Source organism: Eschscholzia californica, unplaced genomic scaffold, assembly GCF_041429995.1.
Source record: "Eschscholzia californica isolate CP2 unplaced genomic scaffold, dmEscCali1.0.p SCAF_1, whole genome shotgun sequence".
NCBI lineage: Eukaryota > Viridiplantae > Streptophyta > Magnoliopsida > Ranunculales > Papaveraceae > Eschscholzia > Eschscholzia californica.
This window is the reverse complement of record NW_028238198.1, coordinates 4,154,464-4,275,000: the sequence shown is the minus strand read 5'-3', so window position 1 is coordinate 4,275,000 and position 120,537 is coordinate 4,154,464. Positions and strand designations below refer to the sequence as shown.

Sequence of the window (120,537 nt, the reverse complement as noted above, 5' to 3'; positions counted from 1 at the left end):
ATAATGGAATCTATTTCACTATTTACAGCTTCTTTCCAGAATGGAGCTTCTGGGGTAGCCATTGCTTCCGTGAATGTCTGAGGCTCATTCTCAACCATATAGGTGAGAAAATCAGGACCAAAAGTCTTAGCTACCTTTATCCTTTTACTTTTTCGAGGTTCAACCTCATTTTCTTTTTCATCCGTACTATCTCTTTGAGATGTTTCTGGAATTTGGGTATCTTGTTCCCTATCACGTTTTCTGGTTTCAGAATATTTATCCAAATTTTGTTTATAAGGAAAGATGTGTTCAAAGAACTCAGCATCCCTTGATTCTAAAATAGTATTTGGATGAATGTCTGATATTTCTGATTTGTGTACTAAAAACCTATAAGCACCACTATTCATAGCAGGTCCTATATATACACAATCTATTGTCTTTGGTCCTATCTTGACTCTTTTAGGAAGAGGGACTAATACCTTTGCAAGGCACCCCCACACTTTTGTGAATTTAAAAGAAGGTTTCCTTTCTTTCCATATTTCATATGGTATTTTTCCTGTTTTTCTATGGGGCAATCTATTTAGTAGATGGTTTGCTGTGAGTAAAGCCTCCCCCCACAAGTTCTGTGGTAAACCAGAACTTAGTAACAAAGCATTCATCATCTCTTTTAAGGTTCTGTTTTTACGCTCGGCTACACCATTTTGTTGAGGTGTGTATGGAGCTGTCGTTTGATGAATAATGCCACTTTTGGCACATAATTCTTTAAAGGGAGATTCATATTCTCCTCCTCTGTCACTTCTTAGTGCTTTTATCTTTTTGTTAAGTTGATTTTCTACTTCATTTTTATAAAGTTCAAACTTCTCTACTGCTTCATCTTTACTTCTAAGTAAGTAAACATAACAGTAACGAGTAGAATCGTCAATGAAAGTAATAAAGTATTTCTTTCCACCTCTAGTTTGAACCAATTTTAAATCACATATGTCACTGTGTATTAAATCTAATGGTTCTGTATTTCTTTCTATGGAATGAAATGAAGTTTTTGTTGATTTAGACTCGACACATGTTTGACACTTTTCTTTAGTGTCAACTTCGAATCTTGGGATTAAATCCATATTCATTAACTTCTTTAATGAATGGTTATTTACATGGCCAAGTCTTTTATGCCAAATACTACAAGAATCAACAACAATATAAGCAACATTATTTTTATTAATAATTTTTGGAGATACAGTTATTACATTCATCTTGAATAACCCCCCACATAGATAACCCTTACCCACATACATACCACTCTTGCTTAATACAAAATTATTAGACTCAAATACTAGCTTGAACCCATTTTTTGAAAGCAAGGAACCAGATACCAAATTCTTACGAATATCTGGTGCATGAAATATATCGTTGAGGGTAACTTCTTTTCCTGATGTGAATTTCAGGACTACCTTCCCTTTTCCAGCAACTTGAGTAGTAGAAGCATTTCCCATAAAGAGGGTTTCTCCTTCTGGAATTTTGGTATATGTAGAAAACAAGTTTTTGTCTCCACAAATATGTTTAGTGGCTCCTGTATCAACCCACCAATCACTTGGATTTCCACCAACCAAGTTGACTTCAGAAACTACATTACATATATTAAGGTTCTGAAGGTCTTCTGTTACTTCTTCTATTTCTTCCTCCATTCCAGTAACCAAAGCACATAGGTTTTGGAGTTCTTCATCTTCCACAAGAGAGGCCTGATTTTTAGCCTTCTTGTTCTTATTGAATTTGCCGTTTTTAGTACGACAATCTCTAGCAAAATGACCCTTTTTGCCACAATTGTGACAAGTACCATCAAAGCGGTCATTTTTCTTTGATGGCTTACCTGGCCTCATTCTTTTTCTTTTCTGTTTGGGGTTTGATTCACCCTCAACCATGTTGACTTTTGCAGAAGAAGACCCAATCTTATCTATCTTCTTTTCTGCATTACGACTATCCTCTTCAATTCTTAACTTGAGGATAATTTCTTCAAGAGACATTTCTTTGTTCTTATGTCTCAAGTAGTTCTTAAAATCCTTCCAAGATGGAGGTAGTTTTTCAATCATAGCCCTCACTTGGAATGATTCATTTGCAACCATATTCTCAGACTTTAATTCTTGTAAGAGAAGTTGAAATTCCTGGACTTGAACCATTACTGGTTTAATATCAGTCATTTTAAAATCCAGAAATCTACCCACTATAAATTTCTTAACTCCTGCTGTTTCAGTTTTATATTTATTAGCCAAGGTCTCCCAGAGTTCCTTAGCCGTGTCTATACCATAATAGACATTGTATAAACCATTTTCCAGTGAGTTAAGAATGTAATTCTTACATAGAAAGTCTGAGTGCTTCCATGCTTCAATTGCAGATACATGCTGAACATCTCCATCCCTTTCAAGAGTCGGCTTCGGTTCAGATAGGTACTTGACTAACCCTAAAGTAGTCAAATAGAACAACATCTTTTGTTGCCAACGCTTAAAGTCAACTCCAGAAAACTTCTCTGGTTTCTCTGCGTGAGTTGGACCAACTTGCTTAACAACGGATTCTGTGGTTGTTGCCATTTTCTGATAATCAAAATAACAGAACAAATTAATTTTTTGTTTCAACCAGAAAAACAAAAAGATAACAATTTCACTGTCTTAAGATTGTTGTTTGACTGGTATTATGAAAAAACCAAGAATCTGGTCTTCCTGTTTTAATAAAAACAGGGATACACTTTACAGTGTCTTTCTGAAATAAATTCAGAGATAACTTTAATTCTAAAAGTGTTACTGTATTCTAACAGATTAAACAAGAAAAGAAAAACTAATATAATTTAAAACAATGATAAACTAAAAAGTTAGAGAGAGAAAGCCGAGTCGAGTTGTCTCTTTCCTTAAGACAGTGAACACCCTGGTATTAGTACTAAAACCAGTAAGGTGTTTGTCTCCCAGGATACAACGGCTGTACCTTTCAGTGTGACGACTAAGAGTACTTCGTTTTTCTGAAAGCGTGCGAACTTAGAACAAGCAGTAAGAACGACAGATGACTTGACTTCTTAAACTCTAAATGCTCTTGTAACTTTGAATGCTAAAACTTTCGTGTTTTGTTTGCTGGATTTTGTTTGGTATTTATAGAAGTATTGGTGACACTTCAGACAGGTGCCTTAGAAAAGAATGGATGCTTCCCAACAGTCATATTTGTCTGTTGGTTTTCGGGTGCCATGTTGACCGTCAGATCTTAACGGATCTATCTTAAAGAGCGCCAAATATCCTGACCGTCAGATCATATCTATGATCGTAAAATCCAAGGCTCCAATCGCTCCTCGCGACGATGCGTAAGTGCAAAGTGCAAAGTGCGTGCGGGCGCCTCAAAAGCGCCCAATGCGCCCTAAACGCCCATTCGCCCACGCCGCGCGTGCGCGTGCGTGGTTTGCGTGGTGCAAACCACGTGAGTCACCTTTCTATTTTAAAGAACATACCATAAATATATGGAAGGTTCTATATAAGGAAATAAAATGTTTCCTCCTTCGTAAATGTGGTACTAACTCAAAATCTCGGTTTTGAGTTAATGGTACCCATACCAAACGAATTTTGTAATAACTCACTCATACGGAATCGGATTTGGACAAAATTTGAGTCTAAATTCAAGAGCTCGACGAGACGAATCCAACTAGACGTCTTGATCGAGATTCCGATGAATATAAGTACCTCAAATTAAGGAAAAACCGGTCCAGCTCCTTTTGAGCTAAGTGCCGATTCCAACAATCCCCCACATGAATGATTATTACATGTTCGAAATCACAGCAAACTGACTGACCTTACTATGCTAAAATGCTGACAGACAGTGGTTCTTACGCGGAATGTCGCTGCATCGGATGAAGGTGGCTTTAAAGCTTTGAACCTTTCCTAGTGATAACTATCAGGTTTACAAGGACAACAGTGAACTGTTAGTCTTGAACTGAGTCCTGGTAATTGTAAGCCAAATATAATTAACACACAGCTAATTCCTTACTTGTTCTAAGTTCTCGGTTGTGTTCTTTGCGGTCATGAACGTTCCTAGTTTCGTGTGTGCATTAGAGAAGTCAGCCTAATACGACCTTCTCATAGAACCGACACCAATTCCCACACATATAGGTGTTTCCTACTTAGGTACACTGCTATACCTTCCTTATAGACAAATTTCTAAATTTTTCGGACACATTAAAAGCTGTAAGCTTAACCTCTGCATTGCAGACAACACTGATTTCATCCTAGGAATGGGAAAGAGAAAAAAAAAATTCTCTTCCAGTGTTTTGTTCGAGTCAGGATATAACTTCAGTTTCCCTTTGAACCTAGATCGTGGGATCTCCAGTCTTCTAGGTAGGGTTTCATTATGCCTTTACTCATTTACTTTAGGCAGTAAACCCATTCCCCTTGATGAAGCAATTACAAGATCTCTAGGCAGTCCCTTAGTGAAAGGATCAGCTAGGTTTTCTTTAGATTTTACATAATCTATTGTAATAACTCCTTCAGAGAGTAATTGCTTCACGGTATTATGTCTTCGACGGATGTGTCGAGACTTACCATTATACATTTTACTATGTGCCTGAGCAATCGCAGCTTGATTATCACAATGAATCTTGATTGCAGGCACAGGCTTAGGCCATATTGGTATATCTTCTAAAAACTGTCTAAGCCACTCGGCTTCTTCTGCAGCTTTATCCAAAGCAATGAATTCTGAATCCATCGTTGATCTAGCAATACAAGTTTGCTTAGAAGATTTCCAAGATATGGCAGCCCCTCCCAGTGTAAATACATAACCACTGGTTGATCTTGTATCATCGGTATCGGATATCCAATCTGCATCACAATATCCTTCAAGTACTTCTGGGTACTTGGTATAATGGAGTTCATAATCCTTTGTATACCGTAAATACCGTAACAACCTTGTTATGGCATCCCAGTGAGTACTACTTGGATTACTAGTAAATCTGCTTAGTTTACTAACCGAAAGAGCTATGTCTGGTCTAGTACAATTCATTAAATACATAAGGCTTCCTATAATCCTTGAGTATTCTAATTGTCTTACTCCATTCCCAGTATTCTTCATAAGATGAATACTTGGGTCTAATGGAGTTACTACAGTCTTGAGATCATGTTTACTAAATTTTTCTAATATTTTTTCTACATAATGAGTTTGAGATAAACTTATCCCTTTACTAGTCTTAGTAAGTTTGATCCCCAAGATTACTTCTGCTTTTCCTAAATCTTTCATATCGAAATTCTTAGAAAGCATTTTCTTAGTAGTGTTGATGACATCTAAGTTATTTCCCATAATTAGCATGTCATCTACATATAGACACAGAATAACACACCCTTTATTTGTGTTCTTAATATAGACACATTTGTCACATTCATTTATTTGGAATCCATTTGATAATAATGTATTATCAAATTTAACATGCCATTGTTTTGGGGCCTGTTTCAACCCATATAGTGATTTCACTAATCTACAGACTTTCTTTTCTTGGCCAGGAACTACAAACCCTTCAGGCTGGTTCATATAGATTTCTTCTTCTAATTGCCCATTTAAAAAAGCTGTTTTCACATCCATCTGGTGAATTTCCAAGTTATATAAGGATGCTAAGGATACTAACATTCTTATAGAGGTTATTCGACTCACCGGAGAGTAGGTATCGAAATAGTCCAATCCTTCTCGTTGTCGAAAACCTTTTGCCACAAGTCTTGCCTTGTATTTGTCAATGGATCCATCTGTTTTTAATTTCTTTTTAAAAATCCATTTGGAACCTAAAGGCTTACATCCAGGTGGAAGATCTACAATTTCCCATGTATGATTTTGCATAATGGAATCTATTTCACTATTTACAGCTTCTTTCCAGAATGGAGCTTCTGGGGTAGCCATTGCTTCCGTGAATGTCTGAGGCTCATTCTCAACCATATAGGTGAGAAAATCAGGACCAAAAGTCTTAGCTACCTTTATCTTTTTACTTTTTCGAGGTTCAACCTCATTTTCTTTTTCATCCGTACTATCTCTTTGAGATGTTTCTGGAATTTGGGTATCTTGTTCCCTATCACGTTTTCTGGTTTCAGAATATTTATCCAAATTTTGTTTATAAGGAAAGATGTGTTCAAAGAACTCAGCATCCCTTGATTCTAAAATAGTATTTGGATGAATGTCTGATATTTCTGATTTGTGTACTAAAAACCTATAAGCACCACTATTCATAGCAGGTCCTATATATACACAATCTATTGTCTTTGGTCCTATCTTGACTCTTTTAGGAAGAGGGACTAATACCTTTGCAAGGCACCCCCACACTTTTGTGAATTTAAAAGAAGGTTTCCTTTCTTTCCATATTTCATATGGTATTTTTCCTGTTTTTCTATGGGGCAATCTATTTAGTAGATGGTTTGCTGTGAGTAAAGCCTCCCCCCACAAGTTCTGTGGTAAACCAGAACTTAGTAACAAAGCATTCATCATCTCTTTTAAGGTTCTGTTTTTACGCTCGGCTACACCATTTTGTTGAGGTGTGTATGGAGCTGTCGTTTGATGAATAATGCCACTTTTGGCACATAATTCTTTAAAGGGAGATTCATATTCTCCTCCTCTGTCACTTCTTAGTGCTTTTATCTTTTTGTTAAGTTGATTTTCTACTTCATTTTTATAAAGTTCAAACTTCTCTACTGCTTCATCTTTACTTCTAAGTAAGTAAACATAACAGTAACGAGTAGAATCGTCAATGAAAGTAATAAAGTATTTCTTTCCACCTCTAGTTTGAACCAATTTTAAATCACATATGTCACTGTGTATTAAATCTAATGGTTCTGTATTTCTTTCTATGGAATGAAATGAAGTTTTTGTTGATTTAGACTCGACACATGTTTGACACTTTTCTTTAGTGTCAACTTCGAATCTTGGGATTAAATCCATATTCATTAACTTCTTTAATGAATGGTTATTTACATGGCCAAGTCTTTTATGCCAAATACTACAAGAATCAACAACAATATAAGCAACATTATTTTTATTAATAATTTTTGGAGATACAGTTATTACATTCATCTTGAATAACCCCCCACATAGATAACCCTTACCCACATACATACCACTCTTGCTTAATACAAAATTATTAGACTCAAATACTAGCTTGAACCCATTTTTTGAAAGCAAGGAACCAGATACCAAATTCTTACGAATATCTGGTGCATGAAATATATCGTTGAGGGTAACTTCTTTTTCTGATGTGAATTTCAGGACTACCTTCCCTTTTCCAGCAACTTGAGTAGTAGAAGCATTTCCCATAAAGAGGGTTTCTCCTTCTGGAATTTTGGTATATGTAGAAAACAAGTTTTTGTCTCCACAAATATGTTTAGTGGCTCCTGTATCAACCCACCAATCACTTGGATTTCCACCAACCAAGTTGACTTCAGAAACTACATTACATATATTAAGGTTCTGAAGGTCTTCTGTTACTTCTTCTATTTCTTCCTCCATTCCAGTAACCAAAGCACATAGGTTTTGGAGTTCTTCATCTTCCACAAGAGAGGCCTGATTTTTAGCCTTCTTGTTCTTATTGAATTTGCCGTTTTTAGTACGACAATCTCTAGCAAAATGACCCTTTTTGCCACAATTGTGACAAGTACCATCAAAGCGGTCATTTTTCTTTGATGGCTTACCTGGCCTCATTCTTTTTCTTTTCTGTTTGGGGTTTGATTCACCCTCAACCATGTTGACTTTTGCAGAAGAAGACCCAATCTTATCTATCTTCTTTTCTGCATTACGACTATCCTCTTCAATTCTTAACTTGAGGATAATTTCTTCAAGAGACATTTCTTTGTTCTTATGTCTCAAGTAGTTCTTAAAATCCTTCCAAGATGGAGGTAGTTTTTCAATCATAGCCCTCACTTGGAATGATTCATTTGCAACCATATTCTCAGACTTTAATTCTTGTAAGAGAAGTTGAAATTCCTGGACTTGAACCATTACTGGTTTAATATCAGTCATTTTAAAATCCAGAAATCTACCCACTATAAATTTCTTAACTCCTGCTGTTTCAGTTTTATATTTATTAGCCAAGGTCTCCCAGAGTTCCTTAGCCGTGTCTATACCATAATAGACATTGTATAAACCATTTTCCAGTGAGTTAAGAATGTAATTCTTACATAGAAAGTCTGAGTGCTTCCATGCTTCAATTGCAGATACATGCTGAACATCTCCATCCCTTTCAAGAGTCGGCTTCGGTTCAGATAGGTACTTGACTAACCCTAAAGTAGTCAAATAGAACAACATCTTTTGTTGCCAACGCTTAAAGTCAACTCCAGAAAACTTCTCTGGTTTCTCTGCGTGAGTTGGACCAACTTGCTTAACAACGGATTCTGTGGTTGTTGCCATTTTCTGATAATCAAAATAACAGAACAAATTAATTTTTTGTTTCAACCAGAAAAACAAAAAGATAACAATTTCACTGTCTTAAGATTGTTGTTTGACTGGTATTATGAAAAAACCAAGAATCTGGTCTTCCTGTTTTAATAAAAACAGGGATACACTTTACAGTGTCTTTCTGAAATAAATTCAGAGATAACTTTAATTCTAAAAGTGTTACTGTATTCTAACAGATTAAACAAGAAAAGAAAAACTAATATAATTTAAAACAATGATAAACTAAAAAGTTAGAGAGAGAAAGCCGAGTCGAGTTGTCTCTTTCCTTAAGACAGTGAACACCCTGGTATTAGTACTAAAACCAGTAAGGTGTTTGTCTCCCAGGATACAACGGCTGTACCTTTCAGTGTGACGACTAAGAGTACTTCGTTTTTCTGAAAGCGTGCGAACTTAGAACAAGCAGTAAGAACGACAGATGACTTGACTTCTTAAACTCTAAATGCTCTTGTAACTTTGAATGCTAAAACTTTCGTGTTTTGTTTGCTGGATTTTGTTTGGTATTTATAGAAGTATTGGTGACACTTCAGACAGGTGCCTTAGAAAAGAATGGATGCTTCCCAACAGTCATATTTGTCTGTTGGTTTTCGGGTGCCATGTTGACCGTCAGATCTTAACGGATCTATCTTAAAGAGCGCCAAATATCCTGACCGTCAGATCATATCTATGATCGTAAAATCCAAGGCTCCAATCGCTCCTCGCGACGATGCGTAAGTGCAAAGTGCAAAGTGCAAAGTGCGTGCGGGCGCCTCAAAAGCGCCCAATGCGCCCTAAACGCCCATTCGCCCACGCCGCGCGTGCGCGTGCGTGGTTTGCGTGGTGCAAACCACGTGAGTCACCTTTCTATTTTAAAGAACATACCATAAATATATGGAAGGTTCTATATAAGGAAATAAAATGTTTCCTCCTTCGTAAATGTGGTACTAACTCAAAATCTCGGTTTTGAGTTAATGGTACCCATACCAAACGAATTTTGTAATAACTCACTCATACGGAATCGGATTTGGACAAAATTTGAGTCTAAATTCAAGAGCTCGACGAGACGAATCCAACTAGACGTCTTGATCGAGATTCCGATGAATATAAGTACCTCAAATTAAGGAAAAACCGGTCCAGCTCCTTTTGAGCTAAGTGCCGATTCCAACAATCCCCCACATGAATGATTATTACATGTTCGAAATCACAGCAAACTGACTGACCTTACTATGCTAAAATGCTGACAGACAGTGGTTCTTACGCGGAATGTCGCTGCATCGGATGAAGGTGGCTTTAAAGCTTTGAACCTTTCCTAGTGATAACTATCAGGTTTACAAGGACAACAGTGAACTGTTAGTCTTGAACTGAGTCCTGGTAATTGTAAGCCAAATATAATTAACACACAGCTAATTCCTTACTTGTTCTAAGTTCTCGGTTGTGTTCTTTGCGGTCATGAACGTTCCTAGTTTCGTGTGTGCATTAGAGAAGTCAGCCTAATACGACCTTCTCATAGAACCGACACCAATTCCCACACATATAGGTGTTTCCTACTTAGGTACACTGCTATACCTTCCTTATAGACAAATTTCTAAATTTTTCGGACACATTAAAAGCTGTAAGCTTAACCTCTGCATTGCAGACAACACTGATTTCATCCTAGGAATGGGAAAGAGAAAAAAAAAATTCTCTTCCAGTGTTTTGTTCGAGTCAGGATATAACTTCAGTTTCCCTTTGAACCTAGATCGTGGGATCTCCAGTCTTCTAGGTAGGGTTTCATTATGCCTTTACTCATTTACTTTAGGCAGTAAACCCATTCCCCTTGATGAAGCAATTACAAGATCTCTAGGCAGTCCCTTAGTGAAAGGATCAGCTAGGTTTTCTTTAGATTTTACATAATCTATTGTAATAACTCCTTCAGAGAGTAATTGCTTCACGGTATTATGTCTTCGACGGATGTGTCGAGACTTACCATTATACATTTTACTATGTGCCTGAGCAATCGCAGCTTGATTATCACAATGAATCTTGATTGCAGGCACAGGCTTAGGCCATATTGGTATATCTTCTAAAAACTGTCTAAGCCACTCGGCTTCTTCTGCAGCTTTATCCAAAGCAATGAATTCTGAATCCATCGTTGATCTAGCAATACAAGTTTGCTTAGAAGATTTCCAAGATATGGCAGCCCCTCCCAGTGTAAATACATAACCACTGGTTGATCTTGTATCATCGGTATCGGATATCCAATCTGCATCACAATATCCTTCAAGTACTTCTGGGTACTTGGTATAATGGAGTTCATAATCCTTTGTATACCGTAAATACCGTAACAACCTTGTTATGGCATCCCAGTGAGTACTACTTGGATTACTAGTAAATCTGCTTAGTTTACTAACCGAAAGAGCTATGTCTGGTCTAGTACAATTCATTAAATACATAAGGCTTCCTATAATCCTTGAGTATTCTAATTGTCTTACTCCATTCCCAGTATTCTTCATAAGATGAATACTTGGGTCTAATGGAGTTACTACAGTCTTGAGATCATGTTTACTAAATTTTTCTAATATTTTTTCTACATAATGAGTTTGAGATAAACTTATCCCTTTACTAGTCTTAGTAAGTTTGATCCCCAAGATTACTTCTGCTTTTCCTAAATCTTTCATATCGAAATTCTTAGAAAGCATTTTCTTAGTAGTGTTGATGACATCTAAGTTATTTCCCATAATTAGCATGTCATCTACATATAGACACAGAATAACACACCCTTTATTTGTGTTCTTAATATAGACACATTTGTCACATTCATTTATTTGGAATCCATTTGATAATAATGTATTATCAAATTTAACATGCCATTGTTTTGGGGCCTGTTTCAACCCATATAGTGATTTCACTAATCTACAGACTTTCTTTTCTTGGCCAGGAACTACAAACCCTTCAGGCTGGTTCATATAGATTTCTTCTTCTAATTGCCCATTTAAAAAAGCTGTTTTCACATCCATCTGGTGAATTTCCAAGTTATATAAGGATGCTAAGGATACTAACATTCTTATAGAGGTTATTCGACTCACCGGAGAGTAGGTATCGAAATAGTCCAATCCTTCTCGTTGTCGAAAACCTTTTGCCACAAGTCTTGCCTTGTATTTGTCAATGGATCCATCTGTTTTTAATTTCTTTTTAAAAATCCATTTGGAACCTAAAGGCTTACATCCAGGTGGAAGATCTACAATTTCCCATGTATGATTTTGCATAATGGAATCTATTTCACTATTTACAGCTTCTTTCCAGAATGGAGCTTCTGGGGTAGCCATTGCTTCCGTGAATGTCTGAGGCTCATTCTCAACCATATAGGTGAGAAAATCAGGACCAAAAGTCTTAGCTACCTTTATCCTTTTACTTTTTCGAGGTTCAACCTCATTTTCTTTTTCATCCGTACTATCTCTTTGAGATGTTTCTGGAATTTGGGTATCTTGTTCCCTATCACGTTTTCTGGTTTCAGAATATTTATCCAAATTTTGTTTATAAGGAAAGATGTGTTCAAAGAACTCAGCATCCCTTGATTCTAAAATAGTATTTGGATGAATGTCTGATATTTCTGATTTGTGTACTAAAAACCTATAAGCACCACTATTCATAGCAGGTCCTATATATACACAATCTATTGTCTTTGGTCCTATCTTGACTCTTTTAGGAAGAGGGACTAATACCTTTGCAAGGCACCCCCACACTTTTGTGAATTTAAAAGAAGGTTTCCTTTCTTTCCATATTTCATATGGTATTTTTCCTGTTTTTCTATGGGGCAATCTATTTAGTAGATGGTTTGCTGTGAGTAAAGCCTCCCCCCACAAGTTCTGTGGTAAACCAGAACTTAGTAACAAAGCATTCATCATCTCTTTTAAGGTTCTGTTTTTACGCTCGGCTACACCATTTTGTTGAGGTGTGTATGGAGCTGTCGTTTGATGAATAATGCCACTTTTGGCACATAATTCTTTAAAGGGAGATTCATATTCTCCTCCTCTGTCACTTCTTAGTGCTTTTATCTTTTTGTTAAGTTGATTTTCTACTTCATTTTTATAAAGTTCAAACTTCTCTACTGCTTCATCTTTACTTCTAAGTAAGTAAACATAACAGTAACGAGTAGAATCGTCAATGAAAGTAATAAAGTATTTCTTTCCACCTCTAGTTTGAACCAATTTTAAATCACATATGTCACTGTGTATTAAATCTAATGGTTCTGTATTTCTTTCTATGGAATGAAATGAAGTTTTTGTTGATTTAGACTCGACACATGTTTGACACTTTTCTTTAGTGTCAACTTCGAATCTTGGGATTAAATCCATATTCATTAACTTCTTTAATGAATGGTTATTTACATGGCCAAGTCTTTTATGCCAAATACTACAAGAATCAACAACAATATAAGCAACATTATTTTTATTAATAATTTTTGGAGATACAGTTATTACATTCATCTTGAATAACCCCCCACATAGATAACCCTTACCCACATACATACCACTCTTGCTTAATACAAAATTATTAGACTCAAATACTAGCTTGAACCCATTTTTTGAAAGCAAGGAACCAGATACCAAATTCTTACGAATATCTGGTGCATGAAATATATCGTTGAGGGTAACTTCTTTTCCTGATGTGAATTTCAGGACTACCTTCCCTTTTCCAGCAACTTGAGTAGTAGAAGCATTTCCCATAAAGAGGGTTTCTCCTTCTGGAATTTTGGTATATGTAGAAAACAAGTTTTTGTCTCCACAAATATGTTTAGTGGCTCCTGTATCAACCCACCAATCACTTGGATTTCCACCAACCAAGTTGACTTCAGAAACTACATTACATATATTAAGGTTCTGAAGGTCTTCTGTTACTTCTTCTATTTCTTCCTCCATTCCAGTAACCAAAGCACATAGGTTTTGGAGTTCTTCATCTTCCACAAGAGAGGCCTGATTTTTAGCCTTCTTGTTCTTATTGAATTTGCCGTTTTTAGTACGACAATCTCTAGCAAAATGACCCTTTTTGCCACAATTGTGACAAGTACCATCAAAGCGGTCATTTTTCTTTGATGGCTTACCTGGCCTCATTCTTTTTCTTTTCTGTTTGGGGTTTGATTCACCCTCAACCATGTTGACTTTTGCAGAAGAAGACCCAATCTTATCTATCTTCTTTTCTGCATTACGACTATCCTCTTCAATTCTTAACTTGAGGATAATTTCTTCAAGAGACATTTCTTTGTTCTTATGTCTCAAGTAGTTCTTAAAATCCTTCCAAGATGGAGGTAGTTTTTCAATCATAGCCCTCACTTGGAATGATTCATTTGCAACCATATTCTCAGACTTTAATTCTTGTAAGAGAAGTTGAAATTCCTGGACTTGAACCATTACTGGTTTAATATCAGTCATTTTAAAATCCAGAAATCTACCCACTATAAATTTCTTAACTCCTGCTGTTTCAGTTTTATATTTATTAGCCAAGGTCTCCCAGAGTTCCTTAGCCGTGTCTATACCATAATAGACATTGTATAAACCATTTTCCAGTGAGTTAAGAATGTAATTCTTACATAGAAAGTCTGAGTGCTTCCATGCTTCAATTGCAGATACATGCTGAACATCTCCATCCCTTTCAAGAGTCGGCTTCGGTTCAGATAGGTACTTGACTAACCCTAAAGTAGTCAAATAGAACAACATCTTTTGTTGCCAACGCTTAAAGTCAACTCCAGAAAACTTCTCTGGTTTCTCTGCGTGAGTTGGACCAACTTGCTTAACAACGGATTCTGTGGTTGTTGCCATTTTCTGATAATCAAAATAACAGAACAAATTAATTTTTTGTTTCAACCAGAAAAACAAAAAGATAACAATTTCACTGTCTTAAGATTGTTGTTTGACTGGTATTATGAAAAAACCAAGAATCTGGTCTTCCTGTTTTAATAAAAACAGGGATACACTTTACAGTGTCTTTCTGAAATAAATTCAGAGATAACTTTAATTCTAAAAGTGTTACTGTATTCTAACAGATTAAACAAGAAAAGAAAAACTAATATAATTTAAAACAATGATAAACTAAAAAGTTAGAGAGAGAAAGCCGAGTCGAGTTGTCTCTTTCCTTAAGACAGTGAACACCCTGGTATTAGTACTAAAACCAGTAAGGTGTTTGTCTCCCAGGATACAACGGCTGTACCTTTCAGTGTGACGACTAAGAGTACTTCGTTTTTCTGAAAGCGTGCGAACTTAGAACAAGCAGTAAGAACGACAGATGACTTGACTTCTTAAACTCTAAATGCTCTTGTAACTTTGAATGCTAAAACTTTCGTGTTTTGTTTGCTGGATTTTGTTTGGTATTTATAGAAGTATTGGTGACACTTCAGACAGGTGCCTTAGAAAAGAATGGATGCTTCCCAACAGTCATATTTGTCTGTTGGTTTTCGGGTGCCATGTTGACCGTCAGATCTTAACGGATCTATCTTAAAGAGCGCCAAATATCCTGACCGTCAGATCATATCTATGATCGTAAAATCCAAGGCTCCAATCGCTCCTCGCGACGATGCGTAAGTGCAAAGTGCAAAGTGCAAAGTGCGTGCGGGCGCCTCAAAAGCGCCCAATGCGCCCTAAACGCCCATTCGCCCACGCCGCGCGTGCGCGTGCGTGGTTTGCGTGGTGCAAACCACGTGAGTCACCTTTCTATTTTAAAGAACATACCATAAATATATGGAAGGTTCTATATAAGGAAATAAAATGTTTCCTCCTTCGTAAATGTGGTACTAACTCAAAATCTCGGTTTTGAGTTAATGGTACCCATACCAAACGAATTTTGTAATAACTCACTCATACGGAATCGGATTTGGACAAAATTTGAGTCTAAATTCAAGAGCTCGACGAGACGAATCCAACTAGACGTCTTGATCGAGATTCCGATGAATATAAGTACCTCAAATTAAGGAAAAACCGGTCCAGCTCCTTTTGAGCTAAGTGCCGATTCCAACAATCCCCCACATGAATGATTATTACATGTTCGAAATCACAGCAAACTGACTGACCTTACTATGCTAAAATGCTGACAGACAGTGGTTCTTACGCGGAATGTCGCTGCATCGGATGAAGGTGGCTTTAAAGCTTTGAACCTTTCCTAGTGATAACTATCAGGTTTACAAGGACAACAGTGAACTGTTAGTCTTGAACTGAGTCCTGGTAATTGTAAGCCAAATATAATTAACACACAGCTAATTCCTTACTTGTTCTAAGTTCTCGGTTGTGTTCTTTGCGGTCATGAACGTTCCTAGTTTCGTGTGTGCATTAGAGAAGTCAGCCTAATACGACCTTCTCATAGAACCGACACCAATTCCCACACATATAGGTGTTTCCTACTTAGGTACACTGCTATACCTTCCTTATAGACAAATTTCTAAATTTTTCGGACACATTAAAAGCTGTAAGCTTAACCTCTGCATTGCAGACAACACTGATTTCATCCTAGGAATGGGAAAGAGAAAAAAAAAATTCTCTTCCAGTGTTTTGTTCGAGTCAGGATATAACTTCAGTTTCCCTTTGAACCTAGATCGTGGGATCTCCAGTCTTCTAGGTAGGGTTTCATTATGCCTTTACTCATTTACTTTAGGCAGTAAACCCATTCCCCTTGATGAAGCAATTACAAGATCTCTAGGCAGTCCCTTAGTGAAAGGATCAGCTAGGTTTTCTTTAGATTTTACATAATCTATTGTAATAACTCCTTCAGAGAGTAATTGCTTCACGGTATTATGTCTTCGACGGATGTGTCGAGACTTACCATTATACATTTTACTATGTGCCTGAGCAATCGCAGCTTGATTATCACAATGAATCTTGATTGCAGGCACAGGCTTAGGCCATATTGGTATATCTTCTAAAAACTGTCTAAGCCACTCGGCTTCTTCTGCAGCTTTATCCAAAGCAATGAATTCTGAATCCATCGTTGATCTAGCAATACAAGTTTGCTTAGAAGATTTCCAAGATATGGCAGCCCCTCCCAGTGTAAATACATAACCACTGGTTGATCTTGTATCATCGGTATCGGATATCCAATTTGCATCACAATATCCTTCAAGTACTTCTGGGTACTTGGTATAATGGAGTTCATAATCCTTTGTATACCGTAAATACCGTAACAACCTTGTTATGGCATCCCAGTGAGTACTACTTGGATTACTAGTAAATCTGCTTAGTTTACTAACCGAAAGAGCTATGTCTGGTCTAGTACAATTCATTAAATACATAAGGCTTCCTATAATCCTTGAGTATTCTAATTGTCTTACTCCATTCCCAGTATTCTTCATAAGATGAATACTTGGGTCTAATGGAGTTACTACAGTCTTGAGATCATGTTTACTAAATTTTTCTAATATTTTTTCTACATAATGAGTTTGAGATAAACTTATCCCTTTACTAGTCTTAGTAAGTTTGATCCCCAAGATTACTTCTGCTTTTCCTAAATCTTTCATATCGAAATTCTTAGAAAGCATTTTCTTAGTAGTGTTGATGACATCTAAGTTATTTCCCATAATTAGCATGTCATCTACATATAGACACAGAATAACACACCCTTTATTTGTGTTCTTAATATAGACACATTTGTCACATTCATTTATTTGGAATCCATTTGATAATAATGTATTATCAAATTTAACATGCCATTGTTTTGGGGCCTGTTTCAACCCATATAGTGATTTCACTAATCTACAGACTTTCTTTTCTTGGCCAGGAACCACAAACCCTTCAGGCTGGTTCATATAGATTTCTTCTTCTAATTGCCCATTTAAAAAAGCTGTTTTCACATCCATCTGGTGAATTTCCAAGTTATATAAGGATGCTAAGGATACTAACATTCTTATAGAGGTTATTCGACTCACCGGAGAGTAGGTATCGAAATAGTCCAATCCTTCTCGTTGTCGAAAACCTTTTGCCACAAGTCTTGCCTTGTATTTGTCAATAGATCCATCTGTTTTTAATTTCTTTTTAAAAATCCATTTGGAACCTAAAGGCTTACATCCAGGTGGAAGATCTACAATTTCCCATGTATGATTTTGCATAATGGAATCTATTTCACTATTTACAGCTTCTTTCCAGAATGGAGCTTCTGGGGTAGCCATTGCTTCCGTGAATGTCTGAGGCTCATTCTCAACCATATAGGTGAGAAAATCAGGACCAAAAGTCTTAGCTACCTTTATCCTTTTACTTTTTCGAGGTTCAACCTCATTTTCTTTTTCATCCGTACTATCTCTTTGAGATGTTTCTGGAATTTGGGTATCTTGTTCCCTATCACGTTTTCTGGTTTCAGAATATTTATCCAAATTTTGTTTATAAGGAAAGATGTGTTCAAAGAACTCAGCATCCCTTGATTCTAAAATAGTATTTGGATGAATGTCTGATATTTCTGATTTGTGTACTAAAAACCTATAAGCACCACTATTCATAGCAGGTCCTATATATACACAATCTATTGTCTTTGGTCCTATCTTGACTCTTTTAGGAAGAGGGACTAATACCTTTGCAAGGCACCCCCACACTTTTGTGAATTTAAAAGAAGGTTTCCTTTCTTTCCATATTTCATATGGTATTTTTCCTGTTTTTCTATGGGGCAATCTATTTAGTAGATGGTTTGCTGTGAGTAAAGCCTCCCCCCACAAGTTCTGTGGTAAACCAGAACTTAGTAACAAAGCATTCATCATCTCTTTTAAGGTTCTGTTTTTACGCTCGGCTACACCATTTTGTTGAGGTGTGTATGGAGCTGTCGTTTGATGAATAATGCCACTTTTGGCACATAATTCTTTAAAGGGAGATTCATATTCTCCTCCTCTGTCACTTCTTAGTGCTTTTATCTTTTTGTTAAGTTGATTTTCTACTTCATTTTTATAAAGTTCAAACTTCTCTACTGCTTCATCTTTACTTCTAAGTAAGTAAACATAACAGTAACGAGTAGAATCGTCAATGAAAGTAATAAAGTATTTCTTTCCACCTCTAGTTTGAACCAATTTTAAATCACATATGTCACTGTGTATTAAATCTAATGGTTCTGTATTTCTTTCTATGGAATGAAATGAAGTTTTTGTTGATTTAGACTCGACACATGTTTGACACTTTTCTTTAGTGTCAACTTCGAATCTTGGGATTAAATCCATATTCATTAACTTCTTTAATGAATGGTTATTTACATGGTCAAGTCTTTTATGCCAAATACTACAAGAATCAACAACAATATAAGCAACATTATTTTTATTAATAATTTTTGGAGATACAGTTATTACATTCATCTTGAATAACCCCCCACATAGATAACCCTTACCCACATACATACCACTCTTGCTTAATACAAAATTATTAGACTCAAATACTAGCTTGAACCCATTTTTTGAAAGCAAGGAACCAGATACCAAATTCTTACGAATATCTGGTGCATGAAATATATCGTTGAGGGTAACTTCTTTTCCTGATGTGAATTTCAGGACTACCTTCCCTTTTCCAGCAACTTGAGTAGTAGAAGCATTTCCCATAAAGAGGGTTTCTCCTTCTGGAATTTTGGTATATGTAGAAAACAAGTTTTTGTCTCCACAAATATGTTTAGTGGCTCCTGTATCAACCCACCAATCACTTGGATTTCCACCAACCAAGTTGACTTCAGAAACTACATTACATATATTAAGGTTCTGAAGGTCTTCTGTTACTTCTTCTATTTCTTCCTCCATTCCAGTAACCAAAGCACATAGGTTTTGGAGTTCTTCATCTTCCACAAGAGAGGCCTGATTTTTAGCCTTCTTGTTCTTATTGAATTTGCCGTTTTTAGTACGACAATCTCTAGCAAAATGACCCTTTTTGCCACAATTGTGACAAGTACCATCAAAGCGGTCATTTTTCTTTGATGGCTTACCTGGCCTCATTCTTTTTCTTTTCTGTTTGGGGTTTGATTCACCCTCAACCATGTTGACTTTTGCAGAAGAAGACCCAATCTTATCTATCTTCTTTTCTGCATTACGACTATCCTCTTCAATTCTTAACTTGAGGATAATTTCTTCAAGAGACATTTCTTTGTTCTTATGTCTCAAGTAGTTCTTAAAATCCTTCCAAGATGGAGGTAGTTTTTCAATCATAGCCCTCACTTGGAATGATTCATTTGCAACCATATTCTCAGACTTTAATTCTTGTAAGAGAAGTTGAAATTCCTGGACTTGAACCATTACTGGTTTAATATCAGTCATTTTAAAATCCAGAAATCTACCCACTATAAATTTCTTAACTCCTGCTGTTTCAGTTTTATATTTATTAGCCAAGGTCTCCCAGAGTTCCTTAGCCGTGTCTATACCATAATAGACATTGTATAAACCATTTTCCAGTGAGTTAAGAATGTAATTCTTACATAGAAAGTCTGAGTGCTTCCATGCTTCAATTGCAGATACATGCTGAACATCTCCATCCCTTTCAAGAGTCGGCTTCGGTTCAGATAGGTACTTGACTAACCCTAAAGTAGTCAAATAGAACAACATCTTTTGTTGCCAACGCTTAAAGTCAACTCCAGAAAACTTCTCTGGTTTCTCTGCGTGAGTTGGACCAACTTGCTTAACAACGGATTCTGTGGTTGTTGCCATTTTCTGATAATCAAAATAACAGAACAAATTAATTTTTTGTTTCAACCAGAAAAACAAAAAGATAACAATTTCACTGTCTTAAGATTGTTGTTTGACTGGTATTATGAAAAAACCAAGAATCTGGTCTTCCTGTTTTAATAAAAACAGGGATACACTTTACAGTGTCTTTCTGAAATAAATTCAGAGATAACTTTAATTCTAAAAGTGTTACTGTATTCTAACAGATTAAACAAGAAAAGAAAAACTAATATAATTTAAAACAATGATAAACTAAAAAGTTAGAGAGAGAAAGCCGAGTCGAGTTGTCTCTTTCCTTAAGACAGTGAACACCCTGGTATTAGTACTAAAACCAGTAAGGTGTTTGTCTCCCAGGATACAACGGCTGTACCTTTCAGTGTGACGACTAAGAGTACTTCGTTTTTCTGAAAGCGTGCGAACTTAGAACAAGCAGTAAGAACGACAGATGACTTGACTTCTTAAACTCTAAATGCTCTTGTAACTTTGAATGCTAAAACTTTCGTGTTTTGTTTGCTGGATTTTGTTTGGTATTTATAGAAGTATTGGTGACACTTCAGACAGGTGCCTTAGAAAAGAATGGATGCTTCCCAACAGTCATATTTGTCTGTTGGTTTTCGGGTGCCATGTTGACCGTCAGATCTTAACGGATCTATCTTAAAGAGCGCCAAATATCCTGACCGTCAGATCATATCTATGATCGTAAAATCCAAGGCTCCAATCGCTCCTCGCGACGATGCCAAATATCCTGACCGTCAGATCATATCTATGATCGTAAAATCCAAGGCTCCAATCGCTCCTCGCGACGATGGTAAGTCATGATTACCATCTCTTGTAACTTTGAATGCTAAAACTTTCGTGTTTTGTTTGCTAGATTTTGTTTGGTATTTATAGAAGTATTGGTGACACTTCAGACAGGTGCCTTAGAAAAGAATGGATGCTTCCCAACAGTCATATTTGTCTGTTGGTTTTCGGGTGCCATGTTGACCGTCAGATCTTAACGGATCTATCTTAAAGAGCGCCAAATATCCTGACCGTCAGATCATATCTATGATCGTAAAATCCAAGGCTCCAATCGCTCCTCGCGACGATGCCAAATATCCTGACCGTCAGATCATATCTATGATCGTAAAATCCAAGGCTCCAATCGCTCCTCGCGACGATGGTAAGTCATGATTACCATCTCTTGTAACTTTGAATGCTAAAACTTTCGTGTTTTGTTTGCTGGATTTTGTTTGGTATTTATAGAAGTATTGGTGACACTTCAGACAGGTGCCTTAGAAAAGAATGGATGCTTCCCAACAGTCATATTTGTCTGTTGGTTTTCGGGTGCCATGTTGACCGTCAGATCTTAACGGATCTATCTTAAAGAGCGCCAAATATCCTGACCGTCAGATCATATCTATGATCGTAAAATCCAAGGCTCCAATCGCTCCTCGCGACGATGCGTAAGTGCAAGCGCCCTAAACGCCCATTCGCCCACGCCGCGCGTGCGCGTGCGTGGTTTGCGTGGTGCAAACCACGTGAGTCACCTTTCTATTTTAAAGAACATACCATAAATATATGGAAGGTTCTATATAAGGAAATAAAATGTTTCCTCCTTCGTAAATGTGGTACTAACTCAAAATCTCGGTTTTGAGTTAATGGTACCCATACCAAACGAATTTTGTAATAACTCACTCATACGGAATCGGATTTGGACAAAATTTGAGTCTAAATTCAAGAGCTCGACGAGACGAATCCAACTAGACGTCTTGATCGAGATTCCGATGAATATAAGTACCTCAAATTAAGGAAAAACCGGTCCAGCTCCTTTTGAGCTAAGTGCCGATTCCAACAAAGAGATCTCCCTGGATTATAAGGGATGACATGATCCTTGTGGAAAAATGTGAACCAGAAAAATCTCCGATCGATCATGAGTTCACCCATGCATGGTTCTACATTCAACTTCATGGTCTACCCAACAAACTATTAAATGCCACTACAATCAATTTTCTAGCAGGAGTCTTGGGGCGATTTGTGCCGGCGACAGTGGAAGAAGCAACAAAATGGTCCAGTTATGGACGAGTGAAAGTTGAAATCTCCATCATCGAACCTTTACCAAAAGTAGTCCAATTACAACAAGGGGGAGTCTCACGGATGATCAGCCTCAGATTTGAACGTCTGGGAAGGTTTTGCAACTATTGTGGCTATCTGGGTCATATTATAACTTTTTGTCCAAACCGGCTAAAACTTCTGGATCTCCTCACTCCAAATCTTTCCAAAGAAAAACAGGAATTAATTTTAGAAAAGGCAAATCCAAAATATCCAGAAGATTTCAAAGTCCTCCAATTGTGGGAACTCAAAGGTAAAAGTAACCAATCTCATCCCTCCTTATCTCTCTTCGAAGAAATTTTACAGGTTCAATCAACCATCGGAGGAATAGCTCCGACCACCGGTGGTCCGACACAACAGACGGTTACTACAGGAACAGGTGGATCCAACCCATTGACAGGTGGCACTTCAACCGTGATGGCAGTTCGTGGGAAGACAGCTAGGGGAGATGCCATGCTCTCTGATCACTTGGGAGTAGTGGGGAACAGGGGGGTTTTTGTGGACCCCGCCAACCCCACTCCCTTTCAAACAGTACGTAACAACTTGTTGAGAAACACAACTACCAGCAATAAGGCCTTATCACAACTCATGATTAGAGAGGGCCCACAACAACTAATGGGAAGCTCAACAGACACATCTATGGAAGAGGACACCTCAGAACCGGAATCTCCTAACTTGGGTACCTTACGTAGATCTCTTAAAAGACTTGCTAAAAACCAAGAGACAAGTTTATCATCATCAAAAATGCCAAAAAACATGGAAATAACAACAGCTGATGCAAATGAAAGGGTCGTGGCGGCTGCTCCCAAAGAGCCGCAAGGCAAATGTTAGTTCTCTCTTGGAACTGTCGAGGATTGGGGAACTCCTCGACAACCCACACACTCAACCAGTTCCTCCGATCGGTAAAGCCAGATGTACTTTTCCTTTCCGAAACAAGATTACATCAGTTACCAACTACTCTCCACCTAAACAGGTATGATCTAATTAATAGTTGTTTTATTCCGGCTGTGGGATTCAGTGGCGGTACAGCCCTATTCTGGACGTCTTCAGTTAAAATGAACATTATAGACGCTTCGGTGAATTTAATCCACGGACAGGTCAGCGATGCTACCTTTAACTGGAACTTATTTGCTATCTATGGTCCTCCTAGTGTTGGGGATAGACCATCTTTCTGGCAGAATTTGAAAAACCGTATTGGCAATACTTCATCGCCTTACCTATGCATGGGAGATATGAATGCGATTTGTGACAGGAAAGATAAATGGGGTGGATCTACGTCTATTCCTTTTGCCAATCAATTTGCAAATTTTATCTCCGAGACCGGATTAATAGACTTGGGTTATAACGGACCAGCTTACACCTGGTCCAACAACAGAAACATGGCTCAACTAACAAAAGAGAGATTAGACAGAGTCATGGCTGACTCAAGTTGGCTTGATCACTACCAAAATGCCGGTGTATTCCATTTACCAAGGTACAACAGCGACCATTGCCCAATTTTACTTAAAACAGAAGTGCATATGGTTACAGGCCCAAGCCTAGAACGATTTGAAGCATTTTGGACAAAGCATCAGTCTTATTCGGAAAAATTGGACGAGTGCTGGAACCAATACACCAACCCAATAGCGGAAAAACTACAATGTATCAAATCAGATCTTAAAGAGTGGAGCCGGGCTGCTTTCGGCAATTTAGAAAGAAGACTAAAAGTATTACGGGATCAACTGAAACAAAACCAATGTCTAACTCCCTCAGCAAACTCCTTAGAGAGGGAATCTCAACTCCAAGAAGAACTGTTATACTTGGAGGAAATGCAGAGAACTAAATTGGAGCAGCGTACAAGACAATTTTGGGCCCTCAACGGCGACAGAAATACAAAAGCCTTTCATACGGCTAATGCTATCCGCCGGAAAAAGAATCACATTCAATACATTGTCAAACCAAATGGGGAACAGATAGTCCAGGAAAATGAAATAGCACAACATATGGTGGAGCACTTTCAGATCTTGTTCAATGCAGAGCCGGTAATTTCGACTCCAACTGAGGTATTACAGGAATATAAGACATTTTCGGGTGAGGATCAACACTCCCTATCGAGGACTCCAACAGAAGATGAAATCAAAACAGCTGTATTTGACATGGGACCAATGAAGAGTCCAGGCCCTGATGGATTTCCACCCCTCTTTTACCAGAATGGTTGGAACATTATTGGCCCAGACATCATCAGATCGGTCCAGCAAGCCTTCATTCAAGGAGAAATCGACCCAGCTATTAATCATACAAACCTGGTTTTGATTCCAAAATCCGGGAACCCAACAATGGCAGTTGACTTCAGACCGATAGCCTTATGTAATACCAGTTATAAGATCATCACAAAGTTGATTGCGAATCGATTGAGGCTAATGATAGATGACAAAATCAGTGACAACCAAAGTGCTTTCGTCCCCAACAGACAGATTACGGACAACCTTGTTATAGCCCATGAAAGTCTACATTCCATGAAATTATCAAAATCAAAAAAAGGAGCGTTTGCACTTAAAATCGATATGGCCAAGGCATATGACAGAGTAAATTGGGACTTCTTAAAGTCAGTCTTGCTACACATGGGGGTACCGGTACTGCTTGTCTCTCTTATTATGAATTGCATCTCTACTCCTACATTCAGCATATTAATCAATGGAAAGCAATATGGGAATTTTAAATCAACAAGAGGACTGAGACAGGGTTGCCCGCTGTCCCCATATCTTTTTATTCTGTGTTCTCAAGCCTTATCAATTCTTATTAACCAATTTGAATGTAACTCTCTATTTGAAGGATACAGAGTTAACAGAGAGGCCCCTAGAGTCTCTCATTTACTCTTTGCAGATGATCTACTTATTCTAGGAGACGCTACATTATCAAATCTAGAGGCAGTGCAACAGATTATGGACCTCTATACTGGATTCTCCGGGCAGGCAGTAAACTACAACAAATCCTCCCTTTACTTCAGCTCAGGTGTGACCTCTGAAACCAGAGAACTTTTTCTTTCTAAACTCAACACCACAGTTATGAAGGACTCAGATAAATACCTAGGCACTCTCCTACTAAAACCAAATCACAGAATCAAATCCCACGAGTTTCTGGTCGATAAATTTAAAGCCAAACTGGCAGGATGGAAGAAAAAACTAATGTCTCAGGCAGGGAGAACAACACTTATTAAGGCAGCTTTAAATCCCATTTGCACTTACTTTCTTAGCCTCTCTTTCATTCCTCGAGGGACCTTAAACAGTTTAGAGAGGCTAGAACGTAACTTTTGGTGGGATCAAGATGAAGATAAACATAAAATGCATTTTCTTCCTTGGGAGCTCATTCAAAAACCCAAGGAACTGGGAGGTCTGGGCATAAGGTCACTGGTTAAAGTGAATGAATCCTTGGTGGCTAAGTTAGCCTGGAGATTCATCACTGAACCACAATCACTGTGGGCCAAAATACTAAAAGCAAAATATTACAATATTGATGATTACTGGACCACTACAAAGAAACAAAATTCTTCATCAATCTGGACCTCTATGCTGCTGGTTCGAGAAAATATCAGGAAGAATAGCTGCTGGGAGGTGGGAAATGGCAGAGGTGTTCGAATAGAAACTGACCCATGGGTACCTACCATAGAAGGGTTCATTCCACAAGTCAATCATCAATGTCAATCACAGAAGTATTATGTATCGGAACTAATGTTAAACAATCAATGGAATATTGGATTGATAAACAATTATTTCGATAAAGATTCAGCAGAAGAAATATTGAAAATCAAGATAGACCCACTTTTACCGGAAGACAAGCTTATCTGGACACCTCAAATCAAAGGAATTTTCACGGCAAAATCGTACTACAGAGGTATTATAACAAATGAATCAAGCCAGAGGGCTACACATGATTTCCCTTGGTCCAAAATATGGAAATTAAACCAAGTTGAACCAAAAGTACTCATGTTTTTATGGAGACTAGTGAGTGAAGGGTTACCTCTCAAAAATAGCATCAGAAAAGGAAATCCTTACATAGATTCAAGATGTGTGTTATGTGAAACAGATGAGGAAACTTCCACTCATCTCTTCTACGCTTGTCCGAAGTTCAAAGAGCTCTGTGTCTTAGCCACTCGCTTTCAAACACCACCACCTCACTCAAACGAAAAACAATTCATTCAGGAGCTGGTAAAGGATAATAAAAATGAAAAAAGATCGGTCTTCTATATTTACCTGCTGTGGGAGTATTGGAAAGGGAGGAACAATATGGTTTTTCAACACAAGACGATAGATCTGAACCACATAGTTCTTCTTGCGAGAAGGAAAGCTCGGGATCTGACTAACAACTCATCATTACATCAAGAACAAGCAGATCTAACTTCGGTATGGTCTCCACCACCGGAAAACAAACTAAAAATAAATTATGATGGAGCATATAGAGAGACTAAGGCTGCTGTGGGGATTATAGTGAGGAATCATCAAGAGGAAATCATTAGAAGGGAAGGAAAAGCCATCAGATCTGGTTCGGCCATGGAGAGTGAACTCAGAGCCCTCATCTTTGCTCTTGAAATTGGAAATACTTTAGGGCAAAGAGACATTATATATGAGGGCGACAGCCAACTCATTACACGGGTCGTATCCGACGGACAAGAAGAGCCCCCGTGGCGTATTCGTAGCAGCGTGATGGAAGCCAGAGAACTGTTCAAGGCCCAACCCAACAATAGACTTGTCTTTTGCCACCGTGAAGCAAACTCAGAGGCCCACTTGACAGCCCAACAACACATGCAAAGATGATTTAATTTGGTTCCCATCATTTGCCATGTTGTCTTTGTTTTTAAACTTCATGTTGTATTGTTTTTCACTTTCTGTTTCTCAGCTTAGCAATGAAGTTTATTTCCAAAAAAAAAAAAAAAAAACAATTTTGTTTCTGATCTCAAGGTCAGAGGTTTGATGCATACCGAGTTCAAACTCCCCTTGAAACCGAAAATGACAAAAAGAATTGGACCATTTCTCGATTTGTGCGTGTCATCCTTGTGCAGGGGCCATGCTAATCTTCTCCGTATCGTTCCAATTTTATTGGATGTCCCCGAAGGGACGCTATAACAATTTACCCTGTTTCTCCAATGCTACCAGTGTGGGACTAATCCTACCTGCATCCAATACCACACAACCTTGGGCCTCATAATGAAACCCCTTATCCAGGCCCAGTTTCACCAGCCCAATCGGATGAACGCGCTAACGCGTTTGGCTTTTTAATGATAAAAAAATCGATATAGTAGTCAAGTCAGATAGATCCTCACACGAAACCCTAACCCTAATCTTCAACTCTGCGAATTGGGGAAGATAATAAATTGATCGATCAAATACTACTACTTCGATAACTCTCATCAATCGGCCATGGGAAACACAGATAAACTTCTAAACCAGATCTTCGAACTCAAATTCACATCAAAGAGTCTTCAACGTCAAGCTAGAAAGTGCGAAAAAGAAGAGAAATCCGAAAAACTCAAAATCAAAAAAGCAATCGAGAAAGGTAATATGGATGGAGCTCGAATCTATGCTGAAAATTCAATCCGTAAAAGAAACGAACAATTAAATTACCTTCGTCTTTCATCTCGTCTTGATGCGGTTGTTTCTCGTCTTGATACTCAAGCTAAGATGAACACAATTAGTAAATCAATGGGATCTATTGTGAAATCATTAGAATCATCTTTAGCTACATCAAATTTACAGAAAATGTCTGAAACAATGGATCAATTTGAGAAACAATTTGTTAATATGGAAGTTCAATCTGAGTTTATGGAAAGTTCAATGGCTGGAAGTACTTCTTTATCAACACCTGAAGGAGATGTTAATAGTTTGATGCAACAAGTTGCTGATGATTATGGATTAGAAGTTTCAGTTGGATTACCTCAGGCGGCTGGACATGCCATTCCGGTTAAGAATACGCCGGAGAAAGCTGGAGAAGATGATCTTTCACGGCGTCTGGAGGAACTGAAATCAAGAGGGTAAAAATATATCTTTAAATCCTCTTTTGGGTTTTAGCTAATTTGTGTATATGCTTATGATGTGGATTTAGTATGTGTTTTTTTACAAGATTAAGGGTTTTAGTTGTTGACAATTTAGAATGTTTAAGTTCTTAATCTGATAACTGAAGCTTAGAATTATCATGGATCATGATTTGATGATTGTAATTTTATCTGAAGTTTGAATCTTGTGGCAATTTATGTTCTTTTTCGTGTTATTGATTAGAGCCCTAAATGAATGAACGAATGAATCTTGGGTTATATCGATTTTAACTTAATCGTAATTTGAACGGCTAAGTTAGTGAATTTGATAGTTTAGAAAATGATTTTCCAATTACGATTTCTATATATTTATGCTATTTCCTCAGGGTAGCTAAGGTAGTATTTGTTAGATACTGAAATCGTACTCAAGATATGAATTGGCCGATTGAGATTTCTGAACGTTTGTGTTTGTCTTTCTCTGAATGGAAGATTTGGGTTGGTTTTGTGGCCGTTTGAGTCATACGATTAGGGTTCAAACAATGAAAAAGGAAAAAGACCACCACCCGACGAACACTGACATTGTCGACTAGCATGGTAAGTATCAAGTAATAGAAGCTCTGACATTTGGCCGTACTTAGCTTCTAGGAGTCGAAAATACATTTTTTGAAGTTCAAAGAGATCACCAAGGATGAGGAATAGCTAAAGTATCTCTTAATAGAATTATAGATTAGGACTTTTCGACCAGGGCTCTCTCAATCTTGAAGGACCGGACTAAATTCCTATAAGTCGGTTAGTAACCAAGTTTAGTTGTCCAAGGCTCTCTAGGATCAACTAATATCTAGGTAAACGAATATCCTATGTCAAACCTCCGTGCAGATTTAGTTGTCATAACTCATTATCGAATGGTCCGATGTCTAAGTAACAGAATGATCAAGCTAAAAGAAGATGCAACTCTCTGTAAGTGAACCTAGGAATGATTGCTTGCACACGAGTACTGCAGATAAATCACATTCTTTTTTATCTCATGCATCCTGTAAACCTTAATAATAGGTGAAACATCAGTCGAACACTAAGGTGGTCTCTTTTTTCTTTTAGTTTCTTTTTTCTCATTGGTGAATTATGAGTAGTTTGACACAAACAACCAGTCTGAGATCTCAGTCGAGTCAATACAAACCTCGAGCTGGATTTCAAATCTAACTTACAAAAGAGACAAACATTACCTAACGGAAAAGCTCTAAGAATGGAACTTATACATAATCCCAACAGTTTTCACGGCATCGATTATCTTCATGTTCTAAATTCTTATACCTCAGTCGAGATGAATGTGTTCTATGTGTATTCCTCATTAAAAGCTCTAAAGTCATTCCATCTTGTATAAAAGAATGTGACTTGTCCAAGTGCTTGATCTGTGACTTTTGGTGGCTAATGACGAAAGGGCCGTTTCTTTGGCTGTTCTCTCCATAAACCATGAGTTCTTGTCCCTCTTCGATTAATTTTCCATATAGAAGGGCAACTCCACATTCTTCAATAGATTGATGATGTTTACTTTAACAATCTTTCCCTGAAAGGTGTGTCCGTTACTGCCACCAAAAATCTTGTCAAGGCCGAGATGTTGAAGAGATTTCTGTCGTTAGTATGATTACAGGCATTGCTTTTGTTCTTCTGTTGAAGTACGAGAAAGGAGATAAGACTGTAATGGTGCATCATCTCTATGAAGTCTAGTAGAAATCGACGCCTTATCAAACTTCTAACTGAAAATAAGGAACCCTAGGCAGAACCCTAATTTTTAGATGAAGAAGATGAGACCAAATTGTCCTCCAAGCTAAAGACGAGTTAAACAAAACTACAAAAGATTGTTCCCTTTTACCGTGAGAAACAATACAGTTTGACATTCAATTACTTTTGCGTGAATGAAACAAACTCTAGAGTTATTAAGAGAAGGCGGAGCTATAATGTAAGAACACTAGAGACGAGAACACAGAAAGATTAGGTTAAATGGAAACAACCTGACGGGGATGAAAAAGATTAGGTTAAATGGAAACAACCTCAATAAGGAAAACTGTTATTCACACGCCTTTTCTTTTCTTCGTATAGGGAGCTTGTAAGAGTCTTAAGACAGAACGTATGAACGAAAAGATTAAAAAATGAGCATTTGAGACTTAAACAAAACTAACACTTGTCAACATTATCCATAGTTAGTCAACACGAATTCTACCGGAAAAAAGGGTTATTTTTCAAATTACTCCTACTTTATGACCAGCTTCTCGCGTATCTTCTTACTATTGAAAATATCCAGATGGTCCTCTTTTTCCGTTACCGTCAAATGTCCGTTAACTCTATCTCCTCCATCTCATCACCCTCTTTATGCAGTGTCATCCCTGTCGCCCTCATCATCTTCTCTGATAAAGTCGCCGACCGATCAAAATTTCCGGCATCCTTCATACTTAAAAAAAAACATTTTTTTTTCTCTCTTTCTTCTTCCTTTTCCTTCCTTCTTCCTCTCTTTTCTTTTCTTTTCTCTCCTCCTCCTCTCCTTTTCTCTCTCTCCTCCTACTCTCCTCCCTTCACCGGCCAGAATAGAGAGTGAGAAGAGAGAGGAAGAGAGAGAAAAGGAGAGGGGGAGAGAGAAAATGAGAGAAAGAGAGAAAGAGAAGAAAGAGAAATAATATTCTTTTTTAAGTATAAAGGTCGCCGAAAATTTTGGTCGTCCGATGACCCTTATTAGAGAAGATGATGAGGTGGCGAGAGGGATGATGTGGCATAGAGAGGTGATGAGATGGAGGAGAGAGAGTTAACTGACATTTGACGGTAACGGAAAAGGAAGCCATCTGGATATTTTCGATTAAATAGGGAGCTACGCGGGAAGCTGGTCATAAAGTAGGGGACTATTTGGAAAATAACCCAAAAAAAAATGGTTGGAAATGTTAGAGACCACAAGAAACTGTATTCATGATTCTTTCGACGAGGGATTGGTCTTCTTCATCTTCACCATCAGCATACGCATCCTTACCAACCACCCAATCACAGCTATCACTTATCTCTCTCACTCACCACGAGCTCCTCCCCCTCGACAACCCTAGGTCTCTCGGGACCTGATGAAAGTGAAGGATGACCGTAAATATTACTTAATTAACTTTGTGATTGCGTAATAAACATTGCGTTATGGATTCGTTGTTGACATTTACAGTCCCATGGTCTTAAGTTAAACCATCAAGAAATTTGATTAGGTACACCAAACATATCTTAATTAAGAAAAAAACCATGCAATTAGTGAGAATACTAAAAATTAACCAATTTGACTAACCAAATAATGACATTTGAGGATGAGATTAATTAGCAAAATTTTAAGTTTAATCACAATCACTGACCAAACACGCAGTAAGCTGAATTATACACCTAACTACCAAGCAACTACCTACCCTTACTAACAAATATCTCTATATATATCATGTGTCTGGACTATTAGGTTTTCCATACCATTATATGAATTTGCACTTTCTCTCTCACTCTAAACCAACTTAATTATTGAGTCCTGAATTATTAATAACTAGTTAGATACTTAAACACAAGAAAATTAAGAGAGAAATATGGCTCCCTCAGCTACATTTTCCATCACTGTTACTGATGAAGCAACACCCATGGGTCGAACCTTAATTGTCGGCTCAACCGGGTTGATCGGCCGGTTCATTGCGGAAGCTAGCCTTCACTGCGGTCGACCCACATATCTTCTTGCTCGGTCTAGTTCGACTAACCCGAGTAAGGCTAGAACCATTAAGAATCTTCAAGAGAGAGGTGCCATTGTTATACATGTAAGTAGTTGTACTTCATCTCTTTTCTTCTCTAGCTAAGTAGCCGGGGCCAGGATTCCCTCGCCACTGGTAACCACATGATCCCATTCCTGAGCTGGAATTGGCTCGTGATCGACCACCCTTTGGACCGTGTATATATGCATACACTACATAAAAACAACGGTGATGTACGACCCAAAAATCTAGCCCAAGCACAGTGACGCATACAGTATGTCATGTACACATTTAGTCTAACTAGCTCCGACCACGACCCTGTCTACCAATTACTCAGGTTAATCAGCCCTCTAGTCTCGCCATGGGATTACTTAGGTCTACCTCCTTTCGTAACACGGTCTACGAGTTAATCGGGACGATCCCAACCACATAGTTCTACACTCACTACTATGTTCTCTAATTTGGTAGAAGGAAGTTTCAGGGTTCCATAAATGATCAAGAATTGATGGAGAAGATATTAAAAGATTATAGGATTGAAGTGGTGATATCAGCTGTTGGTGGAGCTAACATCTTAGACCAGCTTCCCCTTGTTCATGCCATTAAAGCTGTTGGTACTGTCAAGGTATGTATAAACTACTCAACTGATTGTTTTCTTGTTCCTCTTGTCAGACTTGAATTGTTAATAAAGATGTTTTTGAAATCGGGTCCTTCAGAGGTTTTTGCCATCAGAGTTCGGACACGATGTCGATAAAGCTGACCCAGTAGAACCGGGGCTCACCATGTACATTGAAAAACGAAGAGTTCGACGTTTGGTTGAAGAGTCTGGTATACAGTACACTTACATCTGTTGCAACTCCATCGCTTCTTGGCCTTACTATGATAATGCCCATCCTTCCGAGCTTCTCCCACCGCTGGATCGCTTTCAGATCTATGGTGATGGCACCATTAAGGGTATGATCTGAACACACTTAATGATTGTTGTATACTCTATCAGTCTGTGATCAACAAAATCTCAATTTTGATATATATACATATATATATATATATATATATATATATATATATATATATATATATATATATATATATATAAACAGCTTATTTTGTAGCGGGAACAGACATCGGAAAATTCACAGTGAAATTGATAGATGACAAACGTACGATCAACAAATCTATTCATTTTAAACCATCATGCAACTGCCTTAGTATAAATGAGTTAGCATCACTTTGGGAGAAGAAGATCCATAAGAGTCTCCCCAGAGTCAGTGTCACAGAAGAGGACCTTCTTGCAGCTGCCAAAGGTTAGTCGCACAGAATCTTCTTAATGGAAGTAACTGGGGGTGCCGATTGAGTCGGGTAGCGCAAGCATGGTCTGGCCTACCTATTGGTGGGGCAGGCTACTCCTAGGCTGGGCCGGAAGACTCAATTTATCACACTCATGGACATACGTCAATGTATAATTTTATAGCAGGGAAGGGGAGGACTTCAACCTTTTTTCCGGAGCAAGTAGTATCATATGCTACACAAGCAGGTCCGAGACCTGTTTTGGTAGCCAATACAGTCTAGGGGTGGAAACATGCCCGATTGGGCAGCCGTGGATACTTTTCCATCGGGCCAGGCAAGGAGGGCATTAGGGCTACTGAGCAGGCCTGAGTCGTGGATTATCACAAAACATGACTCCTGAATCCTGGCCATGCCTGCCAGAAGAGCATGACCAGATGGGGTGCAGACAGGTCAGGACTCGGGTAAATGTGACGGGATATGGGCCCTTGGGCACTTTTCGCCCATAGACCAGCCTAGGCAGGTGAAGGTTTTGGCCTGTTTACATCTTTTTAATATAACTAAGCTAGTGCTAATGATCAATGTATTTACTTGCAGAGATGAAGATTCCACAAAGTATCGTCGCATCGCTCACCCATGACATTTTCATAAAGGGTTGCCAACTTAACTATTTCATTGATGGGGAAAACGATATTGAAGTTACCTCTCTATATCCTGATACCGCCTTTAAGACAGTCAGTGACTGCTTCGACGAGTACCTAATTAAGATGCCTTTAGACAAACAACCTGTGGCTGATGATGAAGTCACAACCCAAAATCCTATGGTAGATGTATGTGCCTGATCCAATCCTTAATAGTTCCCTACCAGATTTATACGATTATCGGTTTGTTAAATTTTATTATGTCCGCATATCGTAGTGGTGTTGAGACTACAAAAAACCATTATATCACTGTATATTGTTGTTTGGGGTTCTATAATTTAAATAAAAGGGTTGTTTCCAAGATTGACCCCCTAAAGTGTGACCAGCTTCCTGCATGACCCCTAAGTTTGCTTCAATGCCAAGACGTCGACCAAAAAGTCAAATTTATACTTTCTGGGTCTGCCCTTTTGTCTTTTTTTTTTTTCCTTTCTTTATTTCTCTTTTGGTCCCTTATATATCGTCTTTTTTAACTTTTCATCTTCTTCTGTTTCTCCCTCTTTAAAAGAATCTCCATTAATGCAAGTCCTCAAATTTAAAATTCCTCAATTTTATAAGTTCCGATTGAACAAAAATAATAATAATTTGAGGTCCAATTATAGAGAGAAAAAAGAGAAAAAGATGAAAGACACAAGGGACTAAAGCAGAAATAAAAGCGGAAACCGGCCACACTTTAGGGGGCCAATCAGGAAACAACCCTAAATAAAAAGATGACACGGATGGAGTTATTGAAACTAGTTCATATTCAAACTATGCACAGATCACATCAACAGTGTAATATCAGAGGTTTAGGAACGGAACGGGAACGAAACTTTATAACAGCAGGAAGGTTCTGCAACTAGTTAGAATGTTCACGAATGGCGTTTCAATCAGTAACTTATATGTACATATATAAAGAGAAATATATTGTGATTGCAGTTTATGCTGAAGCAATTTGATGAGAGAGAGAGAGAGAGACAGCATTTTCTACAAAAACATAACAAGCAAAACAACAATTGAAAGCGTCGAGTCAAAGCAAGAACAGGTACCGCGAGTCCGTGACCGCTTTAAGGTTCCTATTTCCTTAACCACACATCGACGAAGAAGGACTTTAACGTACTATACATCATATACAGACATATGCTCTTCAATAGGGACTCGGCATACTGGGCATTTTTTACACTTCTCGGAGCAAATACTGTAAATAAACCCATTATTAAAAGAGGATATCAAAATTTTCAAGATATTGAAATTCTCTGCTTTTCCCAGTTCTATATACTGCACATGCAAATAATTGTCGAAATATAATTGGAAGTGTATGTGCGTACCTGCAGAGGATACGATGTCTGCATGGAAGCAAGACCACACTTATCTCCGCCACAAAACATATCCTGCACAAGACTTTATCCTGCCATCCCATGAAGAAAACGTGTAAACATAATAATCGGGTATCGTGACAATTTGGTGACAATTTAATGAATCACACATATGCAGGAAATAGTTGAAGTTGTGAAATTACATTTTGAAGTCTCTCATACTCCTGCTGGCTATATTTTGTGATTTCTGCTTGCTCACCAAGAGCTGCTTGTAGCCTCCAAACCTAAATGATCAAAATGGAATTGACCGAATAATAAACACAAGTAGAAAGTACTGTCGAAGAAATATATTGAACAGAGAGCATAAAAGAGTGAGAATCAACTACAGACAGAGGACATAAATATTATAAAGGTCAAGTAGCTCAAAATCATGTAACATTGACAAGGACGAGTTCACTGTTTAACACAGAAAGGAAGGTCTCACAAATTCAACATGCAACTAAGTTGACAATTTTACTTATGTAGGAACGTCGTTTCTTAGACTTAAATGTGTGGCATGTGATGTAAATTTAGATAATCTGGGTGATACTAAAAATATCTGAACTAATTAAGACTGAGGTACGACATGACATAATTCTTTATCGAGACTTGGACATAATTAGGGAAACCCATAAATAGACAACCTAAACATTAATATGAGTATATTCTACTCATCGGTTATACGGAAAACATTATGAGAAATAAGCTAAATAAGCAATTAGACTTGATCAAGAATGGTGGATGGATTGTGTGCAACTTGCTGTATCAAAGCAATGATATACGGAGGCCTTGTTCACAGGCCTAAACTAGTATGTAAAGGAAAACATTATGAGAAATAAGCTTCACCTCCTCGGCAAGATCCTTTTTAGGCATTTTCTTCACTATCTCAGGAGGATACTTAGAAAAAGTGTTATACCTGCAAATTGCATTGGTATTGACAAGTATTAGTAACCAGAACTAGATGTCAAAACCTCCACTGGCGCGTGCTAGAAACCTAAACCATGCAAAGCTACAAACATACATATTACTAGTACATAAACCTCAAAAGGATTAAACATATTGACAAATAATATGTTGTTACGACAAACATACAGTATGAAAGTTGAGATGAAACACATAGGAAGTCATCACGTTCCCTTAATATATTGTACTTTTCCCTTTCTTTTTCTTTTTTTTGCTAATATGTGCCCCGAGATACAATTTGAAGTGCCAAATACTTGTTTGGGAGGTCAAATATTGGGAATCATGTTTTCTTTCAGGTCTTTATATCCAAACTTCCCATGCAATTAAGTGCCGCCAATCTATGTACCTTGATCCCATGACGGAAATCAATACGAGGCAAAATGAGATGGAGCTTATATAAAGTTATAGGCTGAGTGATGTTTCATGAGCTTCTGAAGGGTACATGAAGATATTTTTTTTTTGAATAATGGGTACATGAAGATATAGGAACTCAACCGACAAAGTCTCGAGACACAGCGGAGAAGTTGATGCTTCTTTACCTTCTTGTAGAAATACTTTTGAAAAGGGTTCATCTTTTTTAAAGCTACCGTGATTTGTTAAACATAAACATTTCAGGTTTGTGTTCAGTTTTCATTTTCCTCTTTCCCATGTCACAGATTTTTTTAGTACCATTCTGGCATTCTCACATTCACCTAATACAAATACATAACACTAGTACACATTTAATTAGTTAAGGTTGCAAGTACAAGAAGTTCAAGAACTAACCCAGAATTCCCATTTTGATAAAGTCTCGCTGTTTCTTCTCGACTTCCCTCATCAATTGACCACCAGCCAAGCAGTCTGATATTAGGCATTTGCCAAAATATAACTTAAATTTATTAAACAGTATTTGCATCATCTCCAGTGATAATTTGCTTCAGAAAATAATTATCTAGTTCTGCATCTGCCGAAATTTATGAGACGTACCTTGAACCACGGTTTAGAAAGCCAAAGCAATCACGAACCCTCGATGAGATAGTGAGATATCGTGCTGTACCAGCTCCAGTGCGTAGTAGAATAACAATCTTCTCCACTAACCGGAAAAATACAAACACGACCCCAACACCTTGCAGTACAAAAAGTGGAGAGAAAAGTACTGGAAGTGGAATGTTTCTAGCACCAGGTGGTGTTCCCTGAAATTTGAAGTAAAAAAGAAGAGAAAACTATAAAGGCCGAGTATTCTAAAGCTTCTCAAGACATTTTTAAAGGTGTCTGAAATTGTACAACTGAAAATCGACCCTCAAAGCTTGTCATACCTCTAAATACATGAAAAGTAGGACCTGGAAACCAATTAAGGGAACTTTTATAACGTGGCCCCCAATATCTTGAAGGCTACAAATTCTGTCTTGGCGTTGCTCCTCTTCTGGCGAAACTACTAAACCACTATTCCAGTCAAGATATCTAATAGGTGTAGAAGAAGTACTAGCATCTCTATTATTACTATGCCTATGAATCATTGGGTTAGACCACTTTGTGCAAACAAGAAAGGCAAAGCATTCTGCGATTCTGCAGGTAAAACTCAATTTAATAGGCGGAAATGAAATGAAAATAACGACCATTAAGAAAAACAAATAATAAAGGTAAATAAATAGTACCCAAAATTTATAAATAAATCCCACCATCCTAAAGAACCTACATCACCTGCATTACAGTAAGAAAGTTAATCATTTTGCATAAGTAAATGACTTAATCTGAATTCTGCCACTATCAAATAAAATCTTATTTCATCAGCTCATTTTTAATATAAACTTTAACAATTGTACACATGCATGAATATTGCCTATAAGCTGAATCCTTGTTTGGTTGGGTGGTAACACATGCTCTTCACTACGGAGAGCAGTGTACGGCTCTTGGCTGTGGAGGTTTATGGCCCTCTAAAAAACCGCCATGCCATTTTAGGAAAACATATGTGCCTAGAAACTACATCATAAGTTTCACTAGGCACCAATGCGCTTGCTTAGATACTTCACTAATTGCATATGAGCTTGCTATGGGATGCTCTCAGATCTATGGGCACAACCAAACAACAAAATGCAATAACACTGCAAACCAGTGAGCAGATATTGACAGAGCAGATCTTATGCTGATCTATTGTTTTTTTATTTATCTAATCAGACGTAGAAGCACAGGTTGCTAATAACTTTGACATTAGAGGGAATGTGATGCTCACGACTTTGCAGAGAAGAACTAGTTCCGACCCATGGGCTGGCGGCATGGTTGACAGTTGACACGTTTAAGTATGCAAGAGGTTAGCCACTTGAGTTTCATCTTCTGCTCGAGGCTGGATGACGATACTGTGTACAACCAATTCCATGGACAGTTCTTCGTGAGAAAATGTGAACGTGTCGAAGAAGTTTCTCGAGTTAGCGTATGCACAAGAGAGGTCACTTGAATCTCTTCTTACATGAGGTCTTTTGAGTTTCTTTTTCTTACAAGAGGCATCTAAATATTCCTGTGCTTTTGTTACGACTTGGTCATGGGGTGGCATGCATCAACTTCCATGTCTACTTCAAGATATATTCTAATGTCGAGACAGTAAGGAAACCTAGATATATTGTACTCGTATTAAGAACAAGTTAGACTAACTAACCACAAGATTCATGACAACTGATTTTGAAGAAATCACCCAGAAGGAATGGAAATAAAAATCTGTTTTTATCACATTATTTTGTTCACTCTGCCTCTTACAGACAGATGCCTACGGCTCTACCAGGAGAGGTGGAAGTTCATGTTTTATTACTTGGGACAGCATGCAGTGTACGTTACTAAAAGAATGGGTAAGTCAAGAGTCAGTGGCATATTGTAAGAAAATATAACAGGAATCAGTGATAGCATGAGAAGATAAGATTTTTCAGAGAGATTGAGAAATTACCACATAACTTAAGAAGGGTGAATATCGTCGCAGCAAGTAAGAAAATCATGGAGACAGCAACCCAAAAATGCTAGGGAACAGAGATGGCTGTATTAGTGAGTTTCACTATGTGTATTAAAAGGCATTCCATTAGATATACTAGAGAAATACAAAGATATACATACACAAATAAAAAATATGTGGTTTTGTATGTATAGTCACATGAGCAATACAACACAAACCCTGCATTTTAAGACACTTACCTTTTCTATTGAAAAGAACTAGTCTAGATTATTAAGATTATAGGATATATATTCCCCAAATATAAGCATCGGGTTCAGTGGCGTGGCTGAGATATTGGAGGCCCGGTGCGAAATCATAATTGGGGCCCCTTATGTCGCAATAAGACAGTATTAATGAAATCATACACCGCAAATAATTATTCAAAATAAATACTCAAATTAACTATGATGTATTTATTGTAAGTAATGAATCTAAGTCACAATTTCATAATACGAACTATAATAGTATCCGTGGAACAAACTAAATATATAATTAAAGAATCTATAACAGTAAATATTAATTATTTTTGCCTAAAAGACTATTGGAAATAGAAGAAACAACTAATTCAACGGATAAGAAAGTCAAAACCTATTAAATTAAAAAAGCGAAGGAGAAAGAAAGATAAGAGAATGGAGAGTAAGAAAATTGAAACGTCAAATTTTAGTTTTGTTATTTTGGCTTCGTATCGACATTTAAGTTGTTCAAATAAATCCCTTTAACAGACCTACGAAATAAACATGAGTCATGGTTGAACCAACCTACTAACTACAACCATTTAGCGCATCAGAAAAAAAAAAGATTTACATTGGACCTTAAAGGGAGAGGGGGCAATGTAAATCTTGTCTCAATTGCCCACAAAAATCAGGTCTCAATTGCCCACAAAAACACCAAAAACACCAAAAACACCAAAAACACCAAAAACACCAAAAACACCAAAAACACCAAAAACACCAAAAACACCAAAAACACCAAAAACACCAAAAACACCAAAAACACCAAAAACACCAAAAACACCAAAAACACCAAAAATTTATATTTCACGTAGCTTGGCAGTTTCGAACACGCGACCCCTACGTTCTGAGGTCAGTAGATCACCAACTGAACTAACATTTGCAAGTGTCTTAGATTAGTAACTTCCATCTTATAATGTTATTTGTTTAATTTTTTCATATTAGGGGCCTTAGGGAGAGGGGGCCCCGGTGCGATGGCACGGCTCGCACCCCCTTACCCACGCCCCTGATCGGGTTCAATAAGCTCATTCAAGTGCTAACAAGTAATGGCAGCATTGGAATGAAGTTATTTCGATGCCCTAAGTAATTCCAGGGAAGCAGGCAAAAGACGTGACTCCATGGACCTTAAGCAATAATCCCACCCAAAATCTCCCATTAGCACTCATGAAATAGCAAAACCAAAGCCTGCCATTAAGAGAGTCTGTAGCCTTTGTCAAAGAAGATTTGCTCGCAAAATCGTCGCAATTGAGGAAGAAGAAAGTTAATAGGTCTCTTAATATTTTCCGATGTAAAGATTAGAGCATCTACGTCTATCCTCTTAGTGAGTTAAAATTTTGTCTAACAAATTGCAAAAGCTCACTGAGGTGAGCCTTGCGAACTGCTGATAGAAAAGTAGAAGTTTGGAGTACAGCCAAATAGGTCAAAGTCCCTACCTGTACAAATTAAGCTCTAAAGGTACAAAGACGATTTACTGTTACATATCTCCAATTAAACATTTAATGGTAAGGAGCAATGCTTGGATTAAACCTGTCACCAAATTAGAGAATTACCGGAAGCATCTCCCACATAGCATCATCGTTGATGTTTTCTTCATCTCCTGGCATTAAAGCTCTGCACATTCTGGATAAGAGATAATAAAGTTTAATGAGGCTAAATAACCATTGGGATTGATCGGCGACGACTAAGCAGGTGGTAATTTTGGAGTCATCCTATAGACTTATGTCTGCACATATATATAAATATGCAAGGAAATTAAACTAAAACACTAAGTGGAAATAGTTTACAGCAAATTTGGAATCAGCGAAGTCCCCCACTGATATACACATAAGTTAACTAGAAAACTCATGCTCATATTACTAATTCAATGTAGATATCTGAGGAAGACAATGATTTCAAACACTTCATAGTCCTCCATTTATCTCTGACACAAGGTGCTAATAAACTGAAAACTTAATTATTTGGTAAAATCACACGAGAAAGAAATACCTGAAATTATCAATTAAAATTGTCATTTCAAACGCAAGCAAGGGAAGAAAGACAATTTTTAAGTTTACCGCTGCAAAACCTTGAACTGTACATGAAAAAGGAAAAAAAGCAGAATAAGTACATCTAATGATGTATGAACCAGAAGTAATGCTTACAAAAGGAATTTGAAGAATTAAAAAGATATCGAAGTTCGTAAGTGTTAATCAACCTTCTTTTGCGTGATCAATGGTCTCTTAACGGATGAAGTTATAATTGTAAAAGGCCCATGAAGATCAAATAATCATTATTTCCAACTACAGACCTCTAAATTATTTTTCCAGGGAGTCAAGTATGTACCATAAATGCTCTCCAGATACACACAAAGGAGGAGCTCAAATGCAATAAGCAATGGTGTAGCCACGATGGCATGACAAGGTGCCCACTGTCCAAGAAAGAGAAGAGTTTTCCCTAAAATCACTTGGGCATGTGACAAAAACTTCATTTGAATGGAATGTTAGAAATAAGTTGCCATAAATAAGCTCCAAAATAGTATGAAATTATATCATACATGGCGATCATGCGGTATTGATGGAGCTGGTAATGAGAATCTGCCTCGCGCAACAACTCCATGAAATAGCCAGAGGGGGGCAAAAACGATCCTGAACAGTTAAAATAAAATCAAGGGGTACGAGAAAGCATTATAGTTTATAAGAACTAAGTGGTAGTGTAATGCCCCAAGCCACAACAGTTATTGATATTGTCGATGCTTTAGACACTAGGCTCAAACCCAACGATTACGAAGTTTTGTTCTTGCCTAAGGCTCCACGATATCATTGTACTATGTGGCACTATTACAGGTACTCAACGGCATGTCACTTTTTAGGCAAGTTAATCTTACTATTTAGAGCTTAGATCTTATAATTAATCACAAAACAGTAGTCTCCCCTTCTTACACTATCTCGCAAACAGCTAACATACACATTGACTTCTCAATTCAATCATCCGGACAACTAGGAAGCTATGAAATTGTGGTCATAGTTCAATGATATATCTACAAAAAGGGCCTCATTCCTTCAAGATAAATGTGCTAAAAAAACTCAGTGTAGATAGACAATAACTCCACATCATTTATGTTAAGCTAAAGTATTCCAATTAGTAACAACAATTTTATGGCCCTAAATTTCTTTCTCAAGTCTCAACTCTCAACAACAATAAATATGAGAAATACTACCCAATCAATATTTTGAAACAAATGGAATCTGATTTTTCAGATTGAGGCATAAAAAAGAATCCATTCATCCCACATGCAAATATCCATCTCCAATTCTTGGGATACACTCAATAAAGGAATCAAGTGGGATTGATTTATACACATAAAAATTGATAATTGATACCCACCCATGTTATAAAACTCTCTAATTTCATAGAAAAATTGGGACTTGTTGGGATTGAGATGAAAGAAATAAGTGAGTAATACTAACCACCAAGAGTAGGAAACAGTATGATCAAGCTTAAGTACGAGCAAAAGCGTGAAACAGAAGAGAAAACTGTGAGCTGCCAAAGCCTGAGCAGATTTAGCCACTCTTCTCCAACTCATCGTTCTTCTTTGAAACATAACCACACAAAAACCAAAACCCACAATCCAAATTCCTCTCTCCCTCTCTCTCAATAGGGGGATGCAATAGCTTAAGAGAAAAGTAACTGTAATTGAGTTAAGAATCGGAGAAGAACATTAAAGGAGAAGATCGATGAAAAGGTCAATTAAATGATATGACTTTGAATCTAAACCCAATTTCTGTAGCAAAAGAAACTGCTTTTGATTTTTATCATTTCTTCTATATCTTCTTCTTCTTCTTCTTTTATTTTTTAGCTTTTGATTTTGCTTTTTGTTTTGTTTTGGCATTTGGCCCTTGGGGGAAGAAATGTTTCTGTTGACTATGTCATCCACAAAAATTGATTTACGGACGAAAATGCCCTTATACTTTTATGCACAACTATAATCATACTTCTCATTTTCATCTCTAATGGGAAGCATCTCTTTATTAAGAAAATAAATAAATAACTTATAACCATACTCCTACAGTCCTACTTCTAATTTTCAAAAATGAAGATCTTAAGTCGTTCAATTGGTTGATAATGTTGACATAAATTCTAAAATTTAAGTTATTAAAGTATAAATAACGTAGTTGAGCTTTAGGCAATAGTTTAGTTGAACTTTAGATCTGTTCTTGTAAGAGTTTAAATTAGGCGGTTATCGTGTTTATCGGATCTCTGATATATCATTGCAAGATCGTAGTCAATTTCCAAAAACAAAAAAAATGAAGACATTACTTATTTATATATTATATAAATAATGAACAAGTTTTGTAGAAATAGATTTATCCCAACAGGAATGAATCCAAAGGAATGACAATCAAATTAAATATTATATTATAAATAAAATAAAATAAGTAAAATAGTTTTTCTTTAAGTAGAATAAATTAAAAATAAAAGTTACTATAACCACCACTTTTACTATTATTTTCGTTGTTTTTTCCCGTCGGTTTATATGAATTAACACTTATTTTAGTTCTCCAAGTGGTTGATAATCTATATAACAAAACACAATGTTTTGTGCTGACTGGGACAAATCGAAAGACAAATCTGGACGTTCGTTGGCTTTTCTATAGCATCTTAACCGTTTGATCCATTACCTACCCAAGAAAAAGAAATATTGTTCACCCTCGCAATGCAAGAAAGTTAACAAAATTATGAATCTGAACCCTCTGATAAGAAAACCTTTCACAAGCTTCCCCATTTCCGCGGTTAGATTTGTTTCACGGGGGTTACAATCTTCCATTGCAAAAAAACGTCTGGCTTCATCACGAGTCAGGGGCGTTACAATCTTCATTCAATTCCACTAAAACCCACTCCAAATCTTCCCCCAATTCTTCATTTCATCTCATCGTGTCAGGGCGTTATAATCGGACGACTTTATTTGGAATTCTAAAGGGCTTTAAACAGTGGTCTACTCAATTCTTTCAATTATTCATGAAGTTTTTCCCCCAAATTTATAAATTTAATCTGAATAATCTATGCTTGCAAGCATCGATTGATCAGGTGTGGCTTCTAGATTAATTCATTTTTTTTTATTTATCTCCTTTTGCATAAAATTATGATTTTTTACATTCATAAAATTACAGCAGAGACTTCCAAAGTTTTTATTGTTCTTTTATTTATGAGAAATTTCATTACACCAAAATGGGATTTTGATTCAACTGTTTATAACACTAAGAGTTCCAATCTTCCTACTTTTTTTTATTCATGACAATGCTTTTGGAGAAAGTACAAGTTTCTTTTTCTTGGGATAGATTTATCAGTTTCTGTCTCTATATATTGCTTAGTCAGGTGTGGCTTCTTGATCAATTCTTTTTTGATTTCACCTCCTTCATCAATTGGGTATAATCCAATTCAGAACATTTCTTTCATAAATAATTAATTAGGTGAGTATTTCTGTATTTGCATAGATATTGTTTTATCCTGTGAACCCAACAACCCACTGAATTCGAGAACAAGTCCCAGGTTCATAATCTCTCTTTTTTTCTCCTCAATTCAGAACATTATCGTTCATTACTAGGTTTTATTTTCTCTGCCCTTTTATTATTGTGTAACCTTCTTTGTCATTTGTCCAGTTTTAGATTGTGGACGATTAGGAGGGTACAATCACAGTTGCGAAAGAAAGTGTGAAGACTGAGCAATTTGCAGCGCAACTCATTCAGAGATTTTCAAGTTCTTCCTACTTGCGGTAACCGTTTTAGACTCTTTGATAATTAGGCATGCAGCTTTTTATTTATTTGTCCAACATTTTTCTAGATTGTGAGTTCATCTTGATACTGAAAGGCTATTCATGTTCCTTGATTTTCCAATTGTTGTTTCCTCAATTCAACACAACGGTTATAGCGATCTAGGATTTTCATATTTGAATATATTTCTATATTTACTCAATTGCTAAACATATTCGTGTACAACTCTATTATTTGGAGTATAATTTATTGATTTTGATGAGAGAAAAATTCTTTAGAAGTCGTGAACTCGTGTAGTCAAGTTCTAAAATCTGAAATTTGAGAATTCGGATTAATAACTTGCAATTTAGCTTTTCAACAACAAAAAATTCGATGAAGTAGCCTCTAATGATCATGATTTATGGTCTATGAAATGTGAGATAACATTCATGTGGGACTATTTTCTCATGCCTTTTCACGTGTGAAATTTTTTTTGTCTAACACTTATTTTACATTCCTTGCAGTATTTGAATCGTATTTTGCGAAGTAAGATCCTTGAAAAATTTGGGGTACTAATCAGTCTTGGAATTGTTTGGGCTTTGGCTGCCTTGCTCACAGTTAGTGGTGCTTATAACAACGTTAGTGAAGAAACAAAGATGAACTGCCGGACTGATAGTTCCAACCTTCTTATATCATCTGCTCAATGGTATATAATCCTAAATACATCATATTTGTTGTTTTTCATTGTTGGTGTTTCGATCTCTTCACATAATAAAAGAAACTCGGTGAATTTTAATTTCCATAAAAATTGTAGGGTTCGAATGTCTTACCCTTTTCAATGGGGTGCACCCATCTTCAAAGCAAATCATATATTTTTGATGATGGCAGCTGCACTAATTGCAGCATCTGAGGTATCGATGGCATTTCCTTCTAAACTTTTGTTTGGCAATTGTTCTTTTCAATTGGGGTTAAAGTTTTATAGAGGTTACAACCATGAGTTGATTTGTTCTCTGTAGTGGAGACTGGAGAGATACATGTTACTACCCGACCAAATAGTGGTGTTTCACAATTTTGTTCGGTTACTCTTCTTTCGGATTGGGACGACAGTTTTATATATGTGACCACAAATTAAACCTCAACGACAAAATGTCGCAATGGAGAGACACACATGTTACCCCTCAGCCAAAGTCCGCTTCACAATTCTGTTTGACCATTTTATTCACAAGTAGTAACTAGATTTCTCATGTAATTCTCGTCGATTTCAGTCGGCTGCAACACATTTTGCAACAGCAAGGTCTTCTGGTGTTACACCTCCTCCATGTACGGTGCTTAGTCGAAGTGTTGGTGTCCAGGTTTGTCTATAAATCTTAAGTTTTGTATGTTTGTGCCTTTATTCTATTATGAAAAGTAGCTCTGTCTCTAAATCCTCTTCAACATGTGCTACATTTCGACAGAGATCTTGTCACGGTATATAACCGTGAGTGAATACTTGGACAGCACTAAATGTCTAAAGATTAGTAGATTTTCTTTTGAAAGGATAAAAACTATTACATAGTGGTTAGGTTGATCTATAATGAAAACTCTTTGCGCAATTAAGCTTGTATTTATGTAATAATGGGGTTTGATAAGTTGCCGTGTGGAGTGTGGTGCCTTGGTACCGCAATAGGTAGTATTTAGTTAGGCTTTTTAGCATAGGAGATTAATGTTTCTTCAACAGTAGCGCTTGTTTTCACTTGAGCAACAACAATTGAGAAGTCTGATACTGGGTTAGCCGCATCGAATTAGTGAGATATTGTTTCAGATAAGAAAGTGATTCAAGATTCAAGAAAAAACCTCTTCAGGTATGTGCTTATGTTGCTCTTAGTTTTCTTAGCAACTAAAAGTAACTCTTCACAGAGTAGTCAGTTTAAAGAATACAAATCCAGGTTTCGAACAAATAGTTCTTTTGGAAAGTAGGTTGCGAGTATTTGAAGCGTATTTAGTCATGAATATATATATATATATATATATATATCTATTACATAAAATAGGATGCGGAGTGCTGACTGGGACAAGCCGAAAGACAAACCAAAGATAAATCTAACCGTTCGTTATCATATGACAAATCTTGACCCTCTATTTATTTAAGAATAACAAAGCAAATAAAACGTGCATAACATTGGGATAAATCCAACCCTCCGTCCCAGATCAACACTAATATCAGATCCTTTTCAATTATGATTCATGTTAAAGAATCATTAATTTGACCGTTACAAACTAAATTTCTTCCTATTTAATCAACCTCTCACATTTTCCATTTAATCTGGTTAAATGATTTTCAGTTACAAACTAAATGAAGGGAGTTTTAGTTAAAACTCTTATGAAGGGAGGTTGAACAACAATCTATATAATTCCTTTGCCTAATTACATCTTCACCTCCATCTTCACAGGTAATTTATACAGTTTTATTTTCTAAAAAATTTAGCATCTCTATCTTTATTTTAATTTGGTTTGGAATAACACTAATCTGGAGTTGCTTTGAAATCGAGCATAAATTTTTTTTCTAGAAATCACTTTTTTTAGTTGCTACTGATTAGTGTGGATCTGATTTTTACTATTTCTTGATTGATTGATGTTGATTCAGCCTGGAGAGTTGAATTCAAGGTGCAAGTGTTAATTGTATTTATAGCCAAATGTTTGTGTTTCTTTCTTCATCAAAGTTGTTTCAAGGTTTGTGGATCTGATAGTACAATTTCTTGATCGATTTGATGATGGTTCAGATTTGCAGAATTCATTTCAAGGTGCCCATATTAATTCTATTCATAGTCCAATATTTGTGTTTCTCATCTTCAATATTTGTTTATAACCCAGAAAATATGGCACAACGATGTGAAAGAGGCAAATCAGTTGATTTTTGTCCTAGATTCCTACCGAACCATGTGTTGACTAGGACAACCATCGATTTTTGACTCCAAGGCCATTCCAAAGGAGTTTGAGGAATTTGTTTTAATTTGTAAGTTTTTAAATATTCGTATTTTCCCCTTCCTTAAACTATTAAGGAGTTTGTATAGGATTTTTTTTTAGTGAAGAAGGTATAGAACCTGTCTTTTTTTAGTGAAGAAGGTAATGTAATGCATCAAACAGGTTCAACCGTTCAGTCGTGCCGGAGGCACGGGTTATACCTAGTCTATTATATAAAATAGGATGTTGAGTACTGGGACAAACTCAAAGACAAATCAAAGACAAACTAAAGATAAATCTAGCCATTCGTTATCCCATGATAAATCTTAACCCTCCATCGTTAAATCTCAACTAATTGACACTTATCCTCAAATTATAACCTCCATCATAAAATTAATGATAATTTAATTTTATCATCTATATAATATTCACAATTAATTATCTCCATTAACTTTTAAAAATTGATTGTGTTTAAGTTATGAAAATGTAACCGTTAGATCTCAACCCCTAGAATCTCCTTAAATCATAACCCTTGATCTCAGTCTCGTAACCTCTCTATTTCCATAACTTCTCAAAAATTAATAGTTTTTCAGTTATAAAAGAAGAAGATTAATGGATTTTATCCCTTCTCTTCTATATATATTTTACTCCTACAACCTTCTTTCTTACACCTCTTTCTCCCCCTATCTTTCCAATTTCTCATTTGTTTTTTTTTTGTTGAAAGACTGATTCTGTTTCTGAGGAGTTTCATGAGAAGAAAATCATGTTTCTTATTTGTTGAAAGACTGATCATATTTTAGTAGAAGAAATTTATGTCGACAACAAAATTGTTCAATATTATTTTTTTAATGGATAGTTTTTCTTAGTTCAATTAGTATTATATTTTCTTAATTTTGTTATTAGTATGTAATTAGTAATGTATGATTAACTTGATGTTGTGTATTCTCTTTAAGTTTAGTGAAATATTTAATTGTAAATACAAATACAATTGTAAATACAAGATAAATCTATCACTTTCTTTATTAAATTATGTTATTTTTGTTTTCTATCTTCCTCTTTCTGAAGTGAAAAATCATTTTTTTGGAGTTTTGATTTTCAATCTGTTTGTATCGATTCTACTAGATTTAGAAGACCATCTCTTTTGGAGAGTGAATTATTATTTTTTTTATTTTTGTAATGATATTACGATTTGAATCTATTTTTTTTTTACTTTCAATTTCTTCTTGAGATGAGTAAAAAGTCAATTAGCTGGTAGATTTATGATCTTTTAACTAGACTTTTTGAACTATGTAAACCGGTAGGGACACATCTCTCTTTGTCGTTAATTCTTTTATAGGGTTTTCTTTGTTATAAACTTTTTCTTGATTTTCTTCTTTAAATTTCACCAACAACTTATCTTTGATCGATTCTTTGATATAAATTACCTCTTATAAAAGTAAAATAAATTTTTCTTCTTCCTCTAAACGACTTGAAAACCTATAGGAACCTCTTATGTAGCTTTCAACACCTATAATTGATTTCAAATTTATTTATTTTTAAACTATTAACTTGTTTTTTATTTTTTTTTAATGTCTTTTTGTTTCTTATTGTTTGTAAATGTGATGTACTTACTATTCATATTTATCGACCAAAACCACTAAACTTTTATAATTTACCAAATACAACTGTCCGTGCCCTGAGGGCACGGGTTATGCCTAGTGTTGATATAAAATCCAAAGTACTGAAAGTCCCAATTTGACTCCCAAAAAGGTGGAACCTATAGTTATTGAATTTGAGTTATTAAATATATAAAGAGTAAGTTTGTCGGGCTTTAGGCCTCTTTTCATGTAGTTGGGCTTTAGGCATCTTTCGTTTATTGGTTTATATTAGGTGGTTATCGTGCTTATCGCGTCTTCATGATGTACCAATGCCTTGTAGCGACTAACGTAGATCATAGTCGATTTCTCAAAAACACAGTTTGTTAGGCTTTAGGCTCTTTAATATATTGTCGGGCTTTTGGCCCCTTTTGTTCGTAGTTTAGTTTAGGTGGTTATCGTGCTTATCACATCTTTATGATGATGTATCAGTATCAGTGCCCTGCAATGACTAACATAGATCGAAGTCCATTTAAAAAAAACACTTATTTAACCATGACTTGATCCACATCAATAGCCCAAGTCAAGAAGGTGAGGTTGGGTTGGTTAAAAGAGGAGTGCCCTAACAATTCCCCTTAACCTGTTCATCTCACTTTGGGCTGGTCCATCAGTTCCAAGTATTGAGCCCAGTAGGTCAATAAGATGAACTTAGCTAAAGAAATTTACAAGCATCCCAAAGTCCATTCTTGGCCCATGACACAATTCTTGTTGGCAATTCTAGCTAAAGACTTCATGAGACTTAAACAAGGAGAAATGTTTTGAAAATAAAAATATTTGTTGTTTTTCTTTGGAAAGTTTTAGAGTTGGAAAGAAAGATAAAAGGACCTATGCTGAGAGATCGTGTTAGATACCACAATTTCATTTTCAAACTCAGGAGAAACGGGAAATTCTAAATGTACAAATGACTACCCCATTTTCAAACTCAAGAAAAACGGAAATTCTAAATGTGCGGGCGACTACATGGCTACACCATTGACCATTTGTTCATTTACACCCTCACATTAGGTTGGATTGGAGCCTTGGAGGGTTGGAGTGAGATGGGTTCAGCCCAACCCGCCAACGTTACCCTCATGTGAAGGAGCAAGCCTACATATACGGGCTAAATATCTGTATAGTTAGCATCCCCTGAGAAGAAAACCTTCCGCCTGACCCAGAAGTCCTCTTGGTTATGGTATTTGAATATATCCTCAAGCAAGAGGACCGGCCATTCGGTTATAAAGCTAGGTATCATATAAAACCTAGATCTTACTTTTTTTTTGTTGAACAACCTAGATCTTACTTGCGATGTATAATATATAGTATTGTTGACACCTATTAATGCAACAACTGATCAATAACCGCAACCGCTCAAGTAAAATTCATCACCAATGCGTACCCTAAAATTCTCTTTTTATGTTAGGTTTGTACATCTAGTTACAGTCCTATTTAGATCAAATATGATATACATAGTTGGATATGTTTATATAAATATAGAGACTTCTAAAGGAAAAGTGAGTGACCTCGGGATCTAAAGGATCAGACGATCGAGTCACTACTATTTCACCACACAAGTCTATAAGATGTCCTGTCTTTGTTGTATCCACCTTCTTAGCCAGCTTTCCTGGCTAGCTATACTCAGTACTTTCGATTCCACCGAAGGCATTTTCATTGTCCTTGTTGTAGACATCAACCAGGCACTAAACTATCATCAACTACCATTGTATGATTGTTATAACTGCCAAACTTTCATTACAGGGAAAATGGGCCCATCCCAGCTATAAATCCCCACATACAATTGCCATCTTTTATTTGACCACCCAAACTGCTAACAATTGATATTGTCCTCGCTTTTGCTGCTTAGGCCAAAGTCTAACAGATAGGGGTTGTTATTGCTAGTTAGTGAAGGCGCTCTACAAATTCGTCTAAAAGACTTTGGTACTTGTTAAGCTTGAGCTCTCACATATAGCCAAGGTTCTGGCACTCCCTTAAGCAATGTGAGACTATTAGATCTCCCTATGTCATATCATTTGTGACAACTTAAACCCCAACAAGTACCAATATTGTTCCCACTTTTATCACCACGACCCAATCCTAACAGAGAGAAAGTTTTGTTCCTACAGAAGACTCCACGTGATCCAATGAAAAATATTTCATTACTTACTGAGCTTGATCTTGCACATACAACCTAGACTCTCTATGCTCCCCTAAACAACATGGGACTATCACATTTTGTGCAATATATTGCAGCACATGAACCAAGCAACTTTTGGTTTTCATCATCTACTTCGACATCATGAGTACACATAAAAGAAAAGTAGCTAGATATCTGCCAAGCTTATTTCCCATAGAAGATATACATTTCTCCTAAAAATATCTTAGAAATCACATATATATAGTTTACCATATGCATCACTCTCAAATGTCTTCATCATTGAAATGGAATACCACTAACTATGCTAGTATCCCTTTTTAATCTATCAACCAAGGAGTTGGCTGCAAAGAAGCCTCACTATTGGGTTCCTAAAATTAGGGCTTAAATTTAGTATGCTTGGCATGTGAGCTCCAATTGTACAATGCTTAAGGTGTCACACCTTGAGTGGTTGAACATGTCTATATCCAAATAAGATAAGATGAGATAAGTAATTCTAATTTGAGGAAATACTTGTATTCCATCACAACCTAAAGAGATAATTCCCACCATCAAAAGCTTACAAGTTAAAAAGAAAAGTAATACATTAAGAGCCACAAAATCAAAAACAATTTCCACATGAACTACATATGTTCTATGAAGATATTCATCCTTTATAAGACCAAACGAGAATTTATAGAACCTACTAATGTACTACATGTTTAGAGAAAGAAACCTACAAAAAGATTCCAAACGATTGAAAAGAATAAACCTTTAAAATCACTAAAATTGCATATAATTAAAATGTCAAGTTACATAAATCCTAAGATAATTTTCAACTGTGTAATTATTTTTTTTACATGTACTCCAAGAGTCAGGACATTTAATATGATAAAAATACATGACTAATAAAATCATGAACTGAATAAGTCTGATAACTAACATCATCAAAGACATCTTGAGTCCGAAACGTCATACAAAGATTAATCTTCAAGGCGCTACAGTGACATGAAAGTTCATTCCAACTTTTACTTTATTTATGCTCTTTAACAAATCAATAAAAGATGAATTCCAACTCCACTGTGAATTGAACTTTGTGACTTCCAAATTTTCAGAATAGATGCCAAACAGTTGTCGAACTCCTGCAACTAAATGGGTGTTAAAACAAGAGGAGTATGTAGATAAATAGTTTCCTTACCTTGATGTGGTTTAGGAAGTTCTAATGCCCAAAAACCTAACTTGTTTGTGGGTCATATTGTCATCAGGACACACTGCTATGTCACTTATGACCTAACTTTTTGCATAGTTATCTTGACAACTGACTGAAAATAACCCTAGTTTTGTCTATCATCCAAAACCTAATTCTTCATATAATAATGAGATCCAAGCATGACAAAGGATAAGTAGTGAAAGAAACGGACTGCATAAATAGCAAAAAAGACTTTACACATGAGTTAGGAGTAATAGTTGTGCCAAAGGGTGATTGGCTAGGGTTAACTTGGAGGACTCTTTCTCTCTCTAGAGAGGATCAAAAAGCCATCCTCCATTAGGAAAGATGAAATAGATCGAGAGATAGATAATGTTGGTGAGAGAAACAGATTTTTTAGAGCTAGCAATAAAAGCTGAACCGATAAGCACAACTCATTGAAAAGAACCAAAAGAAGTGATCCTAAAGGTCAAAGAAACAAAATACTCCTCCATAATAAAGAAAAAAAATGGGGAGTTAGGGATAGGGTTTGCTTTTCAAAGAAAATGACATCTAGTCGCCTAGTCAATGAATCATAACTAGAATGCTTCTGCCTTCTTGTGATGAAATAATTGTCCCTCTTTAGGGTTATATATAGTCTTCTTGAAATGAAAGAACTTGAACCAACCTAGGGGTGGGAATCCGTCCGGACGGATAGTCCACGCACGACTACCCATCTGGTCCAGGCGGAACAGACACAACTCAAAGTTGTCCGTTCGTACACCCCGACAAAACGTACGGACATTTTGGATTTTCTCTAAAAAAATGTCTGTCTGGATCTGTTTTTTTAGCCGGACACCGGTAGGTCGGACACCGTATATACATCGTATTTTGTCAAAAAAGAAAGTCACCAAGTTCATTAACTTAGTGAACAATAACAACAAAATTAAAAACGCTTCGATAAAAGATCGTCAATTAAAAAGAAACTTCTCAGAGAAAAATCAAAAGAGAGGAAACATCGTTATGATTAAGGGTTAGAGTTTTGCTCTTGAGAATCAGAAGACACATGAGTGGAAGAGAGTCAAAAAAAGAGGAAAGAAAAATGTTGGAGTTTTTCTGATTTCGAGGGTTTTGTCACAGTCTAATATAATCTAAAAGTACCATTTTACTTTAAACTTTTAATGGTTCATTTTTATTGTGAGTGAGTATTAAACGGACGGACTCGGGCGGTACACCGGTTAGGCGCCCTTGCCCGCATTCGTCTGCTAAACATCTACCTGGCAAGCGGATTTGACCAACTCAAAGTTGTCCGTTCGTCTGCTAAACATCTACCAACCTACCCAATTTTCAATTGTATGTGCTAAAAAAACCTAATTATTTTTATTAGTCAAGTCTCATTTAAAATATAATTCGGCACTATTGAGATCCTTAATTCAAAGGGCATCTTCAATGCAACACTCTACAAATATGAAAATGATTTAGTTGACATCTCGTAGACATAAGTCGTAAATTATGTCTAAGAGCTTTTGTAAATTTAACATTTTATCTTTTCAATTTGAATCTTGCACTAGAGATGCTATTAAACCATGTACTACCAAGATGATTTTTTGGCCCCCTTTGTATTAGCCATGAAATGTTAAGATTTTAGAGAATAAAGGGAAAAGTTCTAGTGAAAACTTTGTTTATCCATACAAGATTATGGGATTCTGGTCTACTTCCTACGCAAATTCTAAATGCGCCTTTAGGTAGGGTTAACAGAAACAGTAATTGGACGGTTTCGGTTCTTGTCACAGTATAATGAAGATAACTCTTCCATAAAGGTGAAAATAACATCCAATAAGAACCAGTAATTGGACGATTTCGTCATATGGCTCACACATGAATAGATACACAATTTGTAAACAGAAACATCATTATGTGCACACAGTGATCATATAAAAGTAATAAGTATGACGATCATTCTAATGCTTTATAGTCTCCTAGAATTGCAATCCATTGGAAGTATATAAGGCTACATATTGTTACCACAAAGATTGCAAATGGAGAACGAACAAACGATCAAGAAAGATTTTCGAAATTTGTTTCTAACTTTCTTTGCAACCACTATTGCCTTTTCTTCGAGACACAAGAACTAAAATTTTGTGAGAAACTACCCCAAAGATTAAACCAAATTTTCTGACCAAGATTTTTTTGCTCTAGCAATATATGACATCAAGAAAAAAACAATGTATAAAACTAAAGTTTCCATGTATCGCCCAAGCCCTGCCTGATATAGTTCATTCTCTCTCTCTCTCTCTCTCTCTCTGAAACGTTAGAATCTATGTCTTGAAAAATCTTGCAACAAAAAAAAAAATGTCTTGAAAAATCGAAAGAGGCAAATACAATGAATCCGTACGAGGTCGCTCTCTTTTGATATTTCACCACCACTCTCTTCTTGTTTGGTCTTGTGGAATAATAACCGGCTGAAAGAAGTTTTATAAAGTAGGGAAGGTTGCTGTCAATCCCCGCTTGCTCCCACGTGAAGAGGTACAATATCAGTGTGAGTATTCATCCTCCTATATCCCACCCCCCACTCACTTCCATCTCTCATTCACCTACTCTCTCTCTCTCTCTCTCTCTCTCTCTCTCTCTTTCTTCTAAAAGTGGACTTCATTAGGTGGAGACCATCTACTATTCTAGTAAGGAAAATGACAAAAGGATCTTACCGGTGCACGCGATGGTATGCTCCATGGCTTAGCTTAGGTGGTTGATAAGACAAGGGGTATTTTTCGGTTTTTTAGATACTCTGTCTCGTTAGGAGAGTGTATTAAGAATCGGTTCAGCTCCCAACTTTTCTTTCTTCTGTTTTAGACACAGTTAAGAATGCTATAACGTTTGTTGTTTCGACAAAAAAAAAAATCTCTCTCAGTCGAACAGTTTCTCTCTAATTCTTACCCATACACGTACTCAAACGAGATTCGACCGGGATAAGTATCGAGCGGTGCACCACGGTTGTTTCCACTAGTGCACTTGTAATTACTTAAGTCATTTTTAAATGGGAAATTCTACATGTACAACTGCCACTTTTCTTTCGCCTATCACATTGCATGTACACCAACTACAAATGTTATAACGATTGAGATTTGATAGTTTTTAGGGGATATAGCCATAAGTGTCCCAATAAGGGGTTGATCGCCAAAACCTACCAACCCCAAACTTACCGATCAATTGACACTTACTTTTTGGTTTTTAAGTTACTCAGTTAAAATAGTAACACAAAATTTTAACCGAAAATTCTAAGACCATCAATTCACTTCAAAAAGAGGATCATTCTCCTTTCTTTTGTTTCTCTTTGCCCCCTCTGGGTCTCACTTCGAATGAGTTGTCATCTTAACATGTCATTATTAATTACATTATATGTTTACCTTGTTCTTATATTAATTTTATGCTAAAGTTGTTAGATTAACGTTATGTGTTTAATCCTCTCCGAATCGATGTAACGTCCTACCTTATGTAAAATGAATGGTTGCCTCCAAATAAGAAAAACAAAAAAGTACAAAAGAAAAAACAAATAAAAAAAAGAAAGAAGAAAAGAAACAAATAGGCTTGATAAACTTCTTTTTTATTGTTGTGAAAAAATGTTTAGCTATTTATAGCATCTCCAATGTAGAACTTACATTGGCCGACGTGTCAAGTCTCCATTGAGTTTCTCTTTCCAAAATGTCACTGTTGAGATCTTCAATTCAAAAGACATCTCTAATGCAATACTCTAAAAACATATTTAGGTGTCATTTTCTAGATGGATAGTTTTTATATTTAATATTGAGTGGACAATTGAGATCTTCAAAAGAAATCTCAAATATTGAGTTTCTTTTTTAGACATCTCAATATTAAGTTGCCGCATCATCTTAACACCTAAATTGAATTTTGCATTGGAGAGAGTTTTAGTGATATGAACCCTTTAATATGAAGGGTTATTTTCCGATTGACTCCCAAAAGTATGGGTAGCTTCCCATGTGGCCCATTAAGTTAAGGGAAAAACTGAGATAGCCTTTTTTTCCATCCAACGTTGTTACCATCATCTTTTACATTCCAAATCTACCATTTCGTGTCAACACTTGTTTTTCCATCCAACAATTGTGGTTTCATCTTGCGTAAGCATCATGCTTTAACTATGAAAGAGTTAGTTGATTTCAATTACTTTCCCCAATCAATTTTCGTTTCTCTCTTGTCAGTATTTGGTTTAAAATTTCTACCATAGGTTATCTTGTCGATAAAGTTACAAATGCCAAACTCCATTATGGTAAAATTCGAAGTGGTGTTGAAAATCAAATAAGTGAGTTTGGTGCGGAAGGGGGTCAAATTGAAAAAAAAAAAATGCAAAATTGTGCTTCTGAGAAGGTGGTCCTGTAAATTTGGCCGAAATAAGGGTCAAATGGCAATGGAGAACGAATGAGGAACAACATATTAGGGGGGAATGGGAACAGAGACTGAAGTGGACAACAGATGAAGGGCCCAAATGGAAAATATAGATTCGGGGGGCCATTTTGATTGGACGTCATTTGATTGTAATGAATTCATGGCTTAAGATAATGTGTCAGGGGGAGCTATACTGAGAGATATAATGGATTTCTTGAGATTGCGATTGACACCCACATGTTAGTGTTGCGAAAAACGGGTCGAGTCGACGCAGCGGAAATATAAATTTTCCCTTTTGTGTGAGTTACGAGGATAATATAGAACAATAGTGGGAGCAATAAACAAAAAACTGAAAGTAAATAAGACAACGATATTAACGTGGAAAACCTCCTCAATATGAGAAGTAAAAACCACGGGACTCGTTGTCCAACAAAATCAACTATAATAAGCAAAGTAGTTACAGACTACGTCCACCCGAGACTCAAACTCCAAAAAGAATCAATCTCAAACACGAAGAAACACGGAGAAACCCTCACAAGAAAGAACAAAAGAGCCCAGAAATTTGCAGTCTAAAACGACCTCAATTCACTAGGATTTCGGTCATCAAATCTCAATCACACCGTACAAATACTAGATGAACAAGTCAGGAATACCTCTGCAAAATTTCAGCTTAATCAGAGAAGATCTCACCGTCAGATTTTCCGAACAACGAAGATTGTGCGTGCTGAAAAAGTTCTGTCCCGCTCTTCTAGGCAACCTCCTTCTCTCCCCTCTTCTCTTGTGCGTTTCTAATTGTGCTCTCAACTTCTAATTAAGATTAAGAAAGTATTTATAGACTTCTCCTTAACCTTAATTCCACCGTCATAAGTAACCGACCCAAAGAAACTCGACTCGAGTCCGGGTTTGTTTCCTAAACCAAACTCAACTAGGTTTTCCCACTAGGAGGAAAACCCAAAAAACTTCCCATCCGACTAGGTGGGAGAAACAACCAACCCTGTTATCCCCTTGACAGCCCTGGAAACAGCCAGCTCCGCTTTTCCTCGGCAGTCCTGAACAACCAGCTCCGCTATCCCTCGGCAAACCTCCAGCTTCCCCTTCGGCAGAGTCTTCGTCATCATATCAGCTCCGTTATCATCTGTATGAACTTTAACCAGCTCTAACTTTTTGGAAGCAATCACATCATGTATCCAGTGATACCTCACATTGATGTGTTTCGAACGTGAATGAAACGTCGAATTCTTGCCGAGATGTATCGCACTTTGACTGTCACAAAGTAATACATACTCATCTTGATTGAATCCGATCTCCTCAAGATAATTCTTCATCCACAAGAACTCCTTACAAGCTTCAGTTGCGGATATAAACTCAGCTTCAGTGGTAGAAAGTGCAACGCACTTTTGTAGCCTTGACTGCCATGCTACAGCTCCCCCTGCAAATGTTACCAAGTAACCCGAAGTAGACTTCCTTCAATCAATGTCCCCAGCCATATCAGCGTCAGTATAACTGACCAGTAGTGACTGATCACCTCCCAAAGTAAGCTTCAAACCAGAAGTCCCTCGAAGATATCTCAAAATCCACTTCACTGCAACCCAATGTTCCTTCCCTAGATTAGAAAGAAACCTACTAACAGTATCAACCGCAGGAACTATGTCAGCTCTGATACCACTTGGATGATGAAAGGAAAAGCAAATAATGAAGATGTGATGGAGACCTGGGTGATATTGATCATGAAGTGAATTATCGAAGTGCTAGTTCGTTGGATGATGAAAGGAAAAGAAGCAGGGATGACTCTGATCTGACTCAAATGGATGACGCAAGATTCAAAGAGTTTGAAGAATTTGTTGAGGATACTAAAATGTGTCCAAAGATGAAGCATAGGCAGAGCGCGAACAAACTTAGATTCTTTGAGGTTGAAATATGTATCCAACCTTGTAAATGTAAAATTTGACAACAATTCCCAAACGACTAATTTGACGAGCTGAAACACTGATTGACTTACGGAAGGGAAGGATAAAAATGTAAATGATGACAGTAACAACTGATGAATGGAAAAGCTGAAAAGGAGCCGTCTCAGCATTTCCTAACTAAAGAGGTCATGTGGGAAGCTGGTCACACTTAAGGGGACCAACCAGAAATAACCCAAACCCTAATTTGAATGAAATCAGGAATCAACCTAGTCTCACCCAATAACCCAAATAACTCCTTCAATTGACTTATCTAGTCAACAAACTTTGGCTAACAAACTTACATGTCACACTTTCATTTGATTAGGGGTGTTCGTTGGTTCGGTATCCGGTATTTTGGTGTCATCCGTTACCAACCTGTTAGTGATTTTTCAAACCGTTACCAAACCGCTCGTGGTTTGGTTCGGTTACTAACCAAACCATCATAAGTGGTTTGGATACTACTGGATACCAAACCATCTATAAAAACAATTTGTTCTCCATAAAAATCGGTGAATCGAGTTACTTTCTGCATACATTGACGTATAAAATGAAGGCAACGCTCCTTAAAAACTTGTAGAAACGATCAAAGTAACATAATACGCCGAAAAACATTTGAACCATTAATGACATGTGCAGCATCTACCGAAATATTTTATAGTAGCTAGTAACATTAATATTAGTAATACATGAATCGTTTTAATCTAATTCTAGATAGTGACATTATATTGTAGTAGTATTGTTGTTTTGTATGTGTAGTAGTTATTCTTGTTTCTGGCAAGAACTTGATCAAAGATGTGTATTTGTATGAAATTATAGAGATATGATAGATATATTTTAGAAAAAATTATGTAAATATATAATACAATTATGTATAATAATTGAACTTGACTGGTTCGGTTTGGTTTTAATGGTTCCTAAAAATTACAGGTTTGGTTTTAATGGTTCCTAAAAATTACATCCACTTACCAAATCAAACCAGTTGGTTTTTGGAAATCTACAACCGTACCAAACCACTCATTGTTTGGTTTGGTTTGAAAACCGACTGGACCGGTTTGGATTGGTTTGGATTGGTTTGGTTTGATTGGTTCGGTCTATTTCTGCACACCCCTAGGAGTTTTTTGATGCAGTTTCTGCCATGTCACATACTGGCAGTGAATCATGAGGCGACACCTAGTTTGTCATCCCCCCAAACATTTTTATGACAAAAACTCTTTCCATCTAAAAGTTGATACTGAGAAAAAAAAAATAATAAATACCCAGTAGTCTTTCTTTAGTCTCACAAGCTACCTTCAACCCACTCTCTCTCTCTCTCTAAGACTATCTTTCTCTCTCAAAAAGCTTATCCCCATCTGTACTTATTTCTCTCTTTCTCTGGCTGTCTTTCTCATACTCTCGTCCTTGATGAAGAGAGATAATAGTACCTGAAAAAGATGGAACAAAGAAATGTGAAAAGAATCAATGGTGATAATAATTAGTGTGAGTATTAACTCTCAACTCATCATCATATGGCAAAATGAGATGCCACGAAGTCTCTTTTTCTTCTCAAATTCATTGTTTTAGGTTTTTAATCTCTAGTAATTTACCATAACAAACTGTGATTGAAAGGTCAGTCAGTCAGTCTATCTATAAACAACACACAAACAGATAGATGTTTCATTCAAACAATAGTAGTGATAGTTCATGTAACAACAATGTCATCCCATTTACTAGTATCTCTGATGATTACCCATCATCACCATTTTCCAATAATGATGTAAACCCTAATAACACTTTATTCAAACCTACCCACTACCCTTCTCTTCCTTTTGATCACTACCCATATTCCTCTTTCTTCCATTTCTCTCCAACTTTTAATATTATTGATGACCACCACCATGAAGACCACCATGAATTTCTTTTTAGTCATCAGTTCTTGACTACCCTTGACACTATTTTACCAATGGAAGTGACTCTTGATCATCATCAAATGCCTATTCCAGACAAAGATACTACTACAGTCACAGTCAACAACAACAACAACAACAACAAAGAGATCAAATCGAGTGGCGAAAAATGTTGTAATAACAGTGCTGGTGACAAAATCAACTGGGTTGATACTAAGAGATGTTTGACATCAAAGAAAGATCGACATAGCAAGATAGTTACGGCTCAAGGTCCACGAGACCGTAGAATGAGACTTTCACTTAAAGTTGCTAAACCTTTCTTTACTCTTCAAGACATGCTTGGGTTTGATAAAGCAAGCAAAACTGTTGAATGGCTTATGATTAACTCTAAGGAAGCTATCAAAGAGCTCGCCAGAAGTCGTAGAGGTGATGGTGGTGGTTGGAAGAGTGTTGACTCGTCGATATCGGAGTCTTGTGAAGTAGTATCTGAAGTTGATATTTGCAACCCTAGTGCTGTTACTACTGATCAAGATCATGATCAACAAGTAGGCAACAATAACACATCAAGTGTTCATAAGAAAGAGAAGAGGGTAACTAGACCATCTCGTAAGCCGATGTTTCTTCCTCAAGCGAAAGAGTCTCGAGAGAAGGCAAGAGCTAGGGCAAGGGAGAGAACTATTGGGAAGATTTGGAGTAGATCAATTCCATTGATGCAGCAGTATACACAAGGGAATCACTTCAATGACAACCAAAACCTATTAAACCCCTTTTCTAGTCCCTACGGATTCGAAACAGGCGATGAATCGGGTTCCCGGAGCCAAGAAGTCAAGTCTTCCTTAGAAGTAGTAGCTGATTTTGAAGAGCTGAGCTCTCACTCACTGGAGGAGTCTATGATGAATACCAGCAACTCAAGTGCATCCAAGATTTTCAATTACCAACAAGAGATTAAAACATCTCAGGGGCTAAATCTTAACAATAACCACAATTTTCCTGAAAATTGGGACATCAATGAGTCTACCGAAAACTCTAGCTTTTGTGCTACCTCACCGAACATTCGTCTATCAACAGGTAACACTCACAACCCCATAACTACTAGCCCATTTTGCCTAACTACCTCGACTGCTCGCTTTCCATCTCAATTCGCAGATTTTCAATTCTTCGACAAGCCTTTGCAAACTTATTATAGCCAAAGTCCATGATTGTTGGAAATTAGTAATTTGTAATTTCCTATGTAACTCTTTGTATCGGGAGAAATATTTAGATGGAGTCTTTTCTAAAGTAGAAATACGAGAAGAATAGTCTAGAGAAGTTTGACTAAAAGATTAGTCTAGAAACTATATTTACTCTTTGTAAGTTCCAACGTGAAATTCTCTAGTCTTTACTAGTATGCTTTATCTTTAGTATAAATAGATAGATGTAAGATGTAATGGGTATGGAACACAGGAAGCATAGGAACCACAAGAGAAGTAAATTAGAGACTGAATTGAAGAACTTATAAAGTAAGTTGTAAGAGTTGAAGGAGCTCTGTACGGGCTTCTAGCCCGTTCATCTCCAAATTTTAATATAGTTAAATATATTACTATATTCTAAATTTATTATAAATCTTATCTAGATATTTTCTCTCAAATTTCGTCCCCTACAATGATAACCCTTTTCTATTTTATGATGTATTTTAATAAGAACGTAAGTTATGTATCAAATCTGCTTAGTTTCAGTATGTAATTTAGATCTGTCGTTCGTTTTCCATTTAATGTAGATTTACATTGTTAGTTTGAATGCTAATTAACATGTAGTTGGTGTGTATCTATTGTAAATCTCAATTTGTGTAACCAAGCAATGGACTTCATTATAACCGTTTCCTTATATTATATGTAGCACTTCCAAAATATCGTACCCACTATTTATAGAAACATAGATTACGAAATCAACCGATAATATATACATAAAGACACACACAAATACATATGGAGCTCCTCACACATACGAGTCCAATTATACTTGGTCTTTCTAAATTTGCCAAATTATAGATTATGGGTTTATCCTTTTATTTCTTTTCAAGTATTGTGGTCCAATATTAGTTGCAGTTTGTAGCTAAACCATTTAGGGAAAGGAACTTAGTAGTGCTCACAAGCAACCCAATATCCATATTTAGCATATGAATTCAGTACGTACATATCCAAACATTAAAAGCGAAGAACCGAAGGTACAAAAGATTTTGATGTTGGATATGATATGTAGCTAAGTAGGGCAAGAGAAACGACGAAACATTCTAGATGAGTACCTAATTAAAATACTTATATATAGTTCGCATTAAAATGTTCACCAGACTAGTTTTTTCTATAAGTAGTTTGTTTATTGGGTATAGCTATATAAGATCATCTTGGTTTTGAACTCTTTTAATCGTCCGAAAACGAGCAGCAAAAAAAACCGTTTACTTATATGATTTCTTTTGTAACATGCATCTCTTTAGACTGGCTTTATTTATGCTTTCTACTGCATCTTAATGGGATTAGGCTTTTTGGTTCCTTGCTAGAAGAATTGAAACAAATTAAACTTTGCCAACGTGAAGACATACCTTCAATACTGAAACCGAGCCAGTTTTCTTCGTTTTCTTGCAAGTTTTTTACTCCTGCAAATATATAATCCCGGTCTTTTCATCACTCCATATGGTTAAGGTTGAAATAATCACCTATTGATGGGGTATAACCTTACAACTGAAGAGCGGGTCGAGCCAACATCGGAAAGAGTATGTATAATCCTAATACTAGACCATGTATGTATTCATAGACAGTTGTACACAACACAGGTCTGTCTGCGTAATATTCCTCTTAGAACACTTGGTGAAGAGCATTGATAAACAGTTGGTCTAAAACTAAACTTGCTGTGAACAATCCTTCACTAAATTCTGCCTCCCGTCTACTAGCATTTCGTCGACTATGGCATGAGACTTCGGAGCTTTTGTTTGATGAGCAAGATCCTGTGAAAGAGGGTAACCAGAAAAAGACCAACATAACTGTCAATGGCCTTGTCTTCTATTGGGAAATTGGCATAAAGTGGATGCGAAGATTTTCTTTAATTGCATTACCATGATTAATATGCGATGACCTTGAACCACTCGACTGCGTTCTTGCTATCTTAGATACACTACCTAGCTACCTCATGAAAGTTAGACGTGTCCGTACTATTAGTAATATGTATGCATTCGGTTGCCAATTTTATTTTTGTAACTTCCGTTTAAAGACCATGTCTTCATTCGTTCTTCACTACCTCTTATAGCTCTTAACCTCATTTAAAACCTTCAATGTGATAGTCCAACTTGGTTTCAAGAATTCACAACCCTGATGGACAAACTCTCCATCTAGGTTATTTGGTTCAGTACTTTAGTTCAACGCAGTTTCTTATGTAGTCTCTAGGAAGTCATCATACCCTATAGTTAGATATCCTTTTGGAAGCCATTTCAGGGTTGTATCGACCATTGCTAGGGATAATCAAAATTATATTGCCAGTGTCGAAGATAATCAACAAAGTCTTCCTCAAGTTGGCTCATTGGAGATATCAGGAGAGCAAAATCTTCTCATTAGTTTGTTCCTCTGCCACTTTACTTATATGAACATATTAGAAATCATATGAAGTATTATTGGCTTAAAATCAAGCTGAAAAGCATAGTAAATTGACCTTTTGGCAACATAGACATACTATAGGTGAGAGGTAAATACCTTATGAGCAAAATCTTGCGTAACAAGATGGCCGCTAATTAGGGACAATATCGGGAAATTGTCTAAGTCTGAATCGTCACAAGTGGTATCAGAGTGAAGAAACTGGATTGCGAGGAAGGGTGTGCAACAGTGCAAGGTACTCCACATGCAAGTGGCATGTGTAGGAGACCACTCTTCTAACATCCCAAGCCTTAGCAATTATCAATATTGTCCTTCACTTTGACACCCAAGCGGATATAGGATTTTGTTTTTTGCAAAAGCTCCAAAGCTCACCCAAAAGCCCACCGAAAAAGTTTCGAAATTGGCGAAGACACACGATTTTACCTGCTAATAAGAGTAGGTAGCGAGATCGTGAACCCCTCACATGCTCGATTTTGTCTTCAATTAGCCATCGCATGGTATATGAGATTTTGTTCCACATTTGTAGGTTTTGACATTTAGTAGGCCTGGGCACACAAAATTATGTTAGGCTCTCGACTGTCACGCGCATAAATTTGGCATACACTGTGACACTTCCTATCCTAGGCGGAGGACTTTAGAGTAGTCTAAAAGGCAAACTGATCTTGGATGATATCTGTACATGATCCCCCTATGTGGGACTTTTATTATCCCTCCACCCTAGGTGACGAGATGTTCTCGAATCTGATATCATCTGTAACACCCCATGCCTTGACACTTATCAATATTATCTACATTTGGAACATCCAAGCCCAATCCCAACGATAAGGGATTTTGTCTCGGGCGGAGGTTCAATGAGTCCACCCAAAAGGGCTTGACACTTCCGAAGCTTGAGCATGCACTCGTATCCCATGCTTCAGACGCTTTCTAATAAGGTAAGAGAATCAATGGAAAAAAGGAAACCTAGAGGAAGAGGAATCTAACTTTAAAGAGGAAATCAAGATTATCCTAGACTTGCTTTTAATCTATATATAGTTTTCTAATAACTTTAGGTTTCATCTTTTACTTGTGTTCGTATTTTATGATATACGTACATTATAGAGATCGGGATGCCATGATAAGTCTTTAAGCTCTTTGTCTATACTGATTTTGTATTTGTAAAAGCATCTCTTGTGTAAAACTCAAAAAAAAAAACTTTAATTGTCTTACATGTCAAATCTCAATCAAGTCTTTCTTTCCTAGATGGCATTATTGGGATCCTCATTCAACAAACATCTACAATGCAACACTCCAAAAATTTAAATTACTTAGATGCCATTTCTTTGATGCGTAGTTTTGTTTTTAATATTGACTGGACAATTGAGATACTAGAGAGAAGTTTCAAATAGGCGACAGCTTTAGGGCATCCACAAAAATCTTCGGAGAAATAAAGATTTTAAGCGCGAGAGAGGGAGAGGCAATGAGGGGGAGAGAGAATAAGGGAGAGAGAGAATGAGGAGTAGAGATAAAGAGAGAAATGAGCATGAGAGATAGAGAGAGAATGAGCAAGAAAGAAAGAGAGAACGAAGGGAAAGGGAGAAAAACAGAAGAAGAGAGAAAAGATTGTTGGTAGTCAGTGGCAGTGGTCAATGGTTAGAAATGGAGGTGATGATTAGAAGTTGAGGTGGTGGCGTAAAAGTGAAGATAAAGATTATGTGACAAAATACAATCATGTAAAATTTGGGGATAAAAATAAATAGTATTTTTTTTTGGAAGAAGGTAGAATTGTATTGGAGAATTGCTAAGGTTGCAATTACAAAAGGAAAAGTAAACACTGAAAAAATAAAGAAAAATTACATATGAGTTATTGCATCCCAATTGAAAATGGGAAATGCTAAGGGTCCGTTTGATTGGCGTGAAAAGTGGGTAAGAAAATCGATTTTCTTGAGAAAATCGAGTTCTACCGTTTGATAGAGCCCAAATAGTGGGAAAATGGTTTTCTTGTGAGAAAAAAAAGTTGGCAAATAGGCTAAAAAAATTTCCGACCAAAAACATGAGAAAAGACTTTTCTTACTCAACCATTTCACGCTCTCTCTCCTCCCGTAAAACAGCTCAATCTATCTCCCGCCTATATATCTTCTACTCCCGCCTAAATCACTCGTTCTTCCTAAATCTTCAGATTTTTTCCAAGGATTTAAGTCTCCCTTATCACTTTCTCTCCCTCTCAATCCATAAACTCAATCCATAAACCAAGGATTCAAGAGAAGGAAGATAAAATCAAGTAAGTTATACCCATCTTTAAACCTTTTTTCTAGGTCTTCTTGACATAAATAATCAAAATTGATTCAGCAGTACACCCATTTTGATCAATTTTTTGGTACTTTTATGAGCTTTTGATTTGTTATGATCGTACAAACTCATGAAGTTATAAGAAATTTGTGGTTTTGGTTGCTTATTAGGTGTTTGTTGGATTTACTCGATTATTAGATGCTTGTTAGATTTGTAAGAGTTGTTGAATTTACTCAATGAATCTCAGGACCAAAAGGTGCTTATGAGATGTTTGTTAAATTTACTCAATGAATTTCTATACCAAATTTTTAGATTAAAGAGTTGTTGTAGGTACTTTTCATCTATGAGTCTAATCTGCCTAGTAATTATAAATTTGTGTCTGATTGACCTCATGTAGCCTACATTATATGGAACTCAACCATATAATCTTTTTTCTCCATGTATGATAGTTGTGATCGACGATTATGGACCAAACAAGCCATCAACCTTTTGCGGACAACGGAAAAGGGATACAACAAGTGCGATGGACTAATGAAATGGATAGGCTCATGATTGATGTTCTAACTGAGCAACTTGCCCGTGGGAACAAAGGAGACAATGGATGGAAAGCAGTTGCATACCAAGCAGTGCGTGTTAAGATAAAAGAGTCAGTCGACATGAACATTACAGTAGGTAATATACGAAGCCGACTTAAGACATGGCGAACACATAATTTAGCAGTAAAAGTATTGATCGATCTTAGCGGATTCGGAATTTGTCCAGTAACTCATACACTAAAAGCCGACGATTCCGTTTGGTCTGACTATCTCAAGGTATGTTTGATATGTAATCTGAATTGAATAACTTTGTTGCTTGATACGTAATAGGACGTCATCTAAGTGTACAACAAGGCTGACCAATCCATAATGTATTGTTAAAGAAATATGTTTGAAATATACATAGATGTTGATGTTAATGTTTTTTAATAGAAAGATCTTATATATTAGAACTTAGAAAAACATACTAAGTATGTTAATGAGAAATCTGGCAAAAGTATCCTCAACTATATTTGCTTCCTTATATACGATAAAATATCACATGAGGACTACTTTTTTTTTTTGTTGAAATCACATGAGGACTACTTCCTTTTGAAAATATCACATGTAAAGGGCTAGTTGCTGTTGCAGCTTTCCAACAGGAGTATATTTGCACTTTTAGGAGCTTGATTTGTGAAGGCTCTCTTAATGCTACTGTAAATTGCTTTTGTTTAAAAAGAAATAGTTTTCTAAATTGTGTTTTATTGTTGATAAAATATCAATCAATTCTTTTACAGACTTGTTGTTTTATAGTTGACAAAATATCAGTCATTTTGGTCGGGGTTGCTTTGGTAATCAGACCCTGCTGTTTCTTTAACCATTCAATGTGATTTGAACTTCGTTTCACTTCAGAAATCATGTATAGTTACATTACACTCACTTTTATGTGCAAAATATCAATATTTGCTTGAAGAAAACTAAATAGTTACTCATGTCTATTGTTTTTTTATCACAGGTTCATCCTCAAGCTCAAAAATACCGAAACATGAACTTAACAAACTGGGATGAGATTGCTTTACTAGTTGGCGCAGAACAAGCAACTGGGACATTTTCAATGACACCCGGACAAGCTGAAGTTGATATATCAGATGTGCCTAATACGCCTATCCCTGGTCCAAGTATTGAAGAAGTGGGCATTGATGATGTTACGAATGACTCACCTACACCAACTTACTCAGATTCTCCTACTTCCCAAGTTCAAGTCGGGGAGAAAAGAAAAAGAAACAGAAGAGACAATGTTGAAAAAGAATCATCGATGATCGAATTGACAACTTCTTTTAAGACCATTGCTAACCATATAGCTGAAAGGTACAAGAAGCCTGACCCCCAAGAATTATTGACGTCTCTACGCAAGCTTTCACATATCGATGTTATCTTACGTGTGAAACTAGTTGAAGCTCTCGGGCAAAATGATACAATGACAAAAAAAATTTTCATGATGGACGAGGTAGAACAACTTGAATGGTGCAAGATACGGTTTGGGTCGTAATACTTTCTGAGTATTTAGGAGTACCCAGGTATGAGATACTTTTTGTGCCAGTTTGTGGTGGAAATACAAAATATATTTTGTAGCTTTTTGTGCATAGGCATATAGTCGAATACGTGTTGTTAAAATATCAAGTATTAAGCGTTTATGTAGCTTCTTGTGCACAAGACAATGTCATATAATAGGTGTGCTATTTTGATAGCATTAACTTGAAAACTACTTGAATATGAATATAAGTATTTGATCTAAATTCTATTTTTTGTTATAGGCAGTTCTAATGTGCAAAACTTGTTTAAGATCGTCGTTTCCGTGGGATTAATCATCCTAATTCGCTTGGGACTGTGCTTGAGTTCGATTGAATTTCTTCATATTATCTTCAAATTCGCTTGGGAGAAATGCAATCACGAAATCAAGAAATGCAAAAGAATAAGATTCAATTATCTTCCATAAACTGTGAATAGAACAGTAGATAAATTAATGAAGTTACAAAAAGAATCTAAAACCACCATAATATCGGCATTCATTAAATGCCTATAATGAGTATTCTTCCTGATTTTGGAACATTTACAAATTTGAGACCTCGCTCTTTACACACATGACAGTTACACGTGGCCCTCGTTAACATGACTAAAAGTCGGAATTTCATTACTTAGACTAAAAACAATCTTATGTCAATAATTATGCTCAAAGACTAACTGTATTAGTACATGAAGATCTTGACGAACCAGTCCACCTTATGATAATATGGGTATTTTACGTGTGATAAGGTTCCAAATACTCTTGCCGCAAAACAAAAGATTTTGGGTTCAATTTAAGCTGGTGGTGAGAAGTAAAGTCGAGAAAATGTGTTCAAATTTCTTACTCCTACCAAACGCTCAAATTTGCATTTCTCGAGAAAATTTTGAAGTCGTACCAAACGCTTAAATTTGATCCTAGAGTAAGAAATCCATTTTCTCTCTAGTGAGTAAGAGATCGATTTTCTTACCCAAATATTTTCACGCCAATCAAACGGACCCTAAATGTACAAAGAATCTTTGACAAGATTCTTGACAAAATGGTGGAAGAGAACCAAGGCAAGGCTCGTTAATAGGCTCGTTAATGCTCCAACAATGCATAAGTCCTTTGATGGAAATTATAACAGTTGCAACGGATTTATCCTCATCCTTGAAAATTCTTCTATTTCTTTCATACCAAAGGCTCCAAATAATGGCAAAAGGAGCACAAACCTAATGAAGCTAAGTCTTAATCCACAGGACTTTTTAAAATTGTACTACTAGTCCAGTGACCGGAGATTCTGTAAGGATATGAATTGCTTCAGAAAACCATTCCCTTCTTCACTTAATGAAACTAATTAATCTCTTCAAAATGTTGATCTAAGTGAGAGAGGCTGCTAGTAATTCATCTTGAAGAGAGAGAGAGAGATCAAATACCGGAGGAGACCTGAAAAGATGGAAGAGAGAAACAATACTTCCCACATAAAACCTCATGTTAGAGAGAGAAAGTGAAAACCGGAAAAAATCTACCAGGGTTTTTCTACCAAGGCGTGGAAGATTTGAGTGAGAGTAGTAGAGCTCAAAAATATAGACTAGTAGGATTAAGAGAGAGAAAGAGAGGTGAAGTAGAAACCCTAGCTAGGTAGATCTCAAAAAAGTAAACAGTTTTATTAGATCGAGCTGTCGGTGATGAGTTGATCTTATGGAGGTCCGTTATTGGCGGGATCATCTTCCCAAGAACCACCCATTTCATACTATAAGAAACAAACATCTTTTCTTCTCTCTCTCTCTCTCTCTCTATTCTGACATGGTGGTGAGGAAATTAACAACAGTGAATGAACATGAACTGTTCATGTTCATTTATTTATTGTGGACAAGTAGTAGTAGTAGTAATGATCAACAACAACTACTATAAAATCTCTCCAATCACATGTCTATTATATACTCTCACCCCAAACACAAACCCTAAACCTCCTCCTTTTCTAACCCAACAACCTAATTACATCTCTCAAGCTGCTGCTCTATCTCTACAAAAATAAAACCCTAGCTTCTTCTTCTTCATCCATTTCTGCTGCTGCACCACTAAACACAAACCCTTTTTACACTTCCACTTTATTTTCTTTTGGTTTTCTTCTTCTACTGTTACAAACTCAATAACCCTTTTTAACTATCAATCAATGGAGTCCTGGGAAACTACAAGTAGTAGTAGTAGTAAGAGAAACAGTTAAGGTACTTCTTGATATATATATATATATATATATTCAGGCAAAGATCAACCTAGTTGATCGACAGAATGAGTGGAAGTTAGGGCACCACTGTGAAGAAATAGATCAAAGATAACAAAAGATAGTGAGAGATGGGAAAGTGCAAGAGAGTGAACAGTGAGAAACCACATGACTGTGAAAGGGAGAACTGTTTAGGGTTTTGCTTTTACAAGATAGAGAATCTGGATTTTAGGGTTTAAAGCTTTTTTAGGGTTTGATCATATCCAGACCGTTGGTTCTAATTATTGTTGCTAATATAGTATACTGTGCATACATATACTGCCTATAAGCCCTAGTATTCATATCTACACTATGTGAACTAGGTCGGCATCATCATCATCATCATATCTTATGGAATACGAGGGTACAACTCGTGTCCTCCGGGCACAGACAGTTCTATCAAGTGCGTGGTTAACAAGTCTAATTTTGTGTTGTCCGTTGACAAGTCTACTCAAGCACATGTATAGAGTAAATCTTGTTGCTCGTGACTTTGCTTGGTGGAGCAAAAACAATGGCCTTGGTATGTTATGAACTAAACCTCCTCCTGACTGATTAGCTTGCTTGTCAAACTCCACTAGCTTCAATAAACTAAACTTCATACATGTATTGTCTCCAAAATGGTACTCTAAATAAGTGGATCTCTCATACCTAACTTATTGCATTGCCCCCCAAGTTTCATGTATATGATCATTCTCAACCATTTTGCATAACTCAGAGTGATGGTCTTGCACTAAATCGTGAGGTCGGTGTCGCTTAGCCTAACCTCACGAATCCATGAAAATTAAACTTGTGCATCTATATACATCTCTATACATTCTCGCATCCAATTGTACTAATTTCATCAATCACTTTCAAGTGTATCAAGGCTGAGAGGTCATGCTCACTCATTCTTCTATTGTCTTCCGTCCCGTATGGGCCGTATACTGTATGAACTTGTTCCTGTAGAGAACATAATCTTTCTTACTAGTGAATTGTAGTGATCTCCATTGTCATAGGTTATGAATCTTATGGGATAGGCATGATACCATTCCTTAGTATGCCTAAGGTTTTCTATGTTTTCTCTAATAAAACCATTTTTTCATGCTCTAGTGCCTAAGCCAAAGACAGCTTGCTTCTACAACTCCAAGGTATTTGGCAAACAACATTGTTGAATGAACATCATACTATTGGATCTCAGAAATGTCAATTAACTTGTTGATTAGCACGAGCATTCAGTCATGTTGTTTTTTCATTTTTTTGTTAGCCGTCTCGGCTAAGCAACCATGGATATCTCTTAGCCATCTCGGCTAAGCAACCATGGATTTCTCTCGTGAACACAACTATTATATCTTGTCCAAAAAAAACTTTGTTTTCCCATGCTTTTCTACTTTTGGTTGCACATAGATATGAACTTCTACTCAAGTGATGATTATTTCATGGGTTCTTAATCACTCCAATGCCTACTTTTATATGGTTCGCTCTTTAGGGTAATAATGGATTCTTGTGTATTATTATCTTTGGTTAAGCTCACCCGCTTAGAGATGATCCAATAACTATGTACTCAGTCTGTAATTAATCTAAATTCTAAAGCTTTTCACCTTTCAAATTAGTTTAATTTATATTAAAAATGTAACGTCCCGTGCTTTCGATTCAGAAAATATAAGACTAAGGTTAGGCGAAGGGCCATTTGAAGTTTAGAGAAAGTTAGGACAAGGACTAAATAACAATTGGTGCAGAATTTAGGATGTTATCTGCGACCAGGAAATATTTAGGGGCTGCTTTGCAAGTTGATAGAAATTGAGGGACTAAACTGTAAATTTGAGTGGATAAGTTGTAAACCAAAAAAATCAGATTTTCTTTCTCTCTTTCAACCGACTGAAATTAGGGCTTAAACTTTGAGGGAAGAATCGATCAAATTGAGAAGTTCTAGTGAATTTCATTGAGAAATTTGAGTTCAATCAAGAAGTGAGTATTGCTCTTAAGGTTTTTTGTTTAGGTTTTTGATGGAAACTTAATTTTCTCTCTCTATGATGTTGAATTGAGTTTCAATGGTAGTTTTCTTCATGATTTGAAGAACTTGGTGAATTGAGGAGGAATTACAAGAGACTAATCAAGAGGAAACTATCTAAATCAATTTTATTGGAATCAAGGTAAGGAATTTTGATCTCTATGGTTTTATAATGATTCTTTAAGGGTTTTTGTACCTTTATGTGTGATGGTATGATTTTAGTTTACTTAAAGAGTTATGAAGTTAGGTATGATGAAACAATTGGATGAATAGGTCAAGACTTGATGAAAAACAGTAGGTTTAAGAACAAAACTGCTACTGTTTTTGGGTGTTTAGACAGTCTTAAAGGCTTCGGAAGAATTTCGAGTCTTCATAGATATTATAGCTCGTCTCGTTCCGATTCCAGAAACATATTATAATGATTATTCGGTGTTCGTATGGGGACGATATGATGGTTAGAGTATGCAGCATACGAGCAGTAAAACTGATGCACTGCTGCGTATATTTTAGGTTTTTCCGGCATGTTTTAGTCGTAATTAGGAGAAGACACCTGAGAATGAAACGCTAGGAGTGAAGTTAAATTTCCGAAAACTTAAGAATCAGTTGAATCGGATTAAGGACTAAAGAGTATTGTTTGTTTAAGTGTGCAGTGCGCAATTAAGACTACTTTGTGTGTTTATGCATTTTGGATACGGTTCATTCGGATTTTAGCAAAGAGAACCAATAGAACATGTTAAGGGCATAAATATACTTTAAGCGATATATGATTCAACTTAATTGAGTATGACAACGAAAGTTTTTAAATGGTCGAAAGTACTCGGTATAGTCGTTTTCGTTACAAGGAACAACTTCGGAATAGTTTGGTTTATAACGGAACCTAATATAGGTTGGATTTGTATATTGAGGGTGTGAATAAGATATTCGTGTTGTCAGAGTGAAGGTGACTCTTGTGACCTCGGAATCACATAATAGACTTCATGGAATCGTCCAATGGTTTAGGACGCAAGCTAAGTAATGAATGTTATATCGTTCATGGGTTCTTCAGATATCATTCTCATGCATCTTATTGTCTTCTTAGTTTGCAAGATCTCCTCAGACAGTTTTCTGACTGTCAATTGACCGTTTTGTTTCTTTGTACTTTCAGTAGGAAGCGAATACTACGTAGAAGAGAGACCCGAGGAGTCTGAATCTCAGGTGGACGACAGCGAACCGGAAGTGTACTACATCTGAGGTAGGATCCTATGAATCTTACTTGGAACACGGGTATTCCCCGTTACACCATTTTATATATATATATTTAGTTTTTATCTTTTTCTTCTTCTTTTCCGTTCTTTAGTTAAAATTTGACATAATATGCTATGGTGGGAATGTATGTGGTGTGTTGTGTGTTATGGATGTTTATCTTTTAAAAACAAATTGGTTTTTCTGAAAACTAATCACGTGGTGGCGGAATCGCTTGAACTGCGTGATCTTTTTGTATGAATTGTGAGCACATGGTGGCGGAATCGCTTGAGCTGCGTGTATAACATGGTGGCGGAATCGCCTGGACCGTGTTACGTGTAATGATTGTTTGACGCCGGGCATTGGTTGGTCCCCTTGTTTATTTTTCTGTTATGGATTAACCATGAATTCATGTCAAGGGTTACACTCGGTGCATGGGCAGCCGTTTGGTAACGACCATTCCAGTTTACCCAGAATGGGGTCCGAGAGAGATTGGGAGTTCGGGTATTCCGACCCTTGGAGTGATTAGGGGACTGACCAGTGCCATGTTTGTTTATTTATTCTGCTAAGCCACTGGTGTTTGTGGTTTGAATTCTGTATGATATGTGATTGATACTTACAACATTTTCATCGAAATGAAATAGGGTGCTTACCCGAGTTTTCGTAATAAGAAAATACTTAATCCCTGAAAGTCGAAACTTGTAAAAGCGTGACTTTAAACAGGGTTTACCCTACCTTGAGATGCGAGAACGCTCTTCTCCTTTGGTGGATGTTACCTGTTAGGAGAGCTCTGTTCTTGTAGCTTTGGGAGTCACTCAGATCATTTAATATTATTATAGGTTCATGCATATGTTTGGGTATTCTTCGAATGGTTAATGAGTTACCTTGCGAGGGAGCGTCAGATCTGGCCGGAGGTAGGACGCGCCTCAAGACGAGATAATTGTATCGTCGTGGGTATATGGCTCTACTTCACGACGATACTCTTATAGTCGTCTGGGTAAGTCATAGCATATTCTAAGCGTATCGTTGTTTGAGTGGGATTTATTATTCGATGCGTATTGAGATCACAAGTTAGCCCGATGGGCGATGATGACGAAGGGAGAGTTACGGAAGCTCTTACCAGGGTATTACGTGGATCCATGTGTACACTGCAGTAGTCAACTGTTCGATAAGGCGCCGCCTGCCTACGCACTAACAAAGGCCTAACGGTTCTTCCTAGCCGAATAGTAGGTGACCCCGACTGAGGGCGTATTCAGTCGTGATCTTGGTAAGCTAGAAGAATTATCTTGCTGTATTGCCTTGCTTGATGTGCATAATAATATCCTTGTACTATTTATATCACCTAAACTATTGATTTATTAAAATGTTGATGTGTGTGGTGTGGGTAGGATGTCTAGGTATCCTACTAAGCTGACTTTCGAGTTATCTCACTCCTTCATTTGTTTTTTTTTTTTGTGTTCAGGTACTATAGTCCCAGATCGATCTAATCTTGCTTGTGAGCAACTGGTGATGTAAGATCGATTTGTTTTTTGTCTATTTTGAAGTTATGTATATTATCAGAACGAACAATGTATATGTATCACTGTAGTATATAGTAGGTGCGAGATGTTTGGAGTTTGTAGTTTGTTTTGTCATGGTATGAGTTTATGTGCATGTATATATGTATGTTTTGGCAGGTTACAGGTTTTATAGACTCAATTTATAGAGGAAACTCTGCCGAAATTTAGTCTCGTCTTTTTGACTTTTAGTTCGTTTTCAACTATGATTTCTTATTAGATTTCCGCTGCTTCATTTTATTTGTTTGATAACAGAGATAAGTGTGTTGGCTTTGGTTTATTTTAGAAACTCTGTTTAAGCCAGACTAAGACTTAGTTTCTTTTATAAACTGCCGGGCAAACCGTGTCTCGGAACACGGGGCGTCACAAAAAAAAAACATAACTTCACACAATGATATCAATGAAAATGACATAAGTTGTTTCTAGATTAACTTTTGTAATAATTTGCTCTCACATCATTGTGAATAGTGTACAAGGATCAATCTCATAATATAATGAACTTCAGTGAGAAACAAGACCTAAATAGTGAACTAATCCACTTTGATTAGGCAGTAATATTTGTGCTCTCTACTACGAAGAGTAATATAAAATACAATTACGAGTAATCGGTCAATAAGTTAAGAAATCTATAGCCCAAAATCATTTTGTAGTTTAAAAGACAAGCCCAAAAGTAGTACTTATATAAAATAAAATTACGAGTTATAGCTTAGAAAATTCATAATGTGCTTACCTACATGAAGTTTGAATCCACCCACCTTGAATGACTTCCTCCTATCAAGTATTTGGATCAAGCACCTCATATGATTCTTTAGATTTTTCTTGAATCACAGGATCAAAGACTCCATTTCCAACTTCCATCTTTCTTTTGCAACTTGAATTTGAAATGAGAGAGAGAGAGACTAGGTGGTTCACTCTGTCTGGCCTTAGTTTTTGCCAATACTTTTTCAACCCCCCCAACTTCACATAAGTTTTTGCCGGAAATGGAAACCTAAAGGTTACCTCTAAATAGAAGTAGGTAGCACAAGAAAGAGAATACCACATTAGCTTCTTTTTTGCATTGAGAAATAAATGGATGAATGAAACCAACCCATTTTTTAGGTACAATTTTCAAACAACTTCAACTAGTACTTCTGGTCTAGCTTTAGTATTTCAAATGAAATGTTGAATTATTTGGAGTAGGAAAAGTTATAAAAAATAGACTAGAGTACTACAACTACTACTACAGTATTATTACTATAGTTGAGGTAGACTGATAAACAAACCTCCCCGAAAATAAGAGAACCAGAATCAATCTGCTTATCTTACCTCTATCTTTTTTATTCATCCCCCATTACTCAATCAATCCTGTCTACTCTCAAACATAAAATTCTAGAGAGAGAGAGAAGAGAGAGAAAGGAATAAACCCATGTAAAGTGGGTAACCTTATTGTCAAAGAATGATGAACAAAAACCAAAGTTTGGGAGGAATACAGAAACAAGTATGGTGGTTCATTTCTTTTTTGTTTTTCTCATAACAATATCAATTTATTAACAAGTGTGATACTTTGCAGACCCTCGGCTACAGAATCCCGACCAACTTAAGTAGACGGGCAATTTAAAGAGAGGAATGGACCTCTCTTCTCTCTTTTAAATCTTGGGCATCCACCTAAAGCGGTCAGGATTATACGTGCTACAAGTCGGGCATAGTACCATTTTTCATCTGCTAAAGAAGAGAAAGAAGTAAATGTGAGAGAGAATACACAAACAGGAAAAAAGAAATGCTAGAAAAGACCTAGACTAACAACCAAGCACCAAGATGTCTGACGATAAAAAAATCCCACCTAACCAAGAGCAAGCTCTTCATGTCTTACACTCATGTCCAACTGAATAGAGAGTCACCCTACAACTTTTAGAGCTTAAACTAATTAAACTGGATAGCCCTATGATGGATTTCATTGGGTTGACTACTCCGCGTTATTGTGTCAAAAGAAGAGGCATATGGATACTACTGGGTTTTGGACATTACGAATGTTAGCAGAGCCAATAACAGCTCGTCTCTCTGGTGGTTGTTACCGTCCCACATCACTTGCAAAAGCATCCTATCATGCCCTACAACAAAATTGATGGTATGCTCGTCCACTCTCGGTCGGGTGATGTGACCAGGCCAAATTTAGAGAGAGAGAGTGAAAAAGTCTCTCTAAATTTGGACCGGCCACATCAGTACATCACCCGACCGGGATTTAGCCAGGAGAGTGGCCAGACATACTATTAGCTTTGGCGCTAAAATGTTTGAACATGGGTAGGACAAATTTTTGACATATGTGAATCCTTGGTAGAACATTATTAAACTTGAGTTATATATGCGCATTCAAACTTAGCAAGGGCCGAAAGTCTTTTGAATGGACTTGTGGAGCAGCCTTCGCCAGATACAAAACCCATACCAATGATTTAACTTTGGGTGTCAAAAAAGGATGTAATATGTATTTTGCATTTTGATTTTAGTTACTTAAAGCTTTGAGATTTTTGATCATTAGTTGATGGATATAGGTAGTACCAATATGCAAGATTCTATTTTAAAACTCCCTTCTTCAACTCATACATTAATGCTAATAAATTGTAAGCAACATCAAGCTTTTCTCTAATTATTTTTTGTACTTCTTGGTTAACCTATTCAACAGACTCATATCATGTTCTTGTCCATACAAGATTCTCTTTCCTACGCCATGAAGAATCCTTCGACTCAGAAACACAGAAGCCTCATAGGACGATGAAATGGAGAATTTTCCAAAACTAGACAAGTTGAACAGCAAACTGCAACAACACAATTAACACTTCCCAACAAATCACTGGTTACTTTCTATTCAGTTTTAAACTATTCCATTTTTCTGTTATTGTTTCTTTGTTTTCTCGCGTTCCCCTCACAAATTCAAAACCCACCAAGTCAACAGTAATCCAGCACTTCAGGGATCTTTAAAAGTGCCATAAAGTGCTGGAGACCACCATTCTGCAGCTCATCTAGCAGAGTTTTAGTCTTTGGTCATTAGGGTTTGTTTAGATTTTTACTTTTAAATTTTATCCGGAGCTTGTGACCTGAACTGCCCTCAACATTCTCGCCAGCTTTGGTCTCTAAACTCTTTATGACTACCTTAGCTCCACTTGATTCACTCGGTTTCAATTCGACAGTAGCTGATTTTACTTTGCTTATTTCCTCCTTTTTACCCAGCATTTCTAGTGAAGGTGTCTCTGCTAACCCAGTCTGCAACTTCTTTATCTCTTTCTGTTTTTCTTTCTCCTCCCTTTGTTTCTCTTTCTCTTTCTGTTTTTTCTCCTTCTTCAGACGCTTCCGCTCTAGGTATTCAGGATCATCACGATGTCCTTTACCATCTTCTTTATCCTCTCGTTTTCGTTTCTTGTCTTTCTTCTTCTTTTTCTTCTCCTTTTCCTTCTCACTTAAATGAGGCTCTTCTGTTGTGTGTGAAGGTAGTTCTGCGTGATTGTCTCTCCCAACAGATAGAGTTTGAAGACTCATATATTTCTTTGCATCCTTATCTCCATCAACACCATTAGTGCTCGGTGACAAATGGTGCTCAGGTTGAGCTTGAGCAGGAGCTTTTCCTGAGTCAGCAGTGCACTGTAACTCCTTCCCAACTTCCTCTTCATAATTTGCAACCTTAGCACTGCCGATGCTAGCTGTCATTCGAGAACCTAGATCGTGAAACGAGTTGACTTCTTCAAGATTTTGATTGCTAGTACTCACATGCTCAAGGTGTTGACTCCTAGGGGGTGCATCGACAGACACCGAACTAGTGGCTCCTCTGTCTTGTGCTTGGTGTTGTCCACCCTGAGACCTTTCGACTGTTATACGATCAGTTTCCTGTGCTCTACTAGATGCAGCGGATTGTCTGACCCTGATCTTCACAATAGGCATCCTTCTCTCACTACCATTAGAAACAGTATCCGCTTCTTTGGAAACATCAATAATGGGTAGATTTTCGGGTAAGTGGTTTGATACATCAGGAAGAGGTTCTTGGGGCCTAGAAATCTTTAGCTTCACTGGAGCAGAGGGTATGTTCTTCTGTTCACTAAATGTCTCTGCTTCTCCCATGGGCTGTATTTGGATTTTTGGGGCCCCATGAAGTGTTGGACGCCTGAAAATGGGAGATATTATAAATTAGATTCACGACAAAAAGCAAAAAGTAGGTTGTGATGCATAATTTCAGCAACACACATGATGCAACAATAATAAAGAGCCGTCTAATGAACGTTAATGTCTTAAATATGGAAGTTGACCATAACGTTTACTTTTGGGATAACATTTCGGAAATAGAGATGGATGATGACAAAGAAATTCAGCATGAAATTCGTACCAGTAAAACGAAAAAGGGTTCAGTATAAGAAAAATATTAATTTGTATTCTTCGAATATATCCATAATAATTAATTTCCATGTCGTACAGAAATTTGATAAGATTAATGGCAATCATAAAAAAGCACCAATAAATTTCTTTTACGTTACCAAGACGAGCAATGTCCCACAATGCTCACTGCTCACATACCCGATACCTGATCACATGCTATGTAGTAGGTATAGACGTATAGTGGATTCGTAATATATCGCCAGTACGTCCCAGATATATTGTTTTTTGCCCCTTGAACAATACGCATCCGAATCCCACCAATTACTTAAACATGTCAATATATATAAATCTTATTAAGACTGGTTTCCAACATATGTATTGCAAAGTACAAGCATGTAAATATCAGCTTCTCGGAATACTGTGTGACATGTAAACTATCGAAGAAAAGCATCATATATTAAAAAAAAATTAGCCTTTTCTGTCTCAATATTTGTGACAAGTTGATAGGAAGTGGCACCTAGAATCACAAAAGAGACACGGAAATCTTAACCAAGGTATTACCTTTAAACAGACAACAATACAATTAGACTGTTATTAGTCAAGTTGTATACTTAAATAAAATAATAAGAAAGTCAAATATTTCAACTCACCTCCCCGCAAGGATTTGTAAAATGCAAAACAAGTGATGCCGGAGGACAACATTATTGAAGGCTTTACGGCTTTCTAGTAGACGAAGCAAAGATACAAGTGTAGGGCCCCTCATCTCATCTTCAGACTCCGACCCAAATCTTAACTGACACAACCGCATTGCGTGCACAGCCAATTTCACCTGCCCTGTTTTCAATAAGCAGTTAGACTTAGAACCACAGAAGTCACGCGTGCTCTAAGAAAAGACATGGTTCAGCATCAAACCTCGTAAGGAGACCTCTTCCTCTAAAAATTTGACAAACAATGATAGTGCAGCATCAATGCCTTTACCATTATATTCAAGATCAAGAAGCGCTCTACTGGCTTCTATCCGGATGTGCCAGATAGTCTCTAAGCTACGGAATGGTCTAATTAGTTCACATACCCGTTCCTGCAGCAGTGAGAATATTAGCTTCCGGCGATATTGATTGATGTTAACAGATGATCTACTACAATTGAAAACGACTACTCACAGAAGGTATATACACTGTAAGTTTCACTCCAATTTGTGCAAGGGTGCGGATACAACTGACTGTCAAGACACCATTGTAGCTTGGCATCAATCTGGTAAAAACAAAAAAGGAATTAGTAGAATTGCGATTAGAAAGAAACATTTACCTTCTAGGCGTGAAATTGGTCGACAACAACGACTAGGCCCTCTTCCTGAATGTAGATTATTAAAATGTCCCAAAAAGCATCAGCTATGATTAGATTCTATGTCCCTTCCTGGATCGGGGTGGCTTTGCCATAAGAAAGAGAACTTATCTATAGGTTTGATCTCAGGATAGACAGTACGAGTCCTTGTCATAGAACTAAGCAATCAGGGTATGGGATCGGATAGAGATAGAAGTAATCAAAACTCATCCCGTGTTGAAACCTCAAAGTTAGTTTTTATGTGTAGAACTTAAAATTGTAAAATTTTAATTTGAATTATTAGAAACAAATGTTTACAAAGGTGGGTTAATTGTGAAATGTGAACAAGGCGTGGATCTAGGAGTTTTTCATATGTTTCCTATCACATGACAAGATTAGATTTGAGCATGGTCAGAATCTGGATAATAGCATGAATATTAGTTGACCTGGGCCCAGGGAACTAGTTACAACAGATTTCATCCCCTCAACAACAATATTGTAAATCAATGCACCTGTCAAATTGTAAAAGACGATCGATGCGCTTGAGAAGAGATGACAAAAAGAGTATACTCTGCCAAACAGTCAAAACAAATTACATCAGAAAAGTATATCTAACCTGGAAGGCTGGAACTGTCTTTGAGCTAGAATAAGAAAGTGCAGCAATAAATGTACAATAGAGTGGCATAATAAATGTCAAACAAGAAAGGGGCAACCATAGAAAAAATAGGAAAGTCAGTGAGTCCAGGTAAATAGTTCATAAAAAAATCTGGTCGCAAGTCAACAGTACAAGTTTCCATAAGTTAGTGGAAATGCGAATACAGGACTAATGCACAGGCGTACTATTGCCTCAGGGCCAGCTCGTCAAAATCTTCACAAACTTGGACATGGGATACCATACCCAAAAGACCAAAATATATATATATATATATATATATATATATATATATATATATATGTAAAAATAAAAAATCTTTTTCATGGAGAGTTAGGCCCAACGCCAAATAGGTCATAACATGGTCTCAGTGAGTTGATTTTGCCATGGATGGCTCGTCTGTTATGTTGGTTTTGACCTCTAACCCAGTGCTGGGCAGTGACCTACACCACCATCACATCTTGTATTAGAGAAGCCAACAACAATTCACAGATCAAGTTGAGCACTGTTTCTTCTCTTTATTCAAACAAAGCGGCTACTAACACACGATGTTTAGTTGCTTGCTCCCTCCCACCAACGTAAGCCCAAAATCTGTTCCTTCACTAAGTCGAGCTCAGATACTTGTCGGCCTAGCTCAAGAAAAGACACCTCCTGGCTGGTCTTAAATGATGATGATATCCCCATCTTGACAACTATAGTCAGTGTATACTCAATTTCTAATAGAAAGTCTCTTTGTTACAGATGATGAAAGTCAACTAATCACATCCTACGTTATTATAGTGTACTTGTCATACAAATAGGAGGAAGAAATAACTAATGCAGGCAAATGTATTTAGGTATGCATAAGATAGAGATACAAATGTAATAGGAATTTGCCCCTTCAAAGTTTTGAAAATTCAACCAGGCCATAGGGTTCAATGGATATTGAGGATTATATGTAGAGCACACACCATTCGTCAAGCAAACACAACTCGACGATTAAAAAAAAGTACTAAAAGAATGATATGCACCAACCTGTTGTCCAAACTCAAGTTCCCCCACTGACTGGACCAATGCAGCAAGCCAGTAGACATCTGAATACGGATTGCCATTGTTATCATTGTACTGTGTGACAATTAAATGGGGATATCCACATAAGCACAGGAAACCGTTTGTAAACGGGAACTAATTCAACAAGTAAACCAGATTGCAGATTCAAAGACATTCTTTCTCATAAAAAGAGATGTAATTTGAACCTCAAATCGAAGTAACAAACTCCAAGCAGAAAAGGCAATACCAATGTTTAGTAACATCTTTTGACTTCCATTGTAATTTATGTCAAAGGGTTCCATGTTCTCTAAAATAGGTAAATTAGAAAATAACGATATACCAATAGTGTCTGGGTATTTTTAACTTTCATTTATCAACCTATAAATTAGACATCGTTAATGTTGTTAAATGCTCCGTTATGGCCCTAGTAGTTCTGTTTGTATTTCGGGCACCCCTTATCTCTAACTACCTTTCCCAAATGTCCCACATGCGATAAATAATCAAATTCATAACTGTCATATTCCTCAAAAAGGATATATTCCAATTCAGCACCTTCAGACTTCTAATTTATTTCTACAAATAAAAAAAGCAACGTGCTTACCTTTAATAGTTGTAATACAAATTCAACTGCTTCTCTTGGGCTTTTCTTGTCTGTTGCCCTAACCATAGCTATGGCATGTGGAATGGCCTGCAATTGTGATGACATACAATCAATGAGGTCTATTTTCTTCCTATCCAGCATGACAAACAAATTCAACTGCTTCTCTTGGGCTTTTCTAGTCTGTTCGCCTGAAGAAAAGATATACGTAAGGTGCCTAATTTATATAAAGGCACGAGGCTACGATTACACTTTAGTCGTTGAATTCCATAATCCAGTTAAATAGATAAATGGAAGTTGATCCTTTTCCAAAATAAGCCTTTTGTAGTTTTTATGTCCAAAAACAACAGAATACTGACTGCCATGTTATCATTTGCCAACTTTCACTTTATTGCTCATCTGGTTTCAAAAACTTAAGTTGTTACAGATTTACTCTAAACATCATTAGCATACCTCCGTAACTCCGTTTAAAGTTTCATGGTTTTCAAGGATCTCATTTTTATCTAAATTGTTCTCTCATCTACCTTGGTTTTCCTATACTTCACTATTATTAAATAGAAAAACAGTAAGAGAGTAAACAAATGCGAACAAAATAATGAAGACATGGACCTGCTTATGAATGATTATTTTCTTTACTTTGAGGGGTCTGAATTGTTGTTCATTGGCTTGGGAAACCAAATTTATCGTATTTCAAGGGTCATCTATTATGTCAAGTTGCTTATTTACTAGTTGGTATTTCATCAATGAACTTATTTTGGCTGTTGAACTAACTCTTGATTTATGTAACTAACTTTTTCAAGAGTTCCACAAATATGTCACGGTTATTTCACTACTTGGTGAAAAAACACATAATAATTTTAAAACACAACAATTGAAATTCTGAAATGAATGCAAGAATAAACCTAAAAGCCAATCAAAGAACTCCAAAGCTAAAGTAACTACTAAAATTAGCATTTACAAGTCCTACCTTATTGCATTACCTCAAGAAGAAAGTACTCGGGAAAATCATGAAAGTCATTTGGCCTGGCAAGGGAAGTAATAAACAATAATATCAACAAAGGAACAGTTAAATTCCATAAATAACTGCATTTTAATTTGTCAGCTAAAAAGTTGACTTGTACAAGTGATCTCATCTAAGTAAAATCTGGAATCCTTGTGTGTGACCATGATTCACACGCAGGATCAGACTCAACTTTGACAGGAATTGCCAGAACTTATACATATTGATATGCCTTAGAGACTAGAATCGCTTGGTTACTGAATTCAGATGAATTTAGGTGCGCAATGGAAGTTCGTTGTGAAAGTGACCACTCAAAATACTCGTGCTAACCACTCTAATTATTTTTCCCTTTCTCTATAAACAGCTATTGTACAAACATTTGATATATGTTTTCGCTGACAAAACTTTGTTGCATTGAGAAATCATACTTTACTGTTAATACTGTTCAGGTTTTGCAGATTTTCTAAAGCTGATTATATATTGTGTTCATATTATTTTGATCAAGAGTCTTAAGTCCGAAAACCGAAATTCTCCGCCAAAATGGAATGCAAGATTATGGAACTGTGTACTTGTTATATAAGTCGAAACTTACCTAGGTAGTCCAATCTCAGTATCAAATCTTCTGCTTTTATAAAATTTGACAAGATGGAGTAAGCCTGCAAAGTCAGTATCCTGCGACATCAACAACTCGATGAGATTATGCCCAAATCAATGACAAAACTGCCCAAGATGCAATAGTATCCACTTATCTCTAACAAATAGAATAAATGGATATTACCAAAAAATGAATGACGTACACATGAGGGAGCAAGTTTTTTTTATTGAAGTCTGACATCATTCCAAGTTTCCAACAGATAAATAAACTATTAATAGCGTATTGGAACAATTCAACTTTAGGATATGCTAGGCCAAGGAAAATGTCTAAGTCTGCACCTCTTTCTTTCCGTGAATTGGCCAACCATAGAAAGAAATACACCTAGCTCTTCCGAAACATATAAACATGAGAAAATACCCAAATTTTTCTCCGTAGCATTGTAGGCCTTCTCTTTTAAAGTTTTAACATAACATTGTAGGTCTACCTTGCTAGCAAACCTCTCGTTTGAAAAGGTTATAGTATAGGCGTGAATAATTATTATTCAAGATTTCCTACTGTGGAAAGGAAAAGAGAAAACAAAGTATAGATCCAGAAAACTCATGCAGTTATGGACTTGAGTGCAAGGTATTGGCACTTCATATCTCTCGCCTGTGCAGTCACGAACCCCCAAAATTGCAAGGAACTTCTGTGTTCTTCTTTCTCTCACTGGTTTCTACTAACGTCAGCAATGTTTGTCACAAAATTTTAGTGAGAAAATCTTTCCCTTTCCCACATACCAGAAATTTGGGTTGCTCATCTAGTTTTGCTTCCCTCCTTATGAACTATTATTTGTGCTTTAAATTGCAAAGATTTTTCAAAGCCCAACTATCTACCCCTACAAAGCAATGTATCATGGCCAAAAATCTAAAGTAGCCTGCTAATGCCTCACTTCATCATCCACATTTTTAGGCGACCCAAAGGAGCTGATGAACAGGACAATGGTACTTGATGTCTAACTCTCAGAGTTCTGGACTATAAGTCTTCCGTACAAATATTTCAACAGAAACAAGCAAGAACTTCTAATTTCATTGATGTTGCCATGATTACTGGCATGGTTTAAAGCTTAAACCAGTCTATGATATTTAAAACAGGTTGTGAACTATTCACCAGAAAGAAAACAGAGAAAAATTTGGGCAGTTTATAGTAGTGCCTTTCTTATTTTCTAACCACAATTTTCAACAATTCAGATGCAAATAGGAGAACTGAACCACTGGTCGGGACATCTTGATGTCATCGAAAAATCATATTATGACAATTTTTTCTCAGTTCTTAAAGTACAGAAGCTACTACATAGGCTCCAGTATCTTAACATGGACTCCACAAAGTTAAATGCACTACAAATGCACCACAAGATTGTACAACAGTGAAAAACTTCATAAAAATGAAGTGGATTATTTAAGATAAGTTGAGCAACATAATATTTGTATTCTACAATTTTATTTTTAAAGGAAAAAATTTGGAAGGCTAAGGATTAGACCTCAGAAGCAGTATGAGCCAATGCGTATGCTGCCTCAATTCGTACTCTCCAGAAAGCCTTAACAGAAAATTTAAGAGAATATTTTATTTCATAGAAACTGGTAAAGTCATTGCAATGTATATTTTCAGAAACAAGGAGAAACCTTTGAGTCACCGAGGAAATTATTGAGTGCATTAACAACTGCAAAGGAAAGCTGAGGTAAAGCCTCAAGGGCAGCAATAGCTTGGGCTTGAGCAACAACATCTTTGTCCTTCTCTAACTGATTAATCTGATAGAAGCATGAAAGGTTACCCAATCAATATAATACGAGAAACGGAATATAGTCCAGCCAATATTGGAAAATGAGTAGTTAACATGTATCTAGTTACTAAGACAACCGCTTCAGATTGAGGTTTCTATTATAGCACTATGCCTTTGTATTTCAGAATGGTAAGTAGGCTTAATTCTGAAGAAAGAAACAAAATTTGGATTGCCAAACATCTAAATGGTTAGTGTACTGTATAAGACGTGCACATGGAATTGTTCTCAGAAAAGATGTTCGATAGTTCTCATGAAATGGCCGTAAACAAAGGAAATATCACACATTCTTACCCACATCTGAACAGGTTGATTACAATGGATTTCAGCAAGATATTCGATTTCTGGATCCGCCCTGAGCCACAGTAAGGGGGATTCAGCACTGCGCGGAAAGTGCACGTGAAATTATTGTCGGAAAAAATATGGTGCCCCTCGGTCCTCAAATGCCTAAAACAAGTTGCAGCGTATTACAGTGGAGATAAGGTAAAAGGACAGTCATGACATACCTCGGACGCATATCTGCAGTAAGAATGGTGTCTGCATTATCATCAGAGCCATCTGGTTTGGAACCTTTCTTAGGCTTCTGAATACGTCTTGCAGCAAGCTTTGAATGGCATTGAATTTCTAGAAGCTGCCACGTCTCTCCAGCCATTGGTAGAATTGGATGATCGTACATTCCATCAAGCTCATGGACTCTAATGCTCATCATCCCAGGCCATCCAATAACAATTTCTCGGATTTCAGAATCGGGGTTAGGGACCGATGCAATTGCATCAGGTGCTGCTGTGCAACCCCTCAAAACTGCCAATTCAACCATATTTTTCCGTTTGTTGTAGGAGAACCCCATCCTTCAATAGTTGCAAAGATCAGATAAATAGGTACAAAGAGATGAAAGAGGAAAAGAGAGATACAACATTTGAACAAATTCGCTCATGCAAAATGGAAAAATAACGAACATAGTAAAAGTTTAAACCTTAGCACTGGACAGCCACAGGATCCAACCCAACGAGGAAAGAATTCTTTCAGAAACGGGCGTTCTAGGTTGCCGACCTTATTAGCAAAATGGCGAAACTGCATCCCATAATTCAAGATAATGGATAAATGTCGCATTCCAATACGCAATACCTCATATATTCAAGGAAACATTTTTTTCCTTTTTGTGAAAATAAGCTTGTGTGTCAGTGTAAAATAGCGAAGACGAACAACTAATAAAGTAACATGCATAGTTATTTAAGTTCAAATTTGACTTTATTTTAAATTTCATATTTTTTTTGCTTCTTTACTCTAATATTAAGTTACTGAAGTTAAATATAAGGACGGATTTTACTTGGTCTGATTTTCTCTTTCAACCGCCACTACCACACTTCAACCACCACGCCACCACGCCACCACATGCATTATGATACTAGGCCATTGGGCCTTAGTGGTACCAAAATCAAGGACAATGTGGTAGGTGAGACTGGTATTACGTCAAGATTATTTGGTAAGATACACAATGTTGAACCCAATTAGAACATATGAACATATCAGAATCATTTTAAAAAAATTACTTTAAAATTAGGATGTACTTACCTCCTTTGTACTAAGAGTTCTCAAGCAGCGTGACGTATCTTGAGCCCTGAAAATGATAGTCTGCAAAATCTGAAAATGTAACAAGAATATTATAACATTAGCTTATCAAATATCCGAAACAATCATGGTTAAGACTTAAGCAGATTAATCGATCAAATTTTTTTTGGCTGAAACAGACACAACAAACTTTGTAAATTTAGTATGATAGTAACTTCAAATAGTACACATGTAGACCACTCAAAATCTGACCACCTATATACAGTACCAGAACCCAAAAAAAATATTCAGGTTTGAGTAATGAATTGTAACTCACTGGACAACTCAGTAAAAACGGCTTAAACAAAGACAGGGGGTGGAGATACAAGGGGTAGACAGGATAACTGGGTCAAGACCTAAGTGCAGAAGGGGAAGTCTTGGGAGCGATATAAGCCACAGATATAAGACAGCTATATCTGTTCTATGCTAGTGTTTCCATTAAGTATGTCGTACAAATATCAGTGCCAGATTTGCATGTGTTCAATTCAATGAATGAAGCATTTGGCATTGCTAACAGTTCCAGCAGTCTATGATGTTATAGTTTGGGTTCCACCTAGTGTACCCACAAGCAGTGGTTGTAGTAAAACAAGATAGACAAGAGATAGCCTATTACTTATGACCTGGTTGAATAATCATGAAGCGCTCTCCTATCAGCAAAAATAAAGGCGATGGGTCAAGTAATAGGTTCACCAGAGTTTTAAACGGTTTTCTAAAGTAGGCATGAGTCCAGACATGCAAAAAGAACTAAGGTTTTCCAAGCTTGAAAAGAAAAAGAGAAACAACTGACGAGCAGATTGCAATAAACATCTTATGAAATTAGCAGAATAACAAGATGGATTTCTCTAGCAGTCTTATTCACCTTGCGGAAAGACTCGGGACCCATTTGCTTTTCCAGCATCTGTAGAATTGCCACCTACGGAACCCAGAAAAGGTACAAAAAAAATAAATTCACATAACCAAAGAGGAATCCAATTAAAAAGATGTAATTCATGCAAGAAAGAAAAACATGGTTTACTTACAGACTTCCATGTTCGTATCTTCCCGTACAAACCCATGCATTGAGTTCCATACAAGTCAATAGAAGCAGCAGAGGAACTCAAAGCAGTAGCCCCATTAACATCTGCTCTACATACTGCACAATTTGCCTGCACTTAACCACTACAAAATTGATAAATTGGCAAACAAAAGAACGTTACATGTTTAGTGCAGTAGCAAGGTTTGCAAATTCCATATTCAGATGAAGCACAATTTAGAAGCAACACAAGCAAAACTAGTGCACCAGATATAGGCAACAAGAAAACAATTCAAAATCAGTTGGTGTCCAATATTACAGTGGGCCCTTTACTAAATATTGTGGAAAGTGGGACTTCGTTTATTTCATGAAGCAATCATAATGACTATATTCATATAATTCATACATTGTACAATTCCATATTTGAAAATCACAAAATGCAAATATCAATACTGAACCAAAGCACGAAGGCAACATTGATTTACCTCACTGTCAAATGTATGACATAGTAGGAGCACGTGATATGATTACTTTAAATAAAACAGATCAAGTTCTGTGTAAGGAATGAAAGAATACCTTGTATCGACGATAACGCATTTCGTTGTTCCCAAGAAATCGCTTAATGTAAGTATCCGTAAGAAAACCAGCAAGACCATCCACCAACCAATCTGTCGTCAAAAATTGAGGGGGAAAAGAAAGGATCAGTATTAAATCATTTCATCAATAAGGTTTAATAGTATTTTGCTGTTCTAATATTGTCTAGTTGAGTAGTTGTCAAACCGTTGACCAATTTCCAACTCATGGTGCAACAGGAAAATGGACACTTTTTAACTTTTTACCATCAGTTGGTGCTTCAGCAGTGATGTATACTCCAAACCATTGTCTCGCAAGGGCATATGCAAGTTTTATCCGGGTATCTATGGTCTGTTGCAACAGATACAAAAATTACCGTCAAAGGAATGCGTAAGTAACAACAGTGAAGAATTACTACAAGAAAGAGAAGGTGAGAGCTACAACTTCTGCGATAGATAAAAGTTATCTCGTCAAAAATATCAAGAAAATGAGCTTATAACATTCATTTTCTTGCACCAATTGAATGATGTACTGCACATTTATCATTTTTTTCGTTTTTGCACCTCATACATGAAGCTTAGAGAGAAAGGATCTAAAGGCTGATCTTATGAATGATCACAACAAGAACCTCACCGGTATGATGAGTGATGTACTTAAATTAATTGATGTCCAACTGTCCAAGTATTCACTCGCTAAACAGAAGGTACCTACCTGATCAATAACCTTCTCATCGTATAGTACATGTGAACTAAAGATACTTAGGGAAGCTCCCAAGCTCAGTGAAGATACTGTAACTTCTGGTTCAATAAAAACCTGCTTGTAGGATCCAAAAGGAAAAGTTGCAGAGAGGAAATCCTCATAATGGCTGTAAAAAATACAATTGTAACAAGTAAATAAATATAGTATAATATCTAGAAAACCACAAAAGGTCATTAAAAAGCAAGAAGAACAGTATGGCGTCACAGTCAACCTGAATGCACCATGGAAGAACCCAACCGTGTTTCGAAGCTTTGAAATGTTCGGCGACAAACATAAATGTGATATAATACCACTATGACGGTCAGGAAAAATTTCAAATGGTCCAACTGTCAAGGAAATAGACCAAGCAGTAACTGGAACGCTTAATTTGTAGACATAAGTTTTGCAAGGAGGGCTATTCTTGCTTAAGATCTGCCAAAATAAAATCAATAAAATATTTAGAGCCCTAAGACAGGGTATCCCATAAAACAGAAGGATTTTCAAGACTCTACCAAAAACAAACAAAAGATATATAACAAAACTACAAAAGCATATAAAGTGGCATCAATTAACTATTTCATGACTCTAGCAATAACGCACATACTTAAGTTGACAAACAAGAAGTTGTGTTGAGATGAATATATAACTCAGATACAGTACAAAGGTAAATCATCTTAATCCTTTTAATGTTCCATTTTTCCTGGCTGCAACCTAACCATAAAACTAAGTGACCTTGCATCACCTGATGAAGTAAGGTTCCATTGCTAACAGCCACAAGGTTCTCGGGAACTGTAAATTCCATATCATAGCTGCATAGCAAAAAGTAATTACTGTGTGACTTGCCAACCCATGGGCAATAAGAAATTAAAAAGAAGAGGAACTGAACGAAATTGTAAGAATATATATGTATATAAGGAGGGGAGGAAAAAGATCAAAGTACAAGCAATTGCTCTTAATTACTTCCATATCTAATTAGTGAACCAGGGTAGTAAGCCGTTCTTAATTATATAAAGTTATGTCCACTTAACCAAATTTGACACATTCTTAAATAAGCTAAAGCAAATCAATTCTCACCTGCAGCGTTGCAAGCTATTCTCCATACAAGGGAACCAGCAATGCGCTCGTCTAATCTGATTATTGGTGTGCATAACATCCTTTCCAAAATGAATACCTGATTCTGCTTTCTCTATCCAATACTCAATCCTAACCAATTTCACATTCTGTACCAAACAAAGAGAAAACGCAACTAACTTTGATCAGAAAATCAAATTGGACACTACCAAAACCCTTTAGGCCATGTTTGACGTGCACAAATGGAATGCAATAACGTCAGGAATGGAAATTCCATAGGAATGCATTCCTCTTCAAGGGGGGATCACAAACCATGCTTTTGGAGATTCCCTTTCCCTTGGAATTGTCAATTAGACAATCCATGAACAAAATCAATCTCACAAATCATATAAAATATCACAATTACTAGGAATCACACTAAGGGATTGCTATTCCTGGTTATCGTTTTCTTTTCCCACCGCCAAACATGGCCTTAGTGGTCCTTGGTCAACCATCAAAAACCACCATTAACGATTTCAAGTACCTGCTTTGGTTCTCCTGACGTTTGAGAACCATTTTCTGATCTAATTTCACCTTGCCCCAGCTTACAACACAGAATTAGCAAATTGGGAGCCATCTCTTTATCAAGAAAAGCTGTATAAGTCGCACAAGCAGCATCAGCAGCTGCACTAGTAGATGAGACAGACCGCCATCTTATTTCATCATCAACAAGTTGATAATGTGGGAAGAATTCAAACTCAGCTGGCTCTCCATCTACAGTAATACTATTAATGATCATATTATCTGCATGTAACCCTACAAATCCACTCTCTGGAACAGCAATTTTCAGTTCCGTATACCTAGAGAAAAAAAAAACGATTGATTTAGAAGAGCCACCAATTAGAAAAACTAATAAATCAGGTTTGTACAAATTCATGCAAAATGAACTCAAAAATACACTATACCCGTAAATATGACGTTTATCAATGTCGATTGAAAGACATAATTTCTGGTGAAGAACAACTGCACCTGAATTATCAGGTTTCTGATCCTCAGTTTTAGGTTTTCGAGGTTTCGCCATTTATACAATAAAACCTAAATTGACTACTTCTCGGGCTAAAAATCGGATCTTTGGTTCAAGTACAACAAGGGGAAGAACCAGGAAGTCGTATTGAGGAGCTGGAAATGAAATCTTTCATCCTCTCCGATCGATATTCTGGTCTTCGTTACACTTCAGAGATAGATTCTTAAACCAAAAAAAGTTTCTCAGATACTCTCGATCTTACCCTCTTCGTTAGACTTCAGGATCAACTATCAAATCCCCCCAAGTGACCAAAATCAAGAAACCCTAACTCTTGACTTCTGCGGCTGCGAAATGAAATTGCTTTCGGACAACCCTAGACCCCAATTTCACAATTACAAGTTTACCCAGGGTTTAATTTTATTTTGTCGATAGTACCCCTAATATTACCAAAGTTCTACAAAATTCAGGTGATTGATTGTCAATGAGTTCGAGGATGAAGGCCCAATGCAGTTTTCGTTTTATATGGCTTGATCTGACTAGGCCAGATCTGAATCTGAATCTTACCTTCGGGCAATGGGACAACCTCCCATGTCTGGTTCTTGTGAAAAGACTCCATCTTTTCTTGCATAGCAACCAACCAACTCTCTCTTTCCGCCGCGGTGATAGCTTGTTTGAAGGTGACCGGCTCGTCGTCTTCCACCGAGAGTGCATATTCAACCAGATTTGCCTGCCCGTAATTCCTAAGAGGTTTGTCTGACCCTAACCTCTGTACCGGCTTATATAACCGTTTCGGCCTAGTGTGTACCGAAACATCCTGCTGTTGTTGTTGTAAAACTTGTGTACCGTTCCCTTGAACCTCCTCATGATCGAGTTCATCAATTTCCTCATCCTGAGTATTATCCTGATGCTCCACCTGATCATGATTCCTAGAAACCCGTTGGTCTTCGGCTTCTACTTCCACTACTTGAGCTTTAGTAGACCCAACATCACCACAACTAGGCACCGTAGCTTTCGCTATAGCTACAATAGATGACTCATCAAACACCACATCTCTGCTGATTACAAACTTCTTGTCTTCCGTACACCATAGCCGATAACCCTTGACTCTTGTAGCATATCCTAAGAAAATTGCCTTCTTTGCTCTATTGTCAAGTTTGTTACCTTTAACATGGTAATAGGCCGTACAACCGAAAACCTTAAGTCTCCCGTAATCTGCATGTTCACCTGACCACACCTCGTAAGGTATGCCGCCATCTAAAGAAGAATGTGGAGACCTGTTCACAACATAACAAGCTGTAGCAACAGATTTCGCCCACCATTCTACGCCTAATCCCGAATTGGAGCGCATACATCTAGCCTTTTCAAGTAGTGTACGGTTCAATCTCTCTGCGACTCCATTCTGCTGAGGTGTGTTTACTACTGTCCAGTGCCTCACAATGCCTTCCTGATTACAAAACTCCTTGAATGCCCCATCCGTGTACTCGGTCCCATTATCCGATCTTAATGTCTTCAGCTTTCGACCAGTTTTGTTCTCAACCATTGCTTTCCACACCAGGAACGTGTTGAATACCTCATTCTTATGCTTCAGAAAATAAAGTCAGACAAATCTCGAATGATCATCAACGAATGTAACAAAATACCTGGAACCACCCTTGGAAGGTAACTTTGCCGGTCCCCAGACATCGGTATGTACGTAGTCTAATACCTCTTTGCTCCTGTGCTTGCTTGAAGAGAACGTCACCCTGTGTGCCTTCCCGAACACACAATGCTCACAAAACTCCATGCAAGACTTCTTCATGTCCTTCAACAAGCCTTTCCCGCACATTAAAGATAAACCCTTTTCTGACATATGCCCAAGGCGCATATGCCAAAGCCTCGTACTAGCCGTTGGATCCCTTCCACTGATTCCTACTGCTACATCTCCAGTAATTGTTGTCCCCAAAAGTTTGTATAAATTACCGTAACGAGTACCTCTCATTACCACCAAAGAACCCTTAACGACTTTTATGGAGCCATTCTCTATAATTATCTTACAGCCGTTCCGCTCCAACACACCAAGGGAAATTAAATTTTTCCGCAAATCGGGTACGTGTCTTACGTCCGTCAATGTTCTCACCATTCCATCGTGCATCTTGATCCGTATTGTTCCGAGTCCCACAGTTTTACATATACTATCATCACCCAGTATAACTGTACCACCATCTATACTCCTATAGGTAGTAAACCACTCCCTATTTGGGCACATATGGTGTGACGCCCCTGAATCAAGCATCCACTTATCGAAGATCTTCTCAGACACCTCTGTCACCGAGAAACATTCGTCCGCCTCTTCTGACACAAATCCCGCCTCTTGCATCTCTTGTTTCTCCTTGTAGCCTTCGTTCTTTTGCTTCAACTTTCTCTTTGGACAAGCTGCTTTAAAGTGGCCAAGCTCACCACAACTAAAGCACGTTTTCTTGAAAGAGCCTCTAGATTTGGATCTAGATTTCCCGCCCTTTCCCTTTCCCCTTTCATTACTCCTCCCCTTCGTTACAAACAACCCTTGTGCTTGATCCTTGTCTACTCCACCCGACGCCATACTGCTAGTAGCAACCTTACGAAGGTCATCCGCTAATAGCGAATTTCTCGTCTCTTCCATGCTTAGACTATCACCAACAAGCATCAAAGTTTGAACAAGGTTTTCATAGGATTTTGGCAATGAAAGTAACAATATGAGGGCTTGGTCCTCATCCTCAACCTTAACATCAATATCCTTCAAATCTGAGATAATCCTGTCACACCTATTCACATATTCCTGAATAGAAGAACCCTCTTCCATTCTACATGTGAATAATTTGGATTTTAAGTAGACCCGATTCGTTAAAGTTTTCGTCATGAAACTGCTTTCTAGCTTTAACCACACACCCGCCGCCGTTGTTTCTTCGTCTACTAGGAACGCCACATCCCTCTCAAGACACAACATAATGGTAGCCCGTGCTTCGAGATCTAACTCTTCCCAATCCTCATCTGACAAATCTCCTGGTTTCTTTCCCGTCAACGTCTTGTGTAATTTCTGCGAGATTAACAGATTCTTCATCTGCATCCACCAATAAGAAAAATCGATTTTCCCATTGAACTTCTCTATCTCATATTTCCCTGATTTGACCGTACCACTTCTCGATCCCATCTTCTTTTCGTTCAATCTCAAACAAGGCTCTGGTACCAATTGTTATAACTTAAGGTCGCGGAAGCTATCGAACCTACCTAAAAATTGATCCGACTATGAAGATTAATCGTAAAGCTAAGACAAAATCTAAATATGCGAACAGAAATTAACGAGGTTCGGCCTAAAGCCTACGTCCTCGGGCGAACAAGAAATCTTTATTGAAGGATAGATTAAGACGACTCAATTTAATCCAAAATTGGAAACCTTTCAATTTGAAAACCCAATTGAAAACCGCCATTCAATTTGCTTTGTTAAACCGCCTCAATGAAAGTGCCTCTTAAACCGCCTCAATGAAATTTGGAAACTGCCTCTCACAAGTTGGAAACCCAAATTTTGCTTTGAAAACCGCCATTCAATTTGCTTTGTTAAACCGCCTCAATGAAAGTGCCTCTTAAACCGCCTCAATGAAATTTGGAAACTGCCTCTCACAATTTGGAAACCCAAATTGAATGGCGGTTTTCAATTACTAGATCTTCGACGACCGAGAAATTTAACACCGCTCAAAACTATGAACAAAAAATTTCTCTCTCACTTGCTCTCTCTCTTTAGCTCTCTCTAAAGAAGAGTTGTTGTTGCTTGTGTTGATGTGTTGTCATAGGCTCTCAATACCCCTATTTATATAATAATATAAGCTGCCTCAATTTAATCCAAAATTGGAAACCTTTCAATTTGGAAACCCAATTGAAACCCGCCATTCAATTTGCTTTGTTAAACCGCCTCAATGAAAGTGCCTCTTAAACCGCCTCAATGAAATTTGGAAACTGCCTCTCACAAGTTTGCTAAGAGAAAAAGAGAAAAAAGTGTACCAAGTCGGTCCCCATTTCCCAGTACTATGTGCCATACTGCCATGGCTGAGCTTTAACCTGCAGGAACTTGAACTCTGTGTTAGTTGGCATTCATAAACTTGATTTCCTCTCTTGGCGTACCCAAAACCTGCAAATCTGGAGTATCAAATATTATGTAAAAACTGTGGAAGAATATTTTCATTTGAATAGTGGATAGAAGGCGGTAAGAAACTTCAAATCTATTATATTAAAACAGGTCAGTCGGTTATCCAGGGGATAAGTCTGACCGTTCATTCTTTGGTTGGTTTTTCAATCTGACGGATGAAAATCTATTATATTAAAACAGGTCAGTCGGTTATCCAGGGGATAAGTCTGACCGTTCATTCTTTGGTTGGTTTTTCAATCTGACGGATGAAAATCTATCAAAATTTATAGGGTTTAAAAGTTTATGTAATTAAGTTCCCCAACTGAGATTTTTTAGTCATTTACAAAAAATCATTTTTGCCCTCCCACGTTTTCTTCTTCTTCGTCTCTCTCCCACGTTTTCTCTTTCCCACTCCACCAAATCAGTTTTGCAGAACTCTTTATTACAGTTTCTACCGCTCCCTCTATCTCTCTCTCTGGCAAAAAAACCAAACATGTTTATCTAAATCTCTCACTTGATTGAAGATTGGTACTGTTCTTGATTTAGGATTGATGAATGAATATAATAGATTGGTACTGTTCTTGATTTAGGTTTTATTTTTTGATATTGATTTAGGATTGATGAATATAATAGATTGGTACTGTTCTTGGTCATTGTCTAAAATATTTATGTTTCTGTCTGTTGGTACTGTTCTTGATTTAGGTTTTATTTTTTGATATTGATTTGGGTTTTATTGTTTGTAATTGTGATCAGATCGGATTGAAATTGGGTGAAGTATGTCTACAATTCCAAGTGAGTTCTTCCATTCTTGGTTTCAAACAGATGGTTCTCATTTGTGTTTTGTTTACGTTTGATTGGTAAAACCGAACTCTCTATATCAGAATGAATCTGTGGTTTAGATGTTTGAATAAATGTCTCTTAGGTTAGAGGAATTTGTCTTCTTCCTTAGATTGAGTTATCAATTTCTGATTAGTTTACTTTAGATTCATTTGTCAATTGCTGTTTGTACGAAGAAACGTGATGGTTACACGTTTTATTGTTATCTGCCTGTTTCAATTTGTCTTGATTGTAGTTTCTCTTTGTTTCTTTGCTTCTACTGATTTACTTTATGCTAATTTTCTTCCTCTTTTTGCAGGAAATGATTTTTTTTTTTTGTTATCCATAATGGGTCTCGGTTGTACTATCTCTATTACTTTTGTAATTTGGTTATTGTTGTTTCTGTGAAGAATCCTCATGGTTAGATACTTACATGTTTGAAGGAGGGAAGAGTGTGATTACCTTTGTGAAGGATCCTGATGTTTACATGTTTGAACTATTCAAAGAGGCCAACACGTTACATGTTTGAACTATTCAAAGAGGCCAACACCTGAACGACTTTGTTAAGTCATGCTTCGTGTAGGCGACTAATGGTGAACTGCAGTGGTATGCTTGAGTGATGTTCTTCATCACAAAGGTGAATTTTTTGGTGGTTTGGAATTAATTTATTAGTCTTGATTTTTTATTTCTTTTACTTATGTGTCTGTTTCAATTTGTTTCGGTTGTAGTTTCTCTTTGTTTCTTTGCTTCTATTGATTTACTTTATGCTAATTTTCTTCTTCTTTTTGCAGTAAATGATTTTTTTGTTATCCATAATGGGTTCGTTTTATTATTCAGTTGCAAAGGTAAAGGTAATGAGTTTTTATGAAGATTTTTTTGTTGTCTCGCTGATTTATGTTACAAATATTAAGTTTAATCTTTTTAGGCCAACAATTTCGAGGGCTATATATTCTTAAAACCAAATTTGGAGTCCCGAAATGTCTGATTCAACTTTATGTTATTGTCTTCTGAAGGATATGGTGCCTGAAGTCTGAAGGAATGGTATCCTTCCGAAGGAGTGTCCTTCGACCAAGGATGCAATGCGTGCAATTTGGCTATTAGGATCTTAATGACCTTATTCGGAAGATCATTAGTCCGGTCCAATTAGGGGTCGTAATGCTTAGCTAGAAGCCAACTACAATCGTCGAATCAAGAGTTGATTCGCGGCTAACATAGACCGGATCCTACAAGGGTTACACAACAGAATAATGATTTGAACGGAGAGAATTGACTAGATGGATAATGGCAAATAAGTGGATTGGATCCGTTATTGGTAAGTCCAGAAAGATTCGGAGAAGTCCGAAAGAGATAAACATGTCCGGGCCCAAAAGGGAGGCCCGGAATGGCTTTAGGGAAGCCGGCCATGTGATGGCCGGCCAAGGCAATAGGGCCGGCCATGTGATGGCCGGCTAGGCCCTAAGTGGGCCGGCCAAGGAAGCCCATAAAGGGCTATGTTGGCCGGCCACACTTAAGTGACCCAATGGAGGGTATTTTGGGTGTTGCCTAATAATTAGGTTTATGGAATCCTAGTTTGAGTCTAATACCTCTTCTAGGGAATTCTATATATACCTAATTATACAACCTAAAGAAGAGAGGCAATTTCAGAGGAGAAATTCCCAAGTCTGAAAGAGTTTCAGAATATACATCTCAGAGAGAGAGAGAGAAAAGGAGTTTTCTCAAGTATCTAGTCAAGAAGAAGGAGTTCTTCATCTCAACCTTCAAGAAGGTCCTAGCTGACTGAAAGGAGGGAGTTCAAGTCATTGTTCGGTGTCTCAAGTAGAGGAGCTACACTTGGAGCTCTTATCTTCCGAATACTGATCGGAATTTAGTTCGTGGGAAAGCGATTAAGAGGTAATCCTCTTTCCAATCTAGTTCATTGGTATGTTCATGTATAGATCCTGGAATTAGTGTTAAACATATGATGTTTGAGATTCCGCTACCAACACTAATAGACAATTAGGTGTATGAGATACACTAGGTTATTCCCCTTCAGTGGCATCACGAGCCGTTTGCATGAACTATCTTTGACTAGATGAATTAGATTCATACTTGAACAACTAGATATTAGTGTTTTAATGTTTGAATAGAGATTTAAACATAAGTTTGATGAGATCAAATTAAGGTTTTGGATGAGATTTATGGCCTAGAAACACTAGAAACAAAGTTTTATGAAAAGAGTTTTCATAAACAAGTGTTAGGGCTTTAGAATTTTGATAGAAATCATCAAAACCATGAAGATTGGTTGATGAATTGATCAAAAACAGTACCTAACAGCAGCTGGAACAGAAAGAAAGAAAAGAAAAAGAAGTTGGAACGGCAGGAATTTCCAAAAATTTGGAAACCCTACTGGCCGGACCGGCCAGGACGCGTCCGGGCCGGACCAGCACGTCTCGGACAGACAGTTCGAGACAGACAGGGACACGGACTGGAAATCCCAGTCCGTGAAGGACCGGGAATCCTAGTCCGAGCTGGACTAGGAGTCCGAGACTCTCGGGTCTCGGACATCCCAGAGCGTCTAGGACGCGTCTGGGAATCCCAGTCCAACACGGACTAGGAGTCCGAGACTCTCGGGTCTCGGACGTCCCAGCGCGTGGGACGCGTCTGGGACATCCCAGTCCGAGACGGAATAGGATTCCGAGACAGGAGCGTCTCGGATATCCCTGACGCGTCTGGGACGCGCTCGAGGGAACCTATTAAGAGTCTCGGTCTAGGACCGAGACACTGGACGGGCGTCCGGATGCATCGAGGATGCGTCTGGAGCAACCAGAAGCATCTCGGATGCGACTGGAAGCTTCCGGACGCAACTCGGATGCGACCGGAGCATCCAGAAGCGTCTAGGACGCGTCTGGACGCGTCCAGAAGGCATCCCAGATGGGATGGCCTAGCCTTCTGTGCACAGAAGCGTCTGGGACGCGACTGTGGGGCACGGGTGCATCCCGGACCAAAAATCCGAGATGGCACGTGTGCTGTCCCGAGACCAGACACGTCGGGGACGCGTCTGGGAGTTCCAACAGCTCTCGGATTAAGCATCCGAGAGGCATATGCAGCAACCGGATGGTCTGGACGCGTCTAGGACGCGACCAGGACGCATCCTAGACATCTCACCCGAGATGTCTATGGTCTGTCCTAGGACAGATGCGTCTAGCTGGGCTAGGACGCGTCTGCCCGAGAGACATAGCACGGCAGGAAGGTGCTGTCTCTAGGACCGGACCTTGACCAGGCTGAGTCAAGAGTTGACCAGAGACCAGTCAAGGGGCTTTGACCAGGGTTGACTCAGATTCTTTTGAGTGAGACTCAAGGGCCTTTTGGGCCATGATCTGAAAGGGAGTTTTTCAGACTTTTCTCCCGGTTCCGAGCATAATTTTTCCGACTTAGACCCGGGTTAGAGGAGTACCCGAACGGAGTTTTTCCTTATTTTGTTTTGGAAACAATTAAGGAAGAAACGTAATGTTTTAGTTTAAGTATTGAGAATACGAAACTTTAGAAACATTAGACATAGAGATGTCACAAAATCCCACGAATAGCTATGTGATAGCAAAACCTAGAAACGAATCTAGGATACATACTTTATTTATTATGATTGTCATATTTTTGTATGTATGGATGTATGTGATTGCGTAGAATAGTATACCTTTAGATAGGATTATCGTTTCTTGTTCTAAGCGCAAGGAGTTGTGCCCGAATAATACTTAGAGTATAGGGTCTTAGAATCTATTGACGAACTGAATGATGAGATCATGGTTCAAGTGGGAGTAGTCAATAGAGGTTCTTGGATAAGAATCCAATCGAACCATAGGCGAACAAGAAATAAACTTAAAAGATGGGATCTTTTAAGGGGTAATACTAAGATTTAACAAATCATTACGCAAACCCACATAAACTTTTACGTAATAAATCATGAATGGTTATGCAAGAGTTCACAGTAACGCAACTTGATAAATTACGTAATAAGTCCCAAAAAGAATTTTGAGTAAAGCCTACCCAGATTAAGACACCTGTTGAGCCCTTGTTCATCGATGGTGGGTCATGCCAAAGCAGGGTGCCATCTTTTACCTCGGGACAATACGGGTAGATCTATGAAGAGGTCTACATGTCTAAATGGTTATTCTCAAACGAGTCAGCAAAAGGGTTTTGGATTTCGAGGCTAAAGGACGATTTAATGTTTAAATCGTTAACCAAGAGTCATATGAGATATGATCAGTAAGGAGTTACTCACCCAAGAGGGTGAAGTTAAGGGCAGTGCCAAAGTACGCTTAGCTTCACAGGAATGGGATCTTGGAATTATATTATTCTAAGGGGACAACAGAAGTAGAATAATATAGGCAAATTAAGAAAATTGCCAGGATAACAAGTTTAATCACTTTCGCATTTCTTACATGTAGTTTAATTATGACAACAAACATCTTCAACCTCTACACCATACTTGAGAAATTGAACGACACCAACTTCGTTCAATGGGAGAGGAACCTGAGAAAGGTTCTAGGAAAAAGCGCAGAAATATTGGACATTCCGATCCCCGTGCTTTCAGAAGCTTCTTCTGATGAAGAACGTAAGCAAGTAGACGATATTCGAAGGAAGTCAGCGCCAGTAACCGGTTTAATGCTAATGGCCATGGAAAGAAAATATATAGATATGTTCATTGAAATGGAGGCATACACCATTATTCGACGGCTAAGAGAAGTGTTTGGAACACAATGTCGAATAGAAAGATTTAGAATCACAATGGTGATACTGGGGATGAGACTGGAGAAAGGGAAACCCGTTCGTTATCATGTTTTGGAGATGATTGATCACTTCAAAGACATGGAATGGATGGGATCTCCTATGCCAGTCGAACTGGCTGTTGACATCATCCTGAATTCATTGGATGAAAGGTTTAAGGATGTAGTAGCAAACTTTGAAGATAAGTTTGGACGGGTATCCTTCGAAAGTCTACTGGCGATTCTGGAAGTTGCTGAAAGTGGTTTCAGCACCCCTGAAACTCTAGAAGAGATTCTAGGGATTCAGGAAACTATAAACACGGGAACGGAAGACGTTAGGAGAAGGAAGCCGTCTGGCAGGAGAATGGGCAAGAAAGCACCAAGACCCAGAACCATCCTTCCTAACAAAAGATGTCTTGTGTGCGGTAGTACATCTCATATTCGATTAAGAGATTGCCCGCGATTCTTGGAAGAACAAAACGACGGAGCTGGGAGTTCCGGTCAAGGTAAAAATTGTTAAAAGTTATTCAATTAAATACACATTCCTCAAGGTATGCGATACCTAAAAGACTCTTATCATTGTGAATGACAGGAGCGAGAGGGAGCTGAGTATTTATTGAAGAGGAGATGAACCTGTCGAAAGCTGAAGAAGGCAAGAGTTGCTGGAAAAGCTCAAGAAGGATCATAGACTCGATAGGCAATACTTTAAAGTAGTTTTAGTATTTCTATTTCTTTTTAGAACATTGACTCTGTAATGAGATTATGGGAGTGAATAAAATATGAGATATTTTATGATGTTCTTAAAAGAGCCTATCTAACTTTTAAGTAAATTTTAGCGGACGATCCGACTTAGTCATTCTAAATCTTGTAAAAGTATACAAGAGTACAATTAATCGTAGAAAACAATGTTGGACATGAAAGTCTGCGATTAATGTGATTAGAATGGACATAAGACTTGATTGTGGAGGAGTTTTAGAAACAAATCCAAAATCGAGAAGTGGATCTGGATGACTAAAGAATATGATGAGATCATGAGTTCGATAGTCATCGGTCTTCCAAAACACAAAGTCTAATACGTATCTGCCAAACCACTAAAAACCTAAAAGCTATAGTGAATAATTGAGTCCATCCGGATATGGACATCACTTTAGAAGGAGTTCTAATATTACCAATTATTCCAATGTCTAAAGCGTGTTAGACATAGGTTCTTCAAGAAGAAGAACGGGGTTTTCCTGCCAAACATCGGAACACAATGAGATTGTTGCTCTCGATGGTGTCTTCATTAAAAGGAGGGTCCTTCTAAGAAGACAAGTGGGAGGAAAAATCGAATGGGATTCGATAAAGAGCAACAAGAGGAAGTAAGGAGTTACTTGCCTTAAAACGAAAGAGAGTAAGAGTTACTCGTCTTACGTGACAAGGGATGTCGACTTGAAGGGTTCAAGGGACGATCGCCTAGAAACTTCTTAAGGAGTTAAGAAGGTTGCTCAAAAACCCCAATGAGTCTTGGGAAGATTCAAAAGAACTATAGCAGAAACCACTCTGAAATTGGATCGGAAATCCAAAGAGATAAGAGTAAGAATGGTTGAATCTTGTGAGACAAGAAGGTAAGTGGGAGTGAAACAAGAGTTGTTTCAGGGGTCCTGTATGTGGGAGACATACAAGAAAGGACAAGAAGACGAGGGTGAATTAACCATGGGCATCAAAAGTCTATGGAGATAGACCTTAGATGATAAAGACTCGTTCAAAAGGAGTTTTGGAGAGGTCTGAATAAGAAATTCTCTTGGAGAGAAATTCTACCCAACTCCCGTGATAAACACAGGAGAGACACTTATGTTAGGAAACATAAGAACGATCATGAGATGATTGTTGTTTACCCGTACATCTAAAAAGTACTTGGAGTACGAAAAGATGTCGTCGCCCATACAAGTCAGAAGATTGAAGAAAGTCATAAAAGTAATCTTCCGAAAACAAAGATAGGAATCTTTCAGGAAGGGCTAACAGATGGGAAAGAGTTTTCCATGCTGGGAGTCGTTACTTAACTCTACTAGATAAGAAAGTAAAATTAGAACTTGGGAAGTACTAATTTCAGTGGGAGAAAACTGATAATATCATAACAGCTTACGAAGAGTTCGAAAGCAAGATAATTACAAAGCGAAGTGAAAAGGAAACTAAACTGTCACCTTAGAACGATCATGAGATGCTCGGGTCTAAGGAATTAGGATCCAGGAGGAGAATCCTAAAAAGACTTGTAAAATTGAGAACGTGAAGGAGTTCACGCGGGTGCTCAAATTTTACAAACTCTTGTTATCCGAAATAAACTGGGTTTATTTCGTCATCTAAATTGTGGTTTAGAATTTAGACGACAGTCCAAAAGGATGGAGTGTTCCAGGTAGGTTTATTAGATACGTGATCTAATGAAAGAAACCCTACTAAGTGAACGTGGAAGCACATCATCCTACTATCCCTAGTCCAGGTCATTAGTTGGACAATAATGACTTATGAAGACTAGCATGAGTGATTGACAAGATAGCGCTGTTTCTTGGGCTATGGGAATAGGAGTATTCAAAGGTCAACTTCATGGGTGTATAGTTGATACACTGGAAACCCGCCGAATGAGAGTACTTCAAGAGTTGAAGTTATAAGATGTCATAACTCTCATTTAAGCAAATTGGAGAGATTCCTCAAAACATGAGTACTCACTCAGTTTATGGAAGGAATGTCGAACTTTGGTACCGTCAAACGCCATCCGTAAAAAGTGGTTATAAAAGCGGCATACTGGGGGAGACAGGATAGACATGAAATTGAGTGGGAGTACAAGAATGGATTATGTTTTCCTGAGTAAAATCGGGATAAAGTATCTCCGGGCCACTTGATGAGAAACAACTGAAAAATGCATGGCCGTGCTCAAACGGATTAAGAGTTAATCGTTTGGATTGGAAGTTGTTCTCGGGATCAAGAGAGTCTGATAAATATGACATATCAGATGAGATACGAAAAAACATGGGAATCGAGCATTGCACTTGTTCTAAGTACAAGTGGGAGACTGAAGGATATGGTGCCTGAAGTCTGAAGGAATGGTATCCTTCCGAAGGAGTGTCCTTCGACCAAGGATGCAATGCGTGCAATTTGGCTATTAGGATCTTAATGACCTTATTCGGAAGATCATTAGTCCGGTCCAATTAGGGGTCGTAATGCTTAGCTAGAAGCCAACTACGATCGTCGAATCAAGAGTTGATTCGCGGCTAACATAGACCGGATCCTACAAGGGTTACACAACAGAATAATGATTTGAACGGAGAGAATTGACTAGATGGATAATGGCAAATAAGTGGATTGGATCCGTTATTGGTAAGTCCAGAAAGATTCGGAGAAGTCCGAAAGAGATAAACATGTCCGGGCCCAAAAGGGAGGCCCGGAATGGCTTTAGGGAAGCCGGCCATGTGATGGCCGGCCCTAGATGGCCGGCTAGGCCCTAAGTGGGCCGGCCAAGGAAGCCCATAAAGGGCTATGTTGGCCGGCCACACTTAAGTGACCCAATGGAGGGTATTTTGGGTGTTGCCTAATAATTAGGTTTATGGAATCCTAGTTTGAGTCTAATACCTCTTCTAGGGAATTCTATATATACCTAATTATACAACCTAAAGAAGAGAGGCAATTTCAGAGGAGAAATTCCCAAGTCTGAAAGAGTTTCAGAATATACATCTCAGAGAGAGAGAGAGAAAAGGAGTTTTCTCAAGTATCTAGTCAAGAAGAAGGAGTTCTTCATCTCAACCTTCAAGAAGGTCCTAGCTGACTGAAAGGAGGGAGTTCAAGTCATTGTTCGGTGTCTCAAGTAGAGGAACTACACTTGGAGCTCTTATCTTCCGAATACTGATCGGAATTTAGTTCGTGGGAAAGCGATTAAGAGGTAATCTTCTTTCCAATCTAGTTCATTGGTATGTTCATGTATAGATCGGGGAATTAGTGTTAAACATATGATGTTTGAGATTCCGCTACCAACACTAATAGACAATTAGGTGTATGAGATACACTAGGTTATTCCCCTTCATCTTCTTCCCCTTCTCCTGCTTTGATCCCCCCCAAAATATAAAAATTCTAAATGACAAAGAATGCAGGTTGATTAAAGCATAGATTTAATGGATTACATTCTTACCAGTCAAAGAATGCAATAATTTGATTTGTTCGAGCTCGAGGTATACAATCTCTCTCTCTCTCTCTCTCTTTATGTGCTTATAGGGTTTTTAATTTCTTATAATTTGGTGATATGTTTCTCCTTATCTATTCTTACCAGTTATATTTTCTCATTAGAATTTATTTTTTCTTTTGTTACAGATGTTTTTCGCCTTTTGTCATACTCATTTATGATGGAAATCTTCCTCAAGAACTCATCACTTCTACTGCGAAGCAAAATTGACATAACAACTGCTATAGCTCAATGTTCTTCCTCATCGGATTTGTGGGATAGGGTTTCTAAACCCTTTCTGACATTATGATTTTATTTAAGTTGATATCCATTGTTCAATCAGAATTTGAACTATTTCATGTACTCATATATATTTTTCAAGTTTGGATATTTAGCAATAAAATTCGACCCTTTCTTTATAATGTGTTTTGTTACATTCTTAACATTAAAAATAAATGCATCTTCGATCAATTTTCTTACCTTGCTTTTCGAATTTATAATTTTTTATTTAGTTGTAGGTAAATTTTTATGAGAGCTTAAGGTGGTTGAAGAAATGCCTTACCAGATGATTTTTCTACTTCTTTTGTTTCGAGGTTGAAGTTAATTTAGATTTGAGTTATAAAAATCTAGGTCTCTACTAATTTATATATGAGGGGTTTATCTCACAAGTCTTATTGTTTGTCAATTCGTATAGTCTACTTTTATCTATTTAAATCATTCTTTTTCTCTATACTGTGGTAATTAAAGAAGTTTAAATTTGATGTAGTTACAGGTTTTAAAATTATACTTATGAACATCTAATTCATCTGTTAATGGTATTTAGATTACCCTCGATATTAATTAAGGTTGTTTTTTTCTGTTCAGGTTAGTAGTAAAGTTTTTAGTTTTCCCTTTCAACTTCATTTTTTTTTTTTATGTTTTTACGATGAAATACATGATAATTAGGTTCCCACCGCGCCCTACGGGCGCGGTAGATCCCTCTTGGCTAACGCCGTTGTAGTAGATCCATCTCAGATTTGCTGGTGAAGTGCTTTTGAGATTTCTCCGTGTGTGCGCATACCGTTATGACATCACGTTGGCTCGAGCTTACCCAAAAAGTGCATGCACAACGGTGCCCATTTTCACACAATGTGGGGTCACGCGAGTACCTGTCATCTGAAATCATGTACTGATTTCGAAGAAATCACGTACTAATTTCGGATGACAGGTAACCACATGTCGGCAGAACGTGTGGAAATGGGCATTGTCGTGCATGCACTTTTTGGGTAAGCTCGAGCCAACGTGATGTCATAACGGTATGCGCACACACGGAGAAATCTCAAAAGCACTTCACCAGCAAATCTGAGATGGATCGACTACAACGGCGTTAGCCAAGAGGGATCTACCGCGCCCGTAGGGCGCGGTGGGAACCTAGTCATCATAAAGAGGACTCACTATGACGAAACGAGATTTAGGAAAATGTTCACCTTGATGATTTCAACTAGTTGATCCACGACGCTTTCGCCAGGAAATAAATGCTGAAAGGGAAAATTTATGTACATATTAAGCATATTGTAAAGTAGGAGGTCAGATAAACTTATTCATATTTTCATTGACGGTTCCGGTACGGAAAGGAATACCTGTCCAAGTAGTAGGTCTGCAAGAACACAACCAGCAAACAGATGTCAATGGCTGTAGTATACTCGGTGACTCTAAATATTAGCTCGGGTGCTCTATCATACCTTAAACAAATACTATGTCTGTGAAATTGAAAGATACAAATAAATTACTTCAAGGATTTGGGAACATGTCGTCATGAAATGACCAAGGTTTTAAAAAACGACCGTATCATACGCCTCGAGGCGAGGCGGTCCCGAGGCGTATGTTTTTTTAGGTCAGAAAAAAAGGCATTATTTTTAGTCATCTTCTTCTACTTTTCTTGTTGGTTTATGGCTTGCTGCTACAAGTCAGACTCTCTCTACTTCTTTAGTCATCTTCTATCTCTTATACTTTTTGGCAAGTGTTTCTCTCTCTACAATTTTGAGTCCCTGACTTCTTCTACTTTTACTGCTACTAGCTTGCTACTGCTGCTAGCCTGCTACATGTACCATCTTCTGCTATCGCTTCTTCTACTTTTACTGCCGCTAGCCTGCTACATGTTCCAATTCTCTGTCTAGTTTTTAATTGTTTGCTTCTTGTTCTTCTTTACTTTTCCTGTTGCATAATAAAGGAACTGTTTCTCTCTCTACTTCTTTGTCTTTTTCCTGTTGCATATTTAATGAATACTTTACAGTACCAACTTTAACAGTTACTAGTGTTTACAGTTTACAATGAATACTTTCTAGTTTTATTATTTTTAAGTTTTAATATATTTTATGGTATTTAAGTATAACAACTTGTTATGATATATTTTTACGTAATTGATGTCATTATCTTTAGCAAATTTTGTTTTCGTATTTTACGCATCGAGGCGTGCCTCGAGGCACCGCCTCGCCTTGTGAGAGCAAACCGTCACGAGGCGTAAAATCGTATTTTCCCACTCAATAACAGACTCTTCCTGTGGGGCCTATGTTGAGATGATCCGAAGGTTGATTTTCTTCAAGGATTATCACCCCCCCCCTCTTTCCCACTCAATAACAGACTCTTCCTGTGGGGCCTATGTTGAGATGATCCGACGGTTGATTTTCTTCAAGGATTATCACCTCTCTCTGAAGGGCAGTCTCAGAAAAAACATCAGTCTAAAGTCTAAACTTCAACACCGTCCATTGTTGGTCTAGTTTGACGCTAAGCACACATTTCACCATTAATTCTAACCAACTCTGAGTTCACACAATTTATAACCATGAGAAATATGAATGATTTATGCATTGTGATGTCACAGTGAGAAGTGTCAGGTACATATCCCAATACCAAAATTAAGATATAGCTGTTCCTTTTCAGTCGTCGAAAAGAAACAATGCTTTAAAGATGCAACATCCGGGTGAAATACGCATTATTTGCAGCTCACGGTTTTTGTACCTCTTGTCTTGAAGGACCTTTTCTATAGCCACAGTTTCTAAGCATTTAGCCTGTAAAATCACAAGAAACAATAACAAGTTTACACATTATTTCAAACACCTCCAAGAGAGATGATGATGGTTATGGATGTGGTTATGGCTCAATCTGTTTATCTGAATCAGTCAAATTACCTTACAAGAGGATTTTCTCTAATGAAATCAAACATCTCCAAGAGAGGATTTTCTCTAATGCAAATTCTACGATTATAAGAAACAATCTCACTAATGAAATCAAACAAGAAACTAGAAAAAAAAAACCTTAAAAGAATTCTGAATAAAACCTAATAATCTTCAACCCAATTATAGGTCAGATTTCTCCTGCAAATTTTAGGGTTACAAGAAGCTTCAATAATGAAATCAAACAAAAAAAGAAACCAACATACACTAGTAATTCAATTAAAGATTTGATTCCTGAACATTTGTTAGAGCCAAACAAAAGTTTAGAGAAAGAAAGAGACCTGATTTTGAGTTATTAGGGAAAAGATACGTGTTAGAGGAAAATAAAAAAGATTTTAGCACCTAAAATTAATATATTGCGCCAAAATTTGGCCATGTTTTTGGTACGATATGGTATCATTGTTACGGTCAGATCGTAGCAAATATTGGGTAGTTGTTATAGCCAACGAGTTGTAACAAAAACATGACGCCTGATTAAGAAAAATAAAAGAACGTCAAGAACAAATACTACGGATATGTGTGTAACAAATACGCAAAAATTTTGTAATTATTGGTCGGCATTTGCTACACCATTTGAAATTCCATAGCAAATGCAGACTAATAGCTACAACATGCCTAGTCCATAGCAAAACATCTATAACATAAGCTTGTCTGTTTTGTAACGTCTTCTCCCACATGCTACTTCAAGTAACAAAGCCAAAACATGGGTGCTTGTAATCCCTTTCCTGGTTTTAGTTAGCTCTTGTGCTAGATAACCAAATGTTCCAACAACACCGGTTGTTTGAGGATTAGTTTCACGGACATAAAATCTTGCTAGACCAAAATCACCTATTATGGCATCCGTTTCACCATCTAGTAGAATATTACTAGCCTTGATGTCTCTGTGAATCCCAACTTTTTACCACTCTTCCCTAGTTTCAGAGACGAATCCATCCTATTGAACAGGAACTTGTCTGGGTACCCGTTTGTGTCTGCAATAGCCCAAAAGTTGTACCACGTTTCAGTGCCAAAGTTAACCAATGGTAACTATCTTCGCAATAAACTCCTTTTCCCCTTGTCTTGAATCATGTGAAACTCTCTTTTTTTTTTGAATAAGGTGATTGAATTATAAAGAAAAAGGGACGAAATATGTACAAGCCAAAGCGGTGAAAAAGAAAAAAGAAAGAGGGAAAAAACAAAGAAACAAAACAGCGAAAACAAAAACTACCCCCAACGATATTACATCGATGAAATGAAGGCCCCCCAATTCCCCACTATGTCCGAAAACGATCTATATTTAACCCTCGGATTGTTTCGGCTCCAATGAAAGACAAGACACTTAGCTGAAAAAATTATATCTTCCACAGTCCCCGGCTTGTCGGAAAAGATGACTGAGTTCCTAGAGTTCCAAAGTGCCCAAAGAATAGCCTTAGGGATCATGTTTATGATCGGATTTCTCCCTTTTAGCCCTCCCCAAGTTACCAAGAGGTCTATAACTGAAGCTGGGGTAACCCACGACACCCCCAAAGAGGCTATGAAATACCGCCATACATTGTACGATATATCACAGTGAATAAAAAGGTGCGAGCTTGACTCCTCATCTTTCTTGCACATCGGACACCTGTTGGGGGTGGAACATCCATGCTTTCTCAACAAGTCAATAGTAGGAACCCGCTCTAAACACGCCGTCCAAAGAAAGAAAGAGACCCTTTGAGGAACGTTCCGTCTCCATACATCCAAGTAAACCTTAGACTCTCGGCCAGAGAAGTTAGACAAGACTTCATAGCAAGACTTAACGGAGAGTTCCTTATTCTTCGAATTCATCCATTCCTTCGCGTCCGCGGCGTTGGATAATGAATAGCTACCCAGACAAGACATTAATCGATTGAAGTCATCAACTTCCCAATCTCTTAGACTGCGTTGGATGTGAAACTCTCTTGACAACAACTTTGATTTTAGAAGTAGGAAGTGAACCTTTATACACCCTACTAAAGCCACCGGTACAAAGAATCTCCTTCTCCCGAAACCCCTTCGTAGCATAGTATAGATCTTTGTATGAGAATGAATCTATGTGAACCATAACTCAGTTCGCAATCCTCCATCAGTTCCACAAACTTCTTTTTTCTTATGATAAAAGATATGCCTAAGATAATCATTACTATAATAGTTGGTACAAGTACAACAACCCTATGTGGTAGATATCTGAATGCTTCTTATGTTTTTTTGGAGGCAAGGGCGGAGCCAGGATTTGAAATCACACCTGGCTAGCCTAAAATTTCAATAAAATAAACGGTAGAAAAAAAATTTGTCCATAAAACTATTGTTAGGAAGACGGGATTTTTAATGTACTTACAATTAGTTAACTACGTTATCCGACGAACATGTACCCTAATGTTTTTTTTCTTCAAAGGCACTCGATAATTTAGAAAGCTAAACTTTTATTAGCCGTAAAATAATAGATTTCTTTTATTACCCATAAGAATAATGGATTTCTTAACAGTGATTTAAATTGCAGAGATTAGCGGTAATGTAATTTGTCTTCCTTATGATTTTACGGTAAAGGTTGTACAACTTTATTTCATAAGATGCCTATAGTTTTAATTAAGATGTAAAAGAATCAATATCGCGAGAACAGATAAAGCCAAACTTTACGATAAAACGAAAATTGACTAACCGATGCACTCCAAGTATTGAGAAGAGAAAAAAAAATACCCAAATAAAATGATTTGAGGGGGATTTGATGCCTGGATCACATGTGTGTAGGCTTAATGCTTTACCAGTAAGCTATCATATGCTAGTTGTCCATCCCTGACTGCCTTAATAATTGTTTAGACATTGTGAGGCATTTTGCAAATACTATCCCTCGCTGCAGCTACGGATAGTCTCCCCATACATCCGCCCATGCTTGGAGGAACTACGGGAAGTCAAGGGAGACCCAATCGTTGAGTTTCACCATTTATCTTAAAAATCCATCCTAATATGTAGTGAGATGCTAAAAAAGATGCGGTAATTGACGAGAAGCCTACATACATGGAATTTAAGATGATAGTTGAATCTTGGAATTTAAGATGATAGTTGAATCTGGTTTACGCATGTTTATTGGCCCAACTGTAAACTTGCATTGGTTCACCACTAAACAAACTTGGATTCGTAAATCCCACTAAATTTTGAATTGAAGTTATAAAAGGTATCTAGTTCGACCAAAACAACATGATTTGTAGATTTTGCATTGGTGGATGCATTGACAAGGCCAAGATAGTAACTCAGTAGCTCATGGCAGCCCTCTTTGGGGTCCAAGAACAAAGATATTTTTTGTAGAGTCCATTTCATATCACTCACTGAGTACCAAGCGGAGCCACTGTTATATGTGAGGCCAATAAACAAATAGTCAAGTAGGTGGTGAGAATTGATTCTGATTGAAATGACGCTCCTGTTTCTTTTCTGACGCAAGGAAGAACAACCTTGAATTTATTTCTTCCCTAGATTTAAGGAGGAAATTGTTTGTTGGAATCGGAGCCAATTTCGGCTCGACCCGACTCGTCAAACTCAGAAACGGAATGCTTCATTGCGTTCGTCTCGTCGAGCTCTTCAATTTAGAGCCAAGAATCACTCAAATCCGATTCCGGATGAATGAGAAATTCAAGGTTAAAGTTTGGACGAAAATCGGTTGGAATAGGGACTAAAACGTCGAAACAGACAACGTTAAATTGGGGGCCGTTTGAGCAAAGCGCGCACATCCTACGGATGGCGTTCAATGCGCGGGATCTTACCAGATCCAACGGCCGCGCACATAAGGCTGTCGGGACTGCTTCGGGCATAACGCAGAAGCGTTGGATCCTCTCGGATCCAACGGTCCGCGTTCACCCCGAGTGGGACAGAAGTGGGATACCGCCAGACGCGTTGGATCAGCAAGATCCAACGGCGCGCGTCCACTCCGTGTCGGGATAGATTCGGGATTTCACGAGATCCCACATCTAACCGCCATCTGGCTTGCGCAATGGGCAAACTTCGGGACAGTGACTCTCCATCTAAGGGCTGCCGTTCACTCCGAGTTTTTTAGCCAAATCTGATGGCCCAGAACTCACCCGAAATTCCCAGTTAATTAACCAACTCCTTGTCAAGAGTTGTGTCCCCAAAACTAAGGGTTTTGTCCCAAAAACTCAAGAGATGTGTCCCAAATTAATGTACCTATTCAATTCCTATATAAACCCACCAAACCCACTCCATTTTTCATCAATTCAATTCATTCTCTTCTTCTCTTCCCTTCTAACAATTAGAGGTTCTGGTTTGTCTAGAATATCTAATTAGGAAGTATTTCTAGAGGTTCTGGTTAGACTATAATATCTAGAAAAAGGAAGAAAGAAGTTTCGAGTGAAATTTGAATTTCCGAAGCATCTAGAAGATCATCCGCATTAGTCCAAGAGCTCATAATACTTACAAAGGTTCGTCCGCTTTCAGAATAAATAAGTACCATCTTAAAACTCTGAAAGGAAAGTCGTTGTATCCCGAAGGCATACACCCTAACGTTTGGTACTGTTACGGGGGTGTAAAATGTCTTAAGGAAAGAGAATTTATTCTTGCCTCGACTACATTAACACCTATCTCGGTTAGTCCGAAAGAAGGAATATTGATAAATCATTATTCTTTAATAGTTTATCTCTCTATAAGTTAGAGAAAGGAAATTCTGTCTAAATCAAGCCAAGACAGAGAGAAATCGACTTATCGATTGATAACCAGAGAAACAACATTGTTTACCATAAATTTATGGGGATAAAAGACTTTTACTACCCAACAGTTAATGCTCTCAATTCCTACGGGGCAAAGAAGAGTCTATAAATAGGCACTCTTCATTCTCAATTCTATTATCCCATTCTCAATTCTCTATAAACATAAGTGAGAAAGAAAGAGTGAGAGATCACGGGAGTTGTGTAAGTGTGAGAGGGTGAGAGAGTTGTAGTGATACATTGTAACCAAGTGTGCACTAGACATTATATACGGTAACTCGGAAAAGTTGTAATTTCATATTCATAGTTGATTAGCTTGGTGCGGCTGAAAGAGGACGTAGGACAAGGAACTTGGTGATGATGAAGCATGTGATATCATCGGTGTAGGTGTCGTGAACGTGGAAGTCAACGGTTCAACATGAAAGCTGAAGGATGTGCAACATGTTCCAAATCTGACAAGGAACTTGGTTTCTGTGGGCCAAGTTTGTGACGACGACTATGAGGTTCACTTTACTAAGACTAATTGGAAAGTGACGAAAGGAGCTATGGTATTAGCTCGAGGACTTCGGAATGGTACTATCTACCGAGCTTCAGAGAGACCTACTGCAGCAGTGGCTAGTAGTGCTGAAGATATCAGATTATGGCACAAAAAGTTGGGACGTATGAGTGAGAAGAATATGAAGATTCTGCATTCGGCAGGTCATGTACCGGAGGTAAAACCTGTAGAAATGGGCTTTTGTGAAAAATGTGTTCTAGGAAAGTAAAAGCGGATGAGTTTCAACAGAGGCGGCAGAAGCTTGAGAAAAGAAAAGTTAGATTTCGTTCATACAAATGTATGGAGACCAGCTGATGTCCCTTCTCATGGAGGTGCTCAATATTATGTTACCTTCATCGATGACCATTGAGAAAGGTATGGATTTATTTTCTGAATCATAAATCTGACGTGTTTGATGCATTTCAGATATGGAAGGCATTGGCTGAGACATAAACAAGTCTGAAAGTAAAATGTATAAGGTCGGATAATGGTGGTGAGTATGATAAGAAGGAGGTCTTACAGCTCTTTGCTACTAATGGGATACATATAGAGAGGTCACTGATGCACCCGAAAAGATTGCACACCCAAGCGGAGGTATCAAGTAGTAACCCGGCAAAGCCGGAGTCGATCCAAGGATAGGAAGGTAGTTTGGATATCGAAGGGTCTTATCCCTCGGTTTAGATATCAAATACTAACTTAGACTAAAAAAGAAATGAACAAAGATAAATGGGGGGTTATATATCGAATAAGCAATAAGATAATAAAGCAAGCAAAACTAAACTAAATACTCTAAGTAAAATGGGCGAGAGAGATTCGAGAGAAGTGACGGAGGAACAAGAGTCGAGACGGGTAAGACTCGACCGGGGCAAAAGTCAATTGAAAGGGATACTTCGATCCACAAGATCGATAATGAAAAATACTACGTATCTATTCGCATGAAAAGTGTATTAACTTCACCCACATTAACAATCCTAAGCATCATGTGTCCAACTAAGCATAATCGATCAAACGTCACTAAGCATCGACTATCAAACTTAACACACACTATCTAATGAATTGACAATGAACAAGTATAGTACATCAAACTAAGTATAATCGATCAAAGGTTAGTAAGCATCGATTATCAAACTAAGTACGCATTATCAAATTTTGTGTCAATAGACGATTAAGATCAAGGCTTCTAATTTATAAAACTAGACGAAGTCAATTAAATTAACATTCAAACAAATCATAAGTTATAAATCACATTCAAATCATGTTTCACGAGTATCCAAATACAAGAGCTAGCTAAACATGGTCAATGAATAATAAATGGAAAGAGAATAATGAGAGAATCCCCCTTTTTCGATGTGGTTCGAGGCTAAGATCGTCATAAATTATAAGTCTTTAGTTGCAGCTGATCTCCCCTTAACAAAATTCTGGATTCCCTTTAGAGTTGCCAAAATGGTGTCTCCGAGCAAAAATCAGAGTTCCCCTTAGCAATCCCCATCATCTTCTCCATTTATCACAAACCACCATTAAACCCTAACTCAAGCTTTCTCTCTCTACAATTTTTAGCCCAAAACCAAAAGCAAACACATAGGAAGCAAGAAATGACATGGGAATAAAAGTCCTAAGATTTCCGGCCAAGAAGTGGCCGGAAAGTCTAGAGAAATCCGACCCAAGATGAAGAAGATCCGGCCAAGAAAATAGAGATTCCGGCCAAATAAGCTTTGTCTGAGCCGTCCCGTGCTTGTCGCGACCAATCCTCAGGCGTCCCGAGCTACTTGCAACCGCGACCTTGAAGATCCAACCGAGTTCCAAGCAAAATCGCGGCTGCTCCCTTGCTGTCCCTCGCGTGCTGCTACTTCTCGTTCAGCCCGTGCCGTCCCTTCTTGTGCCGGCCAAAGCTTTGGCCGGTCTAGCTTGGCCGACCAAGCTTTGGCCGGAATCCTTTACCCTCTTTTCTCTCTCTCTACAAAGTTCAAGAAACTTTAAACGCTAGCTTTTTGATCTCTTCTTTGATCCTCTCCCAAAACCAGACTTAGGAAAAAATGATAGAAGATGACCCTTTTCTTTTCCATCCAACCCTTGACTAAGACTTAGTCTATCTCTCGACTTTGACTAGTTAAAGGATGGTGCTCATAAGATTTCTTTCTTTCTTCTTTTCTTTTTCTTTTAATCCCAAGCCTAGACATAAGATGGGTGCCTATAAAGTCCTTGTTGCCATTCTTCTTTTAGGTTCTTGAGTTATGGATTGGGCCTTGATTCTAACTTGGAAACAAGAGGTGCCTTCAGCTTCTTCTTTACCAATCCAGTTTCAAGACAAGACCTTGACTTCTTTCATTCACAACTTTCCCGTCCGAACTCCAAATTGATTTCCATTTTCTCCATCGGACTCGTCATTGACTCCCCTTGTCATTTAACCTTTGATTTTCACCAAAATGAGCAAGATACCCCTTGTGCTCTTTTCTTTCCTTTGGACGCATGAGATGGTGATGTGATGATTCGCTCTTTTTATTCCAAATTAAATGCCTAACTCCAAATACGGTACCTAACACGAAAACACACATAAATGATTAGAACTAACACTCAAAAAGGACTAATTAGTCTAAGTTAGGCGCATCAAATGTGACATTTTCATGTCACATCAGACGCTCCGAGGGACACCACAAGAGAATGGAGTAGCAGAGCGTATGAATTGGACTCTAAATGCACGAGCAAGGTGCATGAGACTGCAATGCGGTTTGCCTGAAGCTTTTTGGGCACAAGCTTTAGAAACGGCTGCTTACTTAATCAATCGGACACCCACAATCCATTAGATATGAGGATTCCGGAAAAGGTTTGGACCAGAAAGAAGGTAAACCTCTCTTATCTGAAAGTTTTCGGATGTGTTGCTTATGTTTATCTTAATCCTACAAAAAGGAAATAAATAGTGTCACAGGCTAAGAAGTGTATTTTCATTAGTTAGGGAGGTGATGCATTTGGATATAAATTGTGGGAATATGAAAGTCACAAGACAATCTGGAGCAGGGATGTAACCTTCAATGAAGCTGTATTGTACAAAAACAAGGATGCAACACAGGTCACATGTGAAGGATCAATCACTCAAGTCGACAAAGAAAATACGTTGACATGGGTGAAACTACAGGGACGACAAGTAGAGTGGTGGAAGAAGCAGAGACTCCAGGTGAAGAGGAATCTCAGATGCAACAGGGAAACACTCCACAAGTAGTGGGAGTTTCTCCGCCAGCTCCACAGGACGAGTCAGATGCTCAGACCGAGACATCTACGGTGTTCGCCCCAAGGAGATCATCGTGTATAGGGGTGTACATTTAGTATCCGAACCGACCAAACCAATCCCATCCAAACATATTTGGGCGGTTTGGACACCGATCTAATGGTTATCCAGATCGGTTTGGATACTAATATATAAAAACCGAGTGGTTTGGTTCGGTCTATGGATTTGTTTGACGGATAACCGAAGAAACCGAACCAAACCAAACCATTTATTATTACTTTCTATATACTATATATGTGAGAATATATGATTCAATTGTTTATCATTTTTTTTTCTCTTCCTCGAATGTTGATAAACTTAGTCGAATTAATCACGTACATCTAGACTTAAGGATTTGTGAGATAATAATATTTTTTAGCACGTTCTAAGTATAATTGTTGCTAGTTTTAAAGTTGAAAATCGAAAGTTTGTTCTTGGAAAAATTTTGACATTTGGTTTGGTTATTTAACCGAACCAAACCATGAACGGATTGGTTCGCATTGAAATTTAAAACTACCGAACCCTTTGGATTGGACAATGGATAGGCTCAAAAAGTCGGTTATCCAACCGATGTTCACCCCTAATCGCGTATACCAAAGCCGAATCCAAAATATGCTAATGTGATGGATCATTTGTTACTGACAGATGATGGTGAGCCAGAACATTTTGATGAAGCACTAGAGGATGAGGACTCAAGCAAGTGGGAGCTTGCCATGAAAGACGAGATGGATTCACTTGTGCAGAACGACAAATGGGTGTTGGAAAAATTACCAAGAGGTAAGAAAACATTGGAGAACAAGTGGGTTTATCGGAGAAAGTCTGAAGCAAATGGTGACATTCGCTATAAAGCGAGATTAGTAGTGGGGTTTCAACAGAATCCAAGTATCGACTACAATGAAATATTCTCACTAGTTGTGAAGATGACAACAATTAGAGTGGTACTCGGTCTAGTGGCTTAAGAAAATCTCTTCCTTGAACAACTAGATGTAAAGACAACATTTCTTCATGAAGACCTTGATGAAGAAGTTTACATGAAGCAGCCAGCTGGATTCATTGAAGAAGGAAATGAGGATATGGTATGCAAGCTTCAAAAGAATTTGTATGGTTTAAAACAGGCCCCGTGGCAATAATACAAGAAGTTCGATAACTTCATGCTCAGGAATAACCACTCAAGATGTAACGCAGATCATTGTTGCTATATTAGAAGGTTTGATTCTGGTTACATCATTTTGTTACTGTATGTTGATGATATGTTAGTGGCTGGAACATCTCTACAGGAAATCAAGAAATTAAAGGGTCAGTTGGCAGGTGAATTTGCCATGAAAGATCTTGGTGAAGCTCGACAAATTCTTGGCATGAGAATTATCAGGGACAAGTCTAAAGGTACACTTATGCTCAGTGAAGTTGAATATATTGAACGGATTCTGAAGAGGTTCAACATGGAAGGTGCCAAACTAGTCGGCATGCCACTTGGAAGTCATTTCAAACTTTCCAAGTTGCAGAGTCC

The 120,537-nt window shown here is 37.4% G+C and overlaps 7 protein-coding genes, 4 long non-coding RNA genes, 1 other non-coding gene and 1 pseudogene across 16 annotated transcripts; 8 read left to right on the top strand and 5 right to left on the bottom strand.

Moving 5' to 3' along the window:
- Positions 1 to 15,516: 15,516 nt before the first annotated feature.
- On the bottom strand, positions 15,517 to 20,002 carry LOC147563403 (uncharacterized). The gene is made up of 3 exons (XM_086657823.1): positions 18,718 to 20,002; positions 16,174 to 17,361; positions 15,517 to 15,575 (listed from the first exon to the last, which is right to left on the bottom strand). Exons 1-3 carry the CDS (start codon positions 20,000 to 20,002, stop codon positions 15,517 to 15,519), a joined length of 2,532 nt encoding a protein of 843 aa, XP_086513949.1.
- A 7,098-nt stretch (positions 20,003 to 27,100) lies between these two features.
- On the bottom strand, positions 27,101 to 27,203 carry LOC147563402 (U6 spliceosomal RNA). Its single transcript, XR_015231530.1, has one exon. It is a non-coding gene; the product is annotated as a U6 spliceosomal RNA (small nuclear RNA).
- A 164-nt stretch (positions 27,204 to 27,367) lies between these two features.
- On the top strand, positions 27,368 to 28,394 carry LOC147563401 (ESCRT-related protein CHMP1B pseudogene; annotated as a pseudogene). The gene has a single exon (XR_015223970.1). The product of XR_015223970.1 is annotated as an ESCRT-related protein CHMP1B pseudogene (transcript).
- Positions 28,395 to 31,587: 3,193 nt separating this feature from the next.
- On the top strand, positions 31,588 to 34,156 carry LOC147563400 (leucoanthocyanidin reductase-like). Its single transcript, XM_086637471.1, has 5 exons — positions 31,588 to 31,924; positions 32,340 to 32,480; positions 32,572 to 32,809; positions 32,956 to 33,159; positions 33,737 to 34,156. Exons 1-5 carry the CDS (start codon positions 31,703 to 31,705, stop codon positions 33,979 to 33,981), a joined length of 1,050 nt encoding a protein of 349 aa, XP_086493597.1. The 5' UTR covers positions 31,588 to 31,702; the 3' UTR covers positions 33,982 to 34,156.
- A 468-nt stretch (positions 34,157 to 34,624) lies between these two features.
- On the bottom strand, positions 34,625 to 43,195 carry LOC147563399 (uncharacterized). The gene is made up of 14 exons (XM_086637461.1): positions 42,764 to 43,195; positions 41,851 to 41,941; positions 41,640 to 41,724; positions 41,304 to 41,388; positions 40,868 to 40,937; positions 39,046 to 39,115; positions 37,769 to 37,814; positions 37,430 to 37,679; positions 37,101 to 37,306; positions 36,900 to 36,974; positions 36,018 to 36,087; positions 35,336 to 35,416; positions 35,145 to 35,224; positions 34,625 to 35,014 (listed from the first exon to the last, which is right to left on the bottom strand). Exons 1-14 carry the CDS (start codon positions 42,895 to 42,897, stop codon positions 34,936 to 34,938), a joined length of 1,422 nt encoding a protein of 473 aa, XP_086493587.1. The 5' UTR covers positions 42,898 to 43,195; the 3' UTR covers positions 34,625 to 34,935.
- Positions 43,196 to 44,083: 888 nt separating this feature from the next.
- LOC147563398 (nucleobase-ascorbate transporter 3-like) lies at positions 44,084 to 48,141 on the top strand. The gene is made up of 8 exons (XM_086637521.1): positions 44,084 to 44,381; positions 44,789 to 44,843; positions 44,954 to 45,066; positions 45,568 to 45,749; positions 45,858 to 45,954; positions 46,309 to 46,395; positions 47,365 to 47,472; positions 47,667 to 48,141. The coding sequence occupies exons 4-7, from the start codon at positions 45,700 to 45,702 to the stop codon at positions 47,377 to 47,379; spliced, it is 249 nt and encodes an 82-aa protein (XP_086493647.1). The 5' UTR covers positions 44,084 to 44,381; positions 44,789 to 44,843; positions 44,954 to 45,066; positions 45,568 to 45,699; the 3' UTR covers positions 47,380 to 47,472; positions 47,667 to 48,141.
- A 12,367-nt stretch (positions 48,142 to 60,508) lies between these two features.
- LOC147563397 (uncharacterized) lies at positions 60,509 to 62,963 on the top strand. The gene is made up of 2 exons (XM_086637498.1): positions 60,509 to 62,332; positions 62,778 to 62,963. Exons 1-2 carry the CDS (start codon positions 60,903 to 60,905, stop codon positions 62,857 to 62,859), a joined length of 1,512 nt encoding a protein of 503 aa, XP_086493624.1. The 5' UTR covers positions 60,509 to 60,902; the 3' UTR covers positions 62,860 to 62,963.
- Positions 62,964 to 66,520: 3,557 nt separating this feature from the next.
- LOC147563395 (uncharacterized) lies at positions 66,521 to 71,474 on the bottom strand. 2 transcript variants are annotated; one of them, XR_015223966.1, is made up of 2 exons: positions 70,095 to 71,474; positions 66,521 to 66,624 (listed from the first exon to the last, which is right to left on the bottom strand). It is a non-coding gene; the product is annotated as an uncharacterized LOC147563395 (long non-coding RNA). The 2 variants fall into 2 exon arrangements; XR_015223967.1 differs by having other exon boundaries at positions 70,132 to 71,474.
- Positions 67,489 to 69,246, top strand: LOC147563396 (uncharacterized). Its single transcript, XM_086669839.1, has 2 exons — positions 67,489 to 67,831; positions 68,550 to 69,246. The coding sequence occupies exons 1-2, from the start codon at positions 67,556 to 67,558 to the stop codon at positions 69,081 to 69,083; spliced, it is 810 nt and encodes a 269-aa protein (XP_086525965.1). The 5' UTR covers positions 67,489 to 67,555; the 3' UTR covers positions 69,084 to 69,246.
- LOC147563394 (uncharacterized) lies at positions 71,465 to 76,267 on the top strand. Its single transcript, XR_015223960.1, has 4 exons — positions 71,465 to 73,281; positions 73,391 to 73,466; positions 74,469 to 74,555; positions 76,008 to 76,267. It is a non-coding gene; the product is annotated as an uncharacterized LOC147563394 (long non-coding RNA).
- Positions 76,268 to 78,650: 2,383 nt separating this feature from the next.
- On the bottom strand, positions 78,651 to 93,937 carry TAF2 (TBP-associated factor 2). 2 transcript variants are annotated; one of them, XM_086637480.1, is made up of 25 exons: positions 93,390 to 93,937; positions 92,969 to 93,284; positions 92,449 to 92,594; positions 92,117 to 92,183; positions 91,607 to 91,806; positions 91,348 to 91,501; positions 90,903 to 90,987; positions 90,640 to 90,731; positions 90,071 to 90,196; positions 89,911 to 89,964; positions 89,016 to 89,084; positions 88,417 to 88,514; positions 87,950 to 88,291; positions 87,738 to 87,825; positions 87,289 to 87,414; positions 87,147 to 87,203; positions 85,628 to 85,707; positions 85,016 to 85,058; positions 84,039 to 84,125; positions 83,423 to 83,512; positions 82,269 to 82,327; positions 81,597 to 81,687; positions 81,349 to 81,514; positions 81,087 to 81,270; positions 78,651 to 80,227 (listed from the first exon to the last, which is right to left on the bottom strand). In XM_086637480.1, the coding sequence occupies exons 1-25, from the start codon at positions 93,503 to 93,505 to the stop codon at positions 79,120 to 79,122; spliced, it is 4,044 nt and encodes a 1,347-aa protein (XP_086493606.1). In that variant the 5' UTR covers positions 93,506 to 93,937; the 3' UTR covers positions 78,651 to 79,119. The 2 variants fall into 2 exon arrangements, with proteins under 2 accessions (XP_086493606.1, XP_086493613.1); XM_086637487.1 differs by having other exon boundaries at positions 87,738 to 87,798.
- Positions 93,938 to 97,881: 3,944 nt separating this feature from the next.
- LOC147563392 (uncharacterized) lies at positions 97,882 to 99,314 on the top strand. 2 transcript variants are annotated; one of them, XR_015236449.1, is made up of 3 exons: positions 97,882 to 98,111; positions 98,337 to 99,036; positions 99,191 to 99,314. It is a non-coding gene; the product is annotated as an uncharacterized LOC147563392 (long non-coding RNA). The 2 variants fall into 2 exon arrangements; XR_015236447.1 differs by having other exon boundaries at positions 97,882 to 98,155.
- Positions 99,315 to 107,200: 7,886 nt separating this feature from the next.
- On the top strand, positions 107,201 to 107,740 carry LOC147563391 (uncharacterized). Its single transcript, XR_015236445.1, has 2 exons — positions 107,201 to 107,331; positions 107,471 to 107,740. It is a non-coding gene; the product is annotated as an uncharacterized LOC147563391 (long non-coding RNA).
- The last annotated feature ends 12,797 nt before the right edge of the window (positions 107,741 to 120,537 follow it).

Excerpts from the sequence above, each read along its gene's own strand:
- LOC147563398 (XM_086637521.1), top strand. The coding sequence starts at position 45,700 with ATGAACTGCCGGACTGATAGTTCCAACCTTCTTATATCATCTGCTCAA. Across the intron at positions 45,750-45,857 it reads CTTATATCATCTGCTCAATG|GGTTCGAATGTCTTACCCTT; the intron begins GTATATAATCCT and ends TAAAAATTGTAG. Across the intron at positions 45,955-46,308 it reads CACTAATTGCAGCATCTGAG|TCGGCTGCAACACATTTTGC; the intron begins GTATCGATGGCA and ends CGTCGATTTCAG.
- TAF2 (XM_086637480.1), bottom strand. The coding sequence starts at position 93,505 with ATGGCGAAACCTCGAAAACCTAAAACTGAGGATCAGAAACCTGATAAT. Across the intron at positions 87,826-87,949 it reads ACTGCAGATATGCGTCCGAG|TGCTGAATCCCCCTTACTGT; the intron begins GTATGTCATGAC and ends CTTTCCGCGCAG. Across the intron at positions 83,513-84,038 it reads TTGTATTACAACTATTAAAG|TACAATGATAACAATGGCAA; the intron begins GTAAGCACGTTG and ends ATTGTCACACAG.
- LOC147563397 (XM_086637498.1), top strand. The coding sequence starts at position 60,903 with ATGTTTCATTCAAACAATAGTAGTGATAGTTCATGTAACAACAATGTC. Across the intron at positions 62,333-62,777 it reads ACTTATTATAGCCAAAGTCC|AATGATAACCCTTTTCTATT; the intron begins ATGATTGTTGGA and ends TTCGTCCCCTAC.
- LOC147563396 (XM_086669839.1), top strand. The coding sequence starts at position 67,556 with ATGGATAGGCTCATGATTGATGTTCTAACTGAGCAACTTGCCCGTGGG. Across the intron at positions 67,832-68,549 it reads TTTGGTCTGACTATCTCAAG|GTTCATCCTCAAGCTCAAAA; the intron begins GTATGTTTGATA and ends TTTTTATCACAG.
- LOC147563403 (XM_086657823.1), bottom strand. The coding sequence starts at position 20,002 with ATGGCAACAACCACAGAATCCGTTGTTAAGCAAGTTGGTCCAACTCAC. Across the intron at positions 17,362-18,717 it reads TTTTGTATTAAGCAAGAGTG|ATGGATCTATTGACAAATAC; the intron begins GTATGTATGTGG and ends AATTAAAAACAG. Across the intron at positions 15,576-16,173 it reads ACATAGTAAAATGTATAATG|GACTCAGTTCAAGACTAACA; the intron begins GTAAGTCTCGAC and ends TACAATTACCAG.
- LOC147563400 (XM_086637471.1), top strand. The coding sequence starts at position 31,703 with ATGGCTCCCTCAGCTACATTTTCCATCACTGTTACTGATGAAGCAACA. Across the intron at positions 31,925-32,339 it reads GAGGTGCCATTGTTATACAT|GGTTCCATAAATGATCAAGA; the intron begins GTAAGTAGTTGT and ends AGGAAGTTTCAG. Across the intron at positions 32,481-32,571 it reads AAGCTGTTGGTACTGTCAAG|AGGTTTTTGCCATCAGAGTT; the intron begins GTATGTATAAAC and ends CGGGTCCTTCAG.
- LOC147563399 (XM_086637461.1), bottom strand. The coding sequence starts at position 42,897 with ATGTTTCAAAGAAGAACGATGAGTTGGAGAAGAGTGGCTAAATCTGCT. Across the intron at positions 41,725-41,850 it reads CAATACCGCATGATCGCCAT|TGGGCACCTTGTCATGCCAT; the intron begins GTATGATATAAT and ends TTTCTTGGACAG. Across the intron at positions 35,225-35,335 it reads AGTATGAGAGACTTCAAAAT|GATAAAGTCTTGTGCAGGAT; the intron begins GTAATTTCACAA and ends ATGGGATGGCAG.